This window comes from Emys orbicularis, chromosome 4 (assembly GCF_028017835.1).
Source record: "Emys orbicularis isolate rEmyOrb1 chromosome 4, rEmyOrb1.hap1, whole genome shotgun sequence".
In the NCBI taxonomy this organism is placed as follows: domain Eukaryota; kingdom Metazoa; phylum Chordata; order Testudines; family Emydidae; genus Emys; species Emys orbicularis.
The window spans coordinates 7221606-7343844 of record NC_088686.1 but is presented as its reverse complement, the minus strand read 5'-3'; the positions used below and the strand labels follow the sequence as shown (position 1 = coordinate 7343844).

The following is a 122239-nucleotide window of genomic DNA, read 5'->3' as shown; positions in this document are numbered from 1 at the left end:
AAACTGGGATGTGGTACAGCCCTGTAGGCAAAAAGCAACTGCTGCAACACTAGGTCCCAATCATTGGAGTGTTCATTTACGAATTTACGTATCATGGCCCCCAAAGTTCCATTAAACCTCTCCACCAGACCATTGGTTTGATGGTGATGAGGGGTGGCAACCAAGTGATTCACCCCATGAGCTTCCCACAGGTTTTTCATGTTCCCTGCCAGGAAATTAGTTCCCGAATCTGTAAGGATGTCGGAGGGCCAACCTACCCTGGCAAAAATGTCTGCTAATGCCTGGCACACACTTTTAGCCTTGATGTTGCTTAAGGGTACAGCTTCCGGCCATCGGGTAGCAAAATCCATGAAAGTCAGTACGTACTGCTTTCCTCTGGGTGTCTTCTTTGGGAAAGGACCCAGAATATCCACAGCTACTCGCTGAAATGGGACCTCAATTATGGGTAGTGGCTGGAGAGGGGCTTTAACCTGGTCTTGGGGCTTTCCCACTCGTTGGCACACCTCACAAGACCGGACATAATTAGCAACGTCCTTGCCCATTCCCTCCCAGTGGAAGGACTTCCCCAACCGGTCTTTGGTTCTGTTCACCCCAGAATGGCCACTGGGATGATCATGGGCTAAGCTCAAGAGTTTTACCCGATACTTAGTGGGAACTACCAGCTGTCTTTGAGGATGCCAGTCTTCCTGGTGCCCACCAGAAAGAGTCTCCTTGTATAAAAGTCCTTTTTCTACAACAAACCGGGATCGGTTAGAAGAGCTGAGAGGCGGTGGGGTGCTCCGTGCCGCCGCCCAAGCTTTTTGAAGGCTGTCATCTGCTTCCTGCTCGGCCTGGAACTGTTCCCTTGATGCTGGAGACATCAGTTCCTCCTTGGACTGTGGACTGGGGCTTGGTCCCTTTGGAAGCGATGCAGGTGCTGGGGCTTTTTCCATTGACTGTGAACCGCTGTCCGCTGGTGCACTATGTGGTATTTCAGGCTCTGGCTGAGCCTCTTGGGTAGGGTTATCTGCTGCTTCCGCCAGTTTAGGCTCGCTGGTGCCCTCTGGCATTGGAGTTGTAGACGGGGTTGCAAGCGCTGGACTCAGTGCTGGCAATGGTTCTGGTGCTGGTTGCGTTGCCAGTTCCGGTTCTGGGACTGGCTTTGGCTGGGTCTCTGGGATTGGATCCACTACGGCTGTTGCAGTCGTTGGCAGGGGATCCGGTTCCACCACCTGTTTTTGGGTCTCCGGTAACACAGACGGGGCCCTGGTGGACGGCTCAGGAACAGGGATGGGGGTGAAAGCTTGCTTAGCCTGGCTGCGGGTGACTATTCCCACCCTCTTGGCTAGCTTCACATGGTTGGCCAAGTCTTCCCCCAGCAGCATGGGAATGGGATAATTGTCATAGACTGCAAAAGTCCACATTCCTGACCAGCCCTTGTACTGGACATGCAACTGGGCTGTAGGCAAGGTTACAGACTGTGACACGAAGGGTTGAATTGTCACTGTAGCCTCAGGGTTGATGAGTTTGGGGTCCACTAGGGATTGGTGGATAGTTGACACTTGTGCCCCAGTGTCCCTCCAAGCGATAACCTTCTTTCCGCCCACTCTCAAGGTTTCCCTTCGCTCCGAGGGTATGAGAGAGGCATCTGGGTCTGGGGTTCTTTGGTGTGATTGGGGTGTAATGAACTGTAATCGGTTGGGGTTCTTGGGGCAGTGAGCCTTTATATGCCCCAGTTCATTACATTTAAAACATCGCCCTGCTAAGGTATCACCGGGGCGATGTTGGTTGCTGGAGACTGGTGTGGTGGGGTGAGAAGGCGTCTGGGGTTTCCCTTGGGATGTGGGTGGGGCCTTGGGTTGTCCCCGGTGATAAGGTTTTGTTTCGGCTTGCCCCTTCTGATATTCGCTCCAACTGCTACTAGCTTTTTTCTTTTCTGTCACCTCCACCCATTTGGCTCCAATCTCCCCCGCCTCGGTTACAGTTTTGGGCTTCCCATCTAGGATGTACCTTTCTATTTCCTCAGGAACACCCTCTAAAAACTGCTCCATTTTTACTAGGGAAAGCAGATCTTCCAGAGATTTAACATTTGCTCCTGATACCCAGGCATCACAATTTTTGTCAATGTGGTAGGCATGCCGGGTAAATGACACATCTGGTTTCCACCTTAGGGCTCTGAACCGCCGACGGGCATGCTCAGGTGTTAGCCCCATTCTGATTCTGGCCTTGTTTTTAAAAAGTTCATAACTGTTCATGTGTTCCTTAGGCATTTCAGCCGCCACCTCTGCTAAGGGTCCACTGAGCTGCGGCCTCAGCTCTACCATGTACTGGGTTGGAGGGATGTCGTATCCAAGGCAGGCCCTTTCAAAATTTTCTAAGAAGGCCTCAGTATCATCGCCTGCCTTGTAGGTGGGGAATTTCCTGGGATGGGAAGTGGTACCTGGAGAGGAGTTGTTAGGATGGTCTGATGCACCCTGCCTAGTCCTTGCTGCTTCCAGTTCCATCTCTTTTTCTTTCAGCTCCATCTCTCTTTTATGGGCCTCCTGTTTGGCTTTCTCTTCTCTTTCATGGGCCTCCTGTTCAAGTTTTTTAATTTGAAGCAGTCTTTGATGTTTTCTTTCATTTTCTTCTGCTTCTAGTTTGGCCAGTTCTATTTTGTTAGCTGCTTCTTTGGTAGTCATTTTCCTGTTTTCTTGTGCTGGGTCACACCCTCTGCAGTTGACTGAAACTGGGATGTATTTAGCTCAGGCTCCTGCTGAGTGCTGCTGAGTTAACAGAGACTTTCTAACTAGCTACTTCCGAGGATGTAAAAAGAAAAAAAAACAATTCAGATTGTAAATTACCTTTACCAGATCAAAGTTTGCTCACTTATTGAACCGTTCTCTTAACAAAGGACCTTGTTAAAAAAACTTAACACCTCTGCCTTCAGGCAAGGAGAGATAAGATATGCATCTACCTTCAGCTCTGCTCTCCAAGCAGCTAGAAGGAAAAAAAAATCTCTTACTGGCTTTTGGGTTTAAAACGATCCCACCGCTGTGCCACCATGTCAAGGCTGTATCCCTACTTTGAACTTTAGGGTACAAATGTAGGGGCCTGCATGAAGACTTCTAAGCTTATCTACCAGCTTAGCTCTGGTCCGCTGCCACCATCTTAAGAATTCCCTCCCTGGGAAGCCTTGAGAAACCTTTCACCAATTCCCTGGTGAATACAGATCCAAACTCCTTGGATCTTAAACAAGGAGAAATTGACCCTTCCCCCCTCCTTCCTTTCACCAACTCCTGGTGAATACAGATCCAAATCCCCTTTGGATCTTAAAACAAGGAGAAATCAATCAGGTTCTTAAAAAGAAGGCTTTTAATTAAAGAAAAAGGTAAAAATCATCTCTGCAAAATCAGTATGGAAAATAACTTTACAGGGTAATCAAACTTAAAGAGCTCAGAGGACCCCCCTCTTCTGTCTTAGGTTCAAAGTACAGCAAACAAAAATAAACACTCTGGTAAAAGGTACATTTACAAGTTGAGAAAACAAAGTAAATCTAAGACGCCTTGCCTGGCTTTTACTTACAATTTTGAAATAAGAGAGACTTGTTTAGAAAGATGGGGAGAACCTGGATTGATGTCTGGTCCCTCTCAGTCCCAAGAGCGAACAACCCCTTAAACAAAGGACACACACAAAAGCCTTTCCCCCCCCCAAGATTTGAAAGTATCTTGTCCCCTTATTGGTCCTTGGGGTCAGGTGTCAGCCAGGTTACCCGAGCTTCTTAACCCTTTACAGGTAAAAGGATTTGGAGTCTCTGGCTAGGAGGGATTCCATAGCACTGTACACAGGAGAGCTGTCACCCTTCCCTTTATAGTTATGACACCCCCCTCAAGGATTGGGCTCAGAACCTTGGGTTTAGCAGGCTAATGCTCAAACCAGTGAGCTATCCCTCCCCCGTATGCAGAGTACCTGAGATAGGCCCAAGCCCAACAATTGGTTTTATATTTCCTTTGGATGTCTTACTTGGTTTACATATGCACACAGTCATTCATGGTCCAGATGTGCTAGACAAGCACTGTCTGCCTTCAGAGATAGATACATAAAAGCCATTTTTATAAAAACAAAACATGGGGGTCAGTGAAGAGCAAATAATTTATTCTTAAAGACAGATAATGCAAAATGAGCTTGCTTTTGTGCAGCATAATGAGCAATCGGATGAAAATCTACTTCGTAAAAACAACGTGAAAGGGAGGAAGTTACAGAAACCTGTCTTTAGTTGAGTCATTTTATACACTACTTTCACTTTGAGTCCAAATAGCAGTGAGTCATGAAAGTTTCCCACTTTCAATCATCTGTTGGTAGGAGGGGACCTTCGAGAGTACTGATTGGTATCACTGAAAGACACACTTGTGAACTTTGTATTTCCTTTGACACTTGCTGCTTCAAACACTATGAAATGTTTTCAGAAGTGTGCCTGGAAGTGAAACTGTTCCCTGGAATGCGGAGAATGTTCATTAAAATCTGGGGACTTAAAACAACCTCTTTCCTAACTGAACTATGAATGTCTTAGTATGTACAGCATAATTACTACAAAAAAGATAATTGTATGGCCCCAGGGACGTAATGCTGCGAAGTACACTTTAAAAGCATGTGTGCATGAGATGTTGGGAAATGGAGATAATTAAGGGTGGTTAGCTACCAGACAATTTGGCCCTTCCCTTTTTTTTTTTTTTTTTTTTTTTTTTAAAGATTACCTTCTAGATTTGTTATATACGTACATTGCATTGTGTTAGCACAGGAGTTCAGGTACATAAACAGATTCTACATCTCTGGTATATTTGAGAACTCTCAGTAAACTTAATATGTCAATTTATAAACCCAAATAATTAGCCTCTTGAAGAGAAATCTTTATGCACATTATTTTTAACCAAAATAAAGCTAGAATGGGATTCCAGATGCTTCAAATACCAACGCAGTATAGTTGAGCAAGAGTCAGAGCTGCACAGCTAAAATAGGTCCTCTCACCAAGTGTTGCCGATCAACAGTAAATACAAGAAGATTGCGAAGTAACTTCCTCCTACATGAGGTGTGGCTCTAACATGTATTAACAGAATAAAGAATGTTAAAAAGTAAACCAGTCATGCACTTTGATTCTTAAATCAGGGAGTTTAAATGTACAGCCTGATCGTTTTATAAGGAATTCTCTTTTAATTAAATTTCAGTGAGATAACTGTTTGGGCTAAAGTTTATTAGATGCTTTTTTAGTTCTGAATCTTTTATCAAATTATGTAAAATAGTCTTTATTTCGGCTGAGAGTTGTAAACAACTTTTTTTTTTTTAAAGGAAACATTTAAAAATTCTGTAAATTGCTACAATAGTGGTGTTAGCACGTAAGTGAAGCTTTGTCCAAGAAGTGTGAAAAGAATAAAATGTCCAGTTCGCTTGTATTGTTCCAATATGTTCCTTTGTAATATTTTTAACCACAAAATACATTAGCACTCCCCATTCACCCCACTGAATCTAAGGCGTACATATTGTTCTTGATTTGCAGGAAAGTTCCCGTTGGTGGTCTATAGAGTTAAACACCAATCTCAGGCAGTCTGTGGCTCTGTGTATAGAAATACCTAGATTTGCTTAAAGAGAGAGTTCTTTCTTTCCCACATAGGAATGTGTATGATCAGTAGGATTACCCAGAACCACCTATGAGAATGAGCTGAACGTCTCTTCTGAGGAGGTTCTGATTAAATGCACTCACTTTCCTCTCAGGATCACTCAGAAGCTTGAAGCCCAGGAACATACTGCACAGCAAGGACAACAAATGGGAAACTGCTTGTCCTTCTGCAGTGCCTCTGTTAATTAAATTCCAAGCATTTAAATAGGCCAGCATACTAACTCTGGTTTTAAAGGGATTTTGTATCAGCTAGACTATACACAAACCAAATATAAATCACTTTTAATAGGGTTTGGAAAATGTCATGATTTACCTGGAATTGGCAAGTGTCCTGGAAACATGAGGTCCTGGCTATCTCCTGCTATGCATTTGTGGGCAGGGTTCAGAGATTCATAGATGCCAAGGCCAGAATGGACCATTGTGATCAGCTAGTCTGACCTCCTGTATAACACAGGCCAGAGAACTTCCCCCAGAATAATTCCTAGAGCAGATCTTCTAGAACAACATCCAATCTTGCTTTTAAAATTTTCAGTGATGGAGAATCCACCAGGACCCTTGGGTAAGTTGTTCTAATGGTTAATTACTCTTGCCATTAAAAATTGTGCTTTATTTCTAGTCTGAATTTGTCTCGCTTCAACTTCCAGCCATTGGATCATGTTATGCCTTTCTCTGCTAGATTGATGAGCCCATTATTAAATATTTGTTCCCTGTGTAGATACTTATAGACCAGGGATAGGCAACCTATGGCACGCGAGCTGATTTTCAGTGGCACTCACACTGCCAGGTCCTGGCCACCGGTCCGAGGGGCTCTGCATTTTAATTTAATTTTAAATGAAGCTTCTTAAACATTTTAAAAACCTTATTTACTTTATATACAACAATAGTTTAGTTATATATTATAGACTTATAGAAAGAGACCTTCTAAAAATGTTAAAATGTATTACTGGCACGCGAAACCTTAAATGAGAGTGAATAAATGAAGACTCGGCACACCACTTCTGAAAGGTTGCCGACCCCTGTTATAGACTATAATCAAATCTCCCTTTAACTGTCTCTTTGTTAAGCTAAATAGATAGACTCAAGGAGCAAAATCTTTATAAGGCATGTTTTCTAACCCAATTTATTAACATCCTTCTTGAATTGTGGGCATCAGAACTGGACACACTATTCCAGCAGTGGCTGCACCAGTACCAAATACAAAGGTAAAATAATCTCTCTGCTTCTAGTGGAGATTCCTGTTTATGCGCGCAAGAACTGCATTAGCCCTTTTGGCCACAGAGTCACATTGGGGGTCTCCTATTCAGCTGATTAGCTACTATGACCCACTTTTTCAGTCGCTGCTTCCCAGGATAAAGTCTCCCAGCCAATAAATATGGCCTATGTTCTTTGCTCCTAGATGCATACATTTACATTGAGCTGTATTAAAACGCATCTTGCTTGCTTGCACCCATTTTACCAAGCAATCAAGCTTGCTCTGAATCAGTGACCTGTCCTTTCATTATTTACCACTCTCCCAATTTTTGTGTTATCTGCAAACTTTATCAGTGATGATTTAATGTTTTCTACCAGGTCATTGATAAAAATGTTAAATAACATAGGGCCAAGAACTGATGTCCACTGCAAATACACCTGCTTGATGATGATTCCCCACTTACAATTACATTTCAAGACCTATCTTTTAGCCAGTTTTTAATCCATTTAATGTGTACCATGTTAATTTTATATTGTTGTCATTTTTTAATCAGAATGTCATGCAGCACCAAGTCAGACGCCATACAGAGATCAGTATATTAAATCAACACTACTACCTTTATCAACCAAATTTGTAATTGCATCGAAAAGAGATATCAAGTTAGTTTGACAGAGTCTATTTTGAATAAACCCCTGTTGATTGGCATGTATTACATTACTCTCCTTAAATTCTTTATTAATCAAGTCCTGTATCAGCTGCTCCATTATCTTGCCTGGGATCGATGTCAGGCTGACAGGCCTATAATTACCCCCATCATCCTGTTTACCCTTTTAAAAATTGGTACATTAGCTTTCTTCCAGTCTCCTGGAATTTCCCCGGTGCTCCAAGACTTATTGAAAATCAACAATAGCAGTCCAGCAAGTGCCTGTCAGCTCTTCTAAAACTCTTGGATGTTATCTGGCCCTGCTGATTTTAAAATGTTTAACTTTAGTAGCTTCTGTTTAACATCCTCTAGAGATACTAGTGGAATGTAATGAGTGTTATCACCACATGATGAGACTATATCGTCTGCTGCTGTGCCCATCACCCAGGATAAAGTATCCAGACTGCTGTGGTCAGCTGCTCCCAGTGTAGACTACTGACACTTTGCCATAGTTTTGGCAGCAATGAAAGGGAGGTACCAATTGCCAGGGGTGCTCTCCTAAAGTTATGTGGGTCCAAAGGAGCAGAAGAAACTGTATATGTGCGGGCTTGTCTATACATGGAAATTGACCAAAATAGTTATTCCACAATAGCTCCCCATGTGGACACAGTTATTTTGCGATGAGTGGGGGTTTTTTCTGATTCAGGGTGTGGTTACAATGGGGGAGGGAGGGGAGTTTAATCCAAAAGTTTTTGATGCATGTCAGGTAGCTCACTCCAACACCATGCACACAGAACATCTGATGCATTTTCAATTTGCAGTGTGTGAACATACTGCAGCGGTGCTGCAAACAGAGGTTGTGGTGTTCTTGGGGTGGGTGTGCATCTTGGGGATGTTTTTGCTGTGAATTGTGGGAAACCAGGCAGGGTTTTTTTTTTTCTTTTTTTCTTTTCAGTCCCTGTTTCCACCATCTCTGTCCCATACTTTTCCCTTCAGGGTGAGCTTGTGCCGTTTTTGAATTGCTGTTGGCCAGCATGGACCCAGCTGCTCTGCAGCCCTATGGTGATGAGTGTGAATAAACGCAAACTGCTTGGGCTATATTACAGTAGTCAAAGCTGGATGAATTTGACACTGGTCTTCCCCCGGCACACCACTGACCAGACGATGTGGACTGTGCAGAAGCAGGAAAATATCCTATGCCAGCAGCTGCAGCTCCTGCTTTAGCACGGGAACACTGTGATGCGGTGGCAGCCAGAGGAAGAGGAGGGTGCTGAGCTGTTGGAACAAGAGGACCAGTTCCAGGATCACCTACACAGCATTCAGCACCGATTCTGGACCCAGGAAACCAAGTGGTGGGAGAGGATTGTTGTGCAGACATGGGCCGACCAGCAGTGGCAAGAGAACTTCAGGACAGGGAGGGTTACCTTTTTTGAGGTCTGTGCAGAACTGACGCTGGAGCTGTAGTGACAGTGTATCAACGTGCAGTGCCCCCTACCGATGTTCTTAGTGTCCATGAGTTGGGGGCTGGTAAGAAGGCAATAAGCAGATTTCGTTCAGGCAGAAGATACTTATCTACTTGTCTGACTATATGTAGAGTGAGTACTGTACACTTCACAGCGACCACCTATTTACAGTCTGAGCAACATGCTAATCAAGTGGTTGCAAAGTCTCTCCTGGGGTTAACCTGTTTGCAGGTGAAGACAATGGATCGTTGGAACTATAGCTGGGGGTGCAGAGAGACACCCAGTTAGCCTTTGCCGAGGGAATGAGTCGCCAGCTGGCCTGTTTTATGAATGAAGGATCATAGCCAATCTGGCTCTGGGTGAGCTGACCTTTGAGACATGGGAATGTTTTGTTAGTTAAATCTCGGCTTTAGAAAGCATGTTGTGATTTTATTCTATGTGTAACCATTTGTTTCCATTAATTCTACTTGTTTCTTCTCAAATCTGTTCTTTATTTAATAAACGTCTTGGTTTTACTATAAACATATTGAAGTGCTGGGTGTTATGCAGAGCTGTGATCTAAGGTGTACTGCAGTGGTTCCCAAACTTGTTCCGCCGCTTATTCAGGGAAAGCTCCTGGCGGGCCGGGCTGGTTTGTTTACCTGCCGCGTCCGCAGGTTCGGTTGATCGCGGCTCCCACTGGCCGCAGTTCGCTGCTGCTGGCCAATGGGAGCTGCTGGAAGCGGTGGCCAGTACGTCCCTCGGCCCACGCCACATCCAGCAGCTCCCATTGACCTGGAGCAGCGAACTGCGGCCACTGGGAGCCGCGATCGGCCGAACCTGCGGACGCGGCAGGTAAACAAACCAGCCCAGCCTGCCAGGGGCTTTCCCTGAACAAGCGGCGGAACAAGTTTGGGAACCACTGGTGTATTGGTAAGCTGGGGTGTGCTGTCCTTTGGGAGCAGAGGATCTGTGAATTCTGTGAGTGTCCAGTAGATTTGGAGCTGGGTGCTCCAGGGGGATGCTTGGAGGACTCGGGGGTTGAGTATGCCTATCACTAACCTGTACAGCGAGCAGGGCCTGCGGAGTAGGCAGGCAGTGCTTATGTTGCCAGGGGCTGATGGAGCAGGAAACTGACCCATAACAGGCATACACCAAGTTTCCTCACACTAAGGGTTGGTGGTATTGGTGCCTCTCAACTGCAGGTACTCCTGGGAAGATTCACAGGGGGGTGCTCAGAGTTACAGGGAAGGCACATGTGTGATTTCCCTCTGGCTCTTCTTGTCCACATGGGTTCTGGAGTTGAGTGCTGCTACTCAAAACTGTCAGGGGTGTTGTGGGTCTCAAAAGAGCAGGGCTCCCAGTGCCAGAGGTCTCCGTGCTCATTTTGAAAAGGGAACGCTCTCAAGGAGCACTGCTGCAGGAGTACGGCGGGGAGGTCCCAGTACCCGGTATTGTCCAGGGGCTGAAGGATGTGGCTGGGTCACAGATTATGGTGCTGCAGAGCCTGTTGGCTGAGCAAGAGCATGTTGTGAAGGAGAGCATTCACGTGCAGCATAGCGTCCAGGGCAGCCTCTGAATCGCCCCGTCTTTTTTTTCCATGCTCTCTGTGGCTATGTTCTTGGCCACAGCCACAACTTCCTGAGACAGCTGCATTTCTTCCTCCCTCTGGATGCTCATGTACAACCTCCGCTTCTCAGCTGGCCTGTGTGGGACTCTACCATGAGTTCTGCAAACATCTTGTCCCGGGTCTTCCTTTTTCACCCCCTCGGGTTGTCCAGTCAGTCAGCAGTAGATAGAGGCCCTAGCCTTGACAGTCTGGTGGTTGCAGCTGCTGTGGGAGTAGGGGGGAAAAAACCCTGTTGCTTATTGTTCATATCCCATGATAGCTTCTTTTACTACGTCTATGATTTTACCTCCCTGGGACTCTTCTCGTTCTTAGGGGACCCTCAGAGATGGTGCATATGTATTCTCTCTGCTCTAGATGCACAGAGATGGTGGAGTGCTGTGCTGGAAGCTCTGGCTTTTGTAGGTGACAAATCTGAGGAACTGTCACAGATTGAAGTATCACTAGAGGAGGTTTTGGAATTAATTGATAAACTCAACATTAACAAGTCACCGGGACCAGATGGCATTCACCCAAGAGTTCTGAAAGAACTCAAATGTGAAGTTGCGGAACTATTAACTAAGGTTTGTAACCTGTCCTTTAAATCGGCTTCGGTACCCAATGACTGGAAGTTAGCTAATGTAACGCCAATATTTAAAAAGGGCTCTAGGGGTGATCCCGGCAATTACAGACCGGTAAGTCTAACGTCGGTACCGGGCAAATTAGTTGAAACAATAGTAAAGAACAAAATTGTCAGACACATAGAAAAACATAAACTCTTGAGCAATAGTCAACATGGTTTCTGTAAAGGGAAATCGTGTCTTACTAATCTATTAGAGTTCTTTGAAGGGGTCAACAAACATGTGGACAAGGGGGATCCGGTGGACATAGTGTACTTAGATTTCCAGAAAGCCTTTGACAAGGTCCCTCACCAAAGGCTCTTACGTAAATTAAGCTGTCATGGGATAAAAGGGAAGGTCCTTTCATGGATTGAGAACTGGTTAAAGGACAGGGAACAAAGGGTAGGAATTAATGGTAAATTCTCAGAATGGAGAGGGGTAACTAGTGGTGTTCCCCAAGGGTCAGTCCTAGGACCTATCCTATTCAATTTATTCATAAATGATCTGGAGAAAGGGGTAAACAGTGAGGTGGCAAAGTTTGCAGATGATACTAAACTACTCAAGATAGTTAAGACCAAAGCAGATTGTGAAGAACTTCAAAAAGATCTCACAAAACTAAGTGATTGGGCAACAAAATGGCAAATGAAATTTAATGTGGATAAATGTAAAGTAATGCACATTGGAAAAAATAACCCCAACTATACATACAACATGATGGGGGCTAATTTAGCTACAACGAGTCAGGAAAAAGATCTTGGCGTCATCGTGGATAGTTCTCTAAAGATGTCCACGCAGTGTGCAGAGGCGGTCAAAAAAGCAAACAGGATGTTAGGAATCATTAAAAAGGGGATAGAGAATAAGACTGAGAATATATTATTGCCCTTATATAAATCCATGGTTCGCCCACATCTCGAATACTGTGTACAGATGTGATCTCCTCACCTCAAAAAAGATATTCTAGCACTAGAAAAGGTTCAGAAAAGAGCAACTAAAATGATTAAGGGTTTAGAGAGGGTCCCATATGAGGAAAGATTAAAGAGGCTAGGACTCTTCAGTTTGGAAAAGAGAAGACTAAGGGGGGACATGATAGAGGTATATAAAATCATGAGTGATGTTGAGAAAGTGGATAAGGAAAAGTTATTTACTTATTCCCATAATACAAGAACTAGGGGTCACCAAAAGAAATTAATAGGCAGCAGGTTTAAAACAAATAAAAGGAAGTTCTTCTTCACGCAGCGCACAGTCAACTTGTGGAACTCCTTACCTGAGGAGGTTGTGAAGGCTAGGACTATAACAATGTTTAAAAGGGGACTGGATAAATTCATGGTGGCTAAGTCCATAAATGGCTATTAGCCAGGATGGGTAAGAATGGTGTCCCTAGCCTCTGTTCGTCAGAGGATGGAGATGGATGGCAGGAGAGAGATCACTTGATCATTGCCTGTTAGGTTCACTCCCTCTGGGGCACCTGGCATTGGCCACTGTCGGTAGACAGATACTGGGCTAGATGGACCTTTGGTCTGACCCAGTACGGCCTTTCTTATGTTCTTATGTTCTTATGAGAGCACAAGAGACATAACAGGCAGGCAGGAGAAAAGGTGAGAGGGGATAATAGAAAGTAGCAGGAGCTGCAGTGAGAGAGAGGAGGAGGAGCCTCTTATGTGCCTCTCTAGCACCCACAGGAGCCTGGACTGATTAACACTAGCTTCTCAGGGAGCTTCCTGTTTCCTGCTGCTTCCTTGAACCCACTTGAGGAGAACAGGCAGTGAACTGAAGTAGTAGGAGCCATTTAGGCCCTTAAGACGGGGATATCTTCCCTCACTCAGGCCCTGCTACCAGCCTGCTTATTTGTCCCCTTCAATTGAGTGTTGAGAGCCACTATAGCTGGCACAGAACAGCAGTCATGAGTGAAAGAAGAAAATGCCCCTCTGGGGCAGCATTCGGAAAAAGAAAGAAAGCAAAGGAAGCTTTTCTATCTAAGCAGGAAGGAGCTCTCCTGACATACATAGACACAAATGTTCACGGTGAGCCTTCCGGCCCCAGTGAGGATGTGAGTGGTGAGGAGATGCCTGATCTTCCCGTTAGTCAGAGTGCAGGTGAACTGGCAGCTACTGCAGCATCCATATCTCCATCTCAAATGGATGTAACCATGCACATTCCTGAAGAAAAGTGTAGATCAGAGAAGAGTGTGGTAAAGGCACAAGAAACAGCTGCTGCTGAGTTTAGTTCCTTAAGTCTAGATGATCCACGACTGCGGACCCACTTGAGCAGTAGCCTGAGGGACTTCCCTGTACTGCATGGGCCACAGCTAGTGAAAAACTTCATGTTCCCCAAAGACAATGAAAATAGAAGTTTCCATCCAACATATTACTGGCGTGAAATCCCCAATGGTGACAAAGTGGCGAGGCCATGGCTTATGTACTCAAAACCCCAGAATGCTGCATACTGTTTTTGTTGCAAACTCTTCCAATCCAATGTTCCAGCCACATTGGGTTCTACAGGAACAAAGGACTGGAAAAATCTGGCTAGAAATCTGACATGCCATGAGAAGGCAGAAAATCACCAGCGAGCATTCCATAGGTGGAAAGAGCTTGAGATGAGACTAAGGTTAAAGGCCACCATAGATGATCAGCATCACGAGAAGATTGCATCAGAGTCTCTTTACTGGCAAAATGTTCTGAAAAGGCTCACTGCCATTGTGAGAATGCTTGCTACCCAAAACCTAGCACTGCGTGGCACTTCAGATCAGCTGTATGTGCCAAACAATGGAAACTTCCTTAAAATTGTGGAGCTGATGGCTGAGTTTGATGCTGTACTCCAGGAGCATCGAAGAAGAGTCACCACCCCCAAGAAATGTACACACACCACTACCTTGGAAAAACAATTCAAAATGAGATCATACAGTTACTGGCAACAAATGTCAAACAGAAGATTGTGGCAGATCTGAAGTCAGCAAGATATTACTCTGTTATTCTGGACTGCACACCTGACATCAGCCATATGGAACAAATGACTTTAATGGTGCGTTTTGTAACAACAGAACCTAGTGAAAATGTCCCTGCAATGGTGACTGTCAGAGAGCATTTTCTAGAATTTATTGACATTGATGATACTACAGGAGCTGGTATGACAAATGTGCTTCTTAAAAAGCTGGAAGATACGGGAATTGCGATAGCTGACATGAGAGGTCAGGGCTACGATAATGGTGCCAACATGAGAGGAAAGAACAGAGGAGTGCAGACACAGATCCGAGAGTTAAACTCTCGAGCTTTTTTTGTCCCATGCAGTTCTCGTTCATTGAACTTGGTGGTCAGTGAGGCAGCATCAGCTTCTAGTGAGGCTGCTGAATTTTTTAATGTAATTCAAAGCATCTATGTATTTTTCTCTGCATCAACTCATCGATGGCAAATTTTGAAGCAACATCTGGGAACATCCTCTCTGACACTGAAACCACTGAGTGCCACACAATGGGAAAGTCGAGTGGAGGCGATAAAGCCTATCAAACACCAAACTGGGAAGATAGATAATGCCGTATTTGCCATTATGGAGGATAATGCTATGACAGGAACTGTTTGTGGGAGAACAGTGGCAGAGGGAAATGGAATCTCCAGAAACATACATAACTTCAAATTTCTGTGTGGCTTAGTGTTGTGGCATGACATACTGTTTGAAATAAATGTTGTAAGCATGAGACACCAAGGTGTTGACCTTGATATATCTGGAACAATGGAACAACTGGACAAAGCAAAGTCATACCGGTCAGTTGAGGGATTCAAAATGTTGTGAAGAGTGCACAGAAGTTGGCAGAGGAACTTCACACTGAAGCTATTTTCCCACCCATTCAAGAATACAAGAGTCACAGAAGAAGATAACATTTGGATTACGATTCAGGGGATAATCCCATAAGAGACCCCAAACAACAATTCAAAGTTGAATTCTTTAACCAGGTGCTAGATTGTGCAATACAGTCAGTTGAAGAACGTTTCATGCAGCTCAAGGAACACAGCAGTATATTTGGGATGTTGTATGATATTCCAAAACTCCTCACTATACCTGAAGAAGACCTACACCAGCAATGCAGGGCACTAGAGACAGTGTTGACACATGATGACATGCGCGATATTGATGCAAGTGATTTAGGTGATGAACTGAAAGCCCTTTCAAGATGCATTTCAGCAGGATCAACTCCAAAGGCTGTTCTGGAATATACGTGCACAAATAAGATGACCACCCTCTTTCCAAATGCTTTTGTTGCTCTGCGCATACTTCTAACACTTCCTGTAACAGTTGCCAGTGGAGAACGCAGCTTCTCCAAGCTGAAGTTAATAAAAACATATCTACGCTCCACAATGACACAGGAGAGGCTGGTCGGCCTTGCAACCATCTCAATAAAGCATGAGCTGGCACAGACTGTGGACCTTCAGGAAGCAGTTCAAATCTTTGCAACCAAGAAGGCACGGAAAGCACCACTTTGATTATTCAAACAGATAAAAATGCCAGTGTTTACTATGCAGACAAGAAAAGTTACATTTGCTGTTCAGGCGTTTGAAAGTTAAGTGTTACTTAAAATTTTTGAACAAGGCATTTTAAGTTGTTAGTTCTCCTTTATTGGGGTAGGTAGCAGAGCAGTACCATGAGAGGAGTAGAACAGGAAGAAGGCAGAATTGAGACCTTTCAAAGTTTTGGCCCAAGCGAGGGGGCATGGGGGCCTCAGGTGCCAAAATGTTGTGAGATGGCCCTGGGAATAGGGGCAGGGAGGCGGCGGAGTTGGGGCGGGGACTTTGGGGAAGGAGTTGGAATGGGGGCAGGGCAGGGGTGGGAAGAGGTGGGGCAGGGGTGGGGCCTCATGTAAGGGGTGGAGTGGGGGCGGGGCAGGGAGGCGGAGGAGGGGTCGAGCACCCAGGGGAAAGCGGGGAAGTCGGCACCTATGTTTGCACAAATATTATTAGAATCAGCTGCGGGGACAGGGTAGAAATTGTGGCTGGGCCATGCTGGCGGTTGCCATTTTGAGATGGCAAAAGTGGGGAGAAGGGGTTTGCCGGTCAGGATAGATGAGGTAAGGGGAAAGGATAGTAGGCATGTGGGCAAGTGCTCTCCATGCCGTGGTCCTTTGAGTGGTCGCTAGCCGTGGCTTTAGCATGTCACGGAGGCTGATTGTGCAGGCAGAGCAGCTGCCATTTTAAATTAAATAATTGTAAGGCTAGGTACTTGCATGCCCATGTTCCATCAAGGGTAGGGTGACCAGACAGCAAATGTGAAAAATCGGGACAGGGGGTGGGGGATAATAGGAGCCTATATAAGAAAAAGACCCAAAAATATGGATTGTCCCTATAAAATCGGGACATCTGATCACCCTAATCCAGGGGATCTGACTCATCAGTCTTGGCTTGGGTTTCTAGCTGGGACTCAGGCTCAGCCGATGCAGGGCAGGAATCAGGGTGCGTTGCAGTAGGGCATGACTGGGACTGACTTTCCAGCTAAGGGTTACTGGGTTCAGACATGCGCTGATCGTCAGAGCCCTGAGTGCATGGGACCCCAGTAACGAGCAAGCGTTGCGGGAATACGGAATCGGTCAACCCTACGCTCGGCTGATGCAGCAACTCATGGTGTTGGATGCCATCAGGTGGTCGAGGGACATCTACATAGAACACATCACTGGACATCAGCAATACCAGGAGAGATGAGCTGAAGTGCGGATGAGAAGCATAGTCAGGAAACAGACAAATTTATTAGAGCATAAGCTTTCGTGGGCTACAACCCACTGGGTTGTAGCCCACGAAAGCTTATGCTCTAATAAATTTGTTAGTCTCTAAGGTGCCACAAGTACTCCTGTTATAGTCAGGAAAGTAACTGAAATACTTCCCCGATGGATTGTATTTTCTAATGGACAACTTACTCTAAATCAGTGGTTCCCAAACTGGGGTTCTCAAAATGTTACAGGGGGTTCTCAGGAAAAAATTCCCTAATGGAGGACAGAGCTGTCCTTAGGGACCCCGGGCAGCACGGGGCCAGCAGCCCGGAGACCCTGGACTTCCAAGAGCTAAGCAGATCAAAGCAAGCATATCTATCACACTGAGACAAAAAGGAGTCCAGTGGCACTTTAAAGACTAACAGATTTATTCGGGCATAAGCTTTCATGGGTAAAAAAACTCACTTCTTCTGCCCAAATAAATCTGTTAGTCTTTAAGGTGCCACCGGACTCCTTGTTGTTTTTGTGGATACAGACTAAGGCTACCTCCTGATACTTATCTCACTGAGGAGATTTAAACTTCAAGACTCCTTATAAGAAATGGAAAGGGAGGTAGATATTTTTTGCTGTTTTAAAATGAAATAGGCAGCTAGTATTGTTTTTAAAATGATTATGAAGAACAAGTTTAAGCTTTGTTGTAACGTGCGTTGTTTGCCTGGACTGCTCAAGACCTGAATGCTTGTGTAGGAGGAACTCTTTGAGTTGGCTTCTTAAATACCTTCATGCTGTTTCACATCTGATACTCCTTGATGAAACATAGGAGCCTTGTCTTATAACAGGCTTATTCAAAGTGATACAGGCTACGAAAGTGAGATCTTGGAAGAGTGTTGCCGTTTTCATAACGTAATAAAAATACTGTCATGATAAATAACAATTAATAAATAGTGTATAATAAGCATGTCATAAAAAACAAATTTTATATTTCCAAGATCACTGCTTTTATAATTTATACTCAGGTAAAGGAGAAAATCCCTGGCAATATTCATGTTTAGGAGGGGGTTCGCGAGACTTGCCATTTTAGTGAAAGGGGTTCATAGGTTGTTAACGTTTGGGAACCACTGCCCTAAATTCTCACTTACTGAGGGACCAGCTACACTCATTGCTATATTTGCTTTCTACCACCAACTCTCCGTTGAACTTTTCATGAGTGATGTACCCGAGTGTCCGGATTCTAATATCTAAACTGTATCGTTAAATGTGGGTTATTGCTGCTGCTGTACTAATGTATCTGATGACTTTTAAAGCCAACTTTGTATGTGTGGACAATCTAAGCAGTCTACCCACATGTCCACACACTCTTGTCTTAACCCCGGTATTACATGGTCGTTTACCATTCGCTTTAATAAAACGTTTATCTCGGGGAAGAAGAGCCTGGACTGGATTTTACGGACGGGGGGGGCTGCTTGTGAGAGGTTTTGTGACTGGACAGACCGGGCCGGGCTCTCTCTGCACACACAGGCAGCTGCTCCGGCGCTGCCCGGCGCGGTCCCTAGGGGGCGCGGTTGTCCCTCTGATGGGGGCGGGGCGCCGTGCGCCTGCGCAGTGCCGCGCCGGAGGGAGGTGCGGCGTGAGACGGCCGCGGCCCACACCGAGCTCGCGCAAGTGGCCGGGCCGAGGCCGGCAGCGCCCCCCCCCCCCGCCTCCCGCACCCGGCCGGGAGCCCAGCCCCGGCCCCTCCGGATGTGATCGCTGGCCGGGCGGGGGGAGAGCGCCGCCCCCTGCCTGCGCAGCGCCCAGCGCGGCCTGCGGAGCCCGGCGCGCATGAGGAGCGGCCAGCGCCGGCCGGGCCGAGCCGAGGGCAAGCGGGGGCCGCCTCCTGGCCCAGGCCGGCCTGTCCCTGCCGCGCGGCGCCGCCCCATGCCCCGGGCGCTGTAGCCGGGGCCGCGCGCTGCGTTCCGGGGGCGGCAGGCCGGGCGGGCCCGGCGCGGAGCGGCGAGCCGGGCCCCACAGCCCCCGATGCGGGGGAGCGGCCGCCGGGGCCATGCAGCCGCCGCCGCAGCCCTACGAGTTCTTCAGCGAGGAGAACGGCCCCAAATGGCGGGGGCTCTTCGTGCCCGCGCTGCGCAAGGTCAGTCCGGCCGCCGGCTCCGGCGGGGGGTGTGTGTGTGTGTGACGGGCCCGGGGGGGGCTCGGCTCGGGCCTCCGCTACCCCCCCGCGCACTTACACCCCCCGCCCACGTCTCCTGTGCATCCTCATCCCTCATCTCCATCCCCTGTGCACCCCCCTCACCTCATCCCCTGTGCGTCCTCCTCACCTCATCCTCGCTACATCCCTCACCTCATCCCCTGTGCACCTCCAACCTCCGCTACCCCCCGCGCACTTACACCCCCCGCCCACGTCTCCTGTGCATCCTCCTCACCTCATCCTCGCTACACCCCTCATCTCATCCCTCATCTCCATCCCCTGTGCACCCCCCTCATCTCCTGTGCGTCCTCCTCACCTCATCCTCGCTACATCCCTCACCTCATCCCCTGTGCACCTCCAACCTCCGCTACCCCCCGCGCACTTACACCCCCCCGCCCACGTCTCCTGTGCGTCCTCCTCACCTCATCCTCGCTACACCCCTCATCTCATCCCTCATCTCCATCCCCTGTGCACCCCCCTCATCTCCTGTGCGTCCTCCTCACCTCATCCTCGCTACATCCCTCACCTCATCCCCTGTGCACCTCCAACCTCCGCTACCCCCCGCGCACTTACACCCCCCGCCCACGTCTCCTGTGCGTCCTCCTCACCTCATCCTCGCTACACCCCTCATCTCATCCCTCATCTCCATCCCCTGTGCACCCCCCTCACCCCCGCTACCCCCCTCACCTCATCCCCTGTGCGTCCTCCTCACCTCATCCTCGCTACATCCCTCACCTCATCCCCTGTGCACCTCCAACCTCCGCTACCCCCCGCGCACTTACACCCCCCCGCCCACGTCTCCTGTGCGTCCTCCTCACCTCATCCTCGCTACATCCCTCATCTCATCCCTCATCTCCATCCCCTGTGCACCCCCCTCATCTCCTGTGCGTCCTCCTCACCTCATCCTCGCTACATCCCTCACCTCATCCCCTGTGCACCTCCAACCTCCGCTACCCCCCGCGCACTTACACCCCCCGCCCACGTCTCCTGTGCATCCTCCTCACCTCATCCTCGCTACACCCCTCATCTCATCCCTCATCTCCATCCCCTGTGCACCCCCCTCACCCCCGCTACCCCCCTCACCTCATCCCCTGTGCGTCCTCCTCACCTCATCCTCGCTACATCCCTCACCTCATCCCCTGTGCACCTCCAACCTCCGCTACCCCCCGCGCACTTACACCCCCCCGCCCACGTCTCCTGTGCGTCCTCCTCACCTCATCCTCGCTACACCCCTCATCTCATCCCTCATCTCCATCCCCTGTGCACCCCCCTCATCTCCTGTGCGTCCTCCTCACCTCATCCTCGCTACATCCCTCACCTCATCCCCTGTGCACCTCCAACCTCCGCTACCCCCCGCGCACTTACACCCCCCCGCCCACGTCTCCTGTGCATCCTCCTCACCTCATCCTCGCTACACCCCTCATCTCATCCCTCATCTCCATCCCCTGTGCACCCCCCTCATCTCCTGTGCGTCCTCCTCACCTCATCCTCGCTACATCCCTCACCTCATCCCCTGTGCACCTCCAACCTCCGCTACCCCCCGCGCACTTACACCCCCCGCCCACGTCTCCTGTGCATCCTCATCCCTCATCTCCATCCCCTGTGCACCCCCCTCACCTCATCCCCTGTGCGTCCTCCTCACCTCATCCTCGCTACATCCCTCACCTCATCCCCTGTGCACCTCCAACCTCCGCTACCCCCCGCGCACTTACACCCCCCCGCCCACGTCTCCTGTGCGTCCTCCTCACCTCATCCTCGCTACACCCCTCATCTCATCCCTCATCTCCATCCCCTGTGCACCCCCCTCATCTCCTGTGCGTCCTCCTCACCTCATTCTCGCTACATCCCTCACCTCATCCCCTGTGCACCTCCAACCTCCGCTACCCCCCGCGCACTTACACCCCCCCGCCCACGTCTCCTGTGCATCCTCCTCACCTCATCCTCGCTACACCCCTCATCTCATCCCTCATCTCCATCCCCTGTGCACCCCCCTCATCTCCTGTGCATCCTCCTCACCTCATCCTCGCTACACCCCTCATCTCATCCCTCATCTCCATCCCCTGTGCACCCCCCTCATCTCCTGTGCGTCCTCCTCACCTCATCCTCGCTACATCCCTCACCTCATCCCCTGTGCACCTCCAACCTCCGCTACCCCCCGCGCACTTACACCCCCCCGCCCACGTCTCCTGTGCGTCCTCCTCACCTCATCCTCGCTACACCCCTCATCTCATCCCTCATCTCCATCCCCTGTGCACCCCCCTCATCTCCTGTGCGTCCTCCTCACCTCATCCTCGCTACATCCCTCACCTCATCCCCTGTGCACCTCCAACCTCCGCTACCCCCCGCGCACTTACACCCCCCCGCCCACGTCTCCTGTGCATCCTCCTCACCTCATCCTCGCTACACCCCTCATCTCATCCCTCATCTCCATCCCCTGTGCACCCCCCTCATCTCCTGTGCGTCCTCCTCACCTCATCCTCGCTACATCCCTCACCTCATCCCCTGTGCACCTCCAACCTCCGCTACCCCCCGCGCACTTACACCCCCCCGCCCACGTCTCCTGTGCGTCCTCCTCACCTCATCCTCGCTACACCCCTCATCTCATCCCTCATCTCCATCCCCTGTGCACCCCCCTCATCTCCTGTGCGTCCTCCTCACCTCATCCTCGCTACATCCCTCACCTCATCCCCTGTGCACCTCCAACCTCCGCTACCCCCCGCGCACTTACACCACCCGCCCACGTCTCCTGTGCGTCCTCCTCACCTCATCCTCGCTACACCCCTCATCTCATCCCTCATCTCCATCCCCTGTGCACCCCCCTCATCTCCTGTGCGTCCTCCTCACCTCATCCTCGCTACATCCCTCACCTCATCCCCTGTGCACCTCCAACCTCCGCTACCCCCCGCGCACTTACACCCCCCGCCCACGTCTCCTGTGCGTCCTCCTCACCTCATCCTCGCTACATCCCTCACCTCATCCCCTGTGCACCTCCAACCTCCGCTACTCCCCGCGCACTTACACCCCCCGCCCACGTCTCCTGTGCATCCTCCTCATCTCATCCCTCTTCTCCATCCCCTGTGCACCCCCCTCACCTCATCCCCGCTACCCCCCCTCACCTCATCCCCTGTGCACTTCCAACCTCCGCTACCCCCCGCGCCCTTACACCCCCCCGCCCACGTCTCCTGTACCCCCCTCACCTCATCTCCTGTGCATCCTCCTCACCTCATCCTCGCTACACCCCTCACCTCATCCCTCATCTCCATCCCCTGTGCACCCCCCTCATCCCCGCTACCCCCCTCATCTCATCCCCTGTGCACCTCCAACCTCCGCTACCCCCCCCGCGCACTTACACCCCCCCGCCCATGTCTCCTGTGCATCCTCCTCATCTCATCCCTCATCTCCATCCCCTGTGCACCCCCCTCACCTCATCCCCGCTACCCCCCTCATCTCATCCCCTGTGCACCTCCAACCTCCACTACCCCCCGCGCACTTACACCCCCCGCCCACGTCTCCTGTACCCCCCATACCTCATCTCCTGTGCATCCTCCTCACCTCATCCCTCATCTCCATCCCCTGTGCACCCCCCTCATCCTCGCTACCCCCCCTCACCTCATCCCCTGTGCACTTCCAATCTCCGCTACTCCCCCGCGCACGTCTCCTGTACCCCCCTCACCTCATCTCCTGTGCATCCTCCTCACCTCATCCCCGCTACACCTCTCACCTCATCCCTCATCTCCGTCCCCTGTGCACTTCCAACCTCCGCTACCCCCCGCGCACTTACACCCCCCCACCCACGTCCCCCTCACCTCATCCTCTGTGCATCCTCCTCACCTCATCCCTCACCTCATCCCCGCTACCCCCCTCACCTCATCCCCTGTGCACCTCCAACCTCCGCTAGCCCCCGCGCGCACTTACATCCCCCCCGCCCAGGTCTCCTGTACCCCCCTCACCTCATCCTCTGTGCATCCTCCTCACCTCATCCCTCATCTCCATCCCCTGTGCACCTCCCTCATCCCCGCTACCCCCCTCATCTCCATCCCCTGTGCACCCCCCTCACCCCGGCTACCCCCCTCACCTCATCTCCTGTGCACCCCCCTCACCCCGGCTACACCCCTCACCTCATCCCCTGTGCACCTCCAACCTCCGCTACCCCCCCGCGCACTTACACCCCCCCGCCCACGTCTCCTGTGCATCCTCCTCATCTCATCCCTCTTCTCCATCCCCTGTGCACCCCCCTCACCTCATCCCCGCTACCCCCCTCACCTCATCCCCTGTGCACTTCCAACCTCCGCTACTCCCCGCGCACTTACACCCCCCCGCCCAGGTCTCCTGTACCCCCCTCACCTCACCCTCGCTACACCCCTCACCTCATCCCCTGTGCACCCCCTCACCTCATCCCTCATCTCCATCCCCTGTGCACTCCCCTCATCCCCGCTACCCCCCTCACCTCATCTCCTGTGCACCCCCCTCACCCCGGCTACACCCCTCACCTCATCCCCTGTGCATCCTCCTCACCTCATCCCTCATCTCCATCCCCTGTGTACCCCCCTCACCCCGGCTACCCCCCTCACCTCATCTCCTGTGCACCCCCCTCACCCCGGCTACACCCCTCACCTCATCCCCTGTGCATCCTCCTCACCTCATCCCTCATCTCCATCCTCTGTGCACCCCCCTCACTCCGGCCACCCCCCTCACCTCATCCCCGCTACCTCCCTCATCTCATCCCCTGTGCACTTCCAACCTCCGCTACCCCCTGTGTGCACTACCCCCCCACCTACGTCTCCTGTACCCCCTCACCTCACCCTCGCTACACCCCTCACCTCATCCCCTGTGCACCCCCTCACCTCATCCCTCATTTCCATCCCCTCTACCCCCCTCACCTCATCCCCTGTGCATCCCCCTCACCTCATCCCCTGTGCACCCTCATCCACGCTAAACCCTTCACCTCCTCCCCTGTGTACCCTATCCCCACTGCAGCCATCAAAACCTCCTCTGTGCACCTCCGTCTCCTCTAACGCATCCCTTCTGAACCCCCCACCATGTCTATATCACTTATTGCAGCCACACCCCTTTGCACCTCCTCCCACTACGTTCCCTCCCCCTAATCCCTGGTGCAGCCCCCCTATGTCCCTGTCCCCTCATCTCCCTCCCTAGTGTACCCCCCACCTACCGGCCCTCCACTTATTATACATCCAACCATCCCCTGTACACCCCACCACCACATCCACACCCACCCATTCCCTATGTGCACACCAGCCAGCCAACTGCTATACATCCCCCATCTACCCTGCTATGCATGTCTACCCATCTCCTATATATCCTCCACCACATATGCATCTACCTATCCACTATATACTCCCACTCCCTATACTCCCCCCCCCCGCCTACCCAGCCCTGTGCATGCAATCCAGCCATCCTTGAGACACCCGGTCCACCTACTGAGCCTACATTCTATCCACCCCCTATGCCCACAGCCTTCTCCTTCTAATGCCCCTGTCCCCACCATACATTCCCCAGCTCCATGATGCAGACTGATAGGTTCAATAATGTGCTCAACAGACTGTCATAGTAGGGGCTTCCATTACAAAACTGTCTCCTTCCTGCCCCACAGACCTCAGCGATCCAATACGTTTCCTAAAGCCGCTGTCCCCATTTTACATCTAGTGCCTCTTTGTGTAAAAGACGCTGTTGGGTACTGCTGTGTGCATGCTAGACATTGACTGACCTAGGCAGGAGCATTCTGCCCCTGTGCTCCTCCCCACAGCACACTCTTGATTTTGGCTGCTGTGCTCATCCATGGGAGACTCCTAACTGTGCTACTGAGTTGTCTCCAAAACACCTTGTGTGAGCAGGCAGCCCACACATACACTATAATACCCTCCCAAAACAGGCTGTTATGAACAGCTGTCTATGAGATTCTGATTGTTCTACTGAGCTGCCCCTCACCTACCTATCTCCTTCCTCCCAAAGCCAGACTACTTTACAGAACTGTGTGAAAGCCTGTTAAAGGGTACATCCTGTACCCCAATACCCTTCCCAAATCAGGCTTTTTCACTGACTGTCTTACTAGTGTCTCTAACATGCCCTGATTCAGATGGTCCTCCCCTACAAAAAAAAGCTGTTGTGTATATATATATTTGAGAAGGAAACAGCTGCTCCTGGCTATATAGATTGTGTATGTTTGTGAGAAACAACTGCCCCAAGTGCGTAAATGGGAGAGAAGCTGTGTATGGGAAACTGCTTTAATTGTAAGTTTCTTGGGGAGGGGTCTGTCATTGGGATAGAAGTTTGTGTAGTGGCTAGCACAATGGGGTCCTGGTCTAGGATTGGCATCCCTAGGCACTACCATACAAATAATGAATCCCAATAATTAGAGAGATGCTAGTATGAGTTTCTTTTTTCCAAAAGCAGTTTTAAGAGTGACAGCAGATCGGTAGACTATGTAAATGTGGGATACACACCCTTCGCCTCTTGTGTATATCTGGGGTGGTGTTTCCCGTTATCAAAGGCCACTGAACTCAGCTAAATGCTCCTGTGACTGACCTAAAAAGAGCGCCTTGTCTGCAGTAAGAATCCTGGATGCTTTGCTCTTCGCCCCTGAATTTCCTCTTTGGGTCAGTCAGAAGTTTGGAGCGTGCCACACTGTCCAGCTTCCACCCCCAGATGCTTGCCAGGGGTTTAAAGCATGCAGCATCTCTCCATGCATGTTGTTCTTTCTGTATCTCTCCAGTTTCAGGGTTACACTTAAAGATGATAAACCTCTATCCCTGCCCCCTGGATGAAAATGACTTATGGTGTAGCTTTACCAGTTTGATCCAAACGGATAGGATGTATTTTAATTTCAAATTTCATTAAGTTGAAATTTTCTTCTTGGGATCCTAAAACAAAAAATATTGATACATTCTCTAGTCGGTTAATGCTATTGTTGCCAATTTACTGCTATAGACTTGGTTTTGTTATGAGGAAACAGAACTGGTATTTGAATTTCTCTAAAAGAGAGAGAATATGGGTGATTTTTTTGTAAAAAATTCTTAGCTGCTTATGGAGATCTCCCCCCGCCCCCCTCCGGGGAAAGTTCCTTGTCCGGAGTACCCACCCTTAATATGAAGCAATCCTATTGTAATGTGCATTTGTTTAATAAGCATGAAATGTCAATGAGTCAAAGTAAAATTGTATCAGTGTTCCAATTATTGTAATCCCAGACAGGATATTAAGGGGCAATGTCAGGTTTAAAACCACAGCAATGAAGGTGTTTAAAACAGAAAATTTTAAAACTGTAATGTGTCACTGTGCTGTTTACACATTGAACTTATTTCACTTTGGACTATGAAAACAGACAGCTTAGTAGTTCTGCCGGGCTTGGGTTCCAAATACTTAAAGGGAAGTGTTTTTTTTTTTTTTTTTTTTTAAAGCTTCCACTGAAACTAAATGCAAATGCATTAAAACATTTGTTGGTCCCAAAAGAAGCTGTCAAGGGGGGATAAAAATTGATAATTTAGAAAAAATCAAAACCTGGATTTATTTATGTAAAGACATTTTTCTTAAAAATATTTCTGTTTAAAATTTGAAATTCTGACTATGTTAAGGCCTAAATCTATTAATAAATAATTTAAATTAAAAAAAAAAAAGGTATGTATTTGCTGTTGGAGTTTTAAAGACAGTCACACCACTGAACTGGTGGAAGTCCCTGGCTAATCACATGGAACCAGAGTTTACTGAAGTGCTAAGCCAACTTTTGACAGCACTAGCCTCTTCGGCAAGTGTAGAGAGAATATTTTCTTCATTTCAGTTTATTGATCAAGTTCATATCAATTACTAGTTCATTCAAAGTTGAAAAAGCAGGAAAGCTTGTTTTTCTCTTCCCATCTATGAATAAAAATAAGCTGAGAAAGAGATCTTAGATCTTTTAGAACTAGTAGGATATTGTGACCAGAAACAGCCAGTAAAATTCACTAGCAAAAGATATTTTCTTTGCTTAATATATCAGTTAGTTTTAAATGCAAAATATGTTTTGATAAAAAATTTTCTTATGTATCAGCACATTTAAAGTAGTTTTATTTAAACAATTTAAAATATTTTGTGCATTTTATTTGAATTCCAATTTCCATCCACATGCAGCTTGACACAAATCATAAATAAAAAATTATCTAGGAAATAAATGTTCACCATTTTCTAACATAAACAAATGTTAAAAATCAAGATTTGAATAAATGTGTGTTAAATTATATAATTGTTTAAATGTATAGAGAGGTAGTGTAGCAAACAGTACAAAATTATATCTACCAATGAGTATCTACCTTTCTTTAGAAAAATAATTGACGTACAAATGGAAAACAAGATTAAAATAAAAGATTTAAATAAAGGTTTCCAGCATGCTGATTTCAGTTATAACAATCTTAAGTATTACTTTGAATAAGTAAAACATTTAAAAGAGAAGTGTGTTCTTTTTTTAAGTTGGCAAGGCTCTTTATGTTTAGTAAAAGATACTTTAAAAAAAAACACCCTGCTAAATCTAGAGCTAAATTTGACCACAATGTCACTTTAAATAGTTTTTGAAGCTCCCACACCAGCAGTTCTATTAGGCAAGACAAAGGAGTGGCTTTTATAGGACTTGATTAATAAAGAATAAAAGGAGGGCAATATAAATAATGCCAATCAATGGGACTTTATGGGAAATGGATGATGTCAAAGTAACTTGTAATCTTTTTTTATAAGTTTGATTGGTAAAGGTAATAGAGTTAATGTAATATACTTAGACTTCTGTAAGGCATTTGGCTTTTTACTGCATGGCAATTTTATATTTTTTAATTTTTAATCAAAATAACATGGCACACATTAAATGGATTTAAAGTTGGCTGAATCTCAAAATATAATTGTAAATGGGGAATCATCATGGAATAGGTGTGTTTCTAGTGGGGTTCTTTCTGCAGGGATTGCTTCTTGACTCTATACTATTTAACATTTAATTTTATTAATGACCTGGGCATAAAATCATCACTGATAAAGTTTGCACATGACAGAAAAATTGGGAGAGTGGTAAATAACGAAGAGGACAAGGCACTGATACAGAGTGAGCTGGATCACTCGATAAACTGGGTGCAAGTATACATTATGTGTTTTAATATAGCTAAATGTAAATGTATATATCTCGAAACAAAGAATGTAGGACATACTTATAGGCTGGGGGACTCTATCCTGGGAAGTAGTGACTGAAAAAGATTTGGGGATTGTGGTGGACAATCAGCTGTTTGTGAGCTCCCAGTGTGATACTCTGGCAAAAGGGCTAATTACTAAGTATCAGAGGGGTAGCTGTGTTAGTCTGCATCCACAATTGGGCTACTGTAGTTCTTGCGCGCGCATAAACGGGACTCTCCAGTAGAAGTAGAGAGGTTATGTTACCTCTGTATTTGGCACTGGTGCGATCGCTGCTGGAATCCTGTGTCCAGTTCTGGTGCCCACAATTCAAGAAGGATGTTGATAAATTGGAGAGGATTCAGCAAAGGGCCATGAGAATGATGAAAGGATTAAAAAACATGTCTTATAGTGATTGAGTTCCTTGAGTCTGTTTAGCCTAACAAAGTGAAGATTAAAGGGTGATTGAGAACAGTCTGTAAGTACTTACATGGGGAACAATATTTAATAATGGGCTTTTCAATCTAGCAGAAAAAGGATCCAATGGCTGGAAGTTGAAGCTACACAAATTCAGACTGAAAATAAGGTTTAAATTTGTAACAGTGAGAGTAATTAACCGTTGGAACAACGTACCAAGGGGTGTGGTAGATTCTCCATCCCCGACAAATTTTAAATTGAGAATGGATGTTTTTCTAAAAGATCTGCTCGAGGAGTTATTCTGGGGAAGTGCTATATAAGAGGTCAGACCTGATGATCATAATGGTCCCTTCAGGCCTTGGAATCTATGAATGATCCTATGTATTTCAAAGTCTCCTCTCTATGACCTTTGTAAGGAAGGTGTCTAGTTAAGAAACACACTCAAAAACTAAGGTCCAAGTCCTCTAAGTGAATTTGCTGGTGTTCATCACTATGACTGAGCAGAGCCCCCATTCCTACTGATAGTCAACCCTTTATAGAATGAAATGTTGCAGTACTGAGATTATTTTCCAAGTTATCAGTGCTTTGATATAACATCAATTAACATTTTAGGCTGTGATTTTCAAAGGAGACTGTTGGAGTTAGGTACCTAAATCTCATTGACTTTCAGTGACAGTTGGGTGCATAACTCAGGCCCCTCTGCAAATCCCATTATTAATGCATTTATAATAAATGCATTGTAGTATAAAGCTGTTTGGAGCTGTAGTTGAAAACTCCCATTGATACTGAATTTCTTTTTAAAATATTATCAGGAATCTATTTCTTTTCTGATATTCACAGCAAGCTTCCTAACTAGAGCCTTAACTGCAACCAAAATGGAACCAGATTGCTGGCACTTAAAATAAAAAGATCGTAAAGCAGTTTTTAAACTAAGGGCTGGGGGAAAAGCTGACAGGTGCAGAGGAGCATGTGGTTTGGACAGAGACATCCCTTAGGGGAGGATCTATTAATGGAGATTCTCTATGTCCTAGTAAAGAGAAGAGGATGGAAGATGATAAAATATGGGTAGGATCTGATGAGAAACAGTCAAATGAAAAAGTGTCCCATTCAATTACATCATGTAATGGCAGACAGCTAAAAAGTGACAAGTATTTAAAGTGCTTATATACAAATGCTGGAAGTCTAAATAATAAGATGGGTGAACTAGAGTGCCTTGTATTAAATGAGGATATGGATACAATAGGCATCACAGAAACTTGGTGGAATGAAGATAATCAATGGGACCCAGTAATATCAGGGTATAAAATATATCGGAAGGACAGAACAGGTTCTGCTAGTGGGGGAGTGGCACTATATGTGAAAGAAAGTGTAGAATCAAATGAAGTAAAAATCTTAAATGAACCAAACTGTACCATAGCATCTCTGTGGATAGTAATTCCTATGCTACGCAACTCCAGCTATGTGAATAACGTAGCTGGAGTTGATGTACCTTAGGTCGCATTACTGCGGGGTCTACACCGCAGGGGGTCGACGGGAGAAAATCTCCTGTCGACTTACCTTACTCTTCTCATTGGGGGTAGAGTACAGGGATCGACTGAAGAATGATCTGCAGTCGATTTGGCGGGTCTTTACTAGACCCACTAAATTGAACAGTGGATCGATCTCAGAGTGTCGATCCCTGCCGTAGTGTAGACCTGCCCTTTGTGATGCGTAGAACATGGAAAGTGATCAGAATACTTTAACTTGAAATTACCCATGAAATGTATTGCAAATAAATTTACAAGGAAGTTCTTAGCAAAGCTTCAGGTGTTGCACCATAACACTGTTTTTTCTGCACCCATAGTGAAAGTGTGAAGTCTCTGGACAGAGGTGTGGTAGGAAACACTAGGCTCTTGTAAATTAATGTGAAGATTGTCCCCTTTAAACTGTTATGTAAGTTTTCTACATTTCCTCTTTCCCACACTGGTATTAAGATATCTTTGCAAGTAGTTTTCTGCTTTGTTATTTATAACCTTCCTGAAATTGACTTTTTGGGGCATAAAAATCATTTCTATGCTGATTAATATTTACTATTTACTATTAATATCTACTAATATTTAATAAGGGATTAGTCTCTTAAAGTGTTTTTTCATCTGCCAGCTTTCATTGTGTTATTTAAGCTGTTGTGCTTTGTGTTAGTAATAGTTTATTTAACTCAAACTGTTGCTCAGATGGGCAAATAACGTCGTAATGAAAGCATAATTTTTTACTTGATTATTTTATCTTCAATCATTAAAATGAAACTAAGACTATACTTGGATTTGGGATATTTGCAAATGGTAGGAAGAAGTTAATTTGAATACTTGGCAGTGTGAGCACAAGAAATATTTCCTATTTGTTTTGTTAAAATACGCATATATGAATGTTAATTTCTGTAGAGAAGTGCCCCGTCAAATTTGTAGAGTTATAGTTATTGACGGTAAAACAAAAATGCCCCTTCACTTGATTCTTATATGACTTTTCTGCCATTTTCTGTCCTCTCTTCTCTTCTGTTTTGTCTTTCCTCCCCTCTTGATCCTTTTGCTCCTGTCACACTGTGTAATCCACATCACTAACCACAAACTTTTTTCACCTCCCCACATCTGATTCTTCTCCTCCTGAACCACTGAATGTCTCTGGAAAAAAGTCCCATAACCACACCAGCTTCCCTCACTACAGTGAATTCTCTTCCCTTCTTAGTTCTGCCATTTTCCTGTTGCCACAATACTGCTTCTTCACCCTCATTGAATCACTTTTCCACAACCTCCATTGCTCACTTGCAACCCTTGATTTTTTCAAAATAATCCTAACCCCCACTCCCTCCTACATCCTTATTCTTCACCTTGTAGGATCTTGCTGATTTCATAATGAAGATTGACAGGACCTGCAGTAATCTCCCTTCGTTCTTCAAAAACAAAAAGGAGTCCGGTGGCACCTTAAAGACTAACAGATTTATTTGGACATATGCTTTTGTGGGTAAAAAAACAATTTCTTCTTCCATCTTGAAGTGGGGTTTTTACCCACGAAAGCTTATGCCCAAATAAATCTGTTAGTCTTTAAGGTGCCATCGGACTCCTTGTTGTTTTTGTGGATACAGACTAACATGGCTACCCCCGATACTTGACACCCTCCTTTCTTGTCATTCTCGAGGTTTCTTACCATGTCACCTGCCATAGTGTCCCAAATTCCCTCCTGGCTTCTCTTTCTCCCACTCTCACCCTCTCCTTCATTCTCCTTAATCTCACATCTCTCTGTCTCCCTCTCTTCCTCATAGTACAAGTATGCTCTAGTCTCCCCCATTCTGGAAACGGTGTCCTTTGACCCCCCCACTGTGTGCCTGTTGTAACTACCACCCTAACTTCCTTTGTCTCCGGATACATCAAGTGAGCCTTTTACAGTCATTGTCTTGAGTTCTGCCCTTCTGGTCTGGCTTCCACCCTGGCTTCACCCTCCACTCCATTAATACCACATTCATCAAAATCACTAATGACCTCATCCTTGGCATAACTCAGAGCCTCTACTTCAGTGGGTCTCAAACTTTTTTACTGGCGACCCCTTTCACATCGCAAGCCTCTGAGTGCAACCCCCCCCTAATAAATTAAACATACTTTTAAATATATTTAACACCATTATAAATGCTGGAGGCAAGCAGGGTTTGGGGTGCAGGTTGACAACTCACGACCCCCCATGTAATGACCTCGTGACCCCCTGAGGGGTCCTGACACCCAGTTTGAGAACCCCTGTTCTACTTCATCCTTAGTCTCCTCACTCTCCCAGTAGTGTTTGACACTGTTTCCTTTCCAGCCACGCCACTCACTTCTTTGTTACCCTTCACTGCCTTCCCTTTCTTCGCTTCATCACGTTCAAATTTTTTGTGGTTGTATTTAAGGCAGTATGTAACTCTGCTTTCCCCTGCTTATCCACTATTGTTTCTTATTACATCCCCCCCGCCTCTGTGCCCTTTGCTCTATCAGTCGTCATAACCTCCAACCTGCTTTGTGTGCTTGTCTCATAACTCTCTGCCACCTTCCATACCTTATGCATGGAATGCCCTTTCTAAACTGGTTTGCAAAGCACTACTCTCATTTAAATCCCTTTTGAAGACCCACTTCTTCTTCAGCATCCATAAAAAAACTACCTGACTACTTATTTATTTAATCTATTTTCTGAGTGAATTGTTCATTTATGTGTCAGGGAAGGGGTCAGATATTGGGAGGGAGGAGCTTGAATATACTGGATTTGGAGTTAAGGATTGCTGTTTGGGAAGCAGAGTGGGTTGAATGGTGACGGGAGGAACTTGCTATGTTTTTCTAAAAAGCAGTTAAGACATGTCTATCATCATGCTTACTCTGCTTGTATGTTTCTCTCCCTCCTATTTATTTTTAGATTGGAACCGGGTCTGTGCCTAGAACAATTAGGCACTACCATAGTTTACAAGACTTTATATAAATTCTTTTAACATTTCTGGAGGTTTACTTTTCTAGCCACTCTTAAGGTGCATGGCTTTTGTTGAGTGTCTTCTGGATCCTCTGTTTAATGGAATACAATCAGCTAAAAAAAATCACAGTTATGTTTGATTATTATATTTACAGATAACACCTAAGATTGCTATAACTGAAATAATTTGGTGGGTTGTTTTTTCTGTATCTTCAGTTTGCATCTGACAGAACGTTATGTTCATCATCATTTAATTGCAATAGGGCCCAAATCCTCAGTCAGGATCCAGGGTTACAAATGTATAGGGAAGCACATTGCCTGTCATATAGATCTTATGATCAGAGGCTCTGATCCCTCAAGCTGATAAGTTCAGGTGGGCCTCTGCGCTTATATGAAGCCAGTTGACTACAGTAGGATTTTGTGGGCACATAAAACGCTGTCCATGTGGATCCAGTTTGCAGGCTTGAGGCTTAATTTAAGATGTGGCATAAACAAGTGAGTATGAAAAACAATTGGAGGGCAGACAAGGGCAACGGTAATAAGATTATGTACATAGCCTATGTAACTGCACAGCTGTATGGTTCCAGAACTTTTATGTGCTTTTTTCCCTCCTCCTTTTTAAAAGAAACTATTTTTTGTTTTGTAAATGTGAATAGTGGGTATAAGTGCGCTTGGGACTGTGGCAGGGGAGAAGCCAGGAGAGATGTTGGTGAATGATGGATTACAAAACACGGGGCGGAAGGTGAGAGTGGGTAAAGGAAAAATGGCATGTGCATTAGGGAAAGAGGCATGGCACTGTTTGGGGAAATGAGTCCATGATATTAACAATGAAAGTCTTGGAGAACAGTCTGGGAGGAGGTGAATCCCAATGAGGAAGGAGTGGTCATCCTTGGTGCCCTAGTTCCTCCAGAGCTGCAATACCAGTAGTCTGGGGAGTCAGTTTCCTTAAACCCTACAGAGTCAGCTACCATTCATGCTACAGCTACACAGGATTTTATAACTAATTAGAACCATAATCAACCTAAGTGGTAACAAGTTATACAGCTTGGCTTGTATCCATATAGCAGATTTTCTGCCCTCACAGTGTTTGCATTCACACCTAGCACTCTGCCTAATTGTGTTTGTAGGAATGATTTCTGGGACTCTGTTCCATGGTGACTCAGAGTCTCTGCACCACGTTCTATGGATATTTAAAAAAAATCTCCACAGTGCAAAAATGTGGGATTATCTGCCTGAATGTGGTGTAGTTGTAGAGATTTGAAAAAGAGCTCTTGTGTGGCTCAAAAGCTTCTCTCTCACCAGCAGAAGTTGGTCCAATACAAGATATTATCTCACCCACCGTGTGTCTTGGATGTCTGCCTGCACAATTATGAGCTGAAGGAGGAGTAGACTTACTTATGGGGTACAGTTAGTATGGTTAAGGGTTCCTGTTCATGCAGCATAATACTTCTATGCATAGCTACTTGCAGGAATCAAACTGTGTCAGACTAGGCAGGTAAGAGGGTTGGCATACTGTTAAGATTCTCCTGTTAACTAACTGACCATATGTTTTGTGGATATTAACTGTGTTTTTAGCTAACCTTGTCTCAAGCCATTTAAAGACATTTAAAAATAAATTAAAAAAATGGTTGTATAGGCAGATCTGTTAATACATTTTTTTGCTGAAAAGCCCCTTACACATGTTAACAGGGGAGCAGCAACATAGTTAAATTTTGTGAAGGGACATTTTCTTTAAAAGGTGCTGGGTTAGAAACTGAATTTAAAAATTAGCATTGTCATGTTAAAAAAAAAATCAAGTTGACAATGTCTTTAACTCATTTATATACTTAACTCTCCAAATCTCCTTTTTGGTTGGCTATTAGGAGTGACCATTTTCCAGCTAAACTGGGCAACTGGTGCGTTGAGACTTGTTCGACCCTTGTTCAGTGAAAGACGATCACTAATATGGCAGCACCTGACTACTTTATTCCCCGCACCTCCCCAAGTGTAAGTTTAAATCACCTGGAGAGAGATACATTATGGGTTGGGAGGTAGAGTTTCCTGTACATTAAAGGGCACCATTATCTTTTTTTTTTTTTTTTCCTTATGAAGAGATGGGAAAACACACTCTAAAAAAAGAGAGAGAGCGCAAATGAATCTGCTTTAGAGCTCTGTTTCCTGGGTTTTAACATTTTGGTATCAGGCAGCTCAAGAGCTTCTTTTATTGGCAGGGATTTATTTATTTTTGACTTGTAAACAGTGCATGGAAATACTGACTAGTGTGGGCAAGAACTTACGCTGCTTGATCTAGTAAATATGTAACTTGAATATTTTAATCACTCTGCTTGCTCCCAAATTTATGAAGTCTGTTCTTGAAGTTAATCAACAAGCATTAAAGTAGCACTGCAAAATTTTAGTCATCCACTTATTTAGGGTGAGTAACTTCTTTGTGAAATAAGTAAAATACCATTCGTTTCTAAATTGTAATCAGTCACTATCGGGAAAAGGTGCGTGAGTAGAATTTCTGTGCCTGATCTGGTAAACTTTTATGACAATCTTGTAAGGCTGTAAAATTTAACAGAGGTGTTTTATTTAAATATTCTTCCATAAATCTGGCAGGGGTGTGAACTTTTTGCCATTGTACTAACCTGTTTGTGGTAGGCATTCTTTTCCCTTTGAAACAGGAAAATTACCGTATATCTCCAGTAGCTCAGGTGAACAGGGGGACGCAGTTTTCTGAAAAAGCAAATGATTGTTTGAATGCAAACAGAGAAGTGGGATATTTCAATCTAGCCCCCCAAGAAAATAAATTCATATTTTTGGCATTATTTCTTTATAAAACACGTGTGTTTGATATTGGATCTTTAGATAGCATTTTTTAGTTTGTTATAAACAATAAACTCTTAGAATCATAGAATATTAGGGTTGGAAGGGACCTCAGGAGGCCATCTAGTCCAACCCCCTGCTCAAAGCAGGACCAATCCCCAGACAGATTTTTACCCCAGTTCCCTAAATGGCCCCCTCAAGGATTGAACTCACAATCCTGGGTTTAGCAGGCCAATGCTCAAACCACTGAGCTATCCCTCCCCCTGTTGTTTTGTTTGTTTTTCTTTTTCTTTCTCACTACAGTGCTACTTTTTTTTTGTCCGTGATATGTTAGTTTTAGAAAGGGAGCCTTGTATCAAGTGGTTATGGACCATATCTTGCTAGACCTTGTTGTGATGTGAAATATATCTAGGCAGTGCAAACAAAATACAGGCTCATTTTATTAATCCAGGCTAAAAAAAAAATTATTTTCAATTCTTCTTTTACTCTTAGTAGTTGTTTCTTAAATTTTGTTGTTGTTTTTAGAGGCAATTGTTGCTTCTTGCTTCTATATTTAGGATTTAATTGGACACAATCCCAAAAGAGAAACCCAATTTGTCCCTAAACTTGATACCATCAGTTTCATCCTTGGAATAGGTGCACCATGATTTTCTCTGAGGTGACTTCTTTCCCAAGCATTTAGCAGCAGAAATGTTAGTGTCATTAAGAAGGAATTTTGAAGCTTTGCTTCATCTAGGCAGCTGCCCATTTCCTTGATTTACTTCTCCAGAGTAATCTTTGCGTGGTGGTGTGACCTATCAGGAAAAGTTAGGGATAAAATGTCTAAATCCATCTCTAAGCTCTATAGCAATCCTTTCCTAGCTAGTGCTTCCATGGGTGCAGTGAAAATCTTAACCAGAACCCTGGCAATCCATGGGACAGCCTGTAGGTAACTAGAGACGACTCCCTTGGAAAGGAAATACCTATGTGAAGCGGGTGCTGGACTCACTTAAATTTGCAAGTGATGCACTTTTGAGGAGGCATTAGAAGGGGAACGAAAGCTGTTCAAGAACACCCTATGAAAAAGAAAAGCATGGCCTTACAGCCCAAGAAAGAACTTCAGGCCAGGCTCACGGTATATCTGTTTTTTCATCCCTTCTCTTGGAAACAGTAAACTTCTGAGAAGGGAGTCATCCTGCACCAAGGATAGGCAGTAGAATAGCCATGCATACTAATCTCAACCTCCCCTCTGTGTGACTCAAGGGACCCTGCCTAGAAGGAAGGGACAAGACCCCCCTGCTTCTCTGATAACATCTGCTCAGAATTCTTATTCCAGGATGTAGCCAAGTGACTCACTACCTGATGCGCCACCTGTGATGATGTGGGTTTTTTTCTCTAGTCTAGCTGCCCTGGTCTGCTGGTGGATCCCTTTTGCCTTGTGACTCCCTCTCCTCCTTACTTTATCCCTGTTCTTGGCATCCTTTTGGGGGGCAGAGATAAGGTTGCACGGTGTGGGGAAGTGTCACTTCAAGTCATTTCCCAGTTATCCAACAGTGTTATCCATTATCAGATTTGTGTACCCAGTCCTTCTCCTTAATGACGAGACCTTTTTGTCTCATTACTATTTATATAGGTTTTGATATCACACTCATCACTGTAGTATCTGAGCCATAGGTGCCAACTCTGTGGATGCTCTGGGGCTGGAGTGCCCATGGGGAAAAGATGGTGTGTGCAGAGCACCCACCGGCATCCCCCCATCAACTCCTCCCCACCGCCTCCAGCGCCTATGACTATGCTAGGCAAAAGGTTGGGGTTAGCTACTCTCAATTTGTGCCTAATCTAGACAAGTGCAGTGACACTCGGTCATTTATTCTCTTGCTCATCCATGCACACTTCACACCAATCTCTTCTCCTCTCACAAATACACACTTCACATTTGTTTTTCTCACTAGCTGCTTCACCCCCACAGCTCTGACATATCTTGAGTCACCCAACCCATTCTCAAATCCACTCACCCCTGGCCTTTTCTCCAAGTAATTAATTCTGTTCCCTGTCAAATTCATCAGTTCTCTTTTCTCACCATCCCAGCTCCTCAGTTCTCTTTCTCCAGTCTATTAATTCTATCTCTGCCCCTCCCCCCCTCCCCAAACTAATCAGTACTGCTATTTTTAATGGAGGCCATTGCAGCTCTTCCTTCACTCATTCTGATGCTGAACCTGTGGTAGGATAAGGGGATCTTACCTCTACAGTGGCTTTCTCACTGTCCAGGCAGCTGTATCATCAGTCTGCTTTTGATTCACATTTTTAAAGTCTTCTTTGCAGCTATATTTAGTTTTATCATTAAATGAAAGCTTGATAATGGCTTGAGTTGATGCCATTATATGTACTACATAGGAAAGCTTCCTACTCACCCCATGTGCATGGGAATTTGCAAGACTATAAAATATGTAGTATTTTTAATCTGTTTTTGCTACCATATGCTCCTCCATACGTCCTTCAATACAGCTTCTGATTGAATACAATAATTCTGTTGTGCAGGTTCAGCAACAGGTTCATCCCAGTTTTTCAGCAAAAGAAGATTCCCTCTATTATATTGAAGAGTTGATACTTCAGCTGCTAAACAAACTATGCATTGCACAGCCACGGACTGTCCAAGATGTTGAGGTGAGAATGGCAAAGCTGTCTTAACTAATACTGGAAAACAGGTGCTTGCTTACAAAATGACTGTACTCAACTATTGTAAGTAATCTAATGTTAATTTATAACAAGGTAGAATATACATAGGGCATTTTTCTAAAAGATTAGTCAGTGTTCTGCTTTCAGAAATGGAGTTTAATATGAGCTGCAATTAGTTTCTGTTCAGAAGTCTCATAACTATCTTGTAATATTTAAAATATTAAATATTTAAAAATCTATTGTGTTTTTAACAAACACAGAAAAGCATAGCTAGCTGCAAATGTTTTGTATTGCTTTAGTTAAAATAGACCTTGAACTTTAGAATTAAAGCTTGGAGGGATTTAATCTTTCTTTTTAGTTTAATCCACAAAAGCAAAATGTAAACATTTTAATGTAATGAATTTAAACTGCCAATTTAGGTCCTGATCTTGCAACTGATAGTGAGTGGGCAGGTTGCTGTTAGTGTATGGAAATATGTTGAACTCCGTGAGGCTCTGTATTCTTGCAGCTGTCTGTCTATGGACTGTCAGTTACAGAATTGGGGCCTTAATGGGCTGCACTTTTTAATAGACACATCCAGAGTTATGTCGTAGTTTTAAATAGCTGCTATCTTTCACATTAGAAAAATTGACTTTCTTAAATAATAATAATAATAATAATAATAAAAAAAGAGCGGGGGGGGGGTGTTAAAAACCAGCCTGACTTGCTTTGTAGAATATTAGACAAATTATAGCTATGTGTGTAAGGCACTTTCAGTCCACTACAAGGTGATGGTCTCATCTAATATTCTACAGATTTGTTATGGAAATGAATCATTTGTGAGTACTTATAAAAATGTAAAACATGTTTATTTACAAAATTGATTGCCTGGAGGGTTTGAGGTTCTTATTGTGTGTAGTGGTTTTTAAATACATTACTTGACATTGAGTCAATTAATCAATTGACAATATTGGTTTATGATTGTTTTATATTGTTGTTGTACAAAGATTTGTATAAAGCTAAATAAACTTATTTTGTATATGTCTCTTAATAGCCCTTGTTATTTCTAGTTACCACCAATGGAGTCTGGATTTAAACTTTATATGTAGAGGTGAAAAGCTCTGTGTTCTATCTCCAGTCCCCAAGCTATCCAGTCCTCTAGAATATAGAGCAATGCTTTGCCAGGTCAGAGACTGTCACCTGCTCGCCAACCCTGTAATTTCTGTCTTCTAATACAACAAAAGGAATGCTAAAATAAGTTTGTGTGTGTGTATTAATTTCCTATTAGGTGAAATTATACTCCACTTGTATGAGCTAAAAATTTTAGGTATGTATTTTATTAAACAATTACACCAGTATTGATTTAAGTAAGAAACTTTATGCCTATAAGATTCCCAAGTCCTCACACATTGTTTCTTAGAGAAAAGAGAGATGCTAATCTTTTATAAAACTGCCAATACTTTATCTGAGCAAAGAGATATCTCAGCACATAAGATTTTAGCTATACACAGGATTTAGTTTTAGTTGTATCTTTTAAAAAATACTGTTTTTTTAGGTTGTGAAATAATAATATTGATAAAAGCACTTAGTAATGTAACCTACCTAGACTTGATTGTTTCATTAAAAATGAGGAAGTATGTTTAAAGAGTAACTGCAAGTTCCCAAGACCAGTGGTACACCTTGAAGGTCAACAGACTTAAACTCTGCCAGATGAATGTAGGAATGAGTCAAGGTCTATTTGTGGAGATCACTCTGCCACCAGACCCCTGAAGCGTAAATCTGGAGATTGTTTGCTGTACACCTCAGCTGTTCTCAGTTGTCATGGTAGAACACAAGGAGAGCAGTGATCTAAGAGCCTCTTCATGCAAATATCTACACATGCAAGTAGCTTCCACTGGAGTAAATGGACTATTTGCATGTAAAGTTAAGCATGTGCATAAGTGTAAACAGGAACAAGCGCAAGAACCCCAAACCATAAAGGGCTTAAAGATTAGAAACAACACTTTGAATTGTTTCCAACTATAAACAGGAAGCCAGTGCAGTCTTAAGCCCAAGTGTCACATGCACTCTGTGAGATGAACTGAGAAGTTCGTGGACAGCTATGTTCCACATTACCTCATTTTCTGGGGGACTTTCAGGTGCAGTCCCAAGTGAAGTTGATTGTGGTAATCCAGTGTAAAGGTCACAAAGCTGTGGATAACTGCGGCAAGGCTTGCATCCAAGAGGAAAGGTTGCAATCTGTTGACCTGGTATAGGATAACAAAAAGGACTGTTAGCCAGTATTGCCATATGGTCATTTAAAAGAACTTTGAATCTAGCAAGACCTACAGATTATACACCTTCCTGTCAAAACGTGGGCAAAAGCCATTTATTGAGGGGACACATCAACTCAGTCATCTCCTGGATGATTCCTGCAGCTAATGAGTAAAATCTCTGTCTTGTCTGAATTGAGCTTCAGCCATCTAGCCCTCATCTAGATGTCAGTCTTGACTAGACACTGGGAAAACTGTGCCATTCAGCTCTGGTGACCGTTATAAAGTAGAGTTGTATGGTGGCACCACAGCCCAAACCATGTGTCACATCTGATGTTGAGGGAGATGAGAATAGAACCTAGCAGCACCCCACATGAAGGCCCCTGCAGAAGAAGAGCAATTGCCCATGACTACCTTCTGGGCTCATGGAGAAAGGAACAGAGCTTTTCATCTGGGTTCACCTACTTCTATCACAGACTCTCAGTGACTGTGGGCAAGTTACATCTCCTCTCTGTGGTTTAAGGTAGTGGTGCCCAACTTTATTACACAGGAGGGCCACATAAACCTAAGCCAGAGGTCCCCAAACTGAGGGGAGCAGGGGAACATTTTGGGGGGGCATGGCGGAACCTGGGCCAGCCCCCATAGGGGCAGGGAGGGAGCACTTCTCACCTCTGCTCCTGCCCTGGCTTGCAGCTCCGCACCCAACCCCGGCCCTGCCCCCAGCCTCGGTCCCTGGCTGTGGCTCTGTTCCCAGCCCCACTCCCAGCTCCAGCCCCCTTACCCCACCTGCCCCCTCCCCACCCCCCTGCTCCCGGCCCTGGCTTGGGTGGGGGGGCATGGACAGGGATAAGGGGGTGCATGACCCTGAAAAGTTTGGGGATCGCTGACCTAAGCACAACCTCGTGTGGGCCAAACAGCTTCTACATACTTCCTTGTATAAACTAAAATGATGTAAACATGGTGACAAAAGGCGAATGAATCAGCCATTAGTATATTGTGTTGAAGCAGGCCGCGGGCCTTATGAAATGCTGTGGTGGGCCGTAGATTGGGCACCTCTTCTTTAGGGTATGTCTACACAACAACTAGACACCTGTGGCTGGCCTGTGCTAGCTGACTTGGGCTCATGGGGCCCATGCTGCGGGGCTGTTTCATTGCCGTATAGACTTCTGGGCTTGGACTGGAGGACCCCACAGGGTGGGAAGGTCCCAGAGCCCAGGCTGCAGCCCAGGCCTGAACATCGACGCCACAATGAAACAGCCCTGCAGCCTAAGCCCCGCGAGCCCGAATCGACTGGCATGGGCCAGCCAGGGGTTTTACTTTGCTTTGTAGACAGACCCTTAATTCCCCATCTGTAAAATGGGAACAATATCTTTTTATCTTTTCCATTTAGACCGAGAGCTCTTTAGTATCCTCTCTTACTGTGTTTGTACAGTGCTCAGTATGATTTCGGCCCCTGTCAGTTGGAACTTCTAAGTGCTGTCATAATGCAAATAACAAAGGGCAGGAAGGACTGTTTTGAGGTGAGATTTGAAAGGATGCTTGTTCTGTGGGGAGTAGAAGACTGTTTCAGCCTTAGAGGTGGGGCTGCATGAAAGGAGAAAAACCAAAGATTAAGAGACAGAGAGAGAAATGGAGCAGTTAGAAGCAAGGAAGTGATGGGGTACAAACATGAATAGGGAAATTAGGTGACTGATTGTTTTGTAAGCTTCTGTATGCTGACTGGTACTGCATTTCTTATGTTTGGGCAGGAGCGAGTTCAAAAGACATTTCCTCATCCAATTGACAAGTGGGCTATTGCTGATGCACAGTCTGCTATAGAGAAACGAAAACGAAGAAACCCTCTCCTACTACCTGTGGACAAGATACATCCCCTATTAAAGGTATTTTAGATAAGTCTAAGAGTTAATTTTTACTTTATGCTATGTTTTGCTTGTTTAGCATAGTACCTTTAAATATTTCTTTTTAATTTGTGTGTAAACTATCATAGAAAAGCCAAATCCAGATCAGTTTCTGATGTTGATTGGAAGAGTAAAACTAGCCATTTTAGTATACTGTATTTACGTAAATGTAGCACTAAACCAAACTTTTGAATCTCTCTTGTTGTAGACTTCATTTATTAAAGTGCAGTTCTACTCTGAAAAGTTAAGTACATAAAAAAATGGTGTCACCTTACCTCACATATCTGCTCCCTTTATGTATTCAGAGTTCTACCGGTCACCTTTAGTATCTGCATTTACTGCTTTTATTGGCACTGTCGAGCCAAAATAGCTAAGAGTGATAGAGCTGGATACTATTCCTTGTACATTAACAACAGAAATGTTCACTGAATTCCAATCAATTACATTTGTGCAGACCTGTTGGAGTCAAAAGGTGTCACTGAGGCTAGGTCTACACTACAGCGGGGGTCCGACCTAAGATACGCAACTTCAGCTACGTGAATACCGTAGCTGAAGTTGCGTATTTTAGGTCGGCTTACCTAGCGGTGAGGACGCGGGAAAGTCGACCGCTGCCGCGCTGCCGCCGACTCCGCTGCCGCCTCCTGCCGAGGTGGATTTCCGGAGTCGACGGCAGAGCGATCAGGGATCGATTTTACCGCGTCTTCACTAGACGCGGTAAGCCGATCCCCGATAAACCGATTGCTACCCGCCGGATCGGCGGGTAGTGAAGACAAAGCCTGAGGCATAATTGGACACCAGTAGGTTTTCCAAGGCAAAACAGAAGTCCTAATTTGAACTACAAAACATTTATTGGGGGGGGGAGAGGGTTTGAGAAGGAAAGTAGCCAAATTGACACTCAGATCCCAGGTTGAGTGTATAGAGCTGGCGGGTGAATTTTACTTTCAAGCTAAGCAAATTTGATATGGAAATCATTGAGTCACAAACATTTAACCCCCCAATGCTATTTGTAGTGTCATTTTTCTTAGGAGAACAGCATTTCCAACTTTCAGATCAGTGCAGCTGTAGCAATAGCTGAATTAAGTTCACTTCATTGCATGTGTAAATGGAAGAGGGTTAGATATCCCTTCCTCAGCCTTCCTCCCCATAGCCTTAGGAAAAGGAAAGTAAGTAGATATTCCTTTACTCATTCATACTTGTTCCATGTCACCAAGGGTCAATAAGTAACAAGGAAGTTCTAAATAAAGAGACCACAGAAACAGCGAGGAAATAAAAGGCTATTGCTTTTCGAACATTGTAGTTTATTGATGGCTTACATTGAATAATTTACAAGTATACTTTAGAAGGGAGCTATTAAAGATTAGCAAGTTTTGGGAAGCATTTCTGATCTGTACATATAATACGATATTATTTATACAGTGAAATGTAGCTGTAGTTAAGATATTTAGTAATTAGCCTTCTGAATAAGGGCCATATTTTTCTAGGTAAAGAAATAACGGTACTGCAACATTGACATGCATAGTCTTCAGTTTAGTAAGTTAGCTTCTTAAGGTCAGGGCAAACAATTTATTTTTTATTTTTTGTAATTTGTGTCAAAGTGCTCATTTGCTTTGAAGGGAACTAGGTTTGTTACACTTTCAGGGACACCTTACTGCTCAATTTCTAGAGTAGGTGTGGCTCTTAAAGTTACATCTCCTTTTCCCTTATTTAGAAATTTGTTAGAAATCTCTGCTTGGAAATATTATTTAAATACAAAATTATGTACCAGCATGTGAAGATGCGCTCTTTAAAAAACATGTGGTGACCTTCTTTTATATCACTGCAAATTACTTTAAAGGGTTTAAAAAAAAAATTAAAACTGTTGTGCTATAATATGTACAGTTCTAAGAAAGAATTAACTGTCTAAAGTTCTTATGGTTTGTCTAACACAGCATTTCTCAAATACCGCCACTGTGGCCACATATGGCCACCAGGGGCTTTTCTTGCGGCCACAGCCCCCGGGCAGTGATTGGGGTGGGGGTAAAGCAGTGGTCCCTCCCCCAGGGCCACCAGCAGGGGTTGGACCCTCCCCTCCCCCCGAGACACACATGCTGGAGGAACAGCAGCTACTGAGTTCCCCACCTTCCTGGGGACAGTAGGGTCGGGCTCTAGCCCTGGCATGGCAGGCAGCAGGCTCTGGCCTTGGAGCTCCAACCCCCGGCTGTGGGGCTCCCCTCCCTCCATCACCCCGGCCTCCGCCGGCCCATCATGCAGTTCCCCCCTATCGACCTCCCCATCCAAGGCTTAATTCGTCCCCGGGCTTGCCAGGACTGAGTAAGTCTACTGCTGTGAAAAGTGATATTTGTATGTTTGCTAATACACCTCTACCCCAATATAATGCAACCCGATATAACATGAATTCGGATATAATGCGGTAAAGCAGTGCTCCGGAGGGGGTGGGGTGGGGGCTACGCACTCCGGCGGACCATAGCAAGTTCCATATAACGTGGTTTCACCTATAACGCGGTAAGATTTTTTTGGCTCCCGAGGACAGCGTTATATTGGGGTAGAGGTGTATCACTTTTCACAGCACAGATTTACTAGCTAGCAAATCTTTTTTAAAAAGCAAACGAAACAACAACAAAAAAGACAAGAACTTTCAGAGCACCTTATTTGTGTTTCTATTCTGGTCCAGTAAAGAGTAGAGAGAACTGTACATTATTTTTATTATTGAGTCTTCAAAAGATTCAATAAATTACAATGATTTAGACATGTATATGTGCATATTTATTTATTTTTCCTAAAGTTAATTAAGAATTTTAGGAAAAATTGTCAGCGCGGCTACCAACAAGAATTGGTAGCCACAGTTTGAGGCCACCAAAAAAATTGTTGTGAGAACCCCTGGTCTAACATATCCTTACATCAAACATAATGGCAGGAAAAATTCTTGTTTGGCTTTCGCTTCTTAACTAGTAGTGCCACTGGTTAAATTTGAAGAAACCATGAAAGCCTGGAAGTTCAATTTCTTGGGCATACTGTTGATTTTTCAAGTGAGATTTTTTTAAAGCATAGGTTTATCCTGAATTAGTTTTACAATATCCACTGATTTTTCATCTTTAAGTCAAGGTTTATCCTTGTTGTCAGTAGCTACCGGTGTGGTGCTCTGCTCTTTTCGATGATAACAGTTGGCTGCGTGCGTGTTCCCTCTGTGCTGCCCCAGTTCTGCGCAGATAGCTGACACAGCAGACCCCGAGAGAACCCCCAAAGACCACAGACTTTAGTAAGGTACGAAGGAACCTGAGTCAGGTTTATTGTCAAACGAAGCACAGTAATAGTTTCCCGTAGACTCTACAAGACATACTACGAATTTGTGCCCCCTGGCAATGGACCGGCTCAGTCAGTGGTGGGACTTTCCGCTGCCCCCTAGGCCAGACAAAGATGTGCACTCCGGGACCTACTTTTATACAGTTACAGGACAGATTACTCATCCCTACTGACGTGTTGAAGTACAGCCCCTTGACTCATTGAGGGCTGTCTCCCTCTTTGACCATATCGGTTCAAACAAATCTATCCATTATGTTGTCCTTTTGACCCTGTCTTTAAGATGCACCTGCCTGTTCCTTGTTATCGCTGTGGAGTGTTCTGATGCTATCTTGGCACAAGTTCCTCTTATTAGCACTTACGTGTGGATGCACCTGCTTCTAGCAGCCCTCTTCTTGCCAACTTCTGTGAGTGGGGCCTGCCTCTGGCTCACAGCCCAACTTTTGCTTAGCAATGCCTGGAAGTACTTTGGTTCAGGCATCAGACTGGGCCTCTGACAGAAGAGTTTGTTTCAAGGCCTCATCTTACTACAATCCTGAATTAGTTTTACAATATCCACTGATTTTTCATCTTTAAGTCAATCTTTAAAAATGCAAAAGTTTCTCCCTATTAAGGTATTATGTGGGTCTGTTTCTCTCCATGATTCATATTTCCTTGGGATTGGGGGGGTTGCCCCGTTGCCCTTGGCGGCTTGGAGCTCCAGGGGCCGCCAGAGGCGCCACGGGTACCCTGTAGCTCCCTGCCCCTGCGAGCAGTGGGGGACCCTACAGCTTCCGCCCACCACAGGCTGAAGTCACGGAGGTTGCTGGAAGTCATGGATTCTGTGACTTCCGCGACCAAATCATAGCCTTACTCGTTACACCTGTAAAATCAGCTAGTGGGCAAATGTATAGGACCGTAGTAGCTGGTTTTAAATGATGCATCCCAAAATATATGATGGCATGATACAAGATTAATTATATTACTAAAATGCACAAGCCTATCTGTATTTAGTCATGATGGTCCTATCACAAATATGTATCAGGCAAAAGGTGTGGGGTGAAGTAAACCCTCAGCAGAATATGAAAAATATCATCCTGTTGTTTGAAATGTTTTCAAAAGTGGAACAATGTCTTCCCTGTTTTTCTCTTCTACTCCACTTTCTTTTCTCCCAAAGCTTAATTAACCCCTCATATTAATTTGAGTGTAAGTATGTGATTTCTTCAGTTGCACACATGTTTTGTCTGAACACGTCACTTAATTCCTATTTAAGGTTATATAAAATGGCCACACTGGGTCAGACCAATGGTCCGTCTAGCCCAGTAGCCTGTCTTTCGACAGTGGCCAAATGTTCCAGGATAATGGATGTGCTATCGCGAGGGGGCAAGAGCCTGCAAGAGATTAAAAGCATACCATTTTTAATTCTGTGAAAGGTGCGCACACATTTTGCATTAAAAATGTAAAAGGAAGAATCCTTTTTTTCCCCTCCATTTTCCATATGTAGGCTCTCATCCCTCAAGGACGTAGGCGTACTTAATTTTAAGCACATGAGTGGTCCCACTCAAGTCATTTAATTTTAACGGGATTTGAAAAGCCACGTTTCTGTAGCAGGCAAAGTGTGACAGTGGCGTGTTTCTAAGATCTTCCTTGGTGAATATTGTTGGCCACAGACTCCCGTTTTCTGTTCTGTGTTCTGGCTATTGCAGCTGTGTGTTAGCTGGTAACTCAAAGCAAAGATCCTTTTGGTAAAAATGCTAATATCTAACTTTTCAAATATATAGTGCTCAATGTCAGAATAACTTTCAGGCATGAGTATGATTTTACTGTGTTTTGTTTTTAATTTGCAGGAGGTTCTAGGCTATAAAGTAGATTATCATGTCTCTCTTTATATTGTGGCTGTTTTGGAATATATCTCAGCTGACATTTTGAAACTGGCTGGAAATTATGTTTTCAATATACGACACTTTGAAATCTCCCAGCAAGACATTAAAGTGTCTATGTGTGCTGATAAGGTAAGAAATAATTGATTTGCTATACTGATGTTTAAATGGCTTAACACTTCATTTAAAAACATTGTCCTTTAGTTCCCAACTGCATCATCCTGTTATGATTATCATTATTATAACTCCTCTTCGTAATGGTAGATTCTCCACTCTATGTGGTTTAGGAAAAAATAGTCTTTCTAGTTTCATCTTTATTAAATTGTTCAGAAACCTTTTTTGTTGAATTTCAGTTATCTTCATCATCAGGCAAAAGCTTTTGCAAGATGCCTTCTGTTCTTCTGAACCCATCTTTCGCAAATCCTAACTTGTTTTCCTGCTGCACTAAATTATAAAAAAACACAGCATTGGCAATTGATCCTGCCAAAGTTTCAACATTGCTACCTCGTGATTTTTATTACAGAAAGTGTTGTGTTAAATACAGTTCACTAGTTTTTGAACAAATTGAGACCATTGAGTTTGAATGAAGGATAGAAATCAGACTTGTATAAAAACTTGACTTTCACTCTTTGCTAGGTTTTGATGGATATGTTTGATCAGGATGTTATTGGTTTGGTTTCGCTGTGTGAAGATGAGCCCTCTTCTTCAGGTGAACTCAATTACTATGAGCTAGTGAGAACTGAAATTGCAGAAGAAAGACAATATCTACGGGAGTTGAATCTGATAATAAAAGTGTTTCGGGAAGCTTTCCTGTCTAACAGAAAGTTGTTCACACCTTACGTAAGTCCCTTTTTAATAGATTACTGTTTTAATGCTTAAATACTTGCATATCCATTTTCAACCGCAACTTCGCAAATTTACATTGGCTGTAGCAGAGTAGGTGAAATTTGGCTTGAAGTATCCTAGTGTATAACGGAAGTGGTGACTGGTGCCTGAAATAAGAGGGAGGGACTGCAGGTAGCAGTCTTAGATGAATATTCTCAGACCAAGGTTTAAAAAGCAAGGTTCCCTGTTAGATGCAAACAATAGTTATAGTGCCAGATGGTTATGTGGGTAGAAAATCTGATCCTTATGCAATTATGCACCTGCACTTTACCAGGCAAGCAGCATAGCAGCAGGTGGAGGAGCTGGGGTTCCTAGGAAAGAGAGTACTAGGAAGAGGGGCTGCAGATGTCTCTCAAAAAGAGGAAGATGTGAAACCTTGGTAATTTACCTTAATTGACAGGGAAAGGGGGGAATTGATAAGGGGGTGGAGAGAGATTTGGGGGCTAAGGTGTGGGCAGGGAGAGATGGGATGAGTTCCTGAGCGTTGGATGGAGTGGGGCAAGGCTGGAGGTAACTGGAGAAGCAACTGATGTCATTCAGAGGTTGGAGTCAAGAGAAGGGTGCTTTCCAGATGGTGGGTTGGGGAAGTCTGCCCAGATGGGTGTGTGTCTGAGATACGGGACAGTAAAAGCAGGACTTGAAAAAGGAAGCTGCCACTTCCCTCTCCAAGCCCAGCTGGTATTCTGAAACAGTGACTGCATAGCTTTGATCATAAAGTTTTGTCATTGAGACCTGAGCTGGGGGCTGTTTTTAAATTTTCACTTCAGTTTACGTTCAGAGACAGAAAAGAGCAAGGAGGGTGATGGAGGGGAAATAATGACAGCTTTAAACTGCCCCTCCCCTCCTGATTGTGGCCTGTTAGTGTACAGGCTAAAAAAGTTGGACCCCATTGTCCTACCCAATGAATAACCCGTAGCCTCTCTCACAAGAAACACTGCTCTCGAACGCTGGATTGGATACTGCACCATGCTCTTGGACATTTAAAAGTAAAAATCGTGCAATGTTGGATCAAAGTGAATATGCCCAAGCATGATCGCTCAGCCTGAATTGATGCCTAGAACTTGACTTCCTTTCCCCTCTCTTTCTATTGTCTTGTACCTATTTAGGGTATGTCTACACTGCACGTTCCTTATGGCGGCATGTAGAGCAGAGGCACTGCATAGACATGTAGACAGTGAGACACTGCGTAGGCGAGTAATGACAAACCTGAATCCTGTGGGTATACCCTACATGGCTCTCTCTACGCCCAAGCGGTGCCGCCTCCGTCTGCACTGCTACTTTTAGCAATGCAGTGTCATGCTGCCTCCACGCTGCTGGAGCTTTTCCCTGCTGCAGGGAAAGGCTCTGGCATGATGGAGGTAGCACAAAAAAGCTCCAGCAGTGGGGAGAAGCTCCAGCAGCGTGGATGCAGCCTGTTTTCACTGCAACGTGTAAGCAACGTGTGCCCCACACACTGCTGCCAGTGTAGACAAGGCTTAGATAGCTCACACTTTATTTGAAACACTTGGATGTCTGCAAAAGAGTAAAGGAAATGGTAACAAATATTACTAAAGCATAACTTTTGTTTTCTCAGGATATCGATACGATCTTTAGCAACATTTCAGATATTCATGAATTGACTGTGAAGCTTTTGGGGTTGATTGAGGATACTGTTGAAATGACAGATGAAAGTAGTCCTCATCCTTTGGCTGGCAGCTGCTTTGAAGATCTGGCAGAGGTGAGTTTCTAAAATCACTTCATAGGAATATTTTGTGTCTTCATATTAAGCTAGTGTCCATGAGGTTCTGAACAGAGAATGATGATAGGGCAGTCATACAGAGCAATCTAGATTGCTTGGTAAGATGGGCCCATTCAAACCTGCCTTTTAATACAGACAGATACAAGGTCATGCATCTAGAAACAAAGAATGCAGGCCATGCGTGCATAATGGTAGGCTGTGTCTTGGAAAGCAGTGACTCTGAAAATGATTTAAGGGTCATAGTGGACAAGCAGCTCACCATGAGCTCCAAGTGTGATGATGTGACAAAAAGGGTTAATGCAATCCTTGGATGTATAAACAAGAGAGTAGGAGTAAGGAGGTGATTTTTAGCTCTGTATACGGCATTGGGGAGACAGATGCTAGAATACTGCACCCAGTTCTGGTGTCAAAATTTTAAACAGGAGGTTGGAAATTTGGAGAGAGTGCAGAACGGAGCCACAAAAATTATTTGAAAGTTCCTTACAGTGAGAGACCTAGGGCTTGTCTACACAGGGACATTCAGGAAAATTAATCTGAATTACAGTGTGATTTTTAAAGTGGATTAGCAAAACTGCATTAAACCTGTGTGGACACTCTTAGGGCTTGTCTTCACTACCAGGCAGATCGATACTGCTGCAATCGATGCAGCGGGTGTCAATTTAGCAGGTCTAGTGAAAACCCACTAAATTGACAAGAGAGTGCTTTCCGTCGACTCTGGTACTCCAGCTCCCTGAGAAGAAGAGTAAGGTAAATTGACCGGATTGCGTCTCCCATTGACGCAGCGCAGTGAAGACACCAGGGTAAGTTGACCTAAGCTACGTTGACTCCAGCTATGTTATTCACGTAGCTGGAGTAGCATAACTTAAGTAGACTTACTCCGGTAGTGAAGAAAAGCCCTTATTCAGAATTCAAGTGACAATAATTTGGTTTAGCTTAATTCATTTTCAAAATTAAACTAAGGGCTGATCTACACTAGAAATTTCTTCCTTGAGTGATGGTCCCTATTGTATGTCATTGAGGGTGATGCGCATGCACTCGGAGCTGGGACTTTTCAAAGTAGTAGTGTACTCTGGTCCGTGCATGCGCCCTTGCATTGCCTCCTGGTTTCACCTGAGGCGATAAAGGGCAGGGCAGACTGACTGCATCTTTAGTTCCTTCTCACCGCCTCATGGTCCGGGTCAGAGTTTCTGCTGTCTTCTCATCTTTGGTGACATATTTTCCAAACTTTTCTCCATAAAAACTTGTTTTTTATTCTTTATTTAGTCGGGATTTTGTTGTTTTTTTGTAGTAGTTTTCTTATTTCTGAAAGTTTCATAGGATTAAAGACTGGGGAAGCCACTCTGTTTGGCAGGAAACCACCAGTCTGCTTCTGTCCTCCCCCCCCCCCCCAGCACCCATATCTGGGTACTGGAGTTAGTTAGGATTTTGCTTGGTTTTCAGTAGTAATTTTCTTATTTCTGAAAGTTCTGTAAGTCACAGGACTCAGGACACCGCCTCGGCGGTTCCCAACCAAACAATACCGCCTCCTCCCTCAGATTTCCTCCAGCACCCATGTCTGGGTACTGGAGTATGATGAAGAGGCTGGGATTCAAAGTCTGGGCTTCCTGCCTTCATTTGTTCTCCCTCACCTAGGAGCACCAGCGTTGTCTTTACTGCTTGGGTGAAGCTCAGACTGCATCCAGGTGCAGCATCTGTCTCTCCTTCCTGTAGTAGGAAGCGATACTAAAACATAAGCCCTTTTATTAAAGGCCTGGTATAAGGCAGGACCTACTCATAAAATTTGGCAAGATCAGGGCTAATATTGCAAAAATACACATTCCTAAGAAGTGCTAGTCACAAAGTGCTCATGCAAACACATCCTGATATCAAATGGTACCAAGACATCCCAATAACAAGGATGGTACAAAAACATTCCCTAAGAATAACAGGAACACACTGACCCCTCCTAAAAGAAGGTCAGGATAACAGTACGTAATAAAAATGTTTTAATCAAACCAACATATTCAAAATGGTGGGTAATAACTAGCGACGTCAGGGGGTAGTAACTATGTCAAAGGGGCAATACTAACTTGTTTGTATTGGGATATAAAGATGTATCTCAAAGGGAGTATCTTTGGCCAGCCTAGGGAGCAGTGAAAAGTCCCGCCACTGACTAAGCTGCATCCATTGTCACGGGCATACATGTCTTAGTATCCTCGTAGAGTCTGCCAGGTGCTATTACCGTGCTTCATCGACAATAAACCTGGCCCGGCGCCTTCGCTAAAAACCAAGTCTGTGAATTTATTGGGCAATTTAACAGGTTTGCTATTTGCGCAGAGCTGGGACAGCACACTACACAGCCAGCATCTGACCACATTTCCCTGCCCGTACATAGGAAGTCAGAGCCCTTTGACTTGAGTGCCTTATGGAAGTCACCATGGGGCCACAATTGGATCCTGGCTGGGGAACCCCCCTGTAGCCTGAATAACCCAAGAGTGCACCTCCTGCTGCAAAGACCCAGCCCAGCTTCGTTGGTACCAGTGCTACAGACCCCACGTCGGGGCCTAGCCATGAGTCACAGAAGCATGCACTTAGCATGGCAGTTAAGTCTTCCTCCAGGTCTAAGAGGGATGCCGTGCTGTCCACTAGTTCCGGCCAAGCAGGGGCACCATGCTCTTAAGACCCACAACAGTGACAAAAAGCCACATTGCTCACTGGACCTGCTGATCCTCGTTATGGACCTGCACGGCCCGGCATCGGCCCACTGGCATCTAGGGAATCGCTGGTCCTGAAACTAGTAACCTTACCGCCCTGTCCCATCCATAGATTGGGTGCCATTGATTCCGAGGAGACTCTCAGCTACTCCTGGGCCTCATGAAACTCTTTGCCCTGGAAAAAATGCAGTCTCCACGTGTCCTGGTACCCTCACCTACCAAGAGGGCACTATCCCCCATATCGGATCTGCCACCTTCTGGCCATGTTCATACAACATTGCTGGCTTCATCAGCGCTGCCACTGATGCAGGACTTCGGTTCCTCCTCAGAATCTGAGAGCCCAGACATCATGTATTGCCCAACACTTCTGTTCTGAGGACATGACTATCAGGATACGGAGGGATTTAAGTCATCCTCCCCAGATGAGACTGTGTTGTCGATCCCCTCCCCCAACTACCACCGTCAATTTCAAGAGCTGCTATGTAGGATAGCTCATGCCCTTGAGATACTATTGGAAGAGGTGCAGGACAAGCAGTGCCACCTACTAGACATTTTGCACGCATCAGTACTGGCCAGGGTCAACAAAGACATTCTCCAACCGGCATGCACTGTGTGGCATACCCCAGCCACGTGTGCCCCCACTCCAAAAGAGGCAAAAAAGAGGTACTATGTTACACACACACACACACACACACACACACACACACACACACACACACACACACACACACGTCAGAGTTTCTATTGAGTGGACTAAACAATAGCACCCATGCTCCACCCCAATTGACAAGGAGGGCAAGAGATTGGATCTTATGGGCTGGAAGGTGGTGTTCTCAGCTGGCCTCTAGTTCCAGATCTCTCTCCTATCTCAGGATGGCTGGACAACAACCAAAGACAACAACCAGGAGGACTTAATTGTCAACTTGGAAAAGGTTCTTGATCTTGGTGGCCTAACAAGGCTTTGCTCCTATGCAAGTACCACAGATCCTTGACTACTTGCTGCATCTGAAACACTGATCTTTTGTTCAGCTCCACTGAGGTCCATCCCATTCTGATCTCAGTTTGCCATCTGCCTGTACATTTGTGCTCCATCTTCTCTCACCCAGTAGTATTGAAGCTCCTCAAGGATGTGATGTATATTTACCCACTGGTCAAAGAGATGGCTCCTGCCTCAGAACTGTGTCATCCTGTCGAGACTTGGACTCAAAAGAAGGCTCTTTCTGAAGACAGTCTTCCTAGCTGCAAGCACTTTGGCCAGGAGAGTGAGCGAGCTCCAAGCACTTAGGGCTGATCTTCCGTACATGAAATTTCATAGGAAATCAGGTCTTGCAACGTGTGAGGCACATGAGCACCTACTGTGGGATCCACACTGACATTAGCTCAGAGAACCAAAGTTACTGTGGGGGTAATCATTGTTTTCATAGGTGTTAGAGAAGCCTTTTCAAAACATGACTTGTTGGTGATGGGATCGCTACTGGACTGTAAGTAAGAATTTGCCTCTTGGCTACCATCATTTCATTAAAATTTGTGTTAATGACAAATACAGTGATGCTGAGCAATGCTCACAATAGGTTTGTGCATGTATTAAAATATACATTAATGAATTATGGGATATACTGAGTTATATTATTTTTGAGTGAGCTGAAACTTTCTTGAAAAATCACATTAAACATCAGATCTCAATAAACAAATTGTACAGCTGAGCACAAAAGATGTCCTGCATCCTTTTACTGTATATACATAATTATTTCCTCCTTTCTTTAGGAACAAGCCTTTGATCCATATGAAACTTTGTCCCAGGATATTCTTTCCCCACGGTTTCACGAGCATTTTAGTAACTTGATGGCTAAACCAGCTGTTGTGCTACATTTTCAGGTAAGTATGAAATCTCACTCAAGAAATACCACATTTCTTTTTTGAGATTCATCCTATATTTCCTGTTCCCAATCACTCTTTGGGGTTGGGGGAAATCCTAGTGAGATCCTGGATCATGATTTCTTCTCAGATTAAGGTATTTGGGCTGCGCCTCTCTTTTTGCAAATACTGGAGGCAGCTCAGACACGTCCATGGGTCTTGGTCACTTCCCTTCAGCCCTTGTACTAGATTCTTTGCCTCCAGCAAAGCGGTGACATGGCATTCCTGCCTTTTCCATTGCCATCCCCGTTTTTAATACCAAATCAATGAACAATGTTCTCTCTCTCTCTCTCTCCTTCCCCACCTACACCTTGTCCTTCATCCAGTGGTTGACTTTTTTCAGGGATCCATTCCTTAACAGGACCACCCACTGAGCTCCTTCCCTTGTTTATTTTCCCCTTCCCCCCCAGCATGGCAGATCCTGCTAAACAGTGCCTACAAATGGCTAAGAGTTCTTCATCTGGAAGGAGACTCAAAGGAGCCACAGAAGGAGAGCTCTGCCACAGTTGCTCCTATCCCACAGACCCTGCTTGGGCAAGGACTCAGTTTGGACAGCTTGTTAGGGTCTTTATGTCCCATCGTGCCAGCTGAGACTCCTCCCGAGACATCTCTTCAAGGGTGAGTCAGTCCTCTTCACCTTTTGGGACTCAATAAACAAGACCATCATTCTGCACCTGATGATTCCTTGGTCAGTGCAGTAAACCCCTTCTCCCCCCCCCCCCCCCCAAAAAAAACCAACAACCCCCAAACAAACAAAAACAACAACCCATGGCCGGTCCACCTCTGTAGGGAAAAGCTCTGGAGCCTTATCCCAGATGCTCAGGTGAATACTGAGTCACTTGGGAAGGAAGCTGGCATCCTCTCTTGACTCTTCTTTCCCTCCCTCCCCCCCCCCTCCATACTAAGAGTTGGGATGTTCCTTAGCATTTTGTCTCCGTCAAATTGGAGTGAAGGCAGAAGAGGTATGGCCAAGCCTTGAAGTCCCATGAACAACCATGAGCTGCCTCTGGCAATTGCAGAAAGAGAGGTCCAGTCTAGATGTCTTAGACTGACAGATCATTTCCAGAAAGGAAAACATTGGATAAATAAATTTCCATTCCACAGTTACTTAATTTTAAGGTGTGTCTTTGATATCGCTCTGCTTTTTTTCTGATCCATGCTTAAAAAAGTTATGTTCCTTTCCCAGGATCCCTTGGAAATTCTTTCTCCTCCTCTTGCCTTCTGAGTTACTGCGTTAGTTAACTGATCAAAAAGCAAAACAGTTTTAAAATCATTTTTGTTGATTAAATAATATGTGAATCCCAAAGTTACTACGAATAGTATTATCCCATGTATTTAACAAGATCTCCTGATTTCTGTGGCATGTCAGAGGGGTAGATTAAGGCAGAATTTAAATATCTGGGCCTATGGATCTAGCAAGGCTCTGGAGGGAAAGACATGGTGCACTTTGAGATCTGGAGAGCAGGAGGTAGCATTGACAGAAGAGAGATGTGAGTGCCACAAACCCTTTTGCAGGGTGGTAGGAGGTGGGGTACTTGAATTTCTTGTGGGGTACCCTTTGGTCACATTGTCTCTGGGTCCCAAGTAGTCTGTAAGCTTTCGCTGCATTCCAGCACCAAATTCTGCAGGAAATTGAAATTCCTTCTGTTACTTATAGTAAAATATCCATTAAAGAAGTGGGTTTGAGCATATCTGACTGATCATAAAAAATAACAGGAGTACTTGTGGCACCTTAGAGACTAACAAATTTATTAGAGCATAAGCTTTCGTGGGCTACAACCCACTTCTTCGGATGCATATAGAGTGAAACATATATTGAGGAGATATATATACACACATAGAGAGAGCATGAACAGGTGGGAGTTGTCTTACCAAGTCTGAGAGGCCAATTAAGTAAGAGAAAAAAAAACACAACAACACACTTTTGAAGTGATAATCAAGATAGCCCAGTACAGACAGTTTGATAAGAAGCAAGTGTGAGAATACTTACAAGGGGAGATAGATTCAATGTTTGTAATGGCTCAGCCATTCCCAATCCCTATTTAGCCCTTTGTTGATTGTGTCTAGTTTGCATATCAATTCCAGCTCAGCAGTCTCTCGTTGGAGTCTGTTTTTGAAGTTTTTCTGTTTTAAGATAGCCACCCGCAGGTCTGTCAAAGAATGGCCAGACAGGTTAAAGTGTTCTCCCACTGGTTTTTGAGTATTATGATTCCTGATGTCAGATTTGTGTCCATTAATTCTTTTGCGTAGAGACTGTCCGGTTTGGCCAATGTACATGGCAGAGGGGCATTGCTGGCACATGATGGCATATATCACATTGGTAGATGTGCAGGTGAACGAGCCCCTGATGGTATAGCTGATGTGATTAGGCCCTATGATGGTGTCACTTGAATAGATATGTGGACAGAGTTGGCATCGGGCTTTGTTACAAGGATAGGTTCCTGGGTCAGTGTTTTTGTTCAGTGATGTGTGGTTGCTGGTGAGTATTTGCTTTAGGTTGGGGGGTTGTCTGTAAGCAAGGACAGGTCTGTCTCCCAAGATCTGTGAGAGTAAAGGGTCATCTTTCAGGATAGGTTGTAGATCTCTGATGATGCGCTGGAGAGGTTTTAGTTGGGGGCTGAAGGTGACAGCTAGTGGTGTTCTGTTATTTTCTTTGTTGGCCCTGTCTTGTAGGAGGTGACTTCTGGGTACTCGTCTGGCTCTGTCAATCTGTTTTTTCACTTCAGCAGGTGGGTATTGTAGTTTTAAGAATGCTTGATAGAGATCTTGTAGGTGCTTGTCTCTATCTGAGGGATTGGAGCAAATGCGGTTATATCTTAGAGCTTGGCTGTAGACAATGGATCGTGTGGTGTGTCCTGGATGGAAGCTGGAGGCATGTAGGTAAGTGTAGCGGTCAGTAGGTTTCCGGTACAGGGTGGTATTTATGTGACCATCGCTTATTAGCACAGTAGTGTCCAGGAAATGGACCGCTTGTGTGGATTGATCTAGGCTGAGGTTGATGGTGGGATGGAAATTATTGAAATCATGGTGGAACAGAAAAACTTCAAAAACAGACTCCAAGGAGAGACTGCTGAGCTGGAATTGATATGCAAACTAGACACAATCAACAAAGGGCTAAATAGGGATTGGGAATGGCTGAGCCATTACAAACATTGAATCTATCTCCCCTTGTAAGTATTCTCACACTTGCTTCTTATCAAACTGTCTGTACTGGGCTATCTTGATTATCACTTCAAAAGTGTGTTGTTGTTTTTTTTTTTCTCTTACTTAATTGGCCTCTCAGACTTGGTAAGACAACTCCCACCTGTTCATGCTCTCTCTATGTGTGTATATATATCTCCTCAATATATGTTTCACTCTATATGCATCCGAAGAAGTGGGTTGTAGCCCACGAAAGCTTATGCTCTAATAAATTTGTTAGTCTCTAAGGTGCCACAAGTACTCCTGTTATTTTTGAGGATACAGACTAACACGGCTGCTACTCTGAAACCTGACTGATCATAATGTTTTTCAAGCTTTATGCCTTAATACCCTAACTTCCCAGACATGACTGTGTGCTTTAGGTTTATGTCTGCTTAGTCATGAATACGGTTTCACTATAGAATTCTGCATGTTCTTAATTTTTGGCTTTTTGAGCTAGTGCTAATTAATAAGAAAAGGAAATGCATAACTAGTTTTTTGTGTAGCTCTTAAAACCAGGTGACATAGGCTTTCCTGAGGAATATTTTGTTAATGCAATGGAAATCTTGATTGAGGAAAAATTTAAGTTTTGTGGCTGGTACTGAAGACATTGCTGAAGTATGAAGTCTGTTAAGGATAAAGGTCCACATGGCTTTGTGTGATCTGAGAGCTGTTTGTAAATTGTTTTGTAGTTAACATGTTCCAGCACATTGTATGTTGATTTGCTGTTTCTGGTTAAAATAGAGGTAATCACAGTGAAACTGATAAGTTGCCTATTTTATGAGGTTGCCACTGCAGATTCTCACCAAGGCAGTTGAGGATGCTGTATCTTGCAAGCCATGGTGAATTTTTAATAGCAAACTAGGAGCATGTGTGCACTACCCTCTGATCTGTCCTGCTTTTAAAAATTGTGCTTCCGGTATTTACAATGCACTCTGCCTCCTTGCCTACCATCTCACCACACCTTACTCATTCAAACCCTTCTTAAGATTCACTATATCTATATTTCTCACAAACAAATTAATAAAACTCTGGAAAAACCTCTCAACTTCTTCCCTCCTTTTTTTGGCTTATATGTGGTAATAATGCCGCTTTTTTTTTCTTTTCAGTCTATTGCTGAAGGTTTTAAAGAAGCTGTACGGTATGTTCTTCCACGACTTATGCTGATCCCAGTTTATCATTGTTTGCACTATTTTGAATTATTACAGGTAAGACAGTAGTGCAGTTTCATATAAAGCATGAGTAATTTTAGTTTAACTAGGGAGTTAATTTTTATTTACTGTGCATGAAGATAGGATATGAATATATCAGAGGGGTAGCCGTGTTAGTCTGGATCTGTAAAAAGCGACAAAGAGTTTTGTGGCACCTTATAGACTAACAGACGTATTGGAGCATAAGCTTTCGTGGGTGAATACCCACTTCGTCAGACGCATGGTCTGACGAAGTGGGTATTCACCCATGAAAGCTTATGCTCCAATACGTCTGTTAGTCTATAAGGTGCCACAGGACTCTTTGTCGATGTGAATATAGTTAAGCATAAATTTTACAGTAGTGATTGCATGGTTAGAAAGTAAATTGATTGTTACAATATATTATCAATATTAAATCATGCAAAATTCAAACTACTCCAGTTCTCAAAGCTTCCATAAATCTTTGATTATTGCTTGTGTGCTGTGGCATGCTAGGTCTATTTTTTATTAAATTGAACTGGCATTCAAGTGAGATTTTCATTAATTTTACAGTGTGAATTGCTTTTAATTCTTTGTTTACTTTTATTTCATACATTTTCCTAATTCAGTAAAAGATGGTTCAACTCAATGTCCGGGCCTCTCAGCTCAAGGCAAGCAAATCCATCTTATTATTTTTGGAAAACTTGTGTTTCACACTCCGCAAAATCAGAATAATCTATTTTGACTATTCAGTAGTTGCTTTGGGGTTCCAAGTGGCCAAGGCCGAGAAATAAATAAAGTAGAAGCTTTGAAAGCCCAGCACATTTTCCCCATAATGAGGATGGGAGAAGAGTACATCCACAACACTCCTTTTAAAAAAAAAGAAAAATTTTGGAGAGGCTTTCATATTTTGTACCTTAAAAAGTGAGGACATTCGCAAGGATTTGTGGAATCCTGATTTAGTTGGTAGTTAAATTATATTCCTGTAGCATTTTGTTTTCAATAGCTTTGTTACCAAGAACAAGACTGCATAGTTTGGAAACTGATGTGGATTTATAAATAATTCTATGTGTTGGGAAATAGAGACATTAACTATACAAAAAGTAATCTGCGGGTATGACCAAAGATTACCTGTGTATCTAGTGCTTCTTATGTGCCCTGGCAAGGTAGTCCACACCGCAGCATATGTTTTTGCAGGTAACCCTGTTCATAGCACCTGATAAATAGCATAATAACAGTTGTGCATACCTCCATTTGTCTGTATTTGTTTGCTTCTGATTTGAGTTAATGGAGACCGGGACCCAGGCAGGATAGAGGGTCCATCAGAAAGCAGAAATACAACTCTTGTTGGGAGTATGAGATAAGCATTATAAATGAATAAACAAAGAACAGAAATGTGACTAGGGACAATGCGATATCTTGGCTATAGGGAGTGATCTTGGGACACTTGTAGCCTCAGAGATTTTTCATGATTGCAGACCATGTGCCAAAAATGTTTGCCCATCTCTGGGATAGTAGAGATGGTGCTAAGAAATAGATTTGTAACACATTCGTGAACAAGTGAATGATTGATTAAACTATAAATATTTCATTTAAAGGAATGAAGTGACATTGGGTTATTTCTTATATTTTATTATTGCATGAGTGCTAAGAATTTTTTAATTAAGCTCACAATTAAAAAGATTACATTACCTAAAATGTATTGCAGGGGTAGGCAACCTATGGCACACGTGCCAAAGGCGGCACGCGAGCTGATTTTCAGTGGCACTCACACTGCCCGGGTCCTAGCCACCGGTCCGGGGGGCTCTGCATTTTAATTTAATTTTAAATGAAGCTTCTTAAACATTTTAAAAACCTTATTTACTTTATATACAACAATAGTTTAGTTATATATTATAGACTTATAGAAAGAAACCTTCTAAAAACGTTAAAATGTATGACTGGCACACGAAACCTTAAATGAGAGTGACTAAATGAAGACTCGGCACACCGCTTCTGAAAGGTTGCCGACCCCTGATGTATTGTGTGCATATTGCAGTGGTACGGGGCTTGCCTCAGCGTGTGGTCAGTTTGTATTGTCATGCAACTAATACAACCTTTCAGTTCTATATTGCTAGCTGGTCTTTGTGTACAGTTCCAAGGATGTACTTAATATGTGTGGAAAGAAATAGCAAACTTTGCAACCTAAAACTTGTATCACATTGTAGCACTCAAACAAGTTAAAATCGACTTACCAGTGAAAAAACTGAATGGAAACTCAGGTTAACAATATTGGGTTTTTCAAGTATTTAATTCTGTTAATGCGTAAGATTAACATATTTTTAAATTCTAGTTTAATTTTCACTCTTTATGCTGTTTACTTTTTGCAGTTCAGTCAAGGTTAGATAACGAAAACATAATTGGTTTTACTTGGAGTCTCATGTCTTAGCACAGGGCTATAATGTTTGGGTTGCCAACAGCCTGTAGTAATGTTTAAATCTAAGTGGTTTCCTTTTATTTTTAATCTGTGAAAATATTTCTACTGTTACTAAGTTTTGAAACAACATTTTTAACCACCTAAATTTTTGTTTCAAACATCTGGGCTTTGTTGTGGTTAGAAGATGTAAATTGCCTTAATTATACTACACTTTGAATGCCTTCATGAAGTTTATAATTTTATTGAGTGAAACTTAAAAGATAAACAAAATACATATCATTCTTGATTCTTGGAGTAGCCTGACTTGTTTTAGTTGTTAGTTCAGAAGACATAAGTCTTCATACCACTAGCATCAATCGGCTATACTTTTGCGCGGTTTTTTTGCCAGCCCTTGGTATGGGGTCAGTACTAATAGACATGTAAATACAGTGTTTGTTTCAAAGAAGAATAACCATAAGGAGAACTTAATCATTGACAGTTGTTCTCTTTCCCTCACAGCAAAATGCATTTTCTAATGTGACAATTCTCTGACATTTTTTGAAGTTCTTTTCTTTAAAATGTGAATACCTTAACCAGTTTAGTGGCCTGTGTGATGCAGGAGGTAAAACTGATTATCTTAATGTTCCCTTGCTGCCTAAAAAAAAAAATCTATGAATAAAATATGAAATCTTAGGCTCCAGTCCTGCAAAGACTTAAGCATGTGCATAAAATTATGCATTGAGTAGTCTCATTGAAGTCAATGGAAGTACTCACAGTGCATAAGGTTAAGTACAAACATAAATCTTTGCAAGATTAGGGCCTTACAGTGTTTAGACAGTTTTCAGCTACAGGATCTAGTGTTTAATTTAGTGTGGTGTTTTCACTTTGGTGTTCTGTGCATTTGAGGATTACATGCTTTATTTACAAACTTGCTAGATCTTATTTGTTTCATGATTCTAGAAGACTTGTTGCAATTTATATTCCAAAATGCAAAACAGAGAAGGTACTTAAATCTTTTCTAGATAAGCTTGGTCTTGTCTTTCTAATCTCATAAGAGACTTTTTGTCTGTAGAGACTTTCAGCACACCAATAACTCCTGTTAATGCTAGTGGGAACTACATACACACACCCTCTGCATGAATGGAAGAACGGACTGTTGGGTATCATTAACTTTGTCTTTTACCTTTAAGTGTAGAAGCTTGTAAATAACTGCAGAAATATTTTGCTGGGCTTTTTTAAGTTTACATAAAATGCTCTTGTTTAAGTTATAACTTAAAAATAGATAAAGCCGCAAGATGATACATGGGCGATACTTTGGCAGATTTATTCTTGATTATAGGAAAAATCCAAAGCTTTTTTACTAAGTGTGATGCATTTTGATTTACATGCAAAGATGAACAGAGTACCAGGCTTTGGGGCGGTGTTCTAGCTCAGCTACAGTGATTGCCACTAAAAAAATCAGCAATTGCCCAGTTATTTGTCCTTGTAAGTATAGGGAGGGAAACACTGAAATCTTGAATACCATTGTATAGTAAATGTTGGGAATGTTCAAAAAAGAACTAGATAAATTCATGGAGGATAGATCCATCCATGGCTATTAGCCAGGATGGGCAGGAATGGTGTCCCTAGCCTCTGTTTGCCAGAAGCTGGGAATGGGCGACAGGGGATGAATCACTTGATGATTACCTGTTCTGTTCATTCTCTGTGAAGCACCTGGCATTGGCCACTGACGGAAGATAGGATACTGGGCTAGATGGACCTTTGGTCTGATCCAGTATGGTCGTTCTTTTGGGAAATGTTGCATCTTTAATGGTGACAAATGAATAACTTCAGGTTAAAATTTGAACTTCATATTACATTGTGAAAACTTCTGCTCAGTGATTAAAAAAAATATCCCCAATGTTGATGTGTATTCAGAAAGGTATAGAGAACAATACTTACAATATATTAATGCCATTACATAAGTTGTTGGTATTCCTTCTCCTTGAATGCTGTAGTAACTTCATCTCAGAAAGAATGTAGCAGAAATGGAAACAGTTTAGACAAGTACAGCAAAACTCTTAGAGGCATGAAAGAGAGGTTTCATGTTTCTGACGGCATGAAGAGAGGTTAAAAAGATTAGGACTACTTAACCTCGAGAGGAGAAGATAAATAAAAAAAAAATTGAATAATGGTATATAAAACAACAAATGCTCCAGAGAAGGTCAATCAGACACTTCTCTTTATCCTTTCATCTGCGTGCAGACCTGGTCGCCCCATCTCAAAAAAGATATATTGGAATTGGAAAAGGTTCAGAAAAGGGCATCAAAAATATTAGGGGTATGGAATGGCTGCCATATGAGGAGAGATTAATAAGACTGGGACTTTTCAGCTTGGAAAAAAGACGACTAAGGGGGGATATGATAGAGGTCTGTAAAATCATGACTGGTGTGAAGAAAGTAAATAAGCAAGTGTTGTTTACTCATAACACAAGAACTAGGTCACCAACTGAAATGAATAGGCAGCAGGTTTAAAACAAACAAGAGGAAGTATTTCTTCACACAACGCACAGTCAACCTGTGGAACTCTTTGCCAAGACTATAACAGGGTTCAAAAAAGAATTGAATAAGTTCATGGAGGATAGGTCCATCAATGGCTATTAGCCATGATGGACAGGGATGCAAAGCCATGCTTTGAAGTGTCTGCATCCTCTGTTTGTCAGAAGCTGGGAATGGGTGACGGGATGGATCACTTGATGATTACCTGTTCTGTTCATTCCCTCTGAAGCACCTGACATTGGCCACTGTTGAAAACTGGGCTAGATGGACCATTGGTCTGACCCAATGTCGCCGTCCTTATGTTCATACAATATGAGAGCTAGGAGACAACGACAAAATAAATAGGTGATAAATTAAAAAGTGCTAAAAGGAAATCCCTTCTTACATAATTGTATAATTACCCTGTGAAATTCACTGTCGTAAGGTATTTGTGAGTCAGAGTTTACTAGGATTCAGAAAAGGAATGGGCACCTCTATGAACAAGCATATCCACAGTTCCATGAAGATAAAATATAAGGGATGTTAAGTCTTTTGCTTCATGATATAAGGCAACCATTTAATTGACTGAGGTGAGGAGATAACTTCCCCTGTGGCATATTAGTACATAATTTCCTGTAATAGGACTTCTACATCTTATTCTAAAGTATCTGGTTGTACTAGATAAGCCATTGCTGTGGTTCTGTTTTAGTGTGATCCTGTGTGCAGTGTACTCTGCATTGGGATATAAATCTACCCATGTTCCCTGGCAGATCTAAGGACTGCAGGACAGCCTGTCTGTGGTTGATGTTTCAGCCTGTGGACTAGAATAGCAATGTTTGTATTTCCATGTGCTACATTTTCATGCAGAGGTTTTGGGCTACTGCATTCTTTAAGCTGCAGAACCCTGCACTGTTGTGCACAAGCCCACCTGTACAGCCACTCCACTCAGGACCTCCCTCAAAAGATATTACAGCCGGTCCCCCTGCACCCGCGCTCTGGCCGCGCCGCAGGTTTTTTTTTTGCTTTGCCGTTCTGGCCGCCCCGTGGTTTTTTTTTTTGGTTTTTTTTTTTGCTTGGGGCGGCCAGAACGGCAAAGCCGGCCCTGCTGAGGACAGACTATGAATTATCTTTTTGTTGATATTTATCTTCAAATCCACTCTCTTCAGAGATCTCTTGCATAGAATGGCCTGTTACATAGTTGCCAAACAACCCAAAAGATATTAAATTCTGTCTTTTTTTATCCCTTTCATTATTGTTTAATCATTAGCAGCAGATATAGAGAATGAACAGCAGCATTTTATAGACTTTCAGCACCTTATCGTTTGTAGTCACCAGTGAGAAATACATATGAACAAAAATATAGCTCCTCACCACATTATACAACATTTTTCTTACGTTGAGCATGGTGTGTTTTCGTGCTCCATAGTTTGAGGGTATAATCACAAAATGCCACTGCTAATCCAGTCTCTGACCTGTCCTGAGCAGAATACTTATTAGTGCAAAATTGCATAATGATCTTGTGATGGACAGCCTTTGGAGATAAATGTAGTCTTGTCCTTGACCACCACAGGTTGATTGGCTCCTTAAGTAAATCTGTGCCCAGCACATTAGTTCATCTAAAACATAAGACAACAGAAAAGTGTGTCTTTTGGCATTCTATTACATCAGTAAGGAAGAGTGTCTTAACATTTGTCAAGAGCTCCAACAACTGTTCTCTGCAAACATTGCCTCCAAAGTGTGTTCAGGTGCCAAGACGTGAGCCCAAAAGCAGAAATACAAGTAATTGAACTCATTCTACAATTGCAAGGGGACTTTTGCACAGTTTTAGAGGATGTTCCAAGAGATTAGGTCCACACAAGATCATCCATTTTAGAATACCAGAGGGAAGGAAGGAACGAAAATACCACAATTCAGTTCTTCACAACCAATAGTTGTGTTTATCAGTGGTCAGAAGAACTCTAATGCCCTTCATTCCTGTTGTCGGTCATTTCCTTCAAAAAAGAATAAAAAAGTTGACAAAACTGTTGTGATTGTCAGTTTACCAGTATTAATATTCTGTCACATCTCTGGCAAAAACATGTTCCTTTTTTCTTATCCTGTGAATAGCAAATAAATTGCACTCCTATGTTGATTTAGTCGAAAAGCTTGGCTGTAAAGGGCAAGAACTTGAGAGAGTAAAGTTTGCCAGAACAAGTTGCCTGAAATGGATTCCGAAAACTCAATATGTTGGAAACCAGAAATGGGAGAGATTTCCCTATATCTTTACACAAAATGAAAATAGATGCCATGTAATGTCCACTAGCTACAGTTTTAGACTATTTTCTGGAGCTGTTTCACTAAGCTATATACAACCTTTTTGTCAGTGTATGCCAGCAATGATCTCTCATTTTGGAAAGAGTTTGGAAGAAATCCTCCCAGGGAATCTGAGGAGCAGAATCAGTATATTGTCACAATCCTTAGCTATTTGCGTGTTTTAGGACTTCATAAACCTCATGTCATTTTTTTCAGACCCAGTCTTATGGTCTCCCTCCTTTTCCCTTTGCTGTTTTAGAGTTTCTCCTTATGAAGTGGAAAAGAGAGGTTACTCACCATGGCAAGTGCCTTATTTTCTATACGCCTCTTCTCAGCATGCATAATCCTCACAAATTCTCAGATATAAAAGTTCTTTGATTTCCATGATATACAGACTGGGGAATGTTTGGCCATCTGGAAAATATAGGTGGTAGTACTTTGAATCACATAAAGGGAGAGGGCCCATCTGGTCAATCCTGTTATCTCAATTACTTTTAGAGCCAGCTAATATCCTTGCTGAGAGAGCATACTGGGAAAGAAAAAGAAGGCTACTGCCATACTGAGTGATTGTGGGTAAGATTCCTCTTAAAATATATAGGGCAAACGTGAGTTAGCCCATAGTGGGTGGCAAATTGGCTTGATTTTGCCCAGTAGACCAGTCTGCCTGAATTTTCTTGTCTACTAAGTTTTTCATGCAATCTTAACTTACAAGAGGAATTTACAGTTAAAATCGTATAGACTCTTCAGTTACTCATCATAATATTCTTATGCTGTTAATATTTTATGAACCATTATCTTAAAGAATGTGAAGTTTTCTGTAACCCCTTTTTTCTTACAAGTGAGTGTTGAGATAAATATCGACTATGAAAGCTAATTAGATTTTTGTAAATCAGTGAGTTCCTGCATAGTGGAGAAGGAAAAATCTTGTTTTCCCTAGTAAGTGAAGCAAACATTATCACTGGAAAAGCAACAAAGAGTCCTGTGGCACCTTATAGACTAACAGACGTATTGGAGCATGAGCTTTCGTGGGTGAATACCCACTTCTTCGGATGCATATGACTCTTTGCTGCTTTTACAGATCCAGACTAACACGGCTACCCCTTTGATAATTATCACTGGAGTTGATCATTTGTTGCTAGTATTAAATCTGGAATTTCAAACTTTCTCTTTGCTAGTAGAGAGAATGGTATATGAAGTTGCCCTTTGCTCTTACCCATCTGCTGGACTTGGTTGAAGTTATTACAACAATCTATAACCCACTAAAGGCATGTCTATGCATACAGTGCTTCAGTGGCGCAGCTGTAGTTTGTGTGGTGAAGACGCTCTATGCTGACAGGAGAGAGCTCTCCAGTTGCGTTGGCATAAAAAGCCCAACTCTGCGAGCGGCAGAAGCTGTCTCGCCAACATAGTGCTGTGCACACTACAGCTTATGTTGGTGTCACTTACGTTGCTCAGGAGGTGGAATACCCCCTGAGTGACATAAGTTTTGCCGACCTAGGCTGTAGTGTAGACATAGCCTAATAACCCTTCCTCAGCTGCTTTCTTCCCCCCCTTTCTTTCCTCCCTATGACTGCAGAGGTGTTAATGGGCCACTTTACCCGGAATGATTCCTTAGAATATGTGCTAACTACTTGTGCTAAACAATCTATTCCACCTTGCATTTAGCTGTGGCTCCAAGTACCTTTCCCAGACCTGAAGAAGAGCTCTGTGCTGCTCAAAAGCTTGTCTCTGTCACCAACAGAAGTTGGTCCAATACAAGATATTATCTCACCCACCCGGTCTCTCTAATATCCTGGAACCAGCATGGCTACAACTACACTGCATAGTTAGTTGAAACACTATTAAACTACTAAAAAAGTGTGTCGTTGCTGTAGCACTGACATACAGCTTCAGGACTGTTCCAAGCCTCTAGACTAGTGAACACTGCTAACTTCAAAGGCCAATGATCATTATGAAACAGAACAATTTAAGTGAAAGGATTTAAAGAAAAATATCCTGTAGGGTTTTTTGACAACTCACGGTAAGGCTATCCAGTATCTTCCTTTATCTCAGAATCTCTCCCTTTCACACACAAGCTCACTCTCTCACTCAAAAGCTATTTATTTTTCAGGATATCTGATAGATGTGTTTTCATTTCAGTAACTACTTTGACAGGCATTGGTGGTCTTGTGGGTGAGATTTGCAAAATCACTCAGCATTGGTTATTGACTTCAGTGGGATCAAAGTCAGGTGAACACTGAGTGTTTTTGAAAACAACCCTACATATGAATATATTTGTTTTTGTCTGTATATATCTCTAAAGAAAACCTATTCAGTTGAACAGAAATGGATTTGTTTTGTCATTATAGCAATTGCAGGAATGCAGTGAAGATGAAGAAGACAGGGAGTGCTTGAAACAAGCCATTACTGCTCTTTTAAATCTCCAATGCAGCATGGAGCGCATTTACAATAAACATTCACCTAGACGGCGGCCTGGGTAAGAATACAATCAAGGAAGCCTCTTGTAGCCCAAAGTAAGTTAGAAGGAAGATATCTAGAGGTGGCAGTGTTTCCCTATTTCCCCCTTCGTTGACTTATGTAAAAAAGCAACATGTTTTTGTTCGACACTTGCACATGCCAAACATCAAAGCTAGCAGACTTCAATCTGTTGCCTTTCCAAGAGTGTTCACTTACAACCCTCCATACCCCATTCTTGAATAGTTTAAAGCCTTGTCTACGCTGCCACTTTACAGCGCTGCAACTTTCTCGCTCAGGGGTGTGAAAAAACACCCCCCTGAGCACTGCAAGTTTCAGTGCTGTAAAGTGGCAGTGTAGACTGTGCACCAGCACCGGGAGCCGCGCTCCTAGCGCTGGTAACTACTCCCCTTGTGGGGCGGGGTTTGTTTTTACAGCACCAGGAGAGAGCTCTCCCAGAGCTGGTGCCACGACTACACAGCCACATTAATGTTGCTAGAGAAGACATACACTTAGTCTTTCCCTGGCAATTCACTGTCCTTTATACATTTGTGGTTAAGCATGATTAGGTCATATTTAGGTTGGGGGTGGGGGAATAGCATACAGTGTTAAATTTAGTGGTGTGTTTTTCAGTCTCTGCAGCAATAATACGGAAGAAGCTAACCAGATAAAATTGTTTGTTTCTAGGGAGACAATTTGTCATTTTTACAACCGCCAAGTAAGAAGCAAGCACCTGGCCATCAAAAAAATGAATGAGATCCAGAAAAATATTGATGGTTGGGAAGGCAAAGATATTGGCCAGTGCTGCAATGAATTCATAATGGAAGGTGTGCTGACAAGGATAGGAGCCAAACATGAACGCCACATATTTCTCTTTGATGGTTTACTGATCAGCTGTAAAACTAATCATGGACAATCGCGGCTTCCAGGTTACAGCAATACAGAGTACAGACTTAAGGAAAAAATTATCGTGAGGAAAATGCAGATCATTGACAAAGATGACACTTGTGAATACAAACATGCTTTTGAGCTAGCGTCTAAAGATGAAAACAGCACCGTGTTTGCTGCCAAGTCTGCTGAAGAGAAGAACAATTGGATGGCAGCTCTGATTTCCCTTCAGTATCGCAGTACACTGGATCGAATGCTTGACTCAGTGTTACTGCAAGAAGAAAATGAACAGCCACTGAGGCTGCCCAGCCCAAATGTGTATCGTTTTGTAGTGGAAGACTCTGAGGAAAACATTGTTTTTGAGGACAATCTGCAAAGTAGGAATGGAATCCCGATCATTAAAGGAGGAACTGTAGTGAAACTAATTGAAAGGCTAACATACCATATGTATGCAGGTATGCTTTATTTATTTTTCTCTGTAATTTGGCACATTTTGTAATATATTACTAATTCTTTAGGTAATGTTTGGATAGCCAATAAGTTTAATCTTTTTGTCTCTTGCTTGCTTTCCCACCGAATAGCTGTTTAAAGTCAAGATGTGGGTCATAGTTTAGGGCCAGGAGGGATCACTAGATCATATAGTGTGACTTCCTGTATATGACAGGCCACCAGCACACTAAACCCAACAACCAAAATGAGACCCGAGTATTACAGCTCACGGGAGAGTGGACTATTATGTGCCAGAGGCAGAGAACAGGAGGGACTGAGGTGCATCAGTGCTCGAGGCCCCCACGGTGGCAGGGAAATGATAGTGAGATATACCCCAATAATCCTGGCAAGTGAGCCACACCCATGTGCTGCAGAGGAATGTGACAAACCCCCAGAAACACTTCCAAACTGACCTGCCTATCCTTCCCGACTGTGAGCAAGAACCAGCCAGCCAAGCACCTGAGAGAGAGAATGGTTGATGCCATCTCAGAGCCCTGGCCCACCCCATGTCCCAACTCCAGCTGTGGCCATCCCTGACGCTTCAGAGGAAGGAGATGTTAAAAAACCCTCCTGGAATGCATGCAGAAAAAGAGCACCGGTTAGCTTATTAGGTAACTTTAGTAACACTTCAGTTAAGGGATGAATGAAAGAAATTAAGAGGAAATGCAATGGAAGTTAAAAACGTAATGCTGGTGGGATTTTTGTAACATTTTTCAGATATTTATACTTAGTTTTCTGTTTTATAAAACTGTCAGCTTTGATTGTAGGTTCCAATTAGGTGTTCACATTCTAGCAACTTTTAAAATATTGAATACTCAGATTTTTCCAGCAATGATCGGTACAGAATTCAAATAGTAAGCCTTCAAAACTCACCCCTATTTTTACAGCTAGAATTAACTGTGAATCGGATCTTGTTGAGTGACACACCTTAGAAGTGGACAAGTAAAGCAGTATTTAATGTTGATGACATGTTAAAATTCCAATGTCCTTAATCTGCCTGAACCTTGTCATAAGGCAGTGCTGCTTGGTACGTCTTCCAGCAGCAGGATGCAGCACAATGCAACCTCAGTTTTCCTCCTCCAGAGTCTCCAGTAACTCCATGTCAGCTTTCTTGCCTCAATAATACCCCTCCTTTGGGCCAGTGTTTTTTTTATTTTATTTTTTTTACAAGAACATAGTCCAAATAGTCTGTGACAGAAATCCCGAAATATAGTCCATCTATCACTCCAGTGCATGTGTCTTAAAATCCCTAGACATCCAGTCCCTGATGCCCCACATATCCCACTCTGGTATCTTCTGTCACACCTGGGTTCTTCATCAGTCCTCTCCTTCTTCCAGGACGGCCACGCCAGCCCTTTCAGCTGGTGCAATTTCCACCCCCATTTCTCCCAAAGCCTCTCTGCTGGAAGTTCATCCATCACTTCTCCTGTACTACTAACCTCTCATATCCCAGACAGGCATGCAGGCAGGTTGGCCTTCCACTGTTCCACTGGCTCCAATTCTCTTGGTGGAGACATCAGTGGATAAACACCTTTGCTTCTGGCCTGCCTTCAGCCTTCCCCAGCCTTTTGCTCCAGCCCTCTGGCTTAGAAGTCAGCAGGCAGCTCCCTTTGCTGCTCTCTGGCCTTCAGCCCCCTCTAGCCTTGGCTCTCTGGCTTGGGGAGGTCAGCCAGCAAATCCTTCTGTTGCTCTCCTGCCTTCAGCCTTCCCCCAGGAACCATCTACAGTTTCCTTCATGGACCTCCTATAAGTCTTCTGGTCTCTGGCAGCTGTCACCTGCCCTCTTCCTGACTGACCCGTCCCCTGTCTCAGTCTCTCCCCCTTTATATGGCCCAGGTGCCTTCTTTTAACCCCAATTTCAGGAGGCAACCAATGAGTCAGGTGCGCTGGCCTCTTCCTTCCAAAGGGCAGTTACCACCCTGTGACAAACACATTTTCTTTAGTTGTAGTATCATTTGTGTGAGTGCAAAGTGACCCCCACTTTTAAAATATGGTGGTGTTTCTATGACTCACAAAAATATTCATCTTTCTGAATTGACTGGTATGCATTAATAGTAGTTCTTACAGTGTAGCTGTGGGAGTTGTGGCACAGTCATTTATCACCATAGCTAGTAAACATAGTCCTTGAGCTAGTAGCTGTTTAGTAAATCAAACCTTACAATTACTGTCTTGTTGACATACTAAGGTGATTGTTGTTTGAGGTGGCCTCTGCATATTCCAACTTGTATAATGCATCCTGCAGTGCCAGTGAGCTTCAGGAATCTTCAAGAATAGCAGTGCCCATGGAACTACTCAAACAACCTTTCACAGCAGTGTGTGTGTGGAGCCACAGGTCCTTTCAGTGGCTAGCTTTGGGGGAGGACCTTCACTAGATGCCTAGAATGCTTTATCTTGGGTGTGTTGGCCAGATTATATGTTAGCTTGTTACAGATATTGTAGTATTACATTAGTTTTAGGTAGGCTTTGTTCCAGTGTGCAGTTCAGATTCTCAGACTGGCTCTGGATTCAATTCCAGAGTCATGGTTACCAAAGAACTTCAAAATTACACTGGTCTCATGGGGTACAACAGGAGGTGATTGATAGGTCCAGGTTAAATTAACATCTTCACTGAGCTGTAAGAAATGATAGAGCACATTAAAATTTGTATACTTCACTAAATTGGGAGGAATTGGGATTACCCTTCAAGACAAAAGTAATTACAAAGAAACTTGGATTAGAAACAAGGGCAACCGTACCCAGTGAATAGTACCCACATGCTCAGTGGGGCGTGGGGGAACCTCGAAAGCAGTAATTTTCAAAGTGTTAGGTAATAGTGAAGAGTGAATTAGATACAAGTTGGGTGAGGTGTAATATATTTTATTGGACCAGCTTCTATTGGTGAAAGAGACAAGCTTTTGAGTTTACACTGAGCTTTTCAGGTCTGAGAAAGGAACTCAATGTCGCATCTAAATACAAGGTGAAACATTGAAGGTGTTGTGCAGGTTTCCTTTGAGAATGAGAACTGAGAGGTCAGATATGGAGTGATCATTTTGTGAAAAGTGTTCGCCCACAAGGAGAGCAACAAAAATGATTAGAGGTCTAGAAAACGTGACCTATGAAGGAAGATTGAGAAAATTGGGTTTGTATAGGGTATGTCTACACTACGAAATTAGGTCGAATTTATAGAAGCTGGTTTTATAGAAATCAGTTGTATACAGCCGATTGTGTGTGTCCCCACATAAAATGCTCTAAGTGCTCTAGTCGGCGGACCGCGTCCACAGTACCGAGGCTAGCGTCGACTTCCGGAGCATTGCACTATGGGTAGCTATCCCACAGTTCCCGCAGTCTCCGCCGCCCATTGGAATTCTGGGTTGAGATCCCAATGCCTGAAGGATGCAAAACAATGTCGCGGGGGGTTCTGGGTACATGTCGTCAGGCCCCTCCCCCTCCGTCAGAGCAACGGCAGACAATAGATTCGCGCCTTTTTACCTGGGTTACCTGTGCAGACAACATACCACGGCAAGCATGGAGCCCGCTCAGCTCAGCTCACCGTCACCATATGTCATGTGGGTGCCGGCAGACCTGGTACTGCATTGCTACACAGCAGCAGCAGCTAACTGCCTTTTGGCGGTAGACGGTGCAGCATGACTGGTAGCCTTCATCGGCGATCTGGGTGCTGGCAGCCGTAGGGCTGCATTGCACCAGCCCCTTGCCTTTTGCCTTTTGGCAGTAGATGGTGTATTACGACTGGTAACCATCGTCGTTGTACAGCAGTGGCTGGAACTCCGTTTGTCCCCCAGTCCCCCATCCCCCCAGTCATATTCTGCTGCCTTCACAATGACGATGATGGCTATCAGTCGTAGTATGCCATTTTCTGCCAAGCGCCCAGTATTTTCTGCTAAGCACCCAGAAGAGGGCGATCTGGGTGCTGGCAGACGTGGGACTGGCAGACGTGGGGCTGCATTGCACACAGCAGCAGCCCCTTGCCTTTTGGTAGAAGATGGTATATTACGACTGGTATCCATCATCATCATATTGCAGTGGCTGTCGATCAGGGGCACCAGGGCAGACATGCTCAGTCCTAGCGAACAGTCTTGACGATGATGATGGCTATCAATCGTAGTATGCTATTTTCTGCCAAGCGCCCAGTATTTTCTGCCAAGCACCCAGAAGATGCCGAGGGCTATCAGTTATGCTGCACCGTCGTCTGCCAGCTTAAGATTTAAAAAATAGATTTGTTCTGTATTCATTTGCTTCCCCCTCCCTCCGTGAAATCAACGGCCTGCTAAACCCAGGGTTTTGAGTTCAATCTTTGGGGGGGGCCATTCTGTGTGACAGTTGTGTGTGTTTCTCCCTGATGCACAGCCACCTTTGTTGATTTTAATTCCCTGTACCTGTACGCCATGTCGTCACTCGCCCCTCCCTCTCCCGGTCCATCAGATACTAGTTTCGTGCCTTTTTTCAGACCAGACACCATAGCTAGCACTGGGATCATGGAGCCCGCTCAGATCACCGCAGCAATTATGAGCACTATGAACACCACGCGCATTGTCCTGGAGTATATGCAGAGCCAGGACATGCCAAAGCAAAACCAGGACCAGCCGAGGAGGCGATTGCAGCGCGGCGACGAGAGTGATGAGGAAATTGACATGGACATAGACCTCTCACAAGGCACAGGCCCCAGCAATGTGGAAATCATGGTGTTACTGGGGCAGGTTCATGCCGTGGAACGCCGATTCTGGGCCCGGGAAACAAGCACAGACTGGTGGGACCGCATCGTGCTGCAGGTGTGGGACGATTCCCAGTGGCTGCGAAACTTTCGCATGCGTAAGGGCACTTTCATGGAACTTTGTGACTTGCTTTCCCCTGCCCTGAAGCGCCAGAATACCAGGATGAGAGCAGCCCTCACAGTTGAGAAGCGAGTGGCGATAGCCCTGTGGAAGCTTGCAACGCCAGACAGCTACCGGTCAGTCGGGAATCAATTTGGAGTGGGCAAATCTACTGTGGGGGCTGCTGTGATCCAAGTTGCCAGGGCAATGAAAGACCTGGTGATATCAAGGGTAGTGACTCTGGGAAACGTGCAAGCCATAGTGGATGGCTTTGCTGCAATGGGATTCCCAAACTGTGGTGGGGCGATAGACGGAACCCATATCCCTATCTTGTCACCGGAGCACCAAGCCACCGAGTACATAAACCGCAAGGGGTACTTTTCAATGCTGCTGCAAGCCCTGGTGGATCACAAGGGACGTTTCACCAACATCAACGTGGGATGGCCGGGAAAGGTACATGATGCTCGCGTCTTCAGGCACTCTGGTCTGTTTCAAAAGCTGGAGGAAGGGACTTTCTTCCCGGACCAGAAAATAACCGTTGGGGATGTTGAAATGCCTATCGTGATCCTTGGGGACCCAGCCTACCCCTTAATGCCAGGGCTCATGAAGCCGTACACAGGCAGCCTGGACAGGAGTCAGGACCTGTTCAACTACAGGCTGAGCAAGTGCCGAATGGTGGTGGAATGTGCATTTGGACGTTTAAAAGCGCTCTGGCGCAGCTTACTGACTCGCTCAGACCTTAGCGAAAAGAATATCCCCATTGTTGTTGCTGCTTGCTGTGCGCTCCACAATATCTGTGAGAGTAAGGGGGATACATTTATGGCGGGGTGGGAGGTTGAGGCAAATCGCCTGGCCGCTGATTACGCGCAGCCAGACACCAGGGCGGTTAGAAGAGCACAGCAGGGCGCGGTGCGCATCAGAGAAGCTTTGAAAACGAGTTTTGTGACTGGCCAGGCCACGGTGTGAAACTTCTGTTTGTTTCTCCTTGATGAACCCTCCGCCCCCCCCCACCCGGTTCACTCTACTTCCCTGTAAACCAACCACCCCACCCTCCCCTCCCCCCTTCGAGCACCGCTTGCAGAGGCAATAAAGTCATTGTTACTTCACATTCATGCATTCTTTATTAATTCATCACACAACTAGGGGGATAACTGCCAAGGTAGCCCGGGATGGGTGGGGGAGGAGGGAAGGAAAAGGACACACTGCAGTTTAAAACTTTAACTCTTATTGAAGGCCAGCCTTCTGATGCTCGGGCAATCATCTGGGGTGGAGTGACTGGGTGGCCGGAGGCCCCCCCACCGTGTTCTTGGGCGTCTGGGTGAGGAGGCTATGGAACTTGGGGAGGAGGGCTGTTGGTTACACAGGGGCTGTAGCAGCGGTCTCTGCTCCTGCTGCCTTTCCTGCAGCTCAACCATACGCTGGAGCATATCAGTTTGATGCTCCAGCAGCCGGAGCATCGACTCTTGCCTTCTGTCTGCAAGCTGACGCCACCTATCCTCTTCAGCCCGCCACTTGCTCTGTTCATCCCGCGATTCAGCCCGCCACCCCTCCTCTCGTTCATACTGTGCTTTTCTGTAGTCTGACATTGACTGCCTCCACGCATTCTGCTGTGCTCTGTCAGCGTGGGAGGACATCTGGAGCTCCGTGAACATATCATCCCGCGTCCGCCGTTTTCTCCTTCTAATCTTCACTAGCCTCTGTGAAGGAGAAACTTTGCAGCTGGTGGAGGAGAAGGGAGAGGTGGTTAAAAAAGACACATTTTAGAGAACAATGGGTACACTCTTTCACGTTAAATTTTGCTGTTCACATTACACAGCACATGTGCTTTCGTTACAAGGTCGCATTTTTCCTCTTATATTGAGGGCCTGCCTGTTTGGTGTGAGAGATCACTCACGCAGTGCCAGGCAACAGATTTCGGCTTGCAGGCAGCCATGGTAAGCCACAGTCTTTTGGCTTTTTTAACTTTCTTAACATGTGGGAATGGTTTCAAACAGTAGCGCTCTCATTTCCCATATCAAGCACCCATTGGGTTGGCCATTTAAAATGGGTTTGCAATGTAAAAGGAGGGGCTGCGGTTTCAGGGTTAACATGCAGCACAAACCCAACTAACCCCCCTCACTCCCCCACACCCAATTCTCTGGGATGATCACTTCACCCCTCCCCCCCACCACGTGGCTAACAGCGGGGAATATTTCTGTTCATCAGAGCAGGAACGGGCACCTCTGAATGTCCCTTTAATAAAATCGCCCCATTTCAACCAGGTGACCGTGAATGATATCACTCTCCTGAGGATAAGAGAGAGCGATAAGGAATGGATGTTGTCTGCATGCCAGCAAACACCGGGACCATACGCTGCCATGCTTTGTTATGCAATGATTCCAGACTACGTGCTACTGGCCTGGCGTGGTAAAGTGTCCTACCATGGCGGACGGGATAAGGCAGCCCTCCCCAGAAACCTTTTGCAAAGGCTTTGGGAGTACATGAAGGAGAGCTTTCTGGAGATGTCCCTGGAGGATTTCCGCTCCATCCCCATACACGTTAACAGACTTTTCCAGTAGCTGTACTGGCCGCGATTGCCAGGGCAAATTAATGATTAATCATTAAACACGCTTGCTTTTAAACCATGTGTAATATTTACAAAGGTACACTCACCAGAGGTCCCCTGTGTGCCCTCAGGGTCTGGGAGCACGCCTTGGGTGAGTTCGGGGGTTACTGGTTCCAGGTCTAGGGTGATAAACATATCCTGGCTGTTGGGGAAACCGGTTTCTCCGCTTCCTTGCTGCTGTGAGCTATCTACATTATCTCCATCCTCATCTTCCTCGTACCCCGAACCTGCTTCCCTGTGTGTTTCTCCAGTGAGGGAGTCATAGCACACGGTTGGGGTAGTGGTGGCTGCACCCCCTAGAATGGCATGCAGCTCCGCGTAGAAGCGGCATGTTTGCGGCTCTGCCCCTGACCTTCCGTTTGTTTCTCTGGCTTTGTGGTAGGCTTGCCTTAGCTCCTTAATTTTCACGCGGCACTGCTGTGCGTCCCTGTTATGGGCTCTGTCCTTCATGGCCTTGGAGACCTTTTGTAATATTTTGCCATTTCGTTTACTGCTACGGAGTTCAGCTAGCACTGATTCATCTCCCCATATGGCGAGCAGATCCCGTACCTCCCGTTCAGTCCATGATGGAGCTCTTTTGCGATCCTGGGACTCCATCACGGTTACCTGTGCTGATGAGCTCTGCGTGGTCACCTGTGCTCTCCACGCTGAGCAAACAGGAAATGAAATTCAAACCTTCGCGGGACTTTTCCTGTCTACCTGGTCAGTGCATCTGAGTTGAGAGTGCTGTCCAGAGCGGTCACAATGAAGCACTGTGGGATAGCTCCCGGAGGCCAATAACGTCGAATTCCGTCCACGCTACCCCAATTCCGACCCGCTAAGGCTGATTTTATCGCTAATCCCCTCGTCGGAGGTGGAGAAAAGAAACCGGTTTAAAGGGCCCTTTAAGTCGAAAGAAAGGGCTTCGTCGTGTGAACATGTCCAGGCTTAATTCCATTTAACACTGCTAAAGTCGACCTAAACTCGTAGTGTAGACCAGGCCTTAGTCTGGAAAAGAGAAGACTGAGAGGGGATGTGATAAGTTTTCAAGAACATAAAAGGTTGTTACAAGGAGGAGGGAGAAAAATTATTGTTCTTAACCTCTGAGGTTAGGACAAGAAGCAATGGGCTTAAATTGCAGCAAGGGAAGTTTAGGTTGGACAATAGGAAAAACTTCCTGTCAGGGTGGTTAAGCACTGGAATAAATTGCCTAGGGAGGTTGTGGAATCTCCATCATTGGAGATTTTTAAGAGCAGGTTAGACAAACCCGTGTCAGGGATAGTCTAGATAAGGCTTAGTCCTGCCATGACCTCTCGAGGTCCCTTCCAGTCCTGTGATTCTATATGGTGATATTATATATTTTGTCCGATATCATTTTTCTGTGAGAGTTCATTCAAGAGTGTAGTAATTGTCCTGGGACCAACATGGCTACAGCAACTCTGCAAACAGAGTAAATTAGAAACATTCACAATGCAGTGTGGCAACAAAAGAGGCTTATGCAGTACTGGGCTGCATACTCAGAGACATCGGGTCAAAGTGTTGGAAGACAGTAGGCTCTCTCTAGCTCTGGGTAACTGCAACTAGAACATGGCTTTCAGTCCTAAGCACCACATTACTGATGTTTGGAAGATGCTGACAAATACAAAGTCATTTAGAGAAGAGGGGGGGAAATTCAGGGAGCTGATTTATGAGAAACTGAAAGAGCTAAGTTTCAGAGTAGCAGCCGTGTTAGTCTGTATCCGCAAAAAGAACAGGAGTACTTGTGGCACCTTAGAGATTAACAAATTTATTTGAGCATAAGCTTTCGTGGGCTACAGCCCACTTCATCGGCTGCATGTAGTGGAAAATACAGTAGAAAGATATATCTATCTATCTATATATCTCCTTATAGTGTGTATGGTAACACCCATTGTTTCATGTTCCCTCTGTGTGTGTGTGTATATATACACATATATACACACAGAGAGAACATGAAACAATGGGTGTTACCATACACACTATGGCCTTGGCTACACTCGCGGATTCACAGCGCTGCCGCGGCAGCTGTGAAGCGCGAGTGTAGTCGCGCCACCAGCGCTGCGAGAGCTCTCTCGCAGCGCTGCAAGTACTCCACCTCTCCGGGGGGAATAGCTTGCAGCGCTGCAGGCGCTGATTACACTGGCGCTTTACAGCGCTGCACTCGCTGCGCTCAGGGGGGGTGTTTTTTCACACCCCTGAGCGCAGCAAGTGCAGCGCTGTGAATTGCCAGTGTAGCCAAGGCCTAAAAAGGAGCACTCAGTTAAGGTGAGCTTTTATCAGCAGGAGAGAAAAAGAAATGTTTGTAGTGATAATGAAAATGGCCCATTTCCAGCAATTGACAAGGAGATATGAGGAACTGGGCGGGGGGAAATAAACATGGGGAAATAGTTTTACTTTGTGTAATGGCCCATCCACTCCCAGTCTTTATTCAAGCCTAATTTAATGGTGTCCAATTTGCAAATTAATTCCAATTCAGCAATCTCTCGTTAGTCTGTTTTTGAAGTTTTGCTTATAATTTTGCCCAACTCTAACCATTTGGTTGAAATTTTAGGCAGGAATGTTCTGTGCTGAGTACCCCTAGCTGACTTTTTTTTTTTTTTTTTAATTTCAGCAAAAAAAGTTCAACCATTTCTCAGATCAAAGTTAAGGAATAATATGTTTTGCCCTTGTTAAAGTTCTTACAACCATTTTGTTGAGAAGTTCTAGTGCCTCCATGCTGTGGAACAGGGACTTGAAATTTGACACTTAAACTAAACTAAACTAAACTAAACTGGTATTTCCTAAATTTGAGTGCCTGACTTTGCAATCTATTATCTTAATATAGTTTTTAGGTGTAATGGTTTTTTAAAAACTAGTAATGAAATTTGTTGTAATTGAATCTCACTAAAAAGGTTTTTTTGAAGGTAATTCTTTACTAGCATTAAACTTTTAATTGGCATTAATAACTGTCTCTTATGGCCATATTTTTTATCATCAGTGAAAGTTGAAATCATTGTATAAAATTCATTTTGTTCATTTTCTTGTTCTCCTGACAGATCCTAATTTTGTTCGCACTTTCCTTACTACCTACCGCTCCTTTTGTAAGCCACAGGAATTGCTGAGCTTGTTGATTGAAAGGTAAACAACAAACATTTATTCTGAAGACACTGGGGTGTTCCAGTTTAGATTACTTGCTCCTCCTCTTCTGATGTTTGCAGTGCAATATGGCAGCATGTTTTGGTCTGATTTAACCATCCCATATGTAGGAAAACTTTATACAAGTCATGAATTGTATTAAAACAATATTATTTTTTTAAAAGGAAGAGAGAGGAAGAAGAGGGAATGAAATTTTAACAAAGGCTTATTTTTTCCAAAATGTTAAATGTCATTGAAGTTAAATAGACGTTAACAGAAACAATATACAAATGACTGTAGGCTGTGTGAATACTAGAAAAATACAAATAATTGAAAGCTATATTTATACTAGAAAAGTACACTGTTTAAAGTCAATGTAGCTAAATTGGCGCAAACCCCTAATGTGGACACCCTTAAAACAGTAACCAAGCGCAAGCCTGGGGGTGTCTCTACACTGCAGCTGGGGCCACGGCTCTGCTAGCTGCCTGAGTATGTACCCAGGTGGGTTTGTACTCAGTTGGCTAGCCCAAGCTTTAACCGGAGCTCTGCTACTTTCAGTAGCAACTTTCTGAAGCTAAAAGTTACAAGCCCTGTTTTTTCTTGTGTATTAAAATTGTAAATTACATTTTAGTGTTTTGTAGATGTCTTTGTTGTCTAAGCTTTAGACTAGGGGTCTCAAACACGTGGCTGGCCCGTGGAGTTATTTCCTACGGCCCGCCATAGGCACTGATTCCACCGGCAGCCAAGCTCCCCTTCCCCCCTCCCCCGGAGCACGCCGCATCCCTGCTCCTCCGCCTACCTCCCAGCGCTTCCCACCGCCAAACAACTGTTTGACAGTGCTTAGGACTTTCCAGGAGAGAGGGGGTGGAGCGGGGACACGGTACGCTCAGGGGAGGAGGCAGAGAAGAGGTGGGGGCGGGGATTTGGGGAAGGGGTTGGAATGGGGGCGGGGAAGGGGTGGGAAGAGGTGGGGCAGAGGCGGAGCCTCATGGGCTAGATGAGCAGTTTGAGGCATGAAGTTCAGCATGTATGATTCTTTGCTGTGAGTAGTTGTAACGATGCGGTTCTGGCGGGACCTAACTGAGAGTGCCAATTCAGGACAAATTGCTTAAACAGGGCAGTTACAGCCCAAGGCTGGGGTTTTTCCACCTCTAAGGCAAACCAAACCAGCCAGACTAAGAGACTTTGGTCTCACCCCACTGGCTAACCACAAGTCTCACAAGCAATTCCCTTAGACACTCCAGTTTCCCAGTATCACCACCAGTGCCACTTGTTATGGGGACAAATGGTTATGAAAACCAATACTCCAATAAAAGAAAAAAGGTTCTCCTGATCCCAAAGGTTCAAGCCCCAGACCCAGGTCAATATACAAATCAGATCTTACCCACAAATCATGCTGTTGCCAATCCTTTAGAATCTAAAATCTAAAGGTTTATTTATAAAAGAAAAAAGGTAGAGATGAGTGCTAGAATTGGTTAAATGGAACCAATTAGGCTTGTAGCAGTGATGAAATTAACTGCAGGTTCAAATCAAGTCTCTGGAGTTCATCCCCAGCTGGGATGGGTCCTCAGTCCTTTTCTTCAAAGCTTCAGTTTGTAGCAAAGTCCCTCCAGAGGTAAGAAGCAGGATTGAAGACAAGATGGAGGAGAGGCATCAGCCTTTTATAGTCTTTTCCAGGTGTAAGGACACCTCTTTGTCCTTACTGTGGAAAATTACAGCAAAATGGAATCTGGAGTCACATGGGCCAGTCCCTGCATACTTTGCTGAGTTGTAAGGCGTGTTTGCCTTCTCTCAATGGGTCAGTTGTATAGCTGATGGTCCTTAATGGGCCATCAAGCAGGCTAGGCAGAGCTAACACCAACTTGTCTGGGAAGTTTCCCAGAAGCATAGCATAAGTTTGAAATACAGACAGTATAGAGCCAGTATTCATAACTTGAACTACAAAATTGTTACACACATATAGACAGCATAATCATAACCAGCAAACCATAACCTTGTCTTAGACACCTCATTTGACCCCCTTTATACAAGATTTGGTGCCACTACAGGACTTTGGTTGCAACCATGTTCTGTATGGTCCCAGTTCAAATCAATAACGTGACAGTAGTTGGGAAGAATGTTTGTTAAAAGGGGCAACATATTTAGTATGAATAGTTTACTTTAAAAAGTTCCTGCCATTACAGCTGTGTTGATAGACTGTTAGTGTAGATCGTCATCGGTGTTACTGACCACATGAGGAATAGTTACAGGTGTTTATATTTTAGTAAAACCCCTCTTCGCATTACAGTTTTAAAAAAGTTAATACATTGACTTTTAATAGCACACTAGATTACTCTTCATTTTTTTCATTTTTGACTATACTTTTGTATTGTTGTATGAAAAGGTTTCAGTGATGCGGCCCTCGGGCCAATGTACTAGTCCTCATGTGGCCCTCGTGGTGATTTGAGTTTGAGATCCCTGCTTTAGACCCTGAACCTGTAGATACTTAAAGCACATTATTAAAATTAGGCATGTGCAGGGCTGGATTAAGACCATACAGGGTCCTAGGCACACTATGACGTGTGGCCACCATGGCGTCACCTCAACAACTCACCCATCTTGGAGTGCCAGAGGCAGGAGGCATTGTTCTTCTGCCAAAGAGAGGCGCTGGTCCTGTCCTGCCATCCCCTTCTTTCCCTTATAAGCAACAGCAGAATTCCCTTTCTTTCATGGAGAGGCTGGGATGGTAATGGGGGCAGCCCAGTACTTAATCCAGTGGTCTGGGCCTGCTGCATTTTTTTCCATCTGCCATACATAGTCCTCTGTTAGAGTGGTGAGAGTAGATCTTGGCATTAACATCTGTGTAGATATGTCACACCTTTCAAAGCTATTGTTTCAGATTGTTTGCAGACATCACTGCATAGATTACACTTGGGTCACCTTTTCAAGCTTCTCTTTGCTTGCAGCCATGTAGACTAAAAACTTGCATGATTTTTAAAAAACGAAAGCAGATATATACTGCCCTCTGTTGTGTGACTCTGAGAAATGGGGCCCTAGGCACAGGTCTGTGCCTCAATCTGGTCCTGAGCATGTGCCTGAGTGCTTGCACAACTGATTGAAATCCTTAGATTTGCCCAAACCACAGGTTCAAATCCTGGCAGAGTTGACTGAGCCCTTCAACTTTACAACGAGAGTAAAATAAGTTCAAAATGCAGATTACTGTGGGGGGGTTTCTGGGGACTTTAAAAAAAAAAAAAAAGTTACTATATATTCTGCCTGGATATTAAGGAACCTGTGTTAGTTTTCGTAGGAGGGAATATCTGACCCAACCTCCTTGGCACAACAGTTCTTCCACCCTCATTGTGTGCTGTGCTTCGGTTGCTTACCTCTGTCCCAGTGGTGAAGCTATGTCTGTGAAGCTTTATTGGGATCCTTTGAAATGAAAGATGATACATCAGTTTCACTGATATTAATATAACGGCACTGTCTTTTTGGTCTGTGTTTGTACAATACATAGCACAATAGGTCCTGGTCCATGACTGAGGGCTCCTAGGTGCTGAGGGAATACAAATACACCTCTACCCCGATATAACGCGACCCGATATAACACGAATTCGGCTATAACACGGTAAAGCAGCGCTCCGGGGGGGGGGCTGCGCACTCTGGCAGATCAAAGCAAGTTCGATATAACGCGGTTTCACCTATAACGCAGTAAGATTTTTTTGGCTCCCGAGGACAGCGTTATATCGGGGTAGAGGTGTAATTAATAATAGTACTGGCAGCACAGTGGTTATGCTTGAAACAGCACTGCCATTATAAACACTTATTTTCAGCCACAATTTTAAACTGAAACTTCATGCCTGTTTGTGCTGAGATGACATTTTTGAAAAAGTTTGATCCATTTGGCTATTTTTGAAGTATGTTGCCTATCTTCTGGGGCACGAGAATTAAAAATAAAGATGGTAAAAAACAAGGCATGTGCTTGTATCCTCCTCCTCCCTTTGTCTTTTTGCCTTTCTAATATAAGCTTTTTTGGATCCTGGGCTAATGTGTTTGTAGTACGATAATGGTCCCATCCTGACCAAGGCTTCTGGGCATTACCCTGCTATCAAACAACGATGATAAAAATTTAGTTATGAACTGTATAGCCCCATAAACATACACAGTGCTTTTAAAGCTATATAGAGGATATGATCCCTACCAAAAGGAGCTTGCAGTCTAACACAAGGTATAGAACTTCTCAGGTAACACAGTGCAGAGAAATCAACAGGGTGACTATACACCTCTACCCCAATATAACGCTGTCCTCAGGAGCCAAAAAATCTTACTGCGTTATAGGTGAAACCGCGTTATATCAAACTTGCTTTGATCCACCAGAGTGTGCAGCCCCGCCCCCCCGGAGCGCTGCTTTACCGCGTTATATCCGAATTCGCGTAATATCGGGGTACAAGTGTAATTTAGGAGGGATTCATGGATGAAATGGGTTTATTTGGTTGGCAAGAAATGACCAGTTAAAATGAATGATACAGCTTTCCAAGACCAAAAGGGAATAGTGGAGAGAGGGAGGCTAAGAGATTAATTGAGATGTAGACGTGGGTTGTATTTTGTAGGACCTTGAAAATAAAGATCTTTAATTTGATGGCTAGTGTCAGGACACAAATGAAGGCTAATGAAATTATAAGCTTTGAAAAGAGCATTACTGCATTCCTTAACTTTTCATCAATGCACCAAAGGTGTAGATTTTCAGATAGTCTTGAAGTAAATCAAACCTGGAATTAGAGCAGCATATACCCACTCATGCGTTGCTCAGGAGTTTTCACTGTACTTAAACCATTTTAATTATGTTTTTACTTAATTGGTTTTATATAAAAAGGTTTCATCAATAATCAGCTTTGTGCTTTTGTTCATAGGTTTGAAATCCCAGAGCCTGAGCCTACTGAAGCAGATAGGTTGGCAATAGAGAAAGGAGAGCAGCCAATCAGCGCAGACCTGAAAAGATTTCGCAAGGAATATGTCCAGCCAGTACAACTCAGGTTTGGGTGCCTTTATATTTCCTGCATCAGATCCAAATTTTAGTTCAGTTTGTGTATCCTGTTTTTGAAGACTGGTATCGAGTGTTAAGTTGTTAGTGTGGCCAGGCTATGGACAATGATAATCCAAAGACACGTTATGATTAGTCATTTAGGATTCTGTTGGTTGTTACAATCATATGTCTGTTCCATGCTGCTCACAACTGAAAACTGAACACACTACAAAAAAGCCTGTTGCTCATTGTGTTAAAATGGTGCAGGTGAGGTATGTACAATTAAAATTACTCCTCTTATATTGAGTGACTGTTTGTATAGGTTATAGCCACAAAGGTAGCCTAAGCTAGTAACCCTCTTTCCTTTTACTCTTCAGTTCCATTGCTTTTTTCACTCCCTGTTCCAGCCCAGTTGATGTATTTGTACACAGGTAGCTTCTCATAGCTGTGCAGTTTTCTCTGCAGCACTATTGATCACCATAACTGGCCTAAGAATTGGTTTCCCTCTGAAGTCTGATCTGTAGGAATGTTTACGATAGTACTTCAGAGAGAAATTGCTGTTTTTCCATTAGTACTTCCAGTCACTCAACTGACTGTGGAGTCAGCCAGGCTATTTAACAATAATAAATTGAATTGGGAGCTACTTTAAGGCTCTTAATTCAGCTTTTTAAGGTTAACACTTTAAAGAACTAAAGCCGCATTTAAGATTATCCTGTTGGTGAATGCCTTGTTTTCATCTTGCCCTCTGGTGGTAAGCAGCTTACCAATGTACACCCTGATTAGGCATAGTGCTTTTAGAGTGTGGATCCCTAACTTTGTTTGCTATTAAAATAACCTTTTTACATTTGTTTTTCAAGAGTTCATCCAATGTATTTTTCTACTTTGATAAATCATTTGTAATAGAAAATGAAATAGAGTGGGAAATTTATAAACAGTTTCTTGCTACTAACGTCTATAAAATAATTTTTGTGACGTATTGCCTTCTTTTATGGCTTGATGAACTGTTTGGAGACTATGTCTCTCGTCCTTCTTTATGAGCCCAGATTTCTATCTGTTCAGTAGATCTGGCTGAAATCCAGTTTTTATTGAAAGGTTTTCTGGTGCTCTATCTTTCAGCAGTACTTAGTTGCCTGACTGGCTACTTTTGGCCGCTTCTTATACAAGCTACATTGGGGATATGAAATACTCTTAAACTAGTGGTTTTAACAGAAAGTGATCCAAGGGCTCTAAACTGCATTTAGGCTTTGTGGGGAGGGGCAGTTTAAAACTTTAACTTTAAACTTCCATTTACTGCACACTCTCTTGTGGCTTATTGTTAAAATTTTGTTCTTGGGAGAAATTAGAATTGTCTGTGGCTTCTAATAGCTTGAAACTGAATTATCTACTGGGATTCAAAAGAGAAACAAGGTGGATGAGGTAATATATTTTATGGAACAACTTCTTTTGGTGAAAGAGAGAAGCTTTCAAGTTTACACAGAGTTCTTCTTCACATCTGGGACCAGTATGGCTACAACAACATTGCCTAAGCTATAGTAAATCTGTCCTTTATCAAAGAGGTTAACAAACTGATTGCTCTACTCAGCAGTTAATGTCTTTTTTTTTCCCCATCTGTAGTTAGCAGAATAATTTAAAACAAAAATTATGTTGAACTCTCCTAAGTCATCAGTGTCTTTGTCACCTTCAGGTTCAACTATTTCTCTGTTCTGCTTGGGACTTTACTTGAAGTGGTAGCTTCAGCTAGCACGGAATGCATGGCTCTCCTATTTATTGGACTGGGCCAGCATGAGCAGATTACATCCATGCTATGTGTGTGAGGTGTGATCTGCTTTGGGTGCAGTTCAGGGTTTTAGTTCTAATGCATCCATCCCTTTATGGTGCTGAATCTGGCTGTTTTAGGGAGTGTGTATTTTCTATATGCAAACTGATAACGGCTGGAATCAGCTGAGATGTTTTTGTTGACAAAGTCTACATGAAACTCTTAAATGGAGGTAAGTTGATTTTGCTGGAGGGTACCTATCTATGGAACCTGCTTTTTCTGGTCCCTTAGCAGCGCTTGAGTTTATTGACTTTCAGAGCATGGTGCAAAGTACACCTCTACCCCGATATAACGCTGCCCTCGAGAGCACAAAAATCTTACCGCGTTATAGGTGAAACCGCATTATATTGAACTTGCTTTGATCCACCAGAGTGTGCAGCCCCGCCCCCCCGGAGTGCTGCTTTACCGCGTTATATCCGAATTTGTGTTATATCGGGTTGCGTTATATCGGGGTAGAGGTATATAGCTTTAATCTGGGCCTCTACAAGTTATGGTTTTATAGGGTGGTATGCAGAGAGATTTGTTTGTGTGAGTTGATATGGACAGTTTTAATTTGTCATGCATCTAGATAACAAGGCAGTAGGCTCAAATGAATCTAATAAAGTTTGAGGCATCAGCTCACGGGGGTTTTTTGCCTGGAGGAGAGGAGAGAAAAGCAAAGTTTCTCATCTTAAGAGTTCAAAGGACAAGTGTAATCGTACTTTGGTTCTAAAGGTCAATTTGACGCTTAATGTTTAAGAAAGTAGAGAGAAGGCAGGTGAAAACTTGTATTTCCTGATCTTAAGAGAAAAAAGTGGATCTTGTACTGTTCCTTTCCTTTCATGTGAATAAAAGGGTATACAAAAGTCTAAGATGATGATGATGATTATTATTACAACACTGACTTTTGATATATCAGCTTTTAAAATGAAAAATGTAAATAGAAAAGAGAAACAATTAGAAAACCTCTGCCTTTTTATAAATGGTAAATGTTAACTGACTTTTTCACTTGAGAAATGTGCTAATGATAGAAGAATGTTGGATTTTACTTTATTCTTTTGTTATGCAGGACTACTAACTGTAGTCTGTAACCTATCATTTAAATCAGTTTCTGTACCAAATGACTGGAGGATAGCTAATGTGATGCCAATTTTTAAAAAGGGCTCCAGAAGTGACTCCAGCAATTACAGGCCGGTAAGCCTGACTTCAGTACCGGGCAAACTGGTTAGAACAAAATTGTCAGACACATAGATGAACATAATTTGTTGGGGAATAGTCAACATGGTTTTTGTAAAGGGAAATCATGCCTCCCCAATCTACTAGAATTCTTTGAGGGGGTTAGCAAGCACGTGGACAAGGGGGATCCAGTGGATATAATGTATTTAGATTTTCAGAAAGCCTTTGATAAGGTCCCTCACCATAGGCTATTAAGCAAAGTAAGCAGTCATGGGATAAGAGGGAAGGTCCTTTCATGGATTGGTAACTGGTTAAAAGATAGGGAACAAAGGGTAGGACTCAATGGTCAGTTTTCAGAATGGAGAGAGGTAAATAGTGGTGTCCCCCAGGGGTCTGTACTGGGCCCAGTCCTGTTCAACATATTCACCAATGATCTGGAAAAAGGGGTAAAGAGTGAGGTGGCAAAATTTGCAGATGATACAAAACTACTGAAGATAGTTAAGTCCCAGGCAGACTGTGAAGAGCTACAAAAGGATCTCTCAAAACTGGGTGACTGGGCAACAAAATGGCAGATGAAATTCAGTGTTGATAAATGCAAAGTAAATGCATTTTGGAAAACATTAATCCCAACTATACATATAAATGATGGGGTCTAAATGAGCTGTTACCACTGAAGAAAGAGATCTTGGAGTCATTGTGGATAGTTCTCTGAAAACATCCACTCAATCTGCAGTGGCAGTCAAAAAAGGGAACAGAATGTTGGGCATCATTAAGAAAGGGATAGATAAGAAGACAGAAAATATCATATTGCCTCTCTATAAATCCATGGTATGCCCACATCTTGAATACTGCCTGCAGATGTGGTCGCCCCATCTCAAAAAAGATATATTGGAATTGGAAAAGGGCAACAAAAATTATTAGGGGTATGGAGCATATGCCGTATGCGGAGAGATTAATAAGACTGGGACTTTTCAGCTTGGAAAAAAGACACCAAAGGGAGGATATGATAGAAGTCTATAAAATCATGACTGGTGAGGAGAAAGTAAATAAGGAAGTGTTATTTACTCCTTCTCATAACACAAGAACTAGGGGGTCACCAAATGAAATTAATAGGCAGCAGGTTTAAAACAAACAAAGGGAAGTATTTTTTCATACAACATACAGTCAACCTGTGGAACTCCTTGCCAGAGGATGTTGTGAAGGCCAAGACTATAACAGGGTTCAAAAAAGAACTAGATAAATTCATGGAGGATAGGTCCATCAATAGCTATTAGCAAGGATGGTGTCACTAGCCTCTGTTTGCCAGAAGCTGGGAATGGGCATCAGGGGATGGATCACTTGATGATTAGCTGTTCTGTTCATTCCCTCTGGGGCACCTGGCACTGGTCACTGTCAGAAGACAGGATACTGGGATAGATGGACCTTTGGTCTGACGCAGTATGGCCGTTCTTATGTCCTTCTATGTTCTTATGGTTTACTCTTTTGGGTACAATCTTCCATTAATCCCTCCTCTTTAAAAAAAAAAAAAAAAAAAAAAAAAAAAAACACTGACTGTTAAGGCTGCAAAGTTATGTTCTCAAAATTCCAGGATTACCAAAGTTAAGTTTCCACACTCAGTTGTGACTCCAACCTATTGTGCATATGCATTGTGATGGTCCTTAATTACATGATTGCATACTGTAACTTCTGCAGAACCCATGCTTCATCAATGTGCAGGTTGACTGGACTTGAGGGTTCATAAAAATTAAAAGGATTTTTTTTTTTCCTTCCTCTCCTCCCCCCCCTTATTTTTCAGGATATTAAATGTTTTTCGACACTGGGTAGAACATCATTTTTACGATTTTGAAAGAGATCTGGAGTTGCTCGATAAACTGGAGACATTTATTTCAAGTGTAAGAGGTACGGTAGCTGTTACAATCCATTTGTTCTTTTTACTTTCTAATTCATTCTGGGGGTCTATTCCTGCTAGCTCTTACAAACATGAGTCACTTTACTCACATGAGCAGTTCTTTTTACTCATGTAAGTACTCCAGTTGAAGTCAAATCTCACGTGCATAGACATTGCAAGATTAAGTCCGAAACCTAAATAATACCAGACATTACTATGTTGTTTTATCAAAGCTTATTTAGCAGTAAATATTTAAGATTGTCATTGTCTGAAACCAGTATGGTCTCTCTAGAATTCAAAACACTTTAGGCTTGGAAGGATTAGGTTTTTTATCGGCAAATATCAATTTCCTCGGACACACAAACCAACAAAAAAATATTTCCATTGATGATAATCAAAATTTACAGATCGGCAAGAAAAATGTTGCTTGAGATTATATTAGAGTTTGATTTAAGTATATTTACTTTATATATTTTGACATGATAGCGACAATTTGTGATTTAATGGTTATGAAACAAACTCTTTGAATCTGTGTCTACTGTGATCAGTTGTCTGACTCCCCCATAATTTCCTGAAACTGTAAACATTTGAATTGATAAAAATCGGAAAAAATAACTAACACCCATAATTTTGCACAGTGGTGATAATTTAAATAAAAAAATGTTAAAAAATAAACCAGTATAATCTAAATATTTTTAATTGAATTCTGCCTCTTTCCAACTTTAAGTTCCTAGGGAAAATTTTTCCTCAGTGAGAAGAAAAAATGTTTTCCCTACTGGAACACTGATCCTTTTCCATTTTACTATCCTTGTCCTGAAGACCCTGCACAACAACCATTACTCTTCCAGAAGAGGAGAGCTGAACAATAAAAACCTTTTAGCTTCAATTAGTGTTACTTCCTTAGGTCTTGTAGTTAAGGCTGCAAGTCTGTCACTAAGGTCACGGATGCCGTGACTTTCTGGGAACTCCATGACTTCTGCAGCAGCCGATGCGACTGGGCCAGGGGCCACCTGAGCAGCTCAGGCAGCCTCTGGGCCAGCCGCACCGGCCACTGCTGGGGCAGTCCACTGTGCCCCCCCGCAGCAGCAGGAGTTTGGGTGTGGGAGGGGGCTCAGGGCTGGGGAAGAGGGTTGGGGCCTGGCAGGGGGTGAGGGCTCCAGCCGGTGCTAACCTTGGGGGGGCTCCCCGGAAGCAGCGACATGTCCCTCCCTCGACTCTTAGGCGGAAGTGTGGCCAGGCGGCTCTGTGCACTGCCTCCGCTCACAAGCGTTGTCCCCACAGCTACCATTGGCCGTGGTTCCCGGCCAGGGGCAGCTGCAGAGCCACAGCTTGAGGCGGAGGCAGCACATGGAGCCCCCAGGCTGTGCCTCTGCCTAGAAGCTGAGGGACATGTCGCTGCACAGAGCCAGGTAGGGAGCCTGCTAGTCCCGTCAAACACCCCCCCCCCCAGCAGCAGTGGGGGTCCCAGGCTGCGTGCCACCACCTGCCCCCTCCCCAGAGCACCCGTGGCACCCCTGGGCCGCCCTCCCACCCCCCAGAACACCCAAGATTTAGGGGTATATGGTACAAGTCATGGACAGGTCACGAGCCGTGAATTTTTCTTTACTGCCTATGACCTGTCCATGACTTTTACTAAAAATACCCGTGACTAAAATATAACCTTACTTATAGTTGAACAGTGTGATAACATTCCCTAAAGCAGTGGCCCTCAACCTTTCCAGACTACTGTACCCCTTTCAGGAGTCTGATTTGTCTTGTGTACCCCCAAGTTTCACTTCATTTAAAAAGAACAGGAGTATTTGTGGCACCTTAGAGACTAACAAATTTATTTGAGCATAAGCTTTCGTGGGCTACAGCCCACTTCATCGGATGCATAGGCTGGAACATATAATAAGAGTATATATATACATACAGAGAAGATGCCATATCAGCTCTAAGAGGCTAATTAATTAAGATGACCTATTATCAGCAGGAAAAAAACATTTGTAGTGATAAGATGGTCAATTACAGACAGTTGACATGAGGTGTAAGGATAGTTATCATAAGGAAATAGATTCAAGTAGTGTAATGACTCAGCCATTCCCAGTCTCTATTCAAGCCAGAGTTAATGGTATCTAATTTGCAAATCAATTCAAGCTCAGCAGTTTCTCGTTGGAGTCTGTTTTTGAAGTCTTTCTGTTGCAAAATTGCCACCCTCAGGTCTGTTACTGAGTGGCCAGAGAGGTTGAAGTGTTCTCCTACTCGTTTTTGAGTGTTATGATTCCTAATGTCAGATTTGTGTCCATTTATTCTTTTGCATAGAGACTGTCCGGTTTGGCCAATGTACATGGCAGAGGGGCATTGCTGGCACATGATGGCATATATCACATTGGTAGATGTGCATGTGAACGAGCCCCTGATGGCGTGGCTGATGTGATTAGGTCCAGTGATGGTGTCACTTGAATGGATATCTATCCACATATCTTGAATCTATTTCCTTATGATAACTATCATGCCCTGCCCTGAGAGTCTGTCTACACTTAAAACGCTGCAGTGACACCTCTGTAACAGTTCAGTGAAGATGCTACCTACAACGACAGGAGGGATTCTCCCATTGGTATAGGCAATCTACCTCTCCAAGAGGCGGTAGCTAGGTTGATGGGAGAATTCTCCCATCAACCTAGTGCTGACTACATTAGGAAATTAGGCCGGTTTAACTGCGTTGCTCAGGAATCTGGATTTTTCACACTCTGGTTATACCGACCTAATTTCCTAGTGTAGACCAGACCTGAGTACCTCTCCCAGACCTGAAGAAGAGCTCTGTGTAGCTCAAATGCTTGTCTCTGTCACCAGCAGAAGTTGACCTGATAAAAGATTTTACCTCACCCACCATGTCTTTCTAATGAACTAATACAATATATTGTAAAGTCATCACATAACTAAAAACTGTAAACTTGAATAAATAGGGCCAGACTATCAAAGTTAACTACAAAACAGGTGCACCCAAAAATGTGCACTCTTTGTGCCTGTATTTGCATATGGAAATGGGTAACTGCATACCTAACTTCTTTGCGCATGCAATTTCCTGATTTGCATACACAAATGTAACCTTTGGTGGGTGCACAAATTGTTTGTTAAAGAAAATAATTTGGCCCATGAACTTGAATTTTTCTATCCCATTCTATAAAACGTATACAAATTTGTTAATCTTTTCCTTAAGTACTGAATGCTAACCTTATTTCATATCATTCCACTAGTTAACAAGCAGAAGTGTACATCTAACAAAAGTATCATTTGAAAAAGCTGTTAAATCATTAGTATGAACGTTTTTAATGTTGTTTTTTTACAGGCAAATCCATGAAGAAGTGGGTAGAATCCATTGCTAAGATTATCAAGAGAAAAAAACAAGCTCAAGCAAATGGAATTAGTCATAACATTACCTTTGAGAGCCAACCTCCCCCAATTGAATGGCATATTTGCCACCTTGGACAGTTTGAGATGGACCTGATGACACTACATCCAATAGAAATTGCTCGTCAGCTAACACTTCTAGAATCTGATCTCTACAGGTAGTTATTCAAAAAATGTGTGTGTTCCTTAGGTAGATTTTTGTTGGCTCCATAAGTCACACTATTTGCACTAGTCAGAAGCATGAATTTCCTTTTCTGACCGGAGAAAACTAGCAGGATTAATATGGAAATCTAAAAGTATGTTGCTTTTATTTGTAAAAATAAAAAAGGGCTGGTTGCTATATGTAATCCCACGTTACAGGTTTGTAATGGGAAATTATAGTGTTCTCTGCAATCACTTTTAATACCTACCCTATATTTGGCTTTCATTTGTAATAGAAATATTGAGTTAATCAAATTGCATTCAGCTTTAGCAAGAAAAAAATCTTTAATTTGTAGAATCAGCCTGAAGTATATTCTTCTCTTTTATGATTTGCCAAGTAAGGTTTGCTCACCTTCTGTCCTATACCAAAGTGTTTATCCATCAATATATTAGACTTGTGTCAACATAACCAAACTTGTATAGTAAATAATTAGGACACTAAAATGCTGCAGTGAGTAGACAACACTCAAACATAACTGGGACATAATATGTGAATTCTCAAAATAAAAGTTTGGGGGGATCTTATAAAAAATGCTTGTAGCATCCTAAAAAGAACTTTATTCTCTAGGGGCCCTCATAAAAACTAAGGTATTTAAACTGGGATTTTTGAAAGGTTTGCATGCTACAATGGCAGAAGGATTTCTAATTAAATATTTCTTTTTGCACATGAGGCTTTTACAGGGTTTGTCGATCCCCACCATTCCAGCAACACATTACTCGTGTTTACCCATTAGACAACGAGAAGTTTTCTTTGTTCAGGATGCTTATTTCTTCCTTCAGAAGACAAAACTGAGTCCTTAGTAATTTTCTAATCTGAAAATACACCACTGATGTTCTTTTAACAGAGACTGGCATTTTCCAGAGTCCATTAGTGCCCATGTTGAAATACCAGTCCAATGATTATTTTGAATGACTGTTCCATGATGGATTATATTGAATAATCTGTACCAAATGTCATGTCACAAGTACGGGGAAGAAATAAGTCTTGTACCGCAAACATGGAACATATGAATATTAAGTATTAAACATTCCCTTGCCTCATACTTAACATTTTCTTTCAATAGGGCAGTGCAGCCATCTGAACTTGTTGGGAGTGTGTGGACTAAAGAAGATAAGGAAATTAACTCCCCAAATCTATTGAAAATGATTCGGCACACTACAAATCTTACTCTTTGGTTTGAAAAGTAAGTACAGGGGATGTTAATGTACTGACATGGAATCAAGTTGAAGTTCAGGGATCGCTCAGTTTTTCTTACAGTTTAAAGGAGATTCCTTTATTTTGAATTATAAAATAGTTGTTGTGTATTTCAGTAATCACTATCTTAGTTAAAAGCATTGATTTTGTGCTTGGCACAGTCCAGGACATAACCAAAAATCTGCAAGGCAACCTACTCCTTTTAAGTTTTAAACTGCTTATTTCAGTGAAAACACTGAGAAGCTTAGGGTAATGGTCTTCATTTTGAACTCCTGTTCTCTATGGTGACTAAACACTAGATTTCAGTGCCTAGCAAAGCAAATTTCCTAACTCCAACATTTCCTAATACCATGTTTCTTGACTAGGTGCATTGTGGAAACAGAGAATTTTGAGGAGCGAGTGGCTGTGTTAAGTAGGATAATCGAAATTCTGCAGGTTTTTCAAGAGTTGAATAATTTCAATGGTGTGTTGGAGATAGTCAGTGCGATGAATTCTGTGTCAGTGTACAGACTAGATCATACATTTGAGGTAAGTCTTCTGAGTGACTTGTGCATCCTTCTTAAGAGACTATCAAGAAAAACAAATCATATACCATTTTTTGAATAAACACTGTTATTTTACAGTTACTTTCTTTATAAGTGTAATGTGAAACACTCGTGAGGAATATTATCAAAAGTAGCATATTAAGGGTCCTGGGTGCCACAGGGGATTTGTAATGGCATCTGGAGTCTTTCATCTGTAGCTTGACAGCTCAAATCCAGCATGGCAATGATTGAATGTCATGACCAAGGCTAAGGCCTTGGCTACACTTGCAAGTTACAGCGCTGGGGGAGGCTTTACAGCGCTGTAACTCACTCCCCGTCCACACTGGCAGGGCACTTACAGCGCTGTATCTCCCTGGGTACAACGCTGCAGGTACTCCACCTCCCCGAGAGGAATAACAGCTGCAGCGGAGTGGCTACGACTCACGGGTGTGAGTGTAAACGCTTGCAGCACCGTACTAATCACCTTGTCAAGTGGCCAATCCCAGGGCCGGCTCTAACGTTTTTTGCCGCCCAAGCAAAAAAAAAGCGCCGCCCTCCATAGCGCCGCCATAACACACCCTCAGCACCGCGCCGCCGAACTCCCCCGCCGAACCCCCCCAGGCCCCCCACGGAGCGCCGCGCGGCCGAGCCCCCCATCCCCCCGCGGAGCGCCATGCAGCCGAACACCCCGACCCCCCCGTGGAGCGCCGCCGAACCCCCCCCCCCCCACTGAGTGCCGTGCTGCCGAAACACCCCCCCACCCCCCGCGGAGCGCTGCGCCGCGCTGCCAAACCCCCCCGCCGCCGCCACACACACCTCCCGCCGAGTGCCGCGCCGCCAAACACCCCCCCCCCGCCGAGCCGCGCTGCCGAACCCGCCCGCCGAGCGCTGCGCTGCCGAACCCCCCCGCCGCCACACACACCTCCCGCCGAGCGTCGCGCTGCCGAACACACACACGCCCCCGCGGAGCACCCCGCCGCGCTGCCATACACCCCCCGCGGAGCGCCGCTGCCGAACCACCACCCCCCAGCCGCCAAAACAAAAACAACCCACCCCCCCCCAGCGCCGCCCAACCTAATCCCCCCCCCCCAAAAAAAAACCCCTGAGCGCCCCCCCCCCGCCACCCGCAAGATTGGCCGCCCCTTACCAGGTGCTGCCCCAAGCACGTGCTTGGTTTACTGGTGCCTGGAGCCGGCCCTGGCCAATCCTCTCCATTGTTGTGACTGGCTGCAGGAATGCGGAAGTGCCGGTTTCAAAGCTCGTACCACAGAGAAAAGCAAACAGTTTGCAGCTTGCTTTGAGGGAGTAAATGAATGAGCAGGGGGCCAGGAGTTCGGAACTTGCAAAATAGAGAGCTGACATGCTCCAAAAAGCACTCTCTCTCCCCCCACACTCCCTGTCATAATCCACCCCACCCCCCCACCCCTGTTTTGAAAAGCACGTTTTAGCCACATGAATGCTGGGATAGCTGCCCATAATGCACCGCTCCCAACACAGCTGCAAATGTGGCAAGTGTGGCCACACCACTGCGCTGGCAGCTGTCAGTGTGGACAGACTGCGGCACTTTTCCCTACTCAGCTGTACGAAGACAGGTTTACCTCACAGCGCTGTACAGCTGCAAGTGTAGCCAAGGCCTGGGATTTTGGCACAGAGATACTTTTAGTAAAAGTCATGGACAGGTCATGGGCAAAACAGAAAAATTCACGGATGCCGTGATCTGTCCCTGACAAAATGGGGATCTGCGGATCCCCATACTACTTCAAGCAGGGCAGCTGCAGGGTCTAGGAGCTGCCTGTAGCAGCTGATGGCTGCAGGGTGCCACCTGCAGCTCCAGGCATCTCTCGCTGCCTGCGGGGGCTGGGAGCTCGGGGTTCCCTGCAACCCAAGGGGACCAGGAGCTGCCACAGCAGCAGGGAGCTCAGGGGGTCCCTGCCACCCCCGGCAGCCCGGAGCTCGGGTTCCCCCGCTGCCTTCCACTGGGAGCTCAGGGTTCCCCGCGGTGCTGTCCCCTGCTGCCCGGGGCAGCATGGAGCTTGGTGGGTTCCCCCACCACCGCCCCTGGGGGCAGGGAGCTGGGGGGAGGGTTCCGCCGCTGCCTCCCGCTGGGAGATCGGGGTTCCCCCGCACCGCCACCCCCAATGGCAGGGAGCTGGGGGTTTGCTGCCGCCACCCACTAGGAGCTGGGGGGTTCCCACGCTGTCCCGGGTGGCAGGGAGCTCTGGGGTTTCCCCTGCCGCCTCCTGCTGGGAGCTCAGGAACCATGGCCAACGGGAGCTGTGGGGAGCAGCACCTGTAGACAGAGGCAGCGTGTGCTTGCAGATCTGCCTGGCCACGCCTCCGCCAGAAGCAGCAGGGACGGGGAGCCGCCGGAGATGAGCACACCCCTTTACTCCCCCTGTCCCCCCCCCCCCCCAATCCGGCACCACAAGCCCCTGCCTCAAGCCCCCTCCCGGACCCAAATTCCCTCCCTCCCAGAGCCTGTGTCCCACAGCCCTTACCACACCCCTGCCCCACACTCCACCCCCATCCCCCGCACTCCAAAGCCCTCCCTCTGAGTTAACCGGCACCCCCCGTTTCCCCGGCATACCGGTTAAAAACTTTTACTGTACCTTGAACTCTATCTGGGAGCTGCAGAATTCCAGCTTGGGGGTAGGAAAGAGAAACTGTGAGAGATGCAGGTGACCCCTTTCTTCTTTCGCTGACCAGAGAAGATCCATGCATAGGTTTGTTGGACATTTACAGAGAGTTTAATGCTCAGGAAAGAACTTAAGCACGTGCTTAAGAACATTGCTATCAAAGAATTTTTTTTTTTAAGCTTTGCTTTCCCAAATGGGGATGCTTTCCTGTATCTTGGTCAGAGTGAGTGTAAAAGAATCTGAGGCCAGTTTTAGCAGATTCTGGAGAAAGAAGTTTAAACATTGGGGAACATTGGTGAGTTTAGAAAGAAAAAGTGTAAATTGGTTACTTTTTCACTGAAAATGAGTGTGCAGTAAACTAATAAATTCCACTGAAGTAGACTATTGAAGTTCAGAAGACAGTTTTGCACAGAAGGATGGAGTTTGTGTTGTATGTAGAAAAATATTTTTACTAGTATCAGTTCTAGATGCTGATAACTAAGTTTGATTTGTTTAGATTTGAAATAAATCATACACCTCTACCCCGATATAACGCTGTCCTTGGGAGCCAAAAAATCTTACCGCGTTACAGGTGAAACTGCGTTATATCGAACTTGCTTTGATCCACCGGAGTGCGCAGCCCCGACCCCCGGAGCGCTGCTTTCCCACGTTATATCTGAATTCGTGTTCTATCGGGTCGCGTTATATCGGGATAGAGGTGTACTTAAAACAGTTGGGATTATTTTTGTAAATTGATTAAAGTGAAAATAATTGTCTGTATTTACAGTAGTTTGACATTTCCATGTGGTGCATCTTAGGGCTAGGTCTATACTACAGAGCTTATGCTGGTTAAGTCCCCTGGTACAGAAGCAGCATATGCTGACAGAATTTTTTTTTTGCTGGTAGACATTAGCTATGTTGGCAGAAGCCCCCTTTTGTCAGCATAGCTGCGTCTACACTGGGGGTTTCATCGGCAAGTTTTAAGCCATAGAGTCAGGGACAGTTGATGTAGTAGTACATTGGAAACCATTTAAAATCACACTTAAATTCAAATATTGTGAGAAACAAGGTTTTGTTAATTTATAGTTAGATAATATAAATATGAAGGTACCTTATTTTCACTAACCAAACCATGCAAAAGACACATTGTTGCTTTGTTTTCTCTTCAATAAATTAGGCATTACAGGAGAGAAAAAAGAAAGTTTTGGATGAAGCAGTAGAACTAAGTCAAGATCACTTTAAGAAGTACCTAGCTAAACTCAAGTCAATCAACCCACCCTGCGTGCCTTTCTTTGGTAAGTTATACTACAGGGTTGGAGATAAGGTTCTTATGTTGGCTTTCTTTTAACGTTAAAATGAGCAGCAATTTAAGATGCTGAAAATGCATTGAGTTTTTTTTAAGGTATTACATTCTATACTCTGAAGAATTGCCCTTGTGCTATGCATAACTTCTGATTGATTCGATTTTTAACATTCGTGTTTGTGAATAGTTAAATTCAGTAACCTCTGTTACACGGTGTTTGTGTAGATGATTTTGTTCTCTTGGTACACTATAAAATGCTTGCACTTTCAAGAACAGTTTTGTAGAGGCTGTGATAACTGCTCTTTTTGCTAGTTATTTGCCTCAGAAGCCTTAATATTCCTTTGCAATATATTTTCTATAAATTTGGTTTTCTTCCAGTTTTAGAAAGTCCATGGATATTGCTGTTGTATGCAGACTCAAGTTCCAATGAAAATAAAATAGGGTTTCTCTTAAACTTTAATTTTATCTCACATTCTTGACACTGTTCCTTTCTGGATGACCTAAGCATGCTGAGGAGTCTTGTTGGAATGTGACCTCCCGACCATGACCTCAGTATAAGCAGATAAAACTTGTTCCCTCTATAATATATTTAGTTTTCAGAGAGAATGCATAGCTCATTTGCTCTTTCTGATTAATTCAGTATTGGTGCATTGAAATAAATGGTTTGCTCTCTTTTTATGCTGAGGATTTCTTTGCTGGCATTTATCAGAAAAAATGAAAACAGGAGTTGGGGTGAAATGTGAAAATCAAAATTCTTTTTTTATATATATATTAGGAATCTACCTAACAAATATTCTGAAGACAGAAGAAGGGAATCCAGACTTTCTTAAAAGACAAGGGAAAGAGTTAATCAACTTCAGTAAGAGGAGAAAAGTGGCTGAAATTACAGGCGAAATTCAGCAGTATCAAAACCAACCTTACTGTTTACGGATAGAACCAGAAATACGGGTAATCAAAGAACAAATACAATAGGCGTATACTTTATGTATGTGTGCGCATGTATGTGTATTCATATGATAAAAAAACTGTGGCAGATACTCTACTGATATTCTTGCTGGGATGCTAGTAGATGTGGGGATGACTGCCTTAATAGTGCAATAACCATCATTGGTAAAGAAAAGAGTGTGCGTCAAAGCATACATTAATTCTAAATCCTTAATATAGTTCATCACATATATCTCATCTGCTCACTATTATACAACAGATACTTCTTGGTTTTGCCGTTGCTATACAGTACTTCACTAGCTGGAGCGGAGTGAATAGGATTAGAGCAAGAGGAAGAAAAGAGTTCTAAAACAACATGAACATATGATGAGAAACTTAACAGTTTCTGTGAAGAAAAAGTGTGCTGCTCTGATATATTAGAATCCTTTGTATGTATCCAATTAATCCAAAACTCCTTTGACAAGGTTTCTGACAAGAGGCTACTAAGGAAGTTAAATAGTCATAGGGCAAGCAGTTACGGATTTGAAAGTAAACGAAAGAAAACAATGAGTAGGAATAAATGGTCATCTTTCAACGTGGCAGAAGGTAAACAGTGGTTTTCTCTAGGTTCTTCACTATGGCCAGTGTTTAATATATTAATGAACTGTAAAGGGGGGTGAACAGTTAAGTGGCACAATTTGCAGATGACACAGAATTAGATTAGGCTCACACTTGAGAATATTGAAGAACTCCAGAAAGACTTAAAGCAAGGTGAATGGGCCATGTGATGCCAGATTAAATTATTGTTGGCAAATGGAAGGGAATGCTCATTGGAAGGAATAATTTAAACTACTTATACTCAGTGATGGGTTGTTAAGTAACTGTAACCACTCAGTTAATTAATTGTAACCTCCTGGGCTGTTTTGTGGACAATTCAATAAATGTCTGCTCAGTTTACAGCACCAGTCAAAGAAGCAACACAGTTAGGCTGCATAAAAAATGAGAACAGTACTGAAAATACCAAAATGCCATTCTTTAAATCAACGATATGCTCTCACCTGAAATAATGTGTACAGTTCTGGTCACTCTGAAACTGTAGCTGAGTAACAGCGTTCTTTGTATTGTGCTGTTCATTATTGAGAACAATTCTGGAAAAGGGTTAAGTGATATAATTTTAAAATTACGAAGAGGAGCATTGGAATATTTTGAAAACAAATCAAGAAAAGACAGAAATACAATAATCGTAAGTTATAGGTTATAAGTATTGATGTCGGTAAAAAAAGAATGTTTGAAAATGAAGGAACTGGAAGATCTGGATGACTGCATTGAGATACTTGGTAAATCATCTACATAACTACAAAGCATTTTACAGAATATTGTTACATTTAAAATAGCTCTGTTCATGTGATTTAAAATAATTCCTTTAGTCAGTAAATTTTACATTATCATTAGACTAGGCAGGATTCAATTTTTATAATTTTGACAGATAATATTGATGTTTATTTTAAGCATTTTTTAGACTTTTATCTATTTAAATTTTCACAGTTGCAGGAAAATATGGGTGGAGTGTCAGAATAGGTGAGGTCAGACAAAATGTATGTAATAGCTGCTGAGATTCAAAAAGTTAAAGGTTTATAACCCTTAAAACAAATTGTCAATATTACATGTCAAAATGTACAAAATAAATATCCTCAAATCAAACTCTTAAGTTTTCAAGCAGCATTTTTCTTACTCTGCCTGTCCATAAATTTTGATTATCATCAATGGAAATTTTTTTTTGTTGGTTTGTGTGTGTACACTGAAATTGACATTTACTGGTAAAAATCTAATCCTTTCAAGCCTAATTATCGTTAACTTGTAATGTATGTTTTTTACTGTCATTTGCATCAGGACTCGTTGCTGTATTTTTCCAGGAATGAATTAACAGTAGTATAAAAGCTGCATGTAGCCAGTGAAATGTTCAGATTTCATTGAACAGTTTTGTATTTTCTATATATGCATATGTTGTTAAGAGCATATAAAATTATTTATTGAAACTTGTTTACCTCATTTTAGCGGTTCTTTGAAAATCTCAATCCTATGGGAAATGCACCAGAAAAAGAGTTTACAGACTACTTGTTCAACAAATCATTAGAAATTGAACCTCGAAACTGCAAGCAGCCACCTAGATTTGTAAGTCTTTTTCTTGTAATTTGTTTTAAGTATTTTAAATCCACTGATACTTTAATAAATATGAATAGTACTATTAATAATGTGTATTTACTTCCTTTGAAATTATAGATGTTTCTTGAGTTTTTGTCACAAGACTTTTTATTCCAAAACTATTGGTTTTTTAGTTCGAGAGATTATTTTAGTTCCTAAAAATACACCTCTTTTGGCTTTATAGGCAAATTGTGTTTTACAATAAAATCTTGGAAAGAATAGCTTTAAAAGTTTGATTTTATGCAGTGTAGTTCTTCTCTTTAGAACTTGTAAAATAATGTAAAATGGCTTGATAGCATTGTGAAATGATTTTAATTACAGAATGTGGAAAAACCTGCATAAAATAAAATGGAGAGACCTTTGTAAAAGCATTTTGAAATAAATGTTAATTGGTATTTTTCTCTGACATTCAGAGGAATATTTTCAAAAATAAACTTCACTTTCAGAGCTAAATGGAAATTCTCTTCACTTCCGTGATGAACTGAAATATACAACAAAATTTAAAATGAGGTACCATCTTCTTGTGAAGCCAGATAGTGTTGATTAGTTTGTCATTTTAATTAACATTTTATTTTTAAAATAACAGCTGCTGAAGCATAAAGTGATTTTCACGATATTTTGCCTCATAGAAAACTTACTATTATGTCATTATCTTTGCTATAACTCTTGGCAAATCAGGAGTGCCTTTTTCTTATTCTTGGGGTAAGAGAACCATAAAGCAGTTAACAGTTTTTGTGTCTTAAGGGTGATTAAGGTTATATTCCTCCTCTACCAAGAGAATCAGATGAAGTGCTGCTAAAGTAATGCCTCCTTAAAATCATGGTCCCTGTAGATATTCCACATGTATGTGCACCATGTGCTTGAGATTGGAGAGTTTTGCTCAGTTGTTCTCCTTGTGCTCCAGATGAGGATGTAAGGGGCAGTGCAGACTGCCACCACTCCAGTTCCTTCTTACCGTCACATGGCCTGAGTCTGAATCCTCATTGTCCACAGATTTTCTTCATGCTTCTTTCTTCTTCAAAGCTGTAAATATATTATAAATAGCTTTTAGTATTTAGTGTAGTTAGTTTTAATCTTGATGTATTTGATAACATACTTTCTCCCCACCTCAGGGAGTCTCTTCCCATGGACAAAGATTATGCCCAGAGTCTTGAGTTTAAGAACTGCATCTCCCCCCCTCCCCTCCACCTCGCTCCTTCTCTGTGAGCAATGAGCACCAACACTGCCTCTATTATATGGGAGAGGCACATGTCTTAGCTAAATGCAGTATTTGCAGCTCATTTTCCTTCAAAACCATGAGACGAGAGCTCTGTCTGAGAAAGCCTTTTCTGTAAGATGTTATGAGACCTCCGTCTGATCCAGGACGGGGGGACCCACCTGTACATTGGCCTCAACCAATGAGCAGTGTCCCAACAAGCACAAACCCAGAAGAGGAAGCCAGAACTGCTGAGCCCAAGGAGTCGCCATACAGGGCTTCTCATGAGAGTCAGGGGCACTCTAAGCATAAGGACAGATTTTCTTCCAGGTCTTTTTCTGAGAGAAGTGATCCTTCCCTGACTCTGTCCAAGTCCAGTGTGTCCTCACACACAGTTCTTAAAGATTTAAGCTCACTTAAACTTTCTGATCATGAGGGCAAGGCACAAAAGAGAGAGGATCTGCTGGTACTGACATCAATGCCAATTCATAAGCATAAGGATTGGCACCTGCCAATCCCATTTAAGAGCTCCTAAGTAGACACTTTGGTGTTCCCGACCTGCTGTCCATGACGACTGTGGTTGCGCTGGATTCATCGGTCCCAATTACTGGAATGCCCCAGACTCTTGAGACGAACCTAAACTTACACTTCATGGGAGGATATCTTCACTTTTTCTTATTCATAGTCTGTTCTTTTTTGAACATGAAAAATGTGAACATTGGAGGAAACTACCTTGAGGAGATGGGAACGTTCCCCTCCTCAGTCCATAGGCAGGAGCTTTCACCCACTGGTTCCGATAGCTCTGCTATTTGAACAAGAACTGGCACTCTCTTTGGAGGAGTTTGGAGGCTCTGGACATTTCTTGTTTCTGTGACTGTCAACCTATATTCTCATCAGCATCCAACTCTTCACGTATCTACTACCTCGGAAGAACAGCAACAACAAGTATCCCAACCCAGGGCCCCTTCACCTTACAGCCTGGTATTTGGATGAGCATCAGATCTAGAATGTTCATGCTTGGAGATTGTTGTTTAGTCTCAACCAAAGCAGGAAAGAGTACAGCAGAACATGTTATTTGGCTAAATGGAAGTTTCTCTTCCTGGGCACAATGTAATTGGTCCTCCAGAATCTGCAGATAGTCCAAAACATCAGGGTTATCCTGTCACTGAAAACTTTAGGGCTTTTCATTCGTTCCCCTGCAGTTCATCTAGCAGCAATCAGTGCCTTCCATCCTCCAGTAGGACACTTCATTTTCCTTCACCTTCACCCAAAATTTGTCCCAAAAGTAATTTGAGTTTCACATAAATCAACCTATCCACTTACTTGTATTGTTCCCCAAAGTGTTTGCCTCCAGTGAGGAGAGAAGACTTCACACTCTGGACATCAGATGAGCGCTGGTGTTCTACCTGCAAAGGGTGAAATCGATTAGAAAATCATCAAGCTTATCTGTTGCTGTAGCAGAACAGTCATGAGGGCAGACGTTATCTGCTCAGAGACTGAGTGAATCTCCAGCTGCATCATTCTATTCCTCCTCCAGATGAGGTGACTGCCCATTCCACTAGAGCACAGGCAACCACAGCAGCATCTCTTTGAGAGGTGTATCTATATGGAACATCTGTAGAGTGGCTATACATTCATGAAACATTATGCGTTAGTTCAAGCCTCCTCTGTAGATGTAGCTGGTGGAACTGCAGTATTACAACCATCTATACCTACTGCATCCCCGACCCCTCCTGTTTAACTACTGCTTATCAATCACTCACATGTGGAATACACATAGGGACCAGCACTCAAAGACAAAAGTATACTGACCTGTAACTGGTGATGTGGGATCCCTGTCTCTATTCCATGACCCTACCCTTCTTTCCATCTTCTTCAAATTCTTCTGATTGGTGGTAAGAGAGGAATTGAAGAAGAATCTGTCCATCCCGCCTCCTATACCTTCAGTTGGAGCACAAGGAGAACAGCTGTGTGGGTGCGGACCAACGGAAACTACTTGCTATCAATCTCTGATCTCAGGCACACTAGAAACGCACATCTTGAAGAACCTTCAGTTACAAGTCAGTAACCTCCATTTCTTGTAGAATTGAGTTTTGTTTAACTGAAATTCCTGTTAGCCGAGTGTTCTGGAGGCACTCTGATACCACCCTGGTGGATGTGATATAAGAACATAGGTACCTTTCAGATAATCAATGTTTATCTGTGCTGTATTAGAATTAAGTGCAATTCAGATTAATTCATGCTTCTTTTGACTGCAATGTCATATCAGCCGCACCTGTCACTCTTATGGGTAAGAATTGTATACGGACTAAATCAGATACCAGAGACTAAATCAGATACCAGAGTATATAAAAATAAAGAAAAAACTATTCTTATTCAAAGATTCCTATCTCATGGGATTCCGACTCTTGGATCTATGCATGTGGGCCTGGTGAATTTCTACAGTAGAAGCAATAGGATTGTCATGTCACCCTTATTGTGAGGTGATTTGACTGCCCCTGTACTCTGGCTCCTTCTGACTACAGTCTGCAAAAGAGCTCCCCTGGGACACCACTTGCTGACTCCCATGGTTTGTCCTGATCGACACACACCTGAAACTCCAGACTAACAATTTTTTAGAATTATTGAAAGAAAGATTTCTTGAGCGGAGCAAATTTTCACAATTTTATTAAAACCCCATAAAGAGTAGTTTGTAATAAACACTGACAGACCCGTTATAAACTTAGACCCGTTATAAAAATCACCTACCATTAAACAAAATTATGATTTTTGTTCAGAGTTGTGTACTCAATTCCTTTTTTGTTTGTTTTTTCCGATGTCAGATAGTGGGTTGGCATTTTTACTGTTAGTTTACTGTACTAAATACTAGTAATATTAATCATGATTACTTCCTTTAGCCTAGGAAAACAACATACCCTCTAAAATCTCCTGGAATAAGGCCCAATACTGGCAGACATGGTTCCACCTCTGGAACCTTGCGAGGTCACCCAACGCCACTGGAAAGGGAACCATGTAAAATAAGTTTCAGTAGAATTACTGAAGCAGAGCATGAGTCAGCAGCATCGGCCCCAACTTCTCCGAATACGCCATCTACTCCACCAGTGTCTGCCTCTTCAGAACTTAGTGTATTTTTAGATATTGATCTCAACAGTTCTTATGGTATGTATATAATATATTTTATATTTACTTGTTTTTTTCATTTCCTGTTCCACCTCACCTCTGCATAGGCTCTTGTTGTTCCTTAAAAAAATGTTTTGTTATGGCAGGTGATGCCAGGTGGTGCTATTAAATGTAGTCTTCTTTCTATGTTCTTTTTCTAGTTGCATGCAAGCCTTTAGTCCTGGAAGAAATGCACATGATGGTGTTAGTTCTTGGTTTTTACAAGGTCCTGTATAGAGGGAGCTGTACAAGTAACAGGAGAGTTTGCTCTTTGCCTTGGGCTTGATAGGGTCAGTTCTTGAGGCATAGTTGCTTCTTGGAAGCCAAGCAAGGATGTTGGGTGTGTGTGTGTGTGTGTGTGTAACACAAGTTGTATCCAGACTCTGTGTTACTGATTACTTCTCCTTGGATATATCCAGGTATCTAGTACTGTTTGGCAGAGGGGTGACACTGGTGTCACAAGGGATGCTGGTGTTGAAAGAAGGGGCACCAACAAGAATGTTCTGCTATTTAATATGGCATATCATCTTTATTACAATGCCAAAGCAAGTCTCATTTGTAGAAGAAACTCTAATGTACTGGATTTTGATAGTGATGGGATATAAAGCCACCTTGGAAATAAATTGGAAGGCTTTCTTGAGAGAAAGGATGGGGACAATTGAGAAAATAGAGCAACCCTGAGTTCCACTAAAAAGTTGAAACCCATGAGCACCTTTTCAGCAGAGTCTGTTACTGCTGGGAGTGGCACAGGATGATGGGTCCTTAAAGCTTCAGAGAGGCCTGAAATGGTATACGGTGGTTGCCAGCTGCTGAGGTTATGCTTGGGAAACTTGTTCCAAACACAGGCCTGTAATGTTTGCCCTTTCTCCCACAAATGACACGTGAGTGTTCATGGAAGTTACAAGCTCAGCCAGCAGACCTTGTACCTACTTCATCAGCACTATTGAGCTAACTGTGTTTCTACTGCACTCCTTGCCCATAGAAGCTATGCACGAAGTACGTAATGGAAGTCAACATCTAATGTTGTTCACAAAAGAACTTGAACTCTGTGCCCTTTCCTCCCCCCTCTTAAAACAGCTGTCCCACGCACAGCCACGGAAGTGGTTGTGTCTCGGAGAATGCTACTGGCCCATTCAGTTCAGTCCTATGACTACCTGATGAGGGTGAAGTGCAGTCAGGTGAAATTAACTCCTACACAGAAGGTCAGCACATGGCGTATGCACCCCTTAAGCCTTATTTTGAGGGTTAAAGTAGGGCTTTTAAGTAATGCATAGGTTGTGTGTTTCTCATCTGTGCTGGAATGAAGTCCACCCTCGGAATTTCCTCTCCCCTCTCAATCTGGTCGCTCTGTGTTGCGTCAATGGGCAGTTGACCATTCACACTTGTTCACCTGTTGATAGATTTGGGTGCCAGGATCCAAAGGATACAACAACCACCCTGTGATACCCTCTCAGTACATATTGCATGGGCTGGAATGGAAGGATAAGAGTTATGTTCACATATCACCATAAAACTAAACACCAGAAAGGGGATTACATGACAGACTTGTGTTTCATGTGGCAAATAGGGCTGTCCAGCCTGTAGGTAAAAGGTGACTAGGATGGTTGATGTTGGTGTCAAAATTCAGATGTAATTTCCTACGTGTCTAGTATTCAGTATATTCTTAACTATAACATTTTATTAATATTGTTTAAAAAGCCATATATTCTTCAACAATACCTTTCAAAGTTTTTGGCCTCAAAATATTTACATAGTAGAATGTACCTTGTTTCAACAATAGATTTGATAGTACATCAGAGATATTTTAAAGATGCACGCCAGTACATACTGGTCTTTGGGATGTTTTATAAACAGGTGAAGGGAGGGGGAACACTGTTTTGGTGGCAAAATTTATTTTTTGATCCATTTTTCATTCTATTAGGTAACAATAGCATCTTTGCTCCTGTCCATTTGCCGCAGTCAAGTGAGTACCCTGACTCCTGCAGTTTGTCAATAAATTCTTTCCGTTTTCTAAATCTACTTTTGTACCATAAGAGCCTAAGAATAATGAAACTCCCATAATAAAGGTATAAAATGTTAGATCAGTTCATTTAAAAAAAAAGGGGGGGGGGGGGCGGGGGTTTTCACGTTAGGTAGAGCATACAGTAAAATGATGCATAAAATCTAAGGACTGCTTGGGTTTGAGCCTAACAAATAACATGGCTGTTTTTCCCCACTGTTGCTTAATTGATAAAGACTGGCTAACTGCACAGATAAAGTAACTAGATATTATGGTGGTTGGCATTAAAATCGCATGCAAGTATTTGCTCTACTATTAGGGAGAGAAAAGGTGCTTTCCGTACCGTATGTGGTGAGCTGACACTGGATTCATATGCTTTGTACATCTGATATACAACTGAGAACAGTGCTGCCACCTGTGCCTATCCTCTTGAATAAAAGCAGGCGTTTTTATTTGCAATGTGATTTTATGAAAATCCAGAATTGTAGAATACAGTACGAAACTGGGAAAACAAATCCACTTAATATACTGATCTGCATCATGCACATAAATGGAAAAGAAACGAGCTTTAGCAAGAGCCAGTGTTTTCTTATTTAAATACCTAACTTTTAATATTTTTCTGAACAACTCTTAAATATCCCTTCTTTTTTTTTCTCCAAAGGGAAAAGGTTGTAAACTTTTAAAGGGGATGAAAGAAGTTGTAACAGTTGGAGTCTTATGTACTATTTTTGTCTGCTCTACCATTTTTTCTGCTGTGGGATTGCAACAGAACTGCTATTACATTCCATAAGTAGCCCTGTAAACTCCAAATGTGAACGTGTAATCACTTTTTGGACAGAAGGAGGAGGTTTTCCATGCCAGTTTTTGATTTAAACATGTGCCAAAACCACATACACCACTGCATGCTTCCAGTTAAAGACAATGAATTCTTCCTCATGAAAAAGCTTCCAAATGAAACAGTTTCATTGTCTATCTTTTCTTATCAGGCCTTCATTTTCTCATTTTCTAAATACAGAGAGCATAGGAAGACTGTCAAATTGAGGCATTCAATATTGCTTATTACCTGCCGTATGAGTATATATTGTACTTCATACCGAAGTCTGCGTTGTGAAATGCAGTGTATAATTACAAAAATGGCTGGTAATGTAACTTCCTTCAGCTGGGCTGAACAATTAGGGATGCCACTGAATACCAAGAATCTGTTTTATGCAGCGTTGTTGTAGCCGTGTCTGTCCCAGGATATTAGAGACTCAAGGTGGGTGAGGTAATATCTTTTTGGACCAGCTTCTCTCACCAACAGAAGTTAGTTCAATAAAAGATATTACTTCACCCACCTTGTGTCTGTAAGAATCTGTTAGTTTTTTTTGTAGTTTTGTCTACAAAATTTCAGAATGTTTGACTTTACTGTATTGTGCACCACCTGAAACTCACCTTATCTCTTTTTAGAATCTTTCTTCAGTTCGTGTGGTAGTATACATAAACTAAGTGAAGAGCCTCTGGTTCCTCCTCCACTTCCTCCACGCAAAAAGTTTGATCAGGATGCTTCTAACTCTAAGGTGATTGTGTGTGTGTGTGTTAGTTAAATCATCTTGTTAGTAAACGTGTTGGTGGATTTGATAAGCTTTATGAAACAATTGGTCTTTGACGTGCACATTGTTCTAATGTAGTGCAATCTTGTTAATTCTGATTTGTTAATCTTCAAACCTAATACATCTCACAGAACAGCCTTACCCTGTTTGCCCCACTTCTTAGCAAAAACTTAATAGCAGAGAGCTGAAATGAGGTTTCATATTAATAAGACTTCATTACTGTTACAAAATACACGGCAATACTAGTCCTAGTACAATATGAAGTAGCATAATTAAACTGCAAATAAACTATATGAACACAGTACACTGTGATGCATTGCTCTTTATTTTGTGGGTGTGTATACATATTAGAATGATTTTAATCTTAGGGAAAAACTCTTACCACTGGGTTTGTAAAAATCAGTTCTCTCAACCTGATGTTTTGCCCGTTAAAGGCTACACTTTGTCACTTCTTCAACTAGCGAAACCTTCACTCTACACCTTCATTCAGTGCATGTCAGGAAATTATTACTTTATAAGAAATGAAAGGTTCTTTGGGTGATTTCTTTTTCTGTATTTCAGGGAAGTTTAAAATTGGATGATGATCCTCCTGCTATTCCACCAAGGCAACCTCCTCCTCCAAAGATACAACCTAGAGTTCCTGCTTACAATAATCCATTTGATCAACTGCTGCATAGTCCACCACCACCCCCTCCAAGAGACCCTCTTCCTGACACCCCTCCACCAGTACCACTTCGGCCTCCAGAACACTTCATAAACTGTCCATTTAACCTCCAGCCACCGCCAGTGGGACGCTTTCACAGAGATCCAGATCGGTTCAGGGAAGCCAGCACATGCCCAAGCTCACCAAACACTCCTCCAAGCACACCCTCTCCAAGGGTCCTGCGTCGCTGCTGTGGGCTCAGCTCGAGTCACAACAACCTTGCCCATCCTCTAGCTCCCCCAGTCCCACCAAGGCAAAATTCTAGCCCTCAGTTACCAAAACTGCCACCAAAGACTTACAAAAGGGAGCTTTCCCATCCTCCTTTGGACAGACAGTCTTTGCTAGAGAATGCAGAAACTCCTCAATGACCGTAGCCATATTAGTCATTGACACTGGAATAGTATTTGTAAAGTTCCTTTTTATTTATTCAAAAAAAGGCAGTGTATTTTAGTACTTTCACAAATAATGCTCTTACAAAAGTGCTGCTGATCCAAAAAAAAAAAATTAAAAATTAGAAAAAAACTCTGCTATTTGTCTACTCCCACAGCATTACCCTCAGGTGATCAGTAGCATTGCCTTGTCTCAGATCCTCAGTGCCGACAGCTATGCCAGTATAAAGATTATATATTTTGCACTGTAAACTACACTACATGAATTTAAACTATCAGTTCATTGCACTGAGCCGGAAAAAAAAGGTGCGTTTGTGGAATTTTTCAAATTTGAGCACTAGTGGCCTTTATTTAAAAAAAAACAAAAATAAAAAAAAAACAGTGGAATTGCTACACAAGCATGAGGATGGATAGTGTTACTGATTTTAAACCTCTGGCTACTTGCCTTCGAATTTTATGTAAATCTGGGAAGTTTGTGAATGACAGCTACTGTTCTCAAGTTTTTAATGCCATGTCTTAATGTCCAGTCATTTGCTGCTGAAGAGGAAAAAGAAAAATGAGTTGAAAATCTAAATGAAGATATCAGAATGCACTATTAGTTTTAGGGGGGAGGGGTAGCTCAGTGGTTTGAGCATTGGCCTGCTCAACCCAGGGTTGTGAGTTCAATCCTTGAGGGGGCCATTTAGGGATTTGGGGCAAAAATCTGCTTGGGGATTGGTCCTGCTTTGAGCAGGGGGTTGGACTAGATGACCTCCTGAGGTCCCTTCCAACCCTGACATTCTATGATTATTTTGACAAAGTATAACCTAGGACTACCTAACCCAGTTATTGGAAAGAATCCCTAGTATTTAGCATGCATCTTGTTCAGATGTGCCTTTTTGTTTTGGCAAGCAAAGGTGTCTTAAGCTAAAGAGTTGCCTACTGTTTCGGAGAACAAAGCTATATGCCATGTATGTACAGTTGTTTATATTGTATATTTACAGATAATGCTAATAACCTGTATAAATTTAAGTGACTTAAGGCCTGTAATACAGTCTGCTACTCTTGCAATCTTATACATTCAGAAGCATTTCCTATGGCTTAGGAACAAAGTCTTGCCTTCCAAACCTAATAATGTTCTTTAGCTCTAACTTCATTTAATTACAAATTCCCTTTTGGAGATTGGTAGCATTTAAACCAGCAAACACTTAAAGCTTTATTAAACTTTTTAAACTGAAAAGTGAATGGAACTTTTCTTTGCCAGTTGAACTACTTGTTGTTTGAACTGGTGTGAGAGTGAGTCTGTTTTACTGGTAGTACTGTAGCAGAATTTGTAAAGTGGCAAAAAGCCACATTTTATTTACTGGTCTGTGGCCTTTTACTGTGCTTTGTATCAGAGTTCTTAACAAGATTAATAAATCACCCCAGTCTTAATTTTTAAGAGATTGACCAGTGTGTGTTCCTTGTAAGGATGGGAGAGGGGAATACAATATCTGCAAGGATGTGCAAGATTCCTATATTCTTTCATGCCACTTCTGCTAAGCCTGACAAGTGGTTTGCGTTCCTATCTGCAGTTAACTGGCCCATTTCAATGCTGTGAGAGGGCCCCAGGTAGAAAAGTCCTACCCATCCAGCAACCCACCAGGAGTTTTTAACCCCTTCCAGCAGAGGAGTCGCAACATTTTGAGGGGAGAATGTTACATCAAAGGTTTCTTTAAAAAATTAAGTTCAAGAAGAATCAAACAAACTGAAGACACAACATCTCTTTAAAAAGCCCCAAAACACTCTCCCTTTCCCTCCTCTTAGTCCAACTCTTCCTCTGAGGAAGGATGTGAGTTATATACGGATAAATATTCGGGTCAGAAGAGATCATTATGATTTACTCTGACCTGCATAACACAGGCCGTAGATTTCATGCAATAATCAAACCATAACTTCCCACTGAATTAGAGCGTATTTATCAACTTCTGGGGCTGAATACTCTGACAAAGAGAAATTAGAAAAGATTTTCCCTCTAGATTGTTTCATCACCATATCTAGATATGCCATCAATACTGTTGAAAAGCTGGGCTTCAAATCTCCTGGCAAAATCCCTACCCTCTCAGGTCAATTCCAGTTCAAGTTTGCCAGTCCATTTTTCTTTCAAGGGTGTTACTAGAAGTAAGACTACCTAGACAATTGGAAGAGGCAAGCAGTCCTCTCAAATTCTACAAGCTATGAGAACCCAAACATTCCTTGCTTTGTGTACCTAAGAGGTGTCCAAGTAGTGTCACTAGACAAGAATGTTATCCCAGCAGAGGAGGAGATCTTCCTTTAAGCACCCAGTGGCTTAAAAAGTGGAGACCACTGTAAGAATGGATTTTGAAGCTTCAGCAACTTCCTTTTTCACAATTTCTTTTACTTGGTGTGTTGCTCTCATGTCATTGCACCTTACAAGCAGAGAGTAGTTCATTTCAACAGTCATGAGGCTACAGTCTTTATAATAGATTCATCCCTGGCTCTCATGAGATTTGCTGCTCAGATTGACATTCCGCTCAGCTGTCAGATGGCACAGCTAGCTCATCCCTAAATGGCAGATATGTGTCCAGAACAGATCCTGTGTTCCTCCAGATTCAAAGGAAAATGGCTTCTTGGTGGGATAGATGTAAAAGCATTGGCTAATAAAGCAGCTGCATATAAGAGAGATCTCCATTGGTTCTTATTGAGAACATGAACCAAACGAAACAAGGAACCAAAAAATTCAGGTTCCAAACCAATGGTCTTCAGTTGGTGATTTAAGGAATCCAAATTCCTAGTTCATACAGCATTGACCAGTCTCAGTCTTACCTACTAAATAATTATAATGGTCAATGGCCTACAACGTGGAGCTCTCATGGATCACCTCACATCCCAACAATCTTTGTCCCAAAAAGGAGAAAAAGAAAAGATAATCCTATTAGAGTTCAGAGCAGCAAGATTAGCCCTTTCACTTTCACCACCATGTTAAGGATCCTATCAGTGAGATGGTGTTGTACGACAGTGTTTTATATAACGTAAGGGTGGGGTGGGAGGGATGAGGAGTACCAAATTACACTCAGAAGCTTTATCTCTTGGACAGGCACAAAGCTGATTGTAGAATAAATATAAAATCAGATCCTTAAAGTTAGCTTAAGTTAGGTTAAAGAAATACATGTTGTAAAGAAAGGCCCTAACTAGCGAGTAAAATAAAGGCTTTGAAAGTAATGACTTGCAGAGCTAGAAGAATGAAGTAGGGAGGATGTCTGGTTCAAAGAATAACTAATGAAATCGGGACATTTCTGAAAAGAAGGCCTCTGAGAGGGATGACTGCAGTTGGTTTTAAATAAGACAGAATCTGTCTTCAAAAGAGTCAGCATGGCCCTTCCCACCTCATATACCAGTGTTATCTCAAAAATTAGGGCCGGTGTGAACCTAGGTGGAAAGGAAAAACTGTTGGTCAGCAAGAAGGAGGGGAAAAGAGATGGGGGGAAAGACATTTGTAAATCTTATCTGGATGAAGACTGGAAATAAGAGTGAACTGTCTCCAATTGGTTTTAGCTGAAGTCGGTAATCGGCAATGGCATCACTTGTTTGTTAAAAGATGTAAAAAAGTAAACTCTTAAAAGGTTCATTGTTAACACCTGCCTGACCATGCTGGAGCCGACCAATATGTGTCTAAACACCCCTGGGTTTATTCCATTCGTAAGTATCTTGATCAAAAGCTTATAAAGGTTTTGTTACTGTCTGGATATAGTAAATTCCTTATTATTTAGGCTCTTTAGGTATATTTAGAGCAATTGTACAAATACCGCTAGGCCTTTGGATTTAATAAAGGCATTTATGGTTAAATTATTGTTGTGATAATATCCTGCATAAATATTAATAAATCTAGCATTGTTACTAATTTTGAATAAATACTGTAAAAGGGAGGAAAAAACAGACCTAAAAGCAGATAGGCTGAGCAGCCAGATTGATAAATCAATACTAATAGTTCAAAGGGTAGTCAGAACTCCATGAGTGGACTGTCTGTCACCTTGCTGCCTAATGCCACATCTCTTTCCCTCCTTACATTTTGTGTGATGGCTTGCTACTTCCCATTCATCATCCTCTGTCGGGGAGAGAGACAAGCTTTCAAGCTACACAGAGCTCTTCTTCAGGTCAGGGGAAGGTACTCAGGGCTTGTCTACACTGGCACGTTACAGCGCTGCAACTTTCTCGCTTAGGGGAGTGAAAAAACACCCCCCTGAGCGCAGCAAGTTTCAGCGCTGTAACGTGCCAGTGTAGACAGTGCACCAGCACTCGGAGCTACGCCTCTCGTGGAGGTGGTTTTTTAGAGTGCTGGGAGAGCTCTCTCCCAGCGCTCTGCCGCAACTACACAAGCCAGTGTAGACTAGCCCTCAGTGTCGCAGCTAAATACAAGGTGGAACAGGTTGTTCAGCATAAGGGCTGGTCTACACTAACCCCCCCACTTCGGACTAAGGTACGCAAATTCAGCTACGTTAATAACGTAGCTGAATTCGAAGTACCTTAGTCCGAAGTTACCGCGGTCCAGACGCGGCAGGAAGGCTCCCCCGTCGATGCTGCGTACTCCGCTCGCCGAGCTGGAGTACCAGCGTCGACGGCGAGCACTTCCGGGATCGATCCGGGGCACTTCCGGGATCGATCCGGGATCGATTTATCGCGTCTTAACCAGACGCGATAAATCGAACTCAGAAAACCGATTGCTTACATCCGGACCCGGATGTAAGTGAAGACGTACCCTAAGTAGTTAACACATTGTAAAAGACCATTCAAGGTGAAGTAGCCAGTTAACACCTCTGCAGCCATAGGACAAAAAAATGGGGTTAGTGGGTGTGACGTACTAAGGGTACAATCTGGACTGTTGAACATCTGTGTCCCCTTCATTCTCCAACCTGGAGTGCCTTTTACACTGCTTCGCTGTGAGAGCAACCAGTTCCTGGCCTGCGCTCTCTCAGCCTCCACCAGGTAAATTACTCCCAGCTATACAGTACGAGTGCTATAGCCAGCCACTCTTTAATTACACTGCAGATACGTCTTGTACTGCCCAGCCATCTCCTGGGCAACATAAGCTCATATAAAGTGCATCCTTTCATTAATAGAAAATTATATGCACAAAACCTGTTATCTCAAGTGGAGTTTCCCAAACACTTCAATCCAAGCACACTGGTTTACATAAAACAATAAAAAAAGTTTATTAACTACAGAAAGATAGATTTAAGTGATTATAAGTAATGAGGCATAAAAATCAGCATTGGTTACAAAGAAATAAAAGGTAAAACGCTACTCACACCTAACTTAATAAGCTAAGTGAATTCAAAGCAAAAGTCTCTCTCGTGTTCTGGCAGTCTTACTGGCTGAATTCCTATCTGCCAGGATCCCTCCCCAGACCAGTGATGCTTCCTTGTCCTTCAAGTGTTGTCGATGCCATGAGTAGAGATGAAGGGAGAGGTGATTTGGGGTGTCTGTTCCCCATTCTTTATACTTTTTCTTCTTTGAGAATTATCTCCAGCAGGGGTTCAGGAGACGACAGTCTGTGGGAATGGGAAACTCCAGCTGTTTCTTTGCCAAAATGTAAATTTCTCACTCTCACCCTTTTTCCAGCCAAAGAATGGCCACTTACACAGGTGATAGTCCGTTTGATTTTGTTGACACCTGGCTGAGGTGTCAGTTTGCATTTTGTCATTGAGGAACTGGTTTGTGGCTGCTTCCCCAGATTTGGAATATGTCTTACTCTCATAGAGTAGAATCTTATAGCTTTACATACAGTGTTGCCACACATATTTTATAAGAAGAATAACGATCAGCAGATTGAGTTTTGAGATACCTTACAAGGTATAGTTATAATCTTGAAAAAGGAGTGAACATAGGGTACAGACTGTCACAGTGGGTTACAGATTGTTGTAATGGGCCATAAATCCAGTGTCCTTATTAAGACCATGATTTTTAATGTCTACCAAAGTTATGAGTATACCGTCCCAGGCTTGTCTTTTTAGGGTGTTGTGCAAGTTTCCTTTGAGGATGAGGACTGAGAGGTCAGATGTGGAGTGATCATTTTGTGAAAACTGTTCACCCAGAGGTGAAGGTATGTTTTGTCTATCATTTTTCTGTCAGCGTTCATTCAGGAGCGTAGTGATTGGTTTTCCCCACATAGTAGTTGTTTGGGCATTTAGGGTACGTTTACACGGGAATAAAAGACTCATGGCTGCAGCTGGCCCAGGTCAGCTGACTTGGGCTCGTGGGGCTCTGGCTGTGGAGCTAAAAATTGCTGTGTAGACATTTGGGCTCAGGCTGGAGTCTGGGCTCTGGGACTCTTCGCCCCTTGCAGGGTCCCAGAGCCCAGATTCCAGACCAAGCATGAATGTCTACACAGTAACTTTACAACCCTTTGAGCCTGAGTCAGCTGACCCAGGCCAGTTGCGGGTGTTTAATTGCTGTGTAGACATACCCTTAGTGCACTGGATGAGGTACACCACATGTGATAGGCATGTGTAGGACCCATGGATCCTGAAATTTTTGGGGGGGTTGATCATCATACCAGTGGAGATATGTCTGCAGGTTTTGCATCTGTTGTTATGGCAGGGTCTGGTGCCGCTTTGAGTTGTTGGTCCTGGGGTGTGGGCAGCTTGGCAAGTTTGGGGTCAGAGGGTTGAAGGCCAGAAGAGAGAGTTTGGAAAAGATTTATTTCAGGATTCGTCTCGCTTCAGATTCCAACCACTGGATCTAGTTATGCCTTTTTTTCCTGCTGGATTAAAGAGCCATCTACTATCAGAAACCTTCCCCGTTTGGTACTTGTAGACCATGATCTTAACCTTCTCTTGGATAAACGAAATAGATTGTATTTCTTTAGCTTTGCACTGTAAGTCATGTTTTCCAGAACTCGTATCATTCTAATAGCTCTTTTCTGAATTCTTGGAAAAAACTTTTCTGGTGAGTTTACAGGTTGGTGAATTTTACCTAAATGAGGCTGTCACTCATAGTGTTAAATTGTCCATGGTCTGTCTGCAGAGAAGACCGCCCTTTTGGCAGGATTAGCAAACCCAGCAATCTGGAAAATAAAATTATCAGGTAATGCAATTTTGCATTTTCTTTGCTGCCTTTGTTTTTAATCATTATAAAGCACCACAAATCGTAAATTAATGTTGATAGTGGTTGCTGCTTATCTACTCTTCATAATTACAGCAACAATCTGAGGTTCTCATAGGCTATATAACTTCTTAAAGATTCAGAAAAAAAGCAAAAGTGCAAGCAGTTTATGGATTTATCAATGCACCTGAATCCTAAAGTCTGCTATTTTATGAATAGATTAAAGAGATCTTGGGTGAATGAAGGGAGAAAAGAATTATGATATTCTACAAGAATGGCTATTCAGGATTTGAAAGAAACTGCAAATTGAATTATGTCCCATTTTGCACTGGCGAAATGTCTTCACCAGAGCATGGATTGAGATAGTCAAATTCACTTTACTAATCCAGATTTAAAGAGTTCTGAGCAGTTTTCAAGGCATTTATTCTGGTTTACTTACAATATTCATTTTTTAAACAATCCCTCCAGATTTTGGAATTCTTTATTGATCATATGTTCTGTAAACTGAAATGCTCAGGGAGATTAGAAAGGCTACAAAAACAGAAATAATGGGGGAATTTCAACTATCCCATATTGACTGGTAACATGTCACTTCAGGAGGGTGGCAGAGAAAAAAATTCTAGACACCATTAATGACTGCTTCTTTGATCACCTAGTCCTGGAACCCGCAAGGGGAGAGGCAACTCTTGATTCAGTCCTATGTGGCGCACAGGGTCTGGTCTAAGAGGTGAATATGGCTGAACTGCTTAGTAATTGCAACTATAATGTAATTAAATTTAACATGCTGCGGGGGAAGGGAGGAATACCAAAGAAACCCACCACAGTAGCATTTAACTTCAAAAAGGGGAACCACAAAAATGAGGAAGCTAGTTAAACAGAAATTAAAAGGAACATCACAAGAGTGAAATGACTGCAAGCTACATGGAACCTTTTTTTAAAATATCATTATAGAGGCTCAAATTATATGTATGCGCCAAATAAAAACAGCAAGAGGGCCCCAAAAATGCCACCATGGCTAAACAACGGAATAAAAGAGGCAGAGACCAAAAGACATCTTTTTAAAAATTGGAAGTCATATCCTACTGAGGAAAATAGAACGGAGCATAAATTCTGGCAAGTCAAGTGTAAAAGTATAATTAGACAGGCCAAAATAAAATTGAAGCTCAACTAGCAAAAGTCTCAAAAACTAACAGCAATTTTTTTTTAAGTACATCAGCGGCAGGAAGCCTGCCAATCAATCAGAGGGGCCACTGGATGATGGAGGTGCTAAAGGAGCACTCATGGAAGACAAGGCCATTTTAGAGAAGCTGAATGAATTCTTTGCATCTGTCTTCACTGCAGAGGATGTGAGAGAGATTCCCACATCAGCCATTCTTTTTAAGGTGACAAATCTGAGGAACTGTCCAAGATTGAGATGTTCATCGAGGAGGTTTTGGAACAGATTGATAAATTAGACAGTAATAAATCACCAGGACCAGATGGTATTCACCTAAGAGTTCTGAAAGAACTCAAACATGAAATTGCAGAACTGCTAATTGTGGTATGTAATCTATCGCTTAAAGCATCCTCTGTACCAGGCAAATTGGTAGAAACTATGGTAAAGAACAGAATTATCAGACACCTAGATGAACACAGTTTGTTGAGAAAGAGTCAACACAGCTTTTGTAAAGGGAAATCATGCCTCCGCAGTCTGTCAGAATTCTTTGAGGGGGTCAACAAACATGTGGACAAGGGTAAACTAGTTGGTATAGAGTACTTGGACTTTAAGAAAGCCTTTGACAAGGTCCCACACCAAAGGCTCTTGTGCAAAGTAAGCAGCAATGGGATAAGAGGGAAGGTCCTCTCATGGATCAGTAACTTGTTAAAAGACAGGAAACAAAGGGTAAGTGGTAATTTTTCACAGTGGAGAGTTATATAGCTGGGGACCCTAAGGATCTGTATTGTTCAATATATTCATAAAAGATTTGCAGAAATGGGTAAACAGTGAGGTGGCAAACTTTGCAGATGATACAAAATTACTCAAGATAGTTAAATCCAAAGCAGACTGCGAGGAGTTACAAAGGGATCTCACAAAACTGGGGGACTGGGCAACAAAATGGCAGATGAAATTCAATGTTGATAAATACAAAGTAATGGATATTGGAAAACATAATCCCAACTATACATACAAAATGATGGGGTTTAAATGAGCTGTTACCACTCAAGAAAGAGATCTTGGAGACATCATGGATTGTTCTCTGAAAACATCCACTCAATGTGCATCGGCAGTCAAAAAATCTAACAAAATGTTAGGACCGTTAGCAAAGGAATAGATAACAAGACAGAAGATATCACAATGTCACTATATAAATAACCTTGAATATTGCATGCAGTTCTTGTTGCCCCATCTCAAAAAAAGATACATAGAAATGGAAAAGGTACAGAGAAGGGCAACAAAAATTATTAAGGCTATGGCACAACCTCCATATGAGGAGAGATTAAAAAGCTCTTTTCAGCTTGGAAAAGAGATGATTGGGGGGTGGGAGGATATGATAGAGGTCTTTAAAATCATGAATGGTATGGAGAAAGTGAATAAAGAATTTATATTTACCCCTTCACATAACACAAGAACCAGGGGTCACCCAATGAGATAAATAGGCAGCAGGTTTAAAGCAAACAAAAAGACATGCTACTTCACACAATGCACAGTCAACTGTGGAACTCATTGCCAGGGGATGTTGTGAAGGCCAAAAGTATAACTGGTTTCAAAGAAGAATTAGGTAAGTTCATGGAGGATAGGTCCACCCATGGCTATTAGCCACGATGATCAGGGACGCAACCCCATGCTCTGGGTGTCCCTAAACCTCTCACTGCCAGAAAAGTGAGAGAGGATGACAAAGGATGGATCACTCAATAATTGCCCTGTTCTTTTCATTCCCTCTGAAGCATCTGGCACCAGCCGCTGTCGTCGGAAGACAGGATACTGGGCTAGATGGCCACTGGTCTGACCCAGTGTTGCCATTTTTATGTTCATATGTAAAC

At 43.4% G+C, this 122239-nt stretch overlaps 1 protein-coding gene across 1 annotated transcript; it reads left to right on the top strand.

Annotated features, from left to right (window-relative positions):
* Positions 1–18859: 18859 nt before the first annotated feature.
* Positions 18860–112485, top strand: SOS2 (SOS Ras/Rho guanine nucleotide exchange factor 2). Its single transcript, XM_065402381.1, has 23 exons — positions 18860–18946; positions 38330–38455; positions 42447–42578; positions 47720–47884; positions 48389–48592; positions 50211–50354; positions 54833–54943; positions 59272–59370; positions 68883–69010; positions 69676–70331; positions 80811–80892; positions 85779–85901; positions 90658–90761; positions 94079–94298; positions 95406–95525; positions 95902–96064; positions 99853–99970; positions 100754–100926; positions 102958–103074; positions 107197–107458; positions 109380–109421; positions 110904–111013; positions 111608–112485. Exons 1-23 carry the CDS (start codon positions 18860–18862, stop codon positions 112115–112117), a joined length of 3996 nt encoding a protein of 1331 aa, XP_065258453.1. The 3' UTR covers positions 112118–112485.
* The last annotated feature ends 9754 nt before the right edge of the window (positions 112486–122239 follow it).

Excerpts from the sequence above, each read along its gene's own strand:
- SOS2 (XM_065402381.1), top strand. The coding sequence starts at position 18,860 with ATGCAGCCGCCGCCGCAGCCCTACGAGTTCTTCAGCGAGGAGAACGGC. Across the intron at positions 42,579-47,719 it reads AGATACATCCCCTATTAAAG|GAGGTTCTAGGCTATAAAGT; the intron begins GTATTTTAGATA and ends TTTAATTTGCAG. Across the intron at positions 50,355-54,832 it reads GCTTTGAAGATCTGGCAGAG|GAACAAGCCTTTGATCCATA; the intron begins GTGAGTTTCTAA and ends TCCTTTCTTTAG.